The 144,179-nt window shown below is 47.1% G+C and overlaps 3 protein-coding genes across 6 annotated transcripts in view; 2 read left to right on the top strand and 1 right to left on the bottom strand.

The window, feature by feature from the left end:
* Positions 1–22,271, top strand: part of FRAS1 (Fraser extracellular matrix complex subunit 1) — a 489,520-nt gene extending 467,249 nt beyond the window's left edge. For all 3 annotated transcript variants that reach the window (XM_066574335.1, XM_066574336.1, XM_066574334.1), the window contains 10 exons: positions 547–707; positions 1,538–1,752; positions 5,349–5,499; positions 5,807–5,914; positions 9,082–9,241; positions 11,853–11,969; positions 13,720–13,886; positions 14,766–14,971; positions 16,145–16,291; positions 16,863–22,271. In XM_066574335.1, coding sequence (XP_066430432.1) covers positions 547–707; positions 1,538–1,752; positions 5,349–5,499; positions 5,807–5,914; positions 9,082–9,241; positions 11,853–11,969; positions 13,720–13,886; positions 14,766–14,971; positions 16,145–16,291; positions 16,863–17,450 — 2,020 coding nt within the window. In that variant the 3' untranslated portion in view covers positions 17,451–22,271. The remainder of the gene's footprint in view (positions 1–546; positions 708–1,537; positions 1,753–5,348; positions 5,500–5,806; positions 5,915–9,081; positions 9,242–11,852; positions 11,970–13,719; positions 13,887–14,765; positions 14,972–16,144; positions 16,292–16,862) is intronic.
* Positions 22,272–50,298: 28,027 nt separating this feature from the next.
* ANXA3 (annexin A3) lies at positions 50,299–77,257 on the top strand. Of its 2 annotated transcripts, none has more exons than XM_066574328.1 (13): positions 50,299–50,452; positions 52,515–52,549; positions 56,997–57,084; positions 58,761–58,855; positions 59,934–60,047; positions 60,791–60,881; positions 64,887–64,966; positions 67,060–67,116; positions 67,875–67,968; positions 69,753–69,848; positions 73,815–73,873; positions 75,029–75,151; positions 76,833–77,257. In XM_066574328.1, the coding sequence occupies exons 2-13, from the start codon at positions 52,535–52,537 to the stop codon at positions 76,890–76,892; spliced, it is 972 nt and encodes a 323-aa protein (XP_066430425.1). In that variant the 5' UTR covers positions 50,299–50,452; positions 52,515–52,534; the 3' UTR covers positions 76,893–77,257. The 2 variants fall into 2 exon arrangements, with proteins under 2 accessions (XP_066430425.1, XP_066430427.1); XM_066574330.1 differs by having other exon boundaries at positions 50,313–50,452; positions 52,518–52,549.
* A 7,700-nt stretch (positions 77,258–84,957) lies between these two features.
* Positions 84,958–141,499, bottom strand: LOC136573127 (tyrosine-protein phosphatase non-receptor type 9-like). The gene is made up of 13 exons (XM_066574327.1): positions 141,262–141,499; positions 120,796–120,936; positions 116,275–116,364; positions 115,775–115,899; positions 109,434–109,539; positions 106,467–106,577; positions 104,743–105,395; positions 94,794–94,884; positions 92,960–93,029; positions 91,612–91,690; positions 91,258–91,408; positions 87,910–88,117; positions 84,958–86,493 (listed from the first exon to the last, which is right to left on the bottom strand). Exons 1-13 carry the CDS (start codon positions 141,295–141,297, stop codon positions 86,270–86,272), a joined length of 2,085 nt encoding a protein of 694 aa, XP_066430424.1. The 5' UTR covers positions 141,298–141,499; the 3' UTR covers positions 84,958–86,269.
* Positions 141,500–144,179: the final 2,680 nt, after the last annotated feature.

The following is a 144,179-nucleotide window of genomic DNA, read 5'->3' as shown; positions in this document are numbered from 1 at the left end:
CTCCATTGGTAGACAGTAGTCTATACAAAGTTAGTTTATTCAGTCCATGTTTTGGCACACCTGAACAGCAGGAAATAGGAAGCTCCTGTTGTGTTTTTAAAGGGAATGTGCCTGCAGAAAAGGACCTTGCAGTATTTGCAGTACTGACTGCCTTGCAGTACTGCGTTCTTAGGGCCAAACATCTGCATAAAGTTTGTATGTTCTCCCTGTATTTGCGTGGGTTTCCATGCCTTTTGGTTATATTAGACGTATCTTGGGCTTTTGGTGCCACTAAACACAAATCTGTGCCAACTTTGAGCTGCAGTAGATTACTGGTATAGTTCAATGGTAGTTTCTAATGTAAGCTATACTTAAAGCTGTTGGGCCGGGGACGATATTTGCCCCCCCCCCCTGATAATCCACGCCCATATTCCATAAAGCTGGTGTTAACTTGTGTAGATTTCCAAAAGTCACAATTTTTTGTGCAAGAGGAGTTTGCGCCACAATTTGCACCTTTTTTATGCTAAGTCTCCGTTGATAAATCTCCCCTATTATTTCTATTTTCAGGATTCACATCTCGGTACAGATTCCCCATCAGGACGGCATGCTGCCGCTTATCTCTACAATGCCGCTCCATAACCTTCACTTCTTGCTTTCTGAGTCTGTTTATCGTCATCAACATGTGTGCTCCAATCTTGTCACCATCCGTGATCTGAAAGGCATTTCAGGTTTTGGGCTTATTATATTTAATATAACTTATTAAGCTAGATTGTATCTTGCTCACTTCTGTTACATGATGTCGTTGTACGAAATACAAGTTTTTAGTCATTTTTTTGTTTAAAATTGTACTAAAAGCAGAGCTTCTCATCTTATATAACCGTGTTTCCCTGTCTTATATTAATTTTTGCCCCAAAAGAGGCACAGGGTCTTATTTTTGGGGGATGCATTAGCATACTCTTCTAGCAGGTACCGCCCAGGTCCCTCCCGCTGGTCTCAGCAGTTTCGGCAGGCTTCCTTGCAGTTCTAAGTGCTGACAAAAGATCGCTTGCTAGTAACAGGGTTTGTAAACCCCGCCTCCAGCAAGTGATTGCTCTGATTGGTTCTCAAGCGCCGTGGCTCAGCCATTCACTGCGGCGCTCAATGAACCAATCACAGCCATTCAAACCCCGTTACCAGCAAGCAATCTTCTGTTGGGGCAGAGAACTGCAAGGAAGCCTGCCAGAAATGCGAAGACCAGGGGTATGTAAGTACTGTTTTGTTTTTCATCTAGTGTACCTAGGGCTTATTTTCATTGTAGGGTCTATATTTCGAGCCCTCCCTCCCCTGAAAATCAAGGTAGGGCTTATTTTAGAGGTAATTTTCTTTCCTGGGAAACACGGTAGTTACCAAGTCTGTGTTGATAGGTGTCTGACATTCTGCTTTTAGACTAAATTTAGAGGATCTTGGGCAGATGTTAAAGTATCTACATACCTTCATGAATTGTATGCAGAATACAACCTACATACTGGAAATATTCTAAGAAAATCTGCAGTGATTTCTCCCTACATTGTGTTTGCAGAAGCTGGGTTCTTGGACGAGGTGACATATGACAGTATTGCGGTTGGTCCAGGTTATGATCGTCCTTACCAATTCAATCCCAATGTCCGAGAACCAAAGACAGTTCAGTTGTATAAACATCTCAACCTGAAGAGTTGCATTTGGACGTTTGATGCGTATTATGACATGACGGAACTCATTGACGTCTGCGGTGGAGCTGTGACCGCTGATTTTCAGGTGAGTATTTAGTAGTAATGGACTTTTGCAGTGGAATTCATTCATTGAACTGAAGTTCATAAAATCTACCCCAAAAGCTGCAACAAAGTTGCATGCACATTTTGGTGTGCTCTTTGCTGCAGATTTAGGGTGCTTTCAGACGAGCAATGGGTGCGCACAAAACTACGCATCTATTAAAACCATTGGTTCCCTATGGTGTGTTCACATGTCCGTGTTTTACAGGCATGCAAACGCACGTACCTGCAAGACATAGGACATGCGTTCACCATAGGTCCGTGGTGCGTGTCAATACAGTGTTATCTGTGGTAGGGGATTCTTTATTCCATGCAGGGAGCCCACTTGTCGCTGAACATAGTTTTTTGTTTTTTTTACACAAACCAGGGATGATTTTCAGAGAAGGGCTTATATTTCAAGCCCTTCCCCAAAAATCGTACTGCAGGGGTTACCGGCAGCCCACTGTTTTCAATGGGGCCACCGGCAGCAGCCACGGCCCCATTGAAGGCAATGGGCACGGACCTGCATTCACGCGTTTTTGTGCAAGTACGTGGGTGCGTGGTTTTGTGTGCACCTATGTATGGCACACTTACTCTGTAATGTGTGATTGTGTCATCATATTCTAATGGTTTAGGGATGAAAGTGACACTTGATCAAGTCAAAGTTTACACTGGTGTTGAATTTATACATTTAACTCTTCATCGTGTTTGAGGCTTTTTGAAAATCATTATTATATCTTTGAATTCCACTGATTTTTCTATAACCCACATTCCTAAATAGTTGGGACACTATGTAAAATGTTAAGTAATGTAAAGAAAAAAAAAGATTGTAATGATTTGGAAATCTCACATAACCATAAATATAAGCTTTGGCCCAGAGAAGATGCCAGCATTTCTGTGTTATATGGCTTGTTCTTTGCATGATGCAGTTTTAACTTGCATTAGTGGATTGCACGGCGATCTGTGTTCACAGACAATGACTTCTGGAAGTATTCATGAAGCCCAAGCAATGATTGGCATTACAGAATCATGCCTGTTTTTAATGCAGTGATGCCTGAGGGGCCGAAGATCGCAAGCATCCAATATTGACAGTCGACGTTGTCCCTTGTGCACTGGTGTAACCATAGGGGATGCGGTCGCACCCGGGCCCAGGAGCCTTAGGGGGACCATAAGGCCTCTCTTCTCCATATAGGGAACCCAGTACTATGAATAAAGCATTATAGTTGGGGGCCCTGTTAATGTTTTGCATTGGGGCACAGGAGCTTCAAGTTACGTCTCTGCCCTTGTGCACATGAATTTCTTCAGATACTCTGAATCTTTTGATGATGATTGGTACTGTAGATGGTGAGATATTCAAAGTTTTCACACTTTTATGTTGAGGAATATTTTTCTGAAATTGTTCCACAATCTTTATATGCACAGATTGGTGAAGCTCTGATCATGTTTACTTCTGAGACTCTGCCTCTCTAACATTTTATTAGTAGAAAATTGACCTTTCATCTGTTTTTCATTAGTGCCTTGTTCTTTTCCAGCCTTTTGTTAATCCTGTCCCAACTTTTTTTAAATGTGTTGCTGTCCGCAATTTCTAAATGAGTTAATTTTTTCAAAAATTTAGCATCTCGTATGTACTGCGCCCTGGAATTAATGGCGCTTTAAACTACATAATACTAACTAATGAACATGGAAAGTGAAGGCTGACTCATCTGGTCTAATCCCACACATCATCTACTATAGCACACATTGCTAAAAAAAAGAAAAAAAGTTAATGCTGGCTACGATAGAAAGGAGTTGGAGCGCATCATAGAGCAATCACGCTAATCTTTATCTTCCACCGAAAATGCCTACAATGGCCATAGAGCGTTGGAAGAAGGTCTGCTGAATCACTTTTTTTTTTACATCACGTGGAAGGCCAAGTACATGTGTGTCTAAATTCTTTAGATCTCCATGTGATTGAGCCAACTCATAACTTACAGGAATAATAGGATGGGCTACTAACCTCTTCATGCCAGCTAGCACAGGACACCTTTGGAAGGTCTTGTGGAGTCCGTCCATGAATGAGTCAGAGCTCTTTTGGCTCCACATGTTTGACCTACACAATATTAAGCAGGTGTTTTAACCCCTTCATGACACGGCCTATTTTGGGCTTAAGGACGCAACAATTTTTGGCGGATTTTCTTCTCCGTTTATCAAAAGTCATAACTTTTTTATTTTTCCGTCGACGCGGCCGTGTGAGGGCTTGTTTTTTGCGTGGCGAACTGTAGTTTTTATCGGTGCCACTTTTGGGTACATAGACTATATTGTAGAACTTTTTTTATTTTTTTTTATGATAGCAGGGAGAGAAAACGCATCAATTCTGCCATAGATTTTTTTATTTTTTTTACAACGTTAATCATGCAGCATAAATGAGACATTCCATTTTTTCTGCGGACCGGTACGGTTACAACGATACCAAAATTCTTACATTTTTTTTAGGTTTTCCCACTTTTCTGCAATAAAACCCTTTTTTTTGGAAATCGCTGCATTCAAAGTCCTGTAACTTTTTTATTTTTTGATGTATGGCGCTCTGTGAGGGCTTATTTTTTGCGAGACGAGCTGTAGTTTTTACTGGTACCATTTTGGGGTACATACGGCTTTTTTGATCACTTTTATTGCGTTTTTAGTGAGGCAAAATGCTAAAAATTAGCATTTTGCCTCAGTTTTTTAGCGTTTTTTTAGCGTTTTTTTTTCGTGCACATTCAAAAGCATGTGCAACTTATTGTACGCATCGTTACGGACGCGACAATACCAAATATGAGGGGTTTTATTTTTTTTTTACCTTTTTTTATGCTAATCTGAGAAAAAGCATAAAAAAATGTTTTTTTTTACTTTTTTAACATTTTTTTAAATTCATTTTTTTAATCTTTGTTTTTCTTACACTGTTTGCGTCCCTCTGAGGGACTTTAACCACTGCCCTTATGATCGCTGTCATAAGGCATGGCAGAGCTACTGCTCTGCCATGCCTTATCGCTTATACAGCGATCTCAGGCATAGGCAATACAGGACGCCAGTGTCTGGCGTCCTGTTGCCATGGTGACAGGCCGGGCTCTCGCGATGACATCGCGAGTTCCGGCCGGAGACACAAAGGGAGTGCGCTCCCTCTGTGAACTCTTTCCTTGCCGCGATCTACTTAGATCGCGGCAGGGAAGGGGTTAACAGCGGGGGTCGCATCTCCGATGCCCCCCCCCCGCTGTTGCAGCGGGACGCCGGCTGTGACTGACAGCCGGCTCCTGCTGTGGGATAGCGCGGGATCATATGTGATCCCGCGCTATCTCCAGGACGAAGTTTACATCCAGTTGCGGGAAGTACCAGGCTGCCAGGACGTAAACTTACGCACTGCAGCGGGAAGGGGTTAATATTATTGCTGACTATTGCATATACAATAGAAGCTGCTTGAATAAGGTTATAGTTTTATCATTCATATACTACTGGATGCTTGAAGAACGCAAATGATGACTGGGCTTTCAAAGACATCTCCAGTACAATTCCGTTTAGTGGACATACTTGTCTATAATGTATTTATTGCTCATGTATTTCATATTTCATTCATGCACTAATGCTTGGCAGGTGCGAGACTCAGCCCAGTCCTTCCTGACCGTTCACGTTCCTCTCTATGTGTCCTACATTTATGTCACCGCACCGAGGGGATGGGCTTCTTTGGAGCACCACACAGAGATGGAATTTTCCTTCTTCTATGATACGGTTCTCTGGAGGACAGGTAAGCGCTCGGGCTCACACCGGAGCAACTATTTTGAAGGCAAACAAGAAGTATATAGCATATTTAAACGATGGAAGTGTTGAGTAATTTGTCTTGTTTCTTTATAGAGCGATGCATAATTTATGGGCCATAAATCCTGTTACTTAAAACTGCCAGACTTCAAAGTGTTGCTGGGTGGAAATACTGAGACCTTTTCTACTTGCGTTTTAACACTGCCGATCAATAACTTCTTCAAGTCGGTTTTAAATGATTTAACTGAAAGATTTTGAATTAATTTGGTAACCAAATCTTATGTATTTTAATGCAGGAATTCAGACAGACAGTGTCCTGTCCGCCAGACTTCAGATCATAAGAATATACATTCGGGAGGATGGCCGCTTGGTCATTGAATTTAAAACCCATGCTAAATTCAGAGGTAATGTTTAAAATATAGTTAGTAATAATGTCCCCTCTGTGGCCCCACTAAGCAATACTGTCCAACAAAGTAATATTACGCTGTCTGTGGCCCCATCAAATAATAAGGCCATTGCTTATTAATAGTCCCCCATCTGTGCCCCCTCTTAATAATTGTGCCCCACTTCTTGTCCCATCTAATGGAACAAACTAGGCACTCAGTATCTGTACAGAGTAGTGTGGAATCAGTGCTGGTATTCTGACTCCTCCCCCTGTCTCCTGCTCTAAGAGCACAGTAAGTGCTGGAGTCTGGCCACCAGAGCATTTGGGTGGTCTGCCACCATTGGTAAGCACCCCACTGCTGATTTAAAGGGGTTGTCCCGCGAAAGCAAGTGGGGGTATACACTTCAGTATGGCCATATTAATGCACTTTGTAATGTACATTGTGCATTAATTATGAGCCATACAGAAGTTATTCACTTACCTGTTCCGTTGCTAGCGTCCCTGTCTCCATGGAGCCCGCCTAATCTTCAGCGTCTAATTGCCCGATTAGACGCGCTTGCGCAGTCCTGTCTTCTGAATGGGGCCGCTCGTGCCAGAGAGCGGCTCCTCGTAGCTCCGCCCCGTCACGTGTGCCGATTCCAGCCAATCAGGAGGCTGGAATCGGCAATGGACCGCACAGAAGACCTGCGATCCACCGAGGGTGAAGATCCCGGCGGCCATCTTCACAAGGTAAGTAAGAAGTCACCGGAGCGCGGGGATTCGGGTAAGTACTACCCGTTTTTTGTTTTTTTTATCCCTGCATCGGGTTTGTCTCGCGCCGAACGGGGGGGGGCTATTGAAAAAAAAAACAAAAACGTTTCGGCGCGGGACAACCCCTTTAGTTTCAAAATATGTTTATTGAGATTTTACAATAAGAAAACCAGTAAAGTGACATTCAAATTAACAAGCCTCAAAGTCTAATTAACGTGTTCGTTTGGAAAAGTAGTGGTAGCATTTACGATGGTCACTTCAGTGACCCAACAGGAGAACCGTGTGTGTGGGCAGCTGTATATGAGACAACCGTGTCTCCTCAAGTTCTGCCACTTGGTTAAATGTCGCTAGGCTTCAGAGTTTAAAGTTGATAGCCAAGTAACGTCGATACACTTAACTTGGGTTTATTAAACTATGTGCGTCACTTGTTGGATGTTGACGCCTTAAGGAATACGTATGTGCCGGAGCAGCTCAAGGTGGGCCTCGGCTCCTAGGTAATGTAGTGTAAAGGAAAAGAGCACTGTGGGGTAAGGGAGGACGGGGAGCAGGAAAGAGCGACCAAGGTTACATTTAGAAGGGGGGTGGGTTAGGGTGGGGGGGAGTGGAAGTGAGTGGAGAGCAAAAGGGAGAGAAAAGATAGGGTAAGAGAAAGGTAGCGTCTCGGAGGTATGCCCTTATCGGGGTTTGTGTGTTTGTTTTAAATGGGCAGGGCCCCATGCTGAAGCCATTGTTTGAACCTGGGGGAACCACGGAACGTCATCCATACCTCCCATAGGGCGTAGTATTTGGACCATTTGTCGTCGTCTTTGGCTCTCAGCTCCTCCATGTATCGAATATCCTCTAGGGCTGTTGACCAGTTCAGGCGTGTCGGCGACGTCTGAGATTTCCAGAGTCGAGGAATCACTGTTCTCATGGCTAAAAGAAAGAATCTCAAGATGTCTTTTTTACTAGCCGCGATGGAACTCGGCATGACTGAGAGAAGAGCAGTTTTTGGGGTGAGGTCTAGTGAGCTTTTTTTAAGGGTGTTGTATAGGGCCTGAATCTCTGACCACAGAACTCTGATCCCTGGGCACGACCACCATATATGTGTGAGTGATCCTGTCTCCCCCTTGCATCTCCAGCACGTTGCTGAGGCGTCAGGGTATATTCTTGCTAGTGATGCTGGGGTGCGGTACCACCTCGTGAAGAGCTTATAATTTAGCTCGTGGTGCCTGCCCGAGACCGACATTCTGTGGGTCATATTGGTGCCCTTAGCCCACTCCTCGTCAGAGAGGGTCTGTCCCAACTCCTTCTCCCATGCCCTACGGCAGCCCTCTCTCAAGTCCCAGGTCCCCCCGGCCAGCAACATACCATAGACCACGGAGATTTCGCCTCTCGACTCCCGGGGTTTTACACACATCTCTTCGAACGGGGTGGGAGGGACAGTCAGCTCCGAGACTGGACCTTGTGCTCTAATGAAGTGGCAGAGCTGCAGGTATTGGAACCACGCACCCGTCACGGCCCCCCCATCTCCCACTAGCAAGTTCAGGGGTCTGATTCCCTCTTCCCACAGTAGATCTTTAATTCTCGGGAGATGGACTCCCAGGTTTTCTAGGAGTGGCAGGCCTCCCATTCCCAGGGGGAAGTCTGGGTTTCCTACCAGGGGGGTCCAGGGGCCCGGGACAGTGACCAGCCCTCCCTTGTTTGCGAAATTGTCCCATATGCGTAGGAGCGAGCACATGAAGGGTGAGACCTTGACACCTCTTCTGCCTAGGCCTCCTCTGAGCCAGAAGAGGCCCTGCGACCTAAAGGGGGCTGAGCTCTGCTCCAGTTCGACCCATAGTTTGGACTGCCCCCTGTGTATGAGGTCCAGAACCGTCCTGCCTATTGCGGCTCTGTAATAAAGCAACAAGTCGGGCAGGCCCGCCCCACCGTTTTCTTTTTTCTGAGTGAGGAGCCTATAGCTCAGGCGGGGCCTTGCTCCTCCCCAGACAAACCGCATGACTATCTTTCTTAATTTGATAAAGTAACTTCGCGGTAGCCTTGATAAAGTAACTTCGCGGTAGCCGGGACAACCCCTTTAACTATATTGTAAAAAATTTAATGTACTACAACTTAAATAAAAATATATTTTGGCTAAATGTATTTCGATTGTAGTTTTATTTTTTTTTTTAAATTCGTCTCACAAAAAACAAGCCCTCCTACAGCTATGTGGATGGAAAAACAAAAAAGTTATGGCTCTCGAAAGGCAACAATGATAAAAAAAATGAAAACCTTAAAAAAAAGGCTGTAAAGGGTTAAATATATGGTAGATGCTTATTTTCATAAGTTATTGTTTTTAAGAATACATTTTATTAAGTTTAAAAAAGGTGTAACGTTTTTAAAGTAACTTATTTGTAAATGGGACGTGTGAAAAAAATACGGTATATATATTTAGACTTTTTCTTTATTTTACAGGTCAGTTTGTCATGGAGCACCACACTCTTCCAGATATAAAATCTCGTATTATGGCACCTGACCACTTGGGTGGCATTGAGTTTGACCTTCAACCTTTATGGAGTGCGCAGACATTTGACTCTCCATATCAGCTGTGGAGAGCCACAAGTTCATACAGCAGGTAGGAGATACAAGCTGAGGCTGGCTAACTGGTAAATATTAGGCTGGGGGGGGCAAGCACTTCTAAGCACCCCGCAGCGGTCCATGACTAGTGGCCCATTCTTAAAGTGGTATTCCTATCTCAGAGCCTTCCCCTGTCTCAACACTTTCGTCTTGCAGGCTGCCACATTCAGGCTTCTAAAGGTGGCGCGGTTTTGCAGAACCTTCCTAGCACCCAAGGCAATACTGTTCCCGTAGCTCTCATAGAAGTGAAAGAAAGTTAAGTAAGCAGATTAGCGCAGTGTACCTTAAGAGATGTGGAAACAGTAAAGCTTATTCAGTTATATGGGAGCTATGGAAACAGCATAGCACAGGGTACTCAGCTGCTTCTGTAAAACCTGTCCACCTACGGCAGCCTGAATGTGGTGGCCAGCAGGGTCGGCACAGAGTAATATCCCTTTAACTTGGAGTCTATAAACATTTTGCACCTCCTACCAGTCTAAAGTTTTAATGATGATCTGGCACTTAAAGCATAGATAGAGTAACAGAGCCGAAACTACCACGTAGTTGCAATACCATAATGAAGCATAATACATGGTTATGAGAACAGAACTGAGCTTACTACACAAATATGGTACCAGAGCCAAGCTTACTACCCAGTTATGGTACCAGCGCCAAGCTTATTACATAGGTAATAGAAAAGTAATAAGTTTGCCTCTTTGAGAATAATATATGGATTATTATATGTAAATATCATTGACATACAGTTTGTCCCCCTTTTTATGCATTCCTACCTGCGGATCTTGCTGTGGATTCATGGAAAATCCGCAGCAAAATCAGCAACCATTTGGATTTGCTGAGGGTTTTCACATACCCATTGAAATCAGCGGTGAAAATCCACAACAAATCCATAAATAATATGCAACTTAGTTTGACATGCTGTGGATTTAAAATCCACATCGCTGATCAATTTACACTGCAGATTTTTTCCACACTTCCTCGACCCCCGCCCCAGTTTTTGGCTCCTCCCTGCTGTGACGTGCCTGTTTTGGCCCCGCCGCGACGCAGCGCGCGTTATTGGCAATTTTTTTGTCAAGCAGGAGAGAGAGAGAGAGACCGAGACCTAGGAAAAAAAGAAAAAGCTCGGCACCCGGCGTCCCACATACAGAAATGCTCGAGTCTCCCATTGTAGTCAATGGGGTTCGTTACTCGAGTAGAGCTCTCGAATTTTACGAAAAGCTCGACTTGAATAACTCGGACCCGAGCATTTGGGTGCTCGCTCATCTCTACATGTAACACATTCAGATTTCACTGTGGATTTATCGTGGACTTCGCCCAGAATCACAGGAACATCCACAATCCTTTGTGAATGTATTCACAACATATACAGGGTGTAGTCAAAAAGACTGAACCAACGCTACTTCCCAATACTGGTGTCCCATATTGAAATAACATTAGCGTACTTGAACTGGAAGGCATAGATGTGCTACAGGATGGTATTGGGCATGGGCCCCAGGGGAACCCAGAGCATGGATTTCAATTTTGTGTTGTGGCCCCTGTAAGACAAAGTAAAACCCAATTACAAAGTTGTAGCATGTGAGAAGCAGAAACCTGCTTTCCACTTCAATCTCGGTTCCATGGGACTGCTGCTATGACTGAAGTAAGGAAAGTGTACTCAAAGTGTCCACCTCCTGCTGTGATAGGCAAAGATCATTCAGGAAGTCGTCCACTGTTGTCTGCAGGACATTGTAGTACTCATCCACATTGAAAGTCCCTAGAAGGAACACAGATTTAATGAGGCGTTTGCACAAAATTCCAACCCATATGTCCTGATTGGGTCATACTCTTACTAGTAATTTGCATTGCATCCGCACTGAATCGGACTGGACTGTCAAATGGCTCCATGCACAAGGAGACCACTTCGAGTACGCTTTCCTTCAGTCATAGCAGCGGTCCCATGGAACTTGGTGAGACGCGGGAAGTGGGTTTCTGCTTCTCACATGCTACTCTTCCACTTTGCCAGGAACACTTGTGCCAGCCACTCCCTCTCCGAACCGGCTCTCAGTGTGGGCCATGGCTGTTGGCAGGCACAGAAGAGATATGGCACCGATGTTCATTTACAAGAGGCCGTGAAGTCTCTGGGCTGTTTGAGTGGCAATGGGCTCCAGTTCCTGGGCAACCACCCGAACCACCAGTATTCTTATCAATTGTTGGGGTGCCGACATCCCGCTGCAGACCATTTAAGGCTGTGCCCCGTCCTGCACCAGATTCAGGTCCCCATCGGTCTGTCAGAAGGAGCAGCCCTACACATCTACTCGTGAAGACTGGCCTGGGGGGCACATGCCCCTCTACCCCCTGGATACAATTCATGTATAACTACTTTCCTACAGCTGTGTTCACACTGATGTTACTCACTTTCCATCAGGCATTTGGATATTTTTGCCAGAAAAAAAGTGTAGACTGTAGCACTATTCTTGCTATCAAAATTACTAGAACCCCTACAGAAACCTGACGACCTTATTATAAGTCTGTAGATCACATTTCATGATTTTATGGGATTTGTTCTAAAACAAATCTGTCATAACTGCAATCGTTTTATTTTGAGTAAAATCTTTATTAATAATTCATTTCAGGAAAGACTATTCTGGAGAATATACCATCTACTTGATTCCATGCACTGTCCAACCAACACAGTCATGGATAGACCCTGGAGATAAACCTCTGACCTGCACAGCCCATGCTCCCGAAAGGTCAGTAAGTCTTGTGATGCTATAGACCCGTGGTTCCCAAACTTCAAGCTATGGAGCCCTTTTGGAAGCAAAAGTTTCTGGTGGAGCCCCAAAGTGTGGTCATGGGAGGGGTTAGGGGCGTGGCTTATCACGACTTATGATTTTTACCTCCATCAGTATAAAAATAACAGGGCCACTAAAAAAAATTACAGGGAGGAACGCTGGAGTATTGGATGGGCAATCAATATACATTATTTTTTTAATTAAATCCCGCACCACATGTCAATATCCACTCAGGTTTTGTGCCGATTTTTTCCAAAGCGTGCGATTGATATTTTCAAAACCTCATCTGCTTTGCTGTTACAGCTACTGTGAATTCCACAGCAAATCCGCACCATGCAGTGATAGCGGCGCCCTATATTGGTGGTCCCAGTAGTAATAGCGTCCCACTAATTTGGCGGCCCTGGTAGTAATAGCGTCCCCCTATATCGGCAGCACTGGGAGTAATAGCGTCCCCCTGTATTGGCGGCTCAGGTAGTAATAGCTTCTTTCTATATTGGCGACCCCGGTAGTAATAGCGTCCCTCTATATTGGTGGCCCTGGTAGTAATAGCGTCCCCCTATAATGGCAGCCCCCGGTAGTAATAGTGTCTCTCTATATTGGCGGTCCCGGTAGTAATAGCGTCCCTCTATATTGGTGGCCCCGGTAGTAATAGCGTCCCCTATATTGGTGGCCCCCGGTAGTAATAGCGTTCCCCTATATTGGTGGCCCCTGGTAGTGATAGCGTCCCCCTATATTGGCTGCCCCGGTAGTAATAGCGTCCCCCTATATTGGCGGCCCCGGTAGTAATAGCGGCCTCCTATATTGGCACCCCCGGTAGTAATACCGTCCCCCTATGGTGGCCCCGGTAGTAATAGGTAACCCCTATGACGGCCCAGGTAGTAATAGCTGACCCCTATTGCGGCCCCAGTAGTTTTAACCCCCTCTGTAGCAATATTAACCCCACAGTAGCCCCGGTAATAATATTAACCCCCTCAGTTAAATTAACCCCATAGTGACCCCAGTAATATTAACCCCCTCAGTTATATTAACCCCACAGTAACCCCAGTAATATTAACCCCCTTAGTAATATTAACCCCACAGTAACAATAGCCCCTCAACCCATATACTTCCCTCCTCCTTGCAGTCAGCACTGCTCCTCCTCTCCTCAGCGCTGATCCCAGTGCACACTAACGTCAGAGTGTGCGCCTGGAACATTTCCTCTCTGAGTCCTGTCCTGTGGAACCAAGGAGGAGAGGAGTCGGGGGAGGAGGATCCCTGGTGCACACTGACATCAGAGTGTGTGCCGGATTCAACTTTGCTGCGTGATTACCGGCAGGGAAGCTGCGGCACCTCAACAGTTAATCACTACAGTGGTGAGCAGCTGTTGGCATGCATGCTCCCTCTAGCACGCATGCCACAGGTTCGCCACCACGGAGACCCTCGGTCAGAGCCCCTGACTGTCGCTTGTGGAGCCCCAACGCCTCCGCGGAGCACCGTGGGGGAACCGCTAGTATAGTCAGTGGGGGTGTCCTCACAAAGTCTGAGTATGTTTGCAGAATTTGTTATATATGTACTTGTAAGTTGCCTTCTGCTAAGGTAACTCGTATGTCCTTCAACTAAATGACAAACTCTTCTGCACCTCCGCCACTTCATCGTAGCTATAACCTGTTTGTTTTTTAGAGTAGCATTTCCGTTTCTAAACGTCTCTATCTTCCATTTCTCTCCTCAGGTTTCTCATTCCTATCGCCTTCCAGCAGACTAACCGCCCCGTGCCGGTTGTGTATTCTTTAAACACTGAGTTTCAGCTCTGTAACAATGAAAAGATTTTCTTGATGGACCCAACGAAGACTGAGATGTCGCTGGCAGAGATGGATTATAAGGGAGCGTTCTCCAAAGGTTAAAGCTTTTTAGGTTTTGTTTGTTTTTTTTAACAATTTTGTTCTTATTTTTAAAGATAAAATGTTTTAAATTATAAAACACAAAAAAGAGAAAGGGAGGAGAAGAGGTAGATGGTTTTAGGGGAGGCCTACTACTAGTAAAGCGCCCGGTCTTGGTGAAGAATGGCAGACAGAGGCATAATGAAACGGTTCCCTGAGTAAATCTATTTATCCAATGTTCGGTATCCCACCGACACATTTGTATATGTTTATTTGTTAAGGTTTCAGTTGCTTTTTAAATGCTTAAAGGGGTTGTCCCGCGCCGAAACGGGGTTTTTTTTTTCCAATAGCCCCCCCCCCCCCACCCCCCCCGTTCGGCGCGAGACAAACCCGATGCAGGGGTTTAAAAAAAAACAAAAACGGATAGTGCTTACCTGAATCCCCGCGCTCCGGTGACTTCTTACTTACCTGGTGAAGATGGCCGCCGCGATCTTCACCCTCGGTGGACCGCAGGTCTTCTGTGCGGTCCATTGCCGATTCCAGCCTCCTGATTGGCTGGTATCTGCACACGTGACGGGGCGGAGCTACGAGGAGCCGCTCTCCGGCACGAGCGGCCCCATTCAGAAGAAAGAAGACAGGACTGCGCAAGCGCGTCTAATCGGGCGATTAGACGCTGAAGATTAGACGGTACCATGGAGACGGGGACGCCAGCAACGGAGCAGGTAAGTGAATAACTTCTGTATGGCTCATAATTAATGCACGATGTATATTACAAAGTGCATTAATATGGCCATACAGAAGTGTATACCCCCACTTTGTTTCGCGGGACAACCCCTTTAAGTCATAAGTATATTTCATAAGTTCCACAACTAGATTTATGTATCTACTCCCTTTCTAGGCCAAACCCTGTATGGAAGAGTCCTCTGGAATCCAGACCAGAATCTGAACTCGGCATACAAGCTGCAGTTGGAGAAGGTCTACCTCTGCACCGGGAGGGACGGATACGTTCCTTACTTTGATCCCACAGGAACTATTTATAATGAAGGAACGCAGTATGGATGTATTCAGCCCAACAAGAACCTAAAACATCGCTTTCTGCTTTTGGTAAGCCGTGAAAAAAGGACTTTCTTGCATGTTTTTGTTATTGGTGGTACAAAGTAAAAAGAAAGACCTATTGTGGCACATTTACTAACCTTTATTGTGCTGCTTTTTGCTGTGACCGTGTCTACTTTATATCCGGATATGAAGAATACGGAGCAGATATAGGTAATATTGGCAGGAGTATTCCCAAGATAGACTTCTATCACCTATCTGTAAGATATGTGGGGAATATTCTTCACAATATTACCTTATTACATGGTATAATTAAGGCCTCATGGGTGGGTTTCCCACTGCGACATTCACACAGCGGGATGGGACCCATGCCCCGGCATTGACCTCCCGCTTACCTGTCCAGCGTCTTCTCTTTCCGCTCTGCAATGTTTCGGCTGGCACACAGTCACGCATGCGCAGATCAGAGCCGGCGCGTCAGCGGTGATGTTTCTGTGCGAGGCCTGCTCAGAAATAGGACGTGCCCCGTGAGTTTTCACGTGGTCAAATCGCGGCTGCCAGCATAGGATTGCATAAACTAAGGCAATCGGAGTGCAACGGTGGAAATTCTGCGCAGAATCTTGCTGCAGAATTTCCGTCCGTGGGCATTGGGCCCAACTGTACACTTTTGCACTTTGCATCTTTTTCTCCAGCCTTTGGCCGCCTGCACACGGCCGGGTCGGGTCCCCTGCGAGAAATCTCGCAACGGGACCCGACCCACGCCGCTGCAGGGACCAGTGCGGGACTCACCTTCTCCTGCGGCTTCGGCTCTCTGAGGTGCTGGCCCCCAGACAGCCGGCACATGCGCAGAGCGGAGCCGGCAGCCCGGGAGTGACATTTCTGTGCGGGCCTCTGCGAGACCCGCACAGAAATAGGGCATGCCGCGATTTGTTTTCCGCGTGTGATTTCACGTGGACAAGTCGCGGCCGTCTGCATAGGATTGCGTTTTTTAATGCAATCCTATGGCAGTTTCCACTTTTTTTTTTGCATGACCACACTGCCAATAACTAAGCGGCATCTACTCTCTGCAAGAAACAAACCTTTGGAGTCTATATACTTTTACTAATACAAATCCTTTGGAAATGATTTGCAGAAAGTACTGATGCCACCTCCTGGCACACAGCAGACACGAGTTACATTACATTCCAACTGTTAAACAAGCCGTTTCTGTTCTCTATGAATGTGCAGGATCGAAACCAGCCAGAAGTAACTGATAAGTTCTTCCACGATGTCCCGTTTGATGCCAGCTTTGCTGCAGAGTCATCAGAATTTCATACCATGAGCAGCATGCCCGGAGTGGATGGCTTTACCATGAAAGTTGATGCCCTCTACAAGGTTAGTTACATTCATGCAACTTCTTCTGATCACAGGTACCTGACCGATACTGCACTTTAGGGTGGTTTCACATTGGTGTTGGGGGTCCGGCACAAAATACCGGAAGAAATAGCGCTGCACGTAGAACTTCCTTTTCCTGTAAAATGTCGTCTGCAGAGCAGAAACCAAACCCGTTATAGTCAATGAGATCCGAGCGGCGCTGATTGGTTCCATCATAAGACGGAGCTGTTCGATCAGGGCATTCCCATTGCCCCCCCCCCCCCCCCCCCCGAACAGAGCAGGACTATAGTAACATAATATGTAAGACCTAAAAAAGACACATGTCCATCCAGTTCAGCCTATTTATTACCCCCCAATGTTGGTCCAGAGAAAGGTAAAATAAAAACAATGAGGTAGAAGCCAATTTTCCCCATTTACGGGTAAAAATCCCATTCTGACTCCCATTTGGTTTCCTCCCAGATGTCTGGTATTTTCCTGGAAGAAATAGCGCTACAAGAGATATTGAATATTTGACATTTAGGGGGAAAAAATGGATAATTTACTTAAAAATGTCTTATTTTGTTTTGCAAAGGTTGAAACTGGCCACCAATGGTACCTTCAAGTGATTTACATAATTGGTCCAGAGACAATGGCAGGACCCAGAGTCCAGCGATCACTGGCTTACCAGCTGAGGCGTGCCCGGAGGGATTTGGTCGACAAGAATGGCAGGCTTACCCTGGATGATTCTTTGATTTACGACAATGAAGGAGACCAGGTGAAGAACGGGACTAACATGAAGACTTTGAGCTTGGAAATGGAAAGTGCTGCAACTGCGGCATCACAAACAGGGGCTTCCATCGGAAGTGCCTTCGCAGCCATAATGTTACTTATGCTTGTCCTGTTGTCTGTGTGCCTCATCGCACAGAAATGCAGGAGAAATAGAAAGAAGAAGCCGCCTAAAGATGCTGCTGAAGAATATCCACTGAACACCAAGGTGGATGCTTCAAGGAAAAACCTAGACCGGGTGGAGAAGAACTTCAACCGGCAGCACTGCACCGTCAGGAACATCAACCTGCTCAGTGATGGCAAGGATGACTACGAGGTTAAGAGCATTAGGATTAAGCAGATGAACCTGGAAGTCAAAGTTCATAATAACCTACATGATGGGACGGAGGTTTGACGACACGTCGGCGCACACAAAAAGTCTATTTTGATATAAAAATGTTTTACCTTTTTGTATAAGGTGTAAAAAAAGAAAAGGCGCGCCATATTTTTCCACGTTGACAGAAAAGGGAACGCACGTAAATGAACGACGGACAGATGTGCGGTACTAACTGTGACTCACAACTGAGCTACCTCGCTATGCCCACACGTGTGTGAGATACAAGGGGCGAAGAACACATGGCAAATATCTGCTGCCACGATGCACGTCGTTTAACCACTGCCACCAAAGGTCAAAAACTGGAGGTTTCATTATACGTACCAGCTTTACATGCACTGCATTCAGATTAGAGCAATCAATGAAAGATTTGCAGATATATATATACTTTAATTTGGTGTCCTTATGGTATTCCTTAAAGTAAGAACTTTCATTTTAATCTGCTGAACCTAAAATACTACAAGTATCGTCATTGGTGCATAACTATAGGGGATGCAGGGGATGCGGTCGCACCCGGGCCCAGGAGCCTTAGGGGGCCCATAAGGCCTCTCTTCTCTATATAGGGAACCCAGTACTATGAATAAACCATTATAGTTGAGGGCCCAGAAGCTTCACGTTACGCCTCTGATCGTCATGATCGTAAGGGCTTATTCAGATGACCGTATATCGGCCGGTTATACGGTGTCCCTCTCTGCAGGGGGAGGAGGCTGGAAGAGCCGGGAGCAGTGCACTCCCGCCCCCTTTCCGCCCCCACCACTATTTGCAATGGGAGGGGCAGGACTGGGCAGAGCTAAGTATCAGAACTTGGCTCCGCCCCCTCCCGTTGCAAATAGTGGAGAGCTCTTCCAGCCTCCTCGTCCTGCAGAGAGGGACATTATGTGAAAACCCATCCGATATACGGTCATCTGAAGCCGCCCTAATGCTGAGTCTTGTATTAGAATACTTCAGTAAGTGGAGACATGGGCCTCATTTTGCACTCAAATTTACTCATTGAAGAAAAAAGTTATAAATTGAATTGTAGAAGATCCCCCCCCCCCCATCCCATTTTACTAAATATCAGAAAACAAAAATAACCATCCATATTTATTGCATTCCACTTTCAAAAATACTCGTTTCTTTCTGGTTTCAAATAACTTACTGATCTACTTGTATCCCATCTAACATTTGGTGACTTTTGGTTTGTTGCGTGTGAGAAGGATCTGGTGATAAAGACATTCGTTCTATTTACTCCGTGGGGCTGAAGAGAATGTAAGTGAGGAGAACACTGCTGGTGAAGAGAGGGGAAATGTGGATAAGAAGGAAAAAGAATGTGAAGGTTTAACCCTTTGCAATCTAATTTTGGATTCAGGGTTTCCTAGGGGGCTTTCTCTTTCTGCCATTATACAATGGCGCCATCTGCTGGCTAGAGCCAGTACTGCGGTATGGCACATGCTGGAGAGCCCCCCGACAACAGAGTGGACAGTAATGTACAGGAAGAAAACCCTGCCGGATGTCTTCCGACATCGGAGCTGCACAGCCTTCAATCAGAATGTCTGAAGACGTCAGACAGTGGATTGGAAAGGGTTATAGGGCAGGAAAACAGTAATCCCATTGGAGGTACAAAGGTTTAGACAGATCCCCCTTGCGTCAGTAGGGGCTAATGTGGCACCCGCTCTTGTTCACGAGGCAGGGTACAGCTCGGGTGGCACAAGCTCGCCGCGATCTGCAGCCTTTGTGTTGGTAAATACTTCTGTGGCAGCACAGAGGGGCAGGATTATTAAGACCGGCATTTCAAACTGCATTTTTTAATTTTACTGAAATGACCCCGGCCCACGACTAATATATAGAGGGAAAACGGAAAAAAAGGGTTGGTACGGTGTAACCCAGAAGAACAAAACGTGATTGACAACATGATGTTGTCCTAGGAGTCGGAATGGGAAGTGTAATAAGCTGCTTCGCTTCCAATTAAATTAGTCGTAGCCAGAAGTGTAATAGGCAGATTGTTACCATTGATTTAAAACAAGAGCCAAACCGGCTATTATACTTCCGGCTCTGGCCCACGATGACTTTGTCCGATCAGCTGATTGGTGGAGATCTCGAGCAGCGGGCCCCTGTTGATGACCCGTCCTGAGGACAGGTCATCAATAGCAAGGCCAGAAAACCCCTTCAACAAAATAGTACCCTGATATACAAGATTAGTGAAATTAAACTACCCCAACTCGGAGGCCTCTTGAGGGCATTCTGCTGGCCCAAATGAGATAAACGTCGGACAATGGCCCCTTCAGATGACGCACTCACCACTTATGAAATTTATTTTTTCTAGTAAAGTCACCAATAGGTGGTGCTGTAGCTATGCAAATCTTGCTACAAATGTTCAATATTGCCCTCCATTTGCAAAACCATGTTTTCAATCGCTGAACGCAGTGAATCAGCTTTAATAGCTACAATATGTCTATGAATGCTCTCCCTCAGATCTGTCACGGCCGACCTAGTCTGCTACAGCGCCACCCTTCTACAACTTTTTTACTAGTAATTTATTTTTTCATCAATGGTGAACTCATCGTCTGATGTGGCCTTTGTCCGAATTTTGTCTCTGAATTGGGAAAGTTTTCCAACTCTGTACAATAGTAATCTGTGTAAGGGTGGTTTCACATCTGCGTTGGGTCCTCTGCCCCAAATCCGGCACAAAATACCGGAAGAAAATGTGCTGAATGCAGCTGAGTGGAAAGTGAATGGACCCCATTATATTCAATGGGGTCTGTTTGTTGCTTTTTGGTTTCATCATAACACCGACCAATTCGGCCAGTGGATTCCCCTTTCTTGCTCCCCGAATAGAGCAGGAAACCGGAACCCCCGATGCAGATGTGAAACCACCCTCACACAACAGGATCTGGTATTCAGCAACCCAACAGATCCATAGAATGACCTTTTTGCTCTCGTATGGCATTTATTACTCAACCCCATGCAGGTATTAGAAGAGCGTGAAGGTAGAAGATAAGATGTCACTAGTGGATCAGGCAGCAAACATGTTCTCTATGTGTAAGTATTTAGTTATTTAATACATGTAAATGTTCCTGTCATTAAAGGGGTTTTAACGAAGCATGTAAAACATAAGAAAGGACTTGAAGGTAGAAGTACACTGTGTAGGGGAGGTATCTGGGATTAGAGAGTAGGCGCGTACGTCATGGGCTGGGAATGGAGTGTTGACAGGTCCATGGTGGGAATTTGCTTCTTCTGGGGGAGTGAAGCGCGGTAGGAGTAGTATCCTTTATTTATATAGTACCAATATATTTCACCACATTGTAGTGTACCACTGGAGAACATACAAGGGGATGGGAACACGTTGAGCTACACAACTTGAATAGCACAGTGCTAATAGGTAGGCATGGCACCAATAATCAATGTATTGTTATAGAGCCCAATGTCCTTAAAACTATAGAACTATTTTTATGATGACAAGTGGATGTCGGCATTCATATATTAAGAGCACAGCTGTGGGGAAATGAAAGTATTTTTATATTTGTCCTATGCAATTCTAGCACCTACTTAGTGGTTCATGTGTAACCTCATGCGCTGGATTCAGGCCAACACACATATGGGTGACCACCAACGCTAACTCTCCAGAATCAATGAGATGGAAATTGTTTGTCCACCTTCTGGATGCATTAAGCATATAATATATTGACATGTAATAACATATGTTGATGTTCCTCTCCAAGCCTTCAATGGGTTTTATAGAAATGAGGCTGAGCTGGAATACTAGAAACGGCCCATGATCAAGAGTGGTGCTGTTTTTTAATCTCATCCAACCCCTTTTAATCACTCTCTGCTTGAAGTTGGTCACAGTGATAAATCCAGAGGGGTGCTGCATGAATACATATTGTCCTAGTCATTGTTATAAGACTTGTTTAAAAAGTCCGACCTTGACTTGCATAAATGCTGCCTTCTAATAGGTGGCGCTGTAGAGTTCTTGTTCCATCTTCCCATTTGCATATTTCCCAGAGGAGCGTGCATGGCCTTATAAGTCTTCTCACACACCTTCTAGATGGTCTCCTTAAGGAAAAAGGATACCCTTCCTGGCCAAAGCCAGACGCTTACTGCACACTGATGAGGGGCAAATCACCCTGAAACAGCTGTCTGTGTATGGTTTTTCTGGCCTTAGCTCACAATTCATTATTATAAGGCTTGTATAAAAAGTCTGACATTGACTTGCAGGAATGCTGCCTTCCACTAGGAGGCGCGACAGAGGTATTGTCCTATCTTCCCATTTGTATATATTTTCTAAAATGCACAAGAGTGATAAGCCAAGCTCGTACATCATTTAGAGGTGGGATCGTTTCTTTATATGTGACATGGTCCAGAAGGATCCATTTGGTCCAGATGTCCACATCTGCCTATTTACCAGAGCATAGAATTCTATATTTTGCCATTCTGTGTATAGTTGGAACCATTGTAATGCCTTATATTGTGAAGCTACCAACACAACATGGAAACGGTATGTTGCCATTTGTAATGTAGCCTTCACAGTGCCCACGTCTGCTGCTGCGGATGTAATGTTGCCTTTAATTGTTGGGCAAGCTGCTGCTGTCGGTTGTGTTGTAGACATATACAATGCTGGATACACTGTGTGCACAGAGCGAATGCTTACTTTGGGTACATAGAGCTTCTCTTATGTCCCTGCGTAATAGACGGGTCTTTGTTGGAGACGACTCTACAGCCTTGTTATGGTGCTATGAACATAATAGGAAAACCAACGTATACTATATACAACGTATATTGCTATTTTATATACACATATATTGTATCGGAGAGATATGTGCCGTTGAACACATTTATATTAATAAACTGATTTTGGCTACCTTGCCTATGTTATCGTTTGTCCATTATTATATGGTTTTGTGTCTACTATCTGTACGGTTTGTTACCTACGGGAAGCTCTATACAATTTTGACCATTGTAGTTTCTTCAGTTAAAGGGTAACTACACTCTTTACAGATTGGTCAGAGTGACCTGTTGGTGAGGGTCCAGCTGCTGAGTTCCCCGCTGATCGGTGGAATGAGCAGCAGTCACCTAAGCATGGTGCCCCTTCGGCTGTCTTCGTTGCTTGCCGGATCCTCTTTGCAGCTGAAGACGGATGCATGGACGTCTTCGGTCTACAGACTTCTTCTATAGTCCCCTACGAGTCTGTCTTCAGCAGGACCCCCACTGATCAAGACTTCTGACATGTCGCTCTGAACCTCGGGGTTGGACTTTACAGCAAGTGTCCACCACTCTGGCTGATAGGAGCTCCACTCTACAACATCTATGTCTCTTTATTAAGCGTATAGACAGGTGTTGACCTAAGTGGAAAACCACTTTAAAGCTCCATTCATACCACATATGATATTTGGTATACACTGGGAAAAGTTTTTGGGGTATATATTATAAGTCACCCGATAGAGGCCAAAATAGTGTCTTTTATGTCCCAGTTGTTCAGTTATTTGCCTAATTTCTTCTTTGAAGCTGTGCAGAAAAGCATTATCTACAAAGGGATGTTATTCCTTGGCATATGTTGGAGTCCTCTTGCAGTCCATATACGTCAGTCAATACTTCCAATGTATATGTTGATGGAAGGCTCAGAAGGGTTGTAAGTAGAGTTGCGCGAACGTACTCTGACGAGCTTGATGCTTGTTCGAGTATTGGCGTACTTGATGGTGCTCGTTACTTGAACGAGCATCACGCCGTGTTCGACCCCCGTCCCAGTTTTTGGCTCCTTCCCGATGTGACATGCCTGTTTTGGCCCCTCCCCGCCACAGCAGCGCGCACGTCACTGGCAAATGTTTGGGCTGGCAGGCAGGGGAGAGAGAGAGAAAGAAGACGCGAACCAAGAAAAAAAAAAAGCTCGGCACCCGGCGTCCCACATACAAAAATGCTCGAGTCTCCCATTGTAGTCAATGGGGTTCGAATAACGCGGACCCGAGCACTTGGGTGCTCGCGCATCTCTAGTTGTAAGCTGTCTAAAAAATGCACTTAGGGGCCGATTTAGGAAAAGTCTTTCTTCTCCAACACAAGTAATCCTAAACACCATTTTCAAGAGGAGTCTAAGAAATGAAAGCTGCACTAGGATACAAAGATAGTTTTTCTTTCTTTTAGAACGTTTCATAAATCTCCCAATATCTTCCGACAGAATCACTGGAGGATGTGTGAGGTATAGAAGAAGGCCCAGAGGCTTCCTTCAGTTGGATTGATCTGCATGTCAGATATAGTAATATAAATTCTTCCATTTCCTTATATGAACTGGTGAAAACAAAAGCCGATTCTATTTTAGATAACGCAGTATGGCCGGCCGTGGTGGAAAAAGTGCAGAAGCAACTTAAGGGCTGCGGGATAAGTAGGCGCTATACGAATACAGATTATTATTAATACTTCGTGAATAGGACTGCCAGTAGGTTAAAAAGAAGTATGTATATGCTGCCAGTATATATCTGCAGCACTTTACAAATCAGAGGGAATATGAACAGACACAATCAGACATTACATACAGTATTAACCCTTTCCAATCCAATTTGTATTCTAATTTTCCTAGGGGGCTTACTCTTTTTCTGCCATTATACAACAGCGCTATATGCTGGCTAAAGCCAGTACTGCATGCAGTGACACGTTGGATAGCCTCCAACAGCAGAAAGGTTGGCAATATACAGTAAGAGAACCCTGATGGACGTCTTCCAACATCGAAGCTGTACAGCCTTAAATCATAATGTCTTCAGAGGTCAGACAGTGGATTGGAAAGGGTTAAACTGAGTAACTATTTGAACATTAGAAGCGAGGGTCCTGCCACAAGAGCTTACAATCTACGAGGAAATAGAGAAGTCAGAAGGGATAAAAGTGCCTGTTCTGTACAAGAGTCTAGCTGTCTTTTATATAAATAGGTAAATAGGGTAATATACATAAAGGTGCATGAGCCGTCATCAGACAGTATCTGTGGATGTACAGATATAAAGTGCATTAGGGTCTAAGGGGAGTGGGAAAACGTATAATGAAGGGGGAGTGAAAAAGAGGGTAAATGGAGAAAGGTTAGTTTAGGGGATGTGATGGGCTTCCCTAATAAGATGTGTTTTTAGAATCTGCTTAAGGGCTCATTCCCACGGACAGATCTCAGCGGAAATCTGCAGCTTTTAGGTTTTGTTGAACCTAATAGCTTTTTGCCTTGTAATGTTCACGCTGCGGAATTTACCGCAGAATACGGCAACGTGAAAGAAATTGCAGCATGTTCTGTTCACCGTGGAAAAACGCGCGACCGACTTCCATTGTAGTCAGTGGAAGCCCTTCGTCATTGCACAGTGAGCACAGTGAAAGTATCTCGTGATTGCATGTCACCACCCACTGCATCATGCGCTGCATTGCGTATGCCCACCGGACATGACTCTCATGGCAGATACGGAGAGGCAAGTATGGGGTCTTTGTGGGGCACTGTGTTGGACTTAGCTGGAATATTCCATTGACGGAGTCCAACTCGGCCAGGGCAGGAGGCCTAAAACTGTGGGTTTTGAGGATTAGCATAATTGCCCGAGGTAGCACATTCCGGAGAACTGGTGCAGCTTGGGAAAAATGCTGGAGATGGGAAGTTCAGATTACAGAGGAATTTTGTGTTAAGCTCATTAGCAGAAGAAACAGCACAGGTAGGGTGGTAGACCGATATGAGAAAGCACTGTGGAGAGCTTTATGGGAGTGATGAGTTTAAACTATATTCTATAGAGTATAGGAAACCAGTGTAGTGACTGGCACAGGGTGGAGGCATCAGTGTAGTGACTGGCACAGGGTGGAGGCATCAGTGTAATGACTGGCACAGGGTGGAGGCATCAGTGTAGTGACTGGCACAGGGTGGAGGCATCAGTGTAGTGACTGGCACAGGGTGGAGGCATCAGTGTAGTGACTGGCACAGGGTGGAGGTATCAGTGTAGTGACTGGCACAGGGTGGAGGCATCAGTGTAGTGACTGGCACAGGGTGAAGGCATCGGTGTAGTGAATGGCACAGGGTGGATTGAGCATTGAGGTCTGTCATTGGCTGCAGTGTCTGGGACGTCGTCCTGTTAACAAGCTGACGAAGCCTTTAAATGTGACATCAGAGGGGAGACTCGGAGTGGCACCATGGGACACAGTAGCAGCGGGGAGAGGAGAATATAAACTATTTGCTATTTTACTGCATGCAGAACAGACTTTTACTTAAAGGGGTTGTCTCGCGGCAGCAAGTGGGGTTCAGCACTTCTGTATGGCCATATTAATGCACTTTGTAATGTACATCGTACATTATGAGCCATACAGAAGTTATTCACTTACCTGCTCCGTTGCTGGCGTCCCCGTCTCCATGGCTCCGTCTAATTTCGCTGGCTTCTTGCTTTTTTAGACGCGCTTGCGCTGTGCGGTCTTCAGCCTGGTGAATGGGGCCGCTCGTGCCGGAGAGCTGGTCATCGTAGCTCCGCCCCGTCACGTGTGCCGATTCCAGCCAATCAAGAGGCTGGAATCGGCAATGGAACGCACAGAGCCCATGGTGCACCATGGGAGAAGACCCGCGGTGCACCATGGGAGAAAACCGCAGTGCATCCCTGGGAAAGGACCGGCGGCCATCTTAGGCAGAAGATTTTTCTAACTCCATATTTCGTCGGATCGGTGAGTAGCAAGCGGTTTAAAAACCGCTTTAAATTGCTATTTTATGCCAGGGGGGTGACAGGGGGAATGGGCTAATGTAAAATTTTGATGTTTGCCGCGAGACAACCCCTTTAAGAAATACCTCGAACCCCCCCACCCTTTAATAGGCAACATTGAAAATTACTATATACTGCAATACTTAAAGGGAATTTGTCAGCTTGCACATGTTGTCCAAACTGCAGGCAGCATGTTACAACAGAAGCTGAGCAGATTAATATACTGATCCTTCCTCCATAAAACTATATTACTTGTATTTTACACTCCAACAATATCCCTTCCCTATTTCTCAAGCATGAGAAAGGCCATTGCAATGGCCGAAACGTCGCGTGTTTTATCTGCTAAATAAAGGAAACCTGTATTTACTGCACCTGGAGAACTACTGCTGCTGTCACTCAATTCACTACTGGGATGTGTGTGATGTGCATGTAGCAGAGCTGTGTGGGTGATGCGCGTCATGTAGCAGAGCTGTGTGTCTGTCACACGCCCATGTCCCAGAGCTGTGTGGCGCATTTCAATAAATGCCACCAGAAACACTGGTACTATATAATTTCCTAATAATAACTAGTCACCACACAGCACAGCACCATGTGAACAGGCCTCTGGAGCTTACCTGTCCGTACCCTCCCAGAACATCCATGTTTATAGATATTGCACTAGATCCATGTATCATATGTGTATGGGTGCTGTCTTTCTACAGCAATGCTCAATATTTATTATCATGCTTCCATAGTTTTTGGATATATTCCATAAGAAGCCCTAGTGTGTTACTTGACTCACACACTGATGTTTCCTAGGCATCATTTCAGGTTTAAACAAATACAGGTCTATGTAACCTAATACTGTATAAAGCCTCCTTCCCACGAACGGATTTACGCCGCGTAAATTCGCGGCAAAAATCCGCTGCGTTGCACGCAGCTATTAGGTTCTATTGAACCTAATAGCACAATGCTCACGATGCGTAATTCCACTGCGGAATTACGCACCGCGATTTCTCCCGTCCTCACCCGCAGCATGCTCTATTTTCTGCGGGTGAGGACGGGCTGTACGCGCTGACGGCTTCCATTGCAGTCAATGGAAGCCGTCCGTTCACGCTATCTCCCGCTGTAACCAGCGGGAGATAGCGTGAAAAAACGCTTTCCTGCCCACCGCCGCGCGTCATATGACGCCATATGATGCGGCCGGCCGCGTCACGTGACACGGCCGGCCGCGCACGTGACACGGCCGGTGACGCGGCGGCGGTGGGCGGTGACGCGGCGGCGATGGGCGGGGAAGCGTTTTCACGCTATCTCCCGCAGGTAAGTATAGGGGCTCTGGGGGGCGCCGTGACGGGCTTCACTGCGTAATATTACGCGGCGGAGCCCGTCACGCTCGTGGGAAGGAGGCCTTAAGGATGTACAATATCAGAAATACATACCATGCTGCACATATGTCAATTGTATCCAACCTATAAAAAGAGCGCAGACCAAAGATAGATAAGACATCCTAATTTAATTCAATACATAACATGCATACGAGTGCTGCAGTAAGACATGGGACAGCTTCCCCGCCATCTATAATTGTATTAACGTGGGAAAAACAGTGACCAAACATTACCCTCCTTCGGGATAGTAAAATATGGGCGATGGTAAAGTATAGTAAGCACAATTCTCAGGCTAAATTTCATTTTCACTTAGTTTTGACGCCTTTTTGCAATTGCCTAGATTTCTGAATACATAACTAATAAAATGTCCCCTATAAGTTGTCAGAATGGAATGAAACGCTATCTGTGTGATTGTAAGTTTTATATAAGTAAGTGATTACAATATTAGAGCAAATGGAGAATTTATTGTGGAGAACTGACCCCTTGTAAGGAGGCTCTAGTCAAAATCTAATGTAAATAAGCCTGCCGGCTTTTTCTTGCACCAGTCTTTGCCTCACCTTAGGAGGATGATTTTGGTGTAATGCGATTCCTTAGATCCTCACCCCCACCATAAAATCCAAAAATTTGAGGTGAATACATTGAGTGACCCATCGAGTCCCATCAAAGTTCCCTATGTTAAACGAGCGCCGTTAGGGAGATTCAATCGTTGCTAAGCAACGTTCATAGTCTCATGGTGTCTCTCTCCCTCACCGTCGCCAGATTATGAATGCCACTGCTGGCTGAAGGGCAGTAAGAGAAACGAATACAGATACAGAGAGACTCCCAGAAAGGGAGGGGAGAGAAAAGCGGCATGGAGGGAGAGAGGGGAGAAGGAGAGAGACGCTGCATGGAGGGAGAGGGGGGAGAAGAAGAGAGAAGCGGCATGGAAAGAGAGTAGGGGGAGAGAGAGAAGCAGAATAGAGAGAGGGGTTAAGACAAAAGCAACATGGAGAGGGGGGGGGAAGAGAGACGTGGCATGGAGAGCGAGGGAGTTGGAGAGAGAAGGGGAATAGAGGGAGAAGAAGGAGAGAGAAGCGGCATAAAGGGATATGGGGAGGAGAGAGAAGCAGCATGGAGCGAGAGGGGGAGAAGGAGAGAAAAGCAGCATGGAGCTAGATGAGGAGAAGGAGAGAGAAGCGGTATGGATGGAGACGGGGAAAAAAGAGAGAGAAGCGGCGTGGACGGAGAGGGGAGAAGGAGAGATAAGTGGCATGGGGAGAGAAGGAGAGAGAAGCGGCATGAACAGAGGGGGGGGAGGAAGATTCACAGCAACCATTTTTTATGTTCACGTAGCGAACATCGGGTCAATCTAGTTATAGGAAAACAGTCTACACTAAATCAAGGGCACACAAACAGTTGTACAATTCCTGCCTGTTATTAAGTACAATAACTAAACCTCTGTGTTATGGGCCATTTACACGGGACGATTATAACTTAAAATTCATCCAAACGAACAAAACTGAGCGATAATTGTCCTGTGTAAATGCAAAAAAGTTGTTTACTACTCGTTTACTTGTCGTTATCGCTGACTTTTAGTTAGCATAAAAACTATTGCTGGATCACAGGCTTCTCGTTCCTTATAAACGCTCCCCTGCTCAGCGCTTAACATAGAAGGTGAAGTGCTGAGCGAGAATTCCATGATCCAGCAGTGAAGTCTGCCAGTCTAAACGTTCTGCACGAGTGCTAACTACATTTGTGGTTATGGCAGCGCTCATGCAGTCGTTTATCTGACTGTTGTCCCATGTAAAAGGGACATTGACTTCTCCAAGAGCTATTGTAATTGGCAACAACTGTTTCAATTAACTAGATGAGGTTGTGAGTGTTTTGCTCATTAAATAAAGGCACACAAAGCCTGTTTACTGCTAAATCTGATTTTTTTTTTTAAAGAAAGACTGGTTAGTATGAACTAAGACTTAATGCAAATAATAATTATAAACTATATACACAAAAACGTGTACAAAGCATTGTTAAAGACCTAGATGTACCTCAATCCACACAGTTAGAATTATCTACAAATGTATTTAAAAAAATCAGGACTGTTGCTACTCTGCCTAGCAGTGAGAAATCCTGCTCGGGTCATTGCAAGAGCACAACTCCAATCCTGAAAGAGGTGAGAAAGACTCTACAGACTACAAAAACCTCTGTTCATGTGTCCACTAGTAGAAAAACACTGAACAAAAATGTTAATCATGGAAGGACACCACATAGGAAGTCACTGCTGTCCAAACAAAAAGACAAAAAAAATTGTAGCCCACTGAAAATTTGCCAGAGACCACCTGGATGTTCCACAATACTTCTGGGGAAATGTTTTATGCATAGATTTAGCACAAATGGACAATGATACGCTTGGAAGAGAAGGTACGCGGCACATCAATACCAAAACCTCAACCCAACTGTGAAGCATAGTGAAGGGAGCATCATCATTTGGGACTGCAATCATTGGGGGAATGATGGATTATAAGGTGGGCTCTGTGCAGCAGTAATATAAATTTACGTTCCCCAATCCGCCGGTGATTGTGTGGCCCTAAGCGGCTGAAGAAACCAAAACAGGCTACTACTAACAGTCTCTGGTTCAGGCGCAGCCATCGGGAATGGATTGGTTCTGGTCCTACTGACACGACCAACGTGACAGACACTCCTAGCGCTGGTAGGGAAACTTTCCAGGCATGTGAGTGCTATAAAACCCTCTTTATTCCCTGCTTTCCTGTCACTGTGAGATCAGAGGAGAGAGAAGTAGAGCCTACTGTGAAGCAGCACATTCACCCCAAATTAAACCTTCCTAATGCTAATTAATATATTTATATTTAGTTAGTATAAGTGATTGCATATTCCAGAGTTCATTTTTTCATTCATGAATGCATTCTGCTCTCTGCGCTGTTATGTTAAAAAAAAAAAAAAATAGAAACCCACTGCAATCAAAAGGGAAAAGCGGAAATGTTTAATTCAGTTTTAAGTCTGTATCTCTGCTCCAGAAATGGAACAGAAAAATGAATCCCTAAATTTAGCAGTAACATTGCTGTAAACGAGTCCTAAGCAGAGGAGAGATGCACATGTGAAGTAAAAAGAATACATAAGTTCTATTTTTTAACTTCGAGTGTTGTCCAATACACCGTATTCACTAGAAAGTTTGGTATTCTGTTATATATACATACACACATATACAAAAGCACAGACTCGGCGTGATTAATTTGCACTTAAAACAATACCAGAACTGGATGAGTAGGGGAGTAAATACTTAATTAGTCAAGGATAGTTATTAGAGATGAGCGAGCGTACTTGCTAAGGCAAAGTTCTCAAGCGAGTAGTGCCTTATGCGAGTACCGGCCCGCTCGTCTTAAAAGATGCGGGGAGTGGTGGGGGTGAACGGGGAGAAATGGGGGGTGGGGGAGATCTCACTCTCCCTCTCTCCCCCCTGCTCACCCACGCAACTCACCTCTCTCCCCCACTGGCACCCAAATCCTTAGAGACAAGCGGGCAGGTACTCATCTCTAATAGTTATAAATTTGTACTCCCAAATTCTTCTATGACGTAGAATCTCCACCATACCCTACACAAGGATGACCGTCTGAAAACCATATTCCCGGACCCTCCACTTCTCTGTTACAAGCAATTCCCAAATTTGAAGAACTTTATAATCAGGAGTGCATTGCCCTCCGACACACAAAAAGGAACTTATCCCTGTAATGGAAGGAGCTGCAAGACCTGCTCATATGTACGGACCGCGGACAGGATACGGATCCCCAACACACAGCAGGACTATAAGATCCCAGGGACATATACATGTTCCACATCTGATGTTGTGTACCTGATCGGGGCCCTTTATGTCCTTTTGGGGCCCTTTATGTTGGAGAAACAGGGCAAAGACTGAAAGTGAGGGTGCATTCACACAAACGTATATCGGCTCGGTTTTCACGCCGAGCCGATATACGTTTCCTCGTGTGCAGGGGGGGAGGATGGAAGAGCCCAGGACCAGGAACTGAGCTCCTGCCCCCTCTCTGCACTATTTGCAATGGGGAGAGGTGGGACGGGGGCGGGGCTAAGGTCCGCGAATTAGCCCCGCCCCGTCTCGCCTCTCCCCATTGCAAATAGTGCAGAGGGGCGGAAAGGAGGCAGAGAGGGGGCGGGAGCTCAGTTCCTGGTCCTGGGCTCTTCCATCCTCCCCCCCTGCACACGAGGAAACGTATATCGGCTCGGCGTGAAAACCGAGCCGATATACGTTCGTGTGAATGCACCCTGAGGATGAGATCTCATCGCCACACGATTAAAGAGAGAAAGACAGAATTACCTGTGGCCGAGCATTTCTCTAGTCACAGACACAACATAGAAGATATGCAATTTACTATATTAAAAGGCAACTTCAAATCTCTACATTATAGAACAATTTGGGAGTATAGATTTATAACCATCTTTGCCACTTTCAATAAAGGCCTAAATTCCTCACGAGGATTTAGGAGTGACTGGGAAGTATGAGAAATCTATAGCACAAATAACACATAGGCTTAATGACCCCCTAACACCAATTTAAGGACCATAAAACTCTCACATCCATCATCAGTGGACTAATTAGGTATTTACTCCTCTACTCATCCTGTTCTGGTATTGTGTTAAGCGCAAATTAATCACGTATGCATCTTCAGATCTATTCCATTATGCCTGAGGAAGGACCCTAGGTAGGTCCAAAAGCTTGCTATAACATCATGTATTTTTGTTAGCCATTAAAAGGTAGCATATCTCCAAGGTTACTTGGTTTCTCTCACTGAGAACAATCACACCTTATTCACTATAACCCCGCCGGTGGGAAGCTTGGATTTTCCCTTGCTTGGCCTCAACGTATTCTGTGTGTAAGTGTTAAAGAATTTTTCCAGCATTCTTTGCAGAGATACTAGAAAGGAGTTATGGTTCGAAGTCTTTGATCTGAAAGAAAAAAATAAAAAGTTTTAAAGGTCTTTCTTTTTAACCCACCTTACTTTCAAAACTTGATACTCCAATGTTTTATTTTATTAACAAATTTGTGGAATGCTTTATATAATACCCTACTTGTCCGAAGTGATCTGCTGTACATTTCCAGGTCTTGTCAATGAGTGAATATAAGTCCGGGATTGCAGCGTGCAGGATGCAAGATATACACGCGTGGCACACAGTTAGTATGCAATATCATTGCATACTGGCCTGTACCGCCCATTGCCATCCGCTATCTTGGTGTATGTGTGCGTAATACGCACCAAGATAGTGCAAGAAAAATCCTAGCATGTTCTATTTGTGTGAGCGGTTACATGCCCGCTTCTGGGAGATTGGTGGAATTAGGTGAGAATGCATGCACATAGGTAAATAAACTGTTAATTTGAAGAAGACAATAGGTAGTAGTAAAGGGTAAACACTTGAAATGTGATGTAATAACTCCTACTACTTAAGGCCAATTTAGACAACGATTATTGATCAAAATTTGCTCAAAAGACTGATAATCGTTGTGTGTAACTGCACTGACATCCTGCAGTTTTCGTTAAGCCGTCACTCATCATTGTCTTTCAGCATGCTGACAATCAGCCTTATCAGGAGTTATCAGCGGGATACATATGATACTGCTGTTTCAGCTGTATCCCGCTTCCTGATAATGGGCTAGGTATGAAGAACAGAGAGGTGCAGCTCTGTTCACCATACCCAGGACGGAGCGATCGGCTGTATAACAGGCGGGCGCTCCATGCAGAAATCATCTTGATGCAGAAGACAAGCAGGGACACCCCACTTGTATTCTGCATCCTTCGTTGGGAGCGCTCGGCTGTATAACAGCCGGGCGCTCGGAGCGGGGAACAGCTGGATGCAGAAGACTAGCGGGGACACCCCACTTGTCTTATGTATTGTCTGCTCCGAGTGCTCGGCTGTATAACAGCCGGGCGCTCGGAGCGGAGAACAGCTGGATGCAGAAGACAAGCGGGGACACCCCACTTGTCTTCTGCATCCTCCGCTCTGAGCAGAGCGGGGAAACAGCTGGATGCACAACAGGATACAGCTTATACTATTGTCTCAGCTGTATCCCGCTCCCTGATAATGGGCTGGGTATGAAGAACAGAGAGGTCCAGCTCTGTTCTTCATACCTAGGATGGAGTGCTTGGCTGTATAACAGCTGGACGCTTCGTGCAGAAAACATCTGGATGCAGAAGACAAGCAGGGACACCCCGCTTGTATCATGCATCCTCCGCTGGGAGCGCTGGGCTGTATGACAGCCGGGCGCTCCCAGGGGGGAACAGCTGTATGCAGAAGACAAGCGGGAACACCCCGCTTGTCTTCTGCATCCTCCTCTCGGAGCCCTCGGCTCTATAACAGCCGGGCGCTCAGAGCGGGGGAACAGCTGGATGCAGAAGACAAGTGGTGACACCCCGCTTGTCTTCTGCATCCTCCGCTGGCAGCGCAAGGTGATCTCTCATCTTGAGCGATCATCTTGCACTGTAAATGACACAACGATGATCGCTCAAAAGTTGCTTGAGCGACATCTTTTGAGTGATTATCATTGTGTCTAAATGGCCCTTTACACATTCTGTTCTGCAATCCATTGCTGGTTACATCTCAGCTTTCCAGGATGCAGGAGCCTTGAGTCTTTAAATCTGGAGAGAAAAGTTTTTCTAAACAGATTTAAAAAAAAAAAAACCCTGACATGGACAGAAGCCACGTGAGAGAGTCTCTGAGCACAATGGGGTTTTCTGTACAGGAGATGGAAAGCTGAGACAGAACAGACACTGGATGGCAGAATGTAAGGGCTTGTTCACACGGACGTATTTGCAGAGCGTATAATGCGCGCAAAATTGTACAAGTAATACGCAGTCAATAGAACCTGTTGGCTTCAATAGGTTTCTATACGTGTGCATATTCTGAGGGCGCATGCTCTAATTTATTATGTATTTGCGCACCACTAGAGTCCCTTGAAATCAATGGGCATGTGATAATGTACATGAAATATGCAGAAAACCTGCGGATTCATTGTGCAGATACACACAAAATCAATGTCATTTTGCAGGTATTTTTTTCTCTTGGTGACGGCACTTCCCGTATTGAGAATAGAATGGCGCAAATGACATCAGCCCATAACAAACTCGCTGACATTGCTAATGCTATGGAGGATGATTTGGAAGCTATGAAACTGAAACTCGCCGACGTTGAGGACAGATCCAGATGGAACAATATCAGATTCAGAGGCATCCCTGAGTCGGTCACAACTGAGGGACGTAAGAATTTCCCGCTGGCTTCTTCTCTGCCCTCCTCCCTGATGCCACCCAGTATGACCTGGGCATTGACCAGGCACATAAGCTCCCTAAGCCTAAATCTCTACCTACTTCTACACCGTAGAACGTCATTGTTTCCCCCATGATAACTGCCACTCTACACATTCGGAAAGGAATGCCTTTACTAACCAATTTCCTCCCTCTTCGCATTCCTAACATTCCCTTAGAGGTGATTCATCTATTAATCCCAAGCATAAATCTTGACACTTGGCTTAAAAATGGTAGACTTACTTGAAGGACCAATTATGAAATCTTTTACACAACTACATGCAATATATCTATTACCACATAAAGTATTTTAGAAATACCTACAAATATGACATTGCCGCTCATCATTTAGGATGGTTTCCCACTTGCGCGGGGGATTCTGCTTTCCTGATCTGGTCGGGGAGCAGGAAAGGGGAATCCCAGGAGCTAAACGTTTATGTCGCTGGCTGTAACGAACAGCACTGGGAGGACCCCCTTGACTATAATTGGTCCGCCCGCTTTCTGTCCAGCTGCCTGGTTTTGGGCCGTTAGAAAAAGTGCTGCATGCAGCATTTTTTCTTCTTTTTCGTAGCCGGATCAGTGACTACATTTTCGGATTGAGGTTCTGTCACAGATGTGAAAGCACCCTTACTTCTCCGAGTACAATCTCACTTACACATATGAATCATTTCTATATAATTGTGGAGAACAGATTAAGGGCACCTGTAAAGCTGATACAGCACCATCATCCCACTCTCCTTCAACTACTCTTCTTTTTTTAAACTAAGGACGCCTTCACACTGGAGAGAAAACCGTGTGACATTTGTGCGTTGTGAGATGCACAAATCTCGCACAGATATGAAACCCATTCTTTTCAAAGAAGCCAATCACATTGACGGAATGTTTTATAATTGGGTTAGAAATAGGAGGTCCATGAGTCGGGGGGGGGGGGGGGGGGGGTGTTCTATAGAATCGAGTCCACTGTAAGAGGGTGTACTTCCATGGCCTCTAGAGAAATCCAGAGAGGGGCATTAGTTGTGGAATGGAGGAGGGCTAGTTGGGCCACCTGGGCTGCTTGGTAGCATTTCCATAAATTTGGGGCTCCCAATCCACCTTGCAGTCTATGTCGATATAAAGTGGAACGCGACACCCTAGGAATAGAGTTATTCCACATAAAGCGGAGGGTCGTCTGCTGAAGTGTCTTCAGGATGTGCTCAGATACTTGCACCGGGAGAGTGTAGTAAAGTAGTTTAGGCAGAAAAGTCATCTTCAGGCTGCATTCACATGAACGTATATCGGCTCGGTTTTCACGCCGAGCCGATATACGTCGTCCTCATCTGCAGGGGGGGGGGGATGGAAGAGCCAGGAGCAGGAACTGAGCTCCCGCCCCCTCTTTGCCTCCTCTCCGCCCCTCTGCACTATTTGCAATAGGGAGAGGTGGGACAGGGGTGGGGCTAATTCATGGAACTTAGCCCCGCCCCCATTCCACCTCCTTTCATTGCAAATAGTGCAGAGGGCCAGAGAGGAGGCAAAGAGGGGGCGGGAGCTCAGTTCCTGCTCCTGGCTCTTCCATCCTCCTCCCACTGCAGATGAGGACGACGTATATCGGCTCGGCGTGAAAACCGAGCCGATATACGTTCGTGTGAATGCAGCCTTAAGGAGTTCACTCTTCCAATCCATGACATGTGTTATGGGTCCCAGCATTCTAGGAGTAATCTAAGTTTACAGAGGAGTGGAATGTAATTTTGCGCGTATAGCGAGGTGTAGGAGTTTGTTAGATTAATACTAGAGATGAGCGAGCGTACTCGGAAAAGCACTACTCGCTTGAGTAATTTGCTTTATCCGAGTATCGCTGTGCTCGGGTCTGAAGATTCGGGTGCCGGCACGGAGCGGGGAGCTGCTGGGGAGAGCGGGGTGGAACGGAGGGGAGATCTTTCTCTCCCTCTCTCCCGCCCGCTCTCCCCTGCTCCCCGCTGCGACTCACCTGTCAGCCGCAGCGTCACCCGAATCTTCAGACCCGAGCACAGCGATACTCGGATAAAGCACATTACTCGAGCGAGTAGTGCTTTTCCGAGTACGCTCGCTCATCTCTAATTAATACCCAAGTAGCCCAACGCCCCCATCATCCATTTAAAGGGGAAATTAGATTGGAGTAGGGAGACCGTGTGTGGGGGTAATGTAAGGGTGAAAGCCTTTGATTTTGCACTATTAATGATTAGACCAGACAATGACCGGAACCCAGACAGCTCTGCCAGTAGGTTAGGGATGGTGGTATGGGGAGAGGATATTATAGCCAATATATCGTCTGCAAACATGCTAATTTTATGGTGGATAGAGGCAATTTCAATTCCTTTGATGTCAGGGTTGTTACGAAGTTTAATGGCTAATGGTTCTATGGCTAGAATAAAAAAGGGGAGGGATAGTGGGCAGCCCTGCCTTGTGCCTCGTCGGATCAAGATATTATCTGAGCAAAAGCCATTGTAACGAACAAAGGCTTGGGGGAAAAGTATATAAAATGCGTAGCCACATGAGGAATTCAGCAGGAAATTTCTAGTGTTCCAGTACAGCAAACATATATGGCCACACACATCCAAGGAGAGCAACATTGCAGGAATGCCCTTGTTTTGACAGATGTGTGTAAGGTGGGTAATTCGACAGGCACTGTCTGGAGCCTGGCGTCCGGTGATGAACCCTACTTGGTCCTTACCCATTATTGATGGTAGAGCTGCATTTAAACGGGAGGCTAAAATTTTGGTAAGAAGCTTCATATCTACATTAAAGGGGTTCTGACATAAAAAAAAAATTTTATGCTTTAACAGCCATTGTTGCCTGGTCTGCCTAATGGACACAGGGAACCCACGATTTTTAGCATAAAAACATAATACTTACCTAATACTTACCTTGTGTTCTGTTGTTGTTGTCATCAGGGAGGTCATCTCCCAGCAGGCTCTCTTCTTCCTGTACCAAGGTCCTGCAAAAATGCTGCCATGCTAGCACTGTAAGATGGCAGCATTACAATGGGATAGTGTAATGCAACAAAGTAATGTAAGGCTTACAGTGAGGTCCCCCACTCACAGATGCCGCCCGAACTCTCAGCTCCCTGTTGGCCACTGCCCCGCGCTTCTGCTCTATTGCTGTTGCTCTCCCGCTGCCAGCTCCGCGCTTGTGCTTCTCCGCCGGCACTGTCAGATTCCTGGCGGCTGGTCCTCCAGTGAGAGCTTGAGTGCGCTTCTCCTCCGCCGCCGGGAAATTCCGCAGAGGTGGAGTGGGGAAGGCCGCCGCCGTGTTCTTCTGCACTTTACGGCCGGCCCATAACAGTGTCTGTCACCCCGACCCCTCTGTCAATAATACCGGGATTGCACGCATCCGCAGTGGACAGGTGCCCTCTGACATGAATCAGGACGGGCCGAGTCTCAACTGCGCACGCGCAGAATCTCCGAGTTCAGCCAGGACGGACTGGGCGCCCACAGCAAGCACTGCTTGTGACGTGCTTGCTGTGGGCGGCCCGTCCGTTCACCTCGGAAGTGGCTGACGGACGGAGCAGAGCAGGAAACGGTCATTTTGACCGCTCATGCTCTGCTTCTACAAGCCGCAGATGAAGATGCCAGATGGAGGGGACATGCCTGGCGATCGGTCCTGTCCAGGCAAGGTGAGTAAATGTTTTTTTCTTTTCATGTCAGAACCCCTTCAATGAAAGATATGGGTTGATAGCTCTGCTTATCCAGCAGATCTTTCTCAGGCTTTGGGATCATAGAGATGGCTGCCAAGAGGGAAGTATAACCTACTTGTTGTCAGTCTCAGATGGCAATAAAGTAACCTGCAAGATGCGTATGTAGAATTGGGGAGAATTTTTTATAGTAAGAGGAAGAAAAGCCATCTGGTCTTGGGCATTTATTAAGTGTTTTTATTGCTTCTGTGACCTCTGCTGGGGTAATTTTTACAAGGTGGTCTAAAAATGTGCCAGGGAGTGTGGGGAATGTGACATCGTGAAAGTAATAGGTTAGCTGTTCTGGGGATGGCTGATGTGGCGGAGAGTAGAGTTTGTCCAAAAATTGTCTGAACTCTGATACTATATTGAGTGGGTTTGCCGTGACTATGTTGTGTTTAGTGCAAAGTCTAAAGAATGGGCTTAACGTGGGGTTGGCTCATAGTCTGCCTAGCTTGAGAGATTAATCTTAAGTTCTACCGAGATGGGTGTTTTTTGGCTGCGTCTTCTAGCTGTAGAATTTTTGTTCCAGTTCTATTTGTCGGGATAGGCGTTCTCTCTTTCGCCGGGCTGAAATTTGAATATGGGCGTCACAAAGTACTACCTTGTGCGCCTTCCACAGCGAGATGGGCGAAGTGACAGAGGGACTATTTATAGTGAAATATTCTTCAAGTTGTGGCGTTATGAGGGACAGTACTTCAGGGCGTGCTAGAAGGGAGTCATTGATGGACCATGTGGTATTAGTAGGCTTGGACATTAAAGAGTTGCACGATATTGATACTGGGCTATGGTCTGACCAAGGAACGGAAAGAATTTTGGAGTGTGTTATTCGCGGCAGGAAGGAAGCGGGTATTAGAATGTGGTCTATTTTCCTATACAAGGAGTGTGGTGCCGAAAAATGTGTGAAATCTTTGGTAGTGGGGTTGGTCTGCCTCCAAGAATCGACTAGATGGTGCTGTGCAAGAAGTACTCAGAAGTTTGTGAAATGGAGTGCTGGGGTGGATCCCTGTGTGGATGGCTTGATAGGCAGTCTGTTAAAGCAGCCCTGGGGCCATTCATTAGGCCCCCGGCTGCCATGACACCTGCACGGCTCCCCCGATCTCACTGCGGGGGGGCCGTGCGGGTCCCCCAAACAGCTTTTGGGGGATTTAAATGCCGCTGTCAGAATTGACAGCGGCATTTAAAGGGTTAATAGCTGCGATCAGCCGAACGCGGCTATTGCCCGCGGGTGTCAGCTGTAGTAAACAGCTGACGCCCGCGCTGTATGGAGGGAGATAGCGGCGCTACCTCCCTCCATGCACGTCCTGCAACAGCAGGACGTAGTTTTACGATAGCGCCGTCACTAAGGGGTTAAAGCCTTGTATATCTTAAACTTTATGCGATAGATGAAGAAGAGGAGGTTCCAGTTCATGGGAGGAGATAAATACAGAGAGAGGAAAAGAAGAAAAAACAAAAAACAGGAGTAAGAGAATAAGAAGGAGAAGAGAGAGGAGGAGAGAGACCCCCCCCCCCACACACACACACAAACAGAAAGTGAGAGTCGATTTGAAACAGAGGGCACTTAGGCCCAAGAACTAAACACTAAACCAATAGTAGTCGGGGTTCCAGTCAATGAGTAGTTTCTGGTAGGACTTCTTCCTTTCTTCACTTTCCTTCCACTCTCCTATTCTTCCACCTTTCTTAGCGGAGTGATGATTTTACACAGGCAGTATAGGAAAGTCAGTGTGTGATGTAAATATTTCTGCTGAGCTACCTGTAATTATGATAGTTATCCCTTTGACATCAGGAGGCTATAAACTTTGCCCCTAGTATATAGGAGTTAGAGGAGCCTTAAAGGAAAGGGGAGCAAACAAATAGGCATAACGTCTCCGATGAGCAATGTATTCCAGGATGTATAAAACCCATAGTCAAAATTGAGTAATTTGCTTTAATAGGTACCCATAGGGTCAGTCTATACAGGATGAGGCTCGATTATGGCTCGTTGCTGTTAGTTGGTCTCCGTAGAGATCTAGAGGGTTGTGATCCAGTTAGAAAGCCTGGTTACTGGAATAGCAGATCCGTAAAGCAGCATCCAGCTCCTTCTGGGGGCAAAAAGGTATGGGTTTTATCTTGAGAAGTGAATGTCAACTTAAACAGGAAGCCCCACCTATATTGGATGCGCTTCTGCTGCAATACCTCCAAGTAGGGTTTGAGGGCTCTTCTCTTAGCGAGCGTCGAAGGGGCTAGGTTCGGGAACAGTTGATAATCGTGTCCATGGAAAGTGAGCCTTGACATGAATCGAGCAGTTTGTAGTAGTTGTTCTTTGGTGTGATGGTAATGCATTTTCAGGAATATATCTTTTGGTGTAATTTGTGATAATTCTTTCTTCAGCATTGACTGAATTTGGGGTAAGAGTGAATCAGAGAGAGAGGTTGTAGTATTTTCCAACTCATTACGACGTGCTGAAGTAGACTCTAAAGGAGGCATGGGGTCTTCTGCTGACAAGCGTGAAGATTCGTCTAAGGTGGTCAGTGCTGGTAACAGTTTTGATGATCTTTTGGTCGCTGGGTGAGATCGGTTGTCTTCGGTTGGTTAGGACTCATGGTGTTGATAACTTATTGAAAGAGGTCAAAAGGCCTAAGGTTAAGGTAAAAGTTGGGGTCTCCTCAGGCTGGCGTCCTCTATAGGGCATTCAGTGCGGATAGGACTACATAAGGTATAAAAGGAAATGCATTATTGCGAAGAGTTGATTTCTGTACAAAACAGTTCGCACAACAGTTCGGCTAAATTATCCTATCAATATTTATCTTAGACCAATATTCTTCTACTTTCTCTTTTTGGTCTTTATTTTTATCTGTTGTTTTTCCTCTCCCTCCGACTTGCATTACATTTTTATTACTCAGTGTCCACCATTTGTATGGGACGGCTAGTGCGATTGGTCTGTGACTTCTTGTGTGCGTGCTAGAGGATTGAGTATACACTGGATTCTTGCCGGCACAGTTATTTGGTTTATATTTACTAGCTGGATGTGAAACACCATACATCTACACCATCTAATCTACCTCAACAATACTTAATATATGATAAACTCACTCCTCGGTGTGCGTTCAAGGCATAGGCAGCCTGCTACTTTATCTGATTACTCGCTACTTATTGTCATGTCCATGCTGGATGGCTGGATCCATAACCCTAAAATACTCACGAGCTGTGAACAAACAGACCGCAGGTGCACACAAAACAGTGGAAACAATAAAGAAAACTGAGACAAGGAAAACACTGTCCCTAAAGACCCTGCCTATACGTAGGTAACCCACCCTGACAAGGGCAAACCTGACCAAGTACCTAGACCACTAACAGACCCTACGTGGGATAGGAGAAAACCACAGAAAACAAGATGTAAATAATAACCACAGTACTTAGCTTTGAGAAGAATCAGGCAAACAGTACCAAGCTCAGACTTCCACCACAGTCAGAGGAAGACTGAAGATAAAAAGCAATGAGCTAAGCAGAAGGCCAAGTTAAGTAGTCCTCCCAAATTACCTACAGGTGAGCCCAAGCAAGTCTCACCTAATACCACTCGTACCAGAGCCAGAAGATGGAGAAACAAATACAAGACCTGTACCAGATTACTGGAAAGGAAGAGATCCCAGAACCGCCGCAACACTTATACTGTGGACTGTAAACTGTGTACTTCATAGTGCTTATGCTTTGTACCACAAATGTTTTCTTTATGGACAAAAGTCAAAAAAATCTTATTTGAAGAGAATCTTCATACAGTAGGTCTTGTGAGAAGTTTCCGGTATGCTGTGGTTAGTACCCATCAAAAGAGGCGAAAGAAAGAACAACTGGTGAACAGTGTTGTAGGTACCCGCAGTCCTAATCTCTAAGCCTCCTTCACAACCCCCCCCCCCACCCCCCACACACACGCACAATGACTTCTGAAGGAGAGTGGGCAGAGAGTGCAGAGGGGTGGAGAGGAGGCAGAGAGGGGGCGGAAGCTCAGTTCCTGCTCCTGGCTCTTCCATCCCCCCCCCCCCCCTGCAGATGAGGACGACGTATATCAGCTCGGCGTGAAAACCGAGCCGATATACGTTCGTGGGAATGCAGCCTTAAGGTGCATTTAGACACAAAGATGATCACTCAAAAGATGGCATTTGAGCGATCATTTTGCATAATCTAGTAATTGCCTGTGAGCCGCCCCGAGCAGAATTTATTCAGAGGACCGCCCGCTGTTCTCTAAATACATTCTCTTTGTTCTGCTGCGCTGATTACAGCTGAGACAATGTAATCAGCTGTTATCAGCTCTCCCCGAGCAGAACACAGACGGATTTCAATCCAAACTGAAGTCCCATCGTTCTGCAGAAAACGGAAAGATGGGCACATTTACACGATTATTGCTCAAAAGATGGCTTTTGAGCGAATATTGAGCGACAATTGTTGTTCCTAAATGGGCCTTTAGAATTACTGTACGTTTTGCGAGTTTTGACAAAGTTCAAGGTCCACTTATGCATTGTGATGCCGCACAGTATGGGGTGCTACATATGTCATTTTCCATTCCCTTGTTATCTGAAAGGGCACTGGCCCAGGTACAATGGACATAAACATTTATTTTTTGAACATGTCCTGTTTGCCTAGTCCTTTCAGCACTGCGTTTTGTCTGCACGACTCTGGAATGGACTATGCTCATTTTTTTCATTTAAGCCGCCTGCAGATGGGCGGAAATTCCGCAGCGGGATTTCCGCCGTTGGAAGCCTGCATAGGATTGCGTTAACAAACGCAATCCTATGCAGACAGCCGTGGTTTGGCCGTGGCAAACAAACCATGGCATGTTCTATTTCTGTGAAACGTCACTCACCCGTCGCCAGCTCCGGTCTGCGCATGAGCCGGGTGCCTGGCAGCCGGCACATGAAAGAGCAGGGGCCGCGGGAGAGTACGCGCTGGTCCCTGCAGGCGCTCGGGTCGGGTCCCGCGGCGAGAATTCTCGCTGCCGGATCCGACCGGGCCGTCTGCAGGCAGCCTAAATCTGCCTTCACCAACACAGTCTACAACATTAATCTAGAAAATGACAGCTTCTGTTTAAAAACACAAATAAGTGGATTTTGATAGTTCACTCTCCAAACCCCGTATATATAACTCCTATTATATCTCACTCTGTCCCTCTAAGGATATCTTCACAAGGCAGAATCCATGTCGAATTTTCCCGTATGGATTTTGTCTCTAAAACCGCAGCAGGATTCTGCGTATTATTGCCATGGCTTTGCCCCTCTGTACGCCGTGGGTCCACGAGCGTCTAGGGCTTGCAATGGGCAAAATCCACATGTGGAATTTCCAGTGTGGATTCGTGTTAAGAAGTGAAAGGTTTTATCTTGCAACGTTGATTTGAAATTCACAGCGGAATAATTGACTCCGTGAGGTTCAGTTTCCATTCAAATGGATAGAACACACTGTAAGTGGATTTTGGCGCTGATTCCACACCAAAATCATCCTTAAGTCACTCCCTAATATGCAGCTTGTACCGCGATTAGTGCATCGTCCCAAGTGCTGCTAACCGTGATACAACGCCACCACTGATTTCAACGGGGCCTCGCGGACATGCGCTCGAACGCGGCGTTAGAAGCCACGATTTTCTAACACTGTGTTATATTTATACGCTTTTGGTGACAGCCAATACACCTTTTTACTGACCTCACTAATAGGCTTTAAATCTGCACATATATCTTTTTAAGGTGGTGGCTTGGCTGACTACTGACAGCCAGGCTCCTGCTCTAACAGCCAGGAGAGGAGAAACCTCAGATCCTCGCTGTTCAACCCCTTAAATTTCCAAATCAATAGCAACTGCAATATATAAGGTAGATGATAGCAGGATCCTTCTGTCACCCATAGGCACCCCGCAGTGCGTTTGGAAGGTATCAATGGGTTCCTATGGCAGGCCTCCATGTGTATCATGTAACTCAGCCCATTAGACCCCGCCTCCTGCAGAGTCTAATAGGCTGCTGTCACAGGCCTAGAAAAATGCATTACATAAGTAGCGATCGAACAATCACATCTTCAAGTCCTCTTGAATGACTAAAAAACAGCGTCAAAAAACTTCAGCAAAGTATAATTTGAAGAATAACATCTAGTTTTAAGAAAATATACATTTTTTCCATTAAAAAAAAACTTGTTTTAAATGGATAAAGTTCAAAAATTTTGGGAAAAAAAGCAACACATAATAATAGGTATTATTGAATTCAAAATATCCCACACGATGAAAATATCTTATTTATCTCACACGGTCAGAGCTGTAAAAGTAATGTAAAAAAGTAACGCCAGAATTATTTTACTTTTTGTCTCTCAAAAAACAAAAAAAGCAACCCAAACATCACGTGTACCTCAAAATGGTACCAATAAAAACTACCACTCTTCCCGCAAAAGAGCCCTCATAGCTCCGTTGCCGGGAAAATAGAACCATTCTGGATCTTATAATGCAGCGATGCAGATTCAATACTTTTTCTTTAAAGTGTTTTTATGCTGAAAAGTAGTAAAAACTTCAAAAATCCACAAACTTCTTATCACATTAATGGCACTGATCCAGATAAGGAAGTTATCAGATTCCTTTTAGCAAATAGTGAACGCTGTAAACACAAACCCCCCAAAACAATGGCGCAATTTCTGGACATCTAGACCAGGGGTCCCCAACCTTTTTGGCACCAGGGACCGGCTTCAAGCAAGGCCATTTTTGCAAGGCCCGGCAGGGTGGGGCGGGACATGGGCGGGGCTTTGGTTATAAGGGGCGGGGTTATGAAGGAGGTTGGTGTTTAGTGCATACTTATTTAATTATGACATTTAAAGCTTTCATTAAGCCTTTCTTAACTTCAGCCTGGCAGCACACACAGGGGGCAGTATATGCCCCCTGCCTGCCCGGCAGAACACACAGGGGAGAGGAATGTAACAGGATTACCTTGAAGCTCCTAACAGGGATTATAGATGAGGCAGGTCCCCTGGTAACCGGCAGTGGTAGTGGCGGCTGCTGCTGGCACAGTGGCGGCTCCTCCTCCTATATGCTCGTGCGACGCTCTGCTCTGTCTGGCGCCGCACTCCTCAGCGCTTCAAGATGTTCAGTTTAAGAACCTGGTAGATTTTAAAGCTTTCATTAAGCCATTCTTAACTTCAGCCTGGCAGCACACACAGACCCAGCACACAATATGACCCCGCTTGCCTGGCAGCACATGCATAGCGCAGTATAATATATCCTCCCCCCCCCCCCCCGGCCTGGCAGCATGCACAAGCGGCAGTACATGCCCCCCGCCTGCCTGGCAGTGTAATATATCCCCCCCCCCCCTTCCTGGCAGCACACACATAGGACAGTAAAATGTATCCCCCTCCCCCCTACCTGGCAGCACACACATAGGGCAGCATATAATTTATCTCCCCCAGCACACACACATAGGCCAGCATGTATATTATCCTCCCCCCCAGCCCACACACATAGGCCAGCATGTATATTAAGTCCCCCCCAGCCCACACACATAGTCCAGCATGTATATTAAGTCCCCCCCAGCCCACACACATAGTCCAGCATGTATATTATCCTCCCCCCCAGCCCACACACATAGTCCAGCATGTATATTAAGTCCCCCCCAGCCCACACACATAGTCCAGCATGTATATTAAGTCCCCCCCAGCCCACACACATAGTCCAGCATGTATATTATTCTCCCCCCCAGCCCACACACATAGTCCAGCACGTATATTAAGTCCCCCCAGCCCACACACATAGTCCAGCACGCATATTATCCTCCCCCCCCCCCAGCCCACACACATAGTCCAGCACGCATATTATCCTCCCCCCCCCCCCCCCCCCCAGCCCACACACATAGTCCAGCATGTATATTATCCTCCCCCCCAGCCCACACCCATAGGCCAGCATGTATATTCACACACACACACCCATAGGCCAGCATGTATATTCACACACCCATAGGCCAGCATGTATATTCTCACACACACCCATAGGCCAGCATGTATATTCTCACACACACACCCATAGGCCAGCATGTATATTCACACACACACCCATAGGCCAGCATGTATATTTACACACACACACAGGCCAGCATGTATATTTACACACACACACAGGCCAGCATGTATATTTACACACACACACAGGCCAGCATGTATATTTACACACACAGGCCAGCATGTATATTTACACACACACACAGGCCAGCATGTATATTTACACACACACACAGGCCAGCATGTATATTTACACACACACACAGGCCAGCATGTATATTTACACACACACACAGGCCAGCATGTATATTTACACACACACACAGGCCAGCATGTATATTTACACACACACACAGGCCAGCATGTATATTTACACACACACACACACACACACACACACACACACACACACACACACACACACACACACACACACACACACACACACACACACACACACACACACACACACACACACACACACACACACACACACACACACACACACACACACACTTTATTTATCTCTCTCTTCCTTCCTCCCCTCCGGCACACAACTTGAAACTGACCACTGACAGGTGTACACTACAGGTGCGGCGGATGCTGCTTGCTACGTGCAGAGAGGCGGCTCTTCCCATCTACTCACGGGACGGACGCTCTGCTGTTTGGCACCACAGTCCTCGGCGCGAAAGAAGGTGCCTTGTGATTGGTTGCTGCGCGCTGCAAGGGGCATAGCAGGCTAGTGTGACACCGCAGAGGGTCCGCTTCCACACAGCAGGTTAGTGTGAGAGTGCAGCGCGCAGCTGAAGGGGCCGCGATTTTTCCTTTCTTATCGAAAGTTCCCGGCGGCGCCGCGGACCGGCAGTATACACCAAACGGCCCGGCACTGGGCCGCGGACCGGCGGTTGGGGACCCCTGATCTAGACATTCTAACTGTGGGAGTTCCCTCGGAACGCATCGCCGATTGTTTTCAATGCGGTTGGCAAAAGTTTTGCACGCTCTGCGCTGACTGGTCGGCTCCGTTCTGCGCATGCGCCGGCTGGCCGGCCCATAGCAGAGGACACAAGACGCCGGGAGTGGGTGAGTCGCAGGCCCTTGCAGCGGCACGGGTCCGCATCCTGCTGCAAGAATTCTCGCAGCAGGATCCGACCCGGCTGTCTGCAGGCGGCCATACGATGTTTCCCATTTGAGATGCGACGGCTTACCTGAAGCAATGCGAGGCGTTTTTGACACAAAAGCCTCAAATCCGCAAGGAAATCACAGGTTGGCAAGCGGGATATTGGGCCGAGTTTTACGGTGCGACATCGCGCTCGGCCGTGTAAAATTAGCCTATTGCTATTTCATACGATAGTATATCGGCTCGGTTTTCACGCTGAGCCAATATACAGTTCCTTGTCTGCAGGAGGGGGGGGGGGGGGGAGGATAGAATAGCCAGGAGCAGGAACTGAGCTTCTGCCCCTTACCACTATTTACAATAGGAGGGGGCAAGACAGGGGCGGAGCTAAGTCCTAGCACTTACCTCCGCCCCCATCCCAGCCCTCCCCTTGCAAATAGTGGCGAGGGGCGGGTGCTCAGTTCCTGCTCCTGGCTATTCTATCCTCCCCCCCCCCTCCTGCAGACAAGGACACTGTACATCGGCTCGGTTCCGAGCCGATACACTATCGTCTGAAATAGCCCTAAGGGTGAAGGACGATTTTTAGGTTGGACTGAATTTAATGATCAGCTAGCAGTGCCCGAAAAATTCACAATGGCCGAACGTTTAGACGCAATGATTATCGCCTTTTAGCAATTTTTTAAAGCGATCGCCGTTGCTTGTAAATGGGCCTTTATACCCATACGGCCGTGTGAACGAGCCTTTAGGCTGCATTCCCACACAGCAAGGATGTTTCCAGCTGAACGTCCACCCAACCTCAGCGGCGCTCTGGCTTGGAGTTTGACAAGCCGGCAATTGGGAACAAACTCCCCTCATTAAGGCGCAACTACGTTCCGTGCCGCCGCGGGTAGTTGCACTCACGCTCGTGGGAATAAGCCCTTGGGAAACATTTACATAGGCCCTCACGGGTTGTGTTCGAGACTCTCTGCAACAACCTGCATCACACAACACGCCGCCTGTGCGCGGTGTAGGACAGCGCACATTTTATGTCCTGTTCTTGTGTGAGATACTTGCATGAAAATGAGCGTGCGGCGATTTTAAAAATTGCTCATATTGCCCATGCATGCCGCATCCGTATCGGTCAGGACAGAACTCACGCGGCTTTATCGTATACACGGTCTGTGGGTGCGCTGACACGGGCGAGCTGCAGGCAAAGACGCAACTTTTATGCGCGTGTATTGAGAAAACCGCATCGCTGTACTCGCAATGCTCATGCACGTGAAAATATAAATGTGCGTAGAATATCTTTGGGGTTTTTTTGCGCGTTCACACAGCCAGGAAAAAAACGCTCGAGATTTGTGCGCTGCGAGACGCACAAATCTCACACGAACATAAGCCCAATTCTTGCAAAAACACAAATCACTTCTGGGAAATTCCACGTGTTTCACGAGTGACAGAAGATCCGCGGGCGTTTCCTGTTGATCTCAATGCGAAACATGGCATCGCGCTCACGCGGTCCGGCACACGAAGCGTTTCACCCTCCTATGGAAAACGGCGGGCGATGCTTTCTGAGGACCGCGGAAAAAATAGGACATGCTGCGATTTTTAACCTCGCAACATCGCTGACGGCTGCGTTCACACCTGCACGAAAATATGAACTCCAGTCTTTTGAATAGTCGTACGCGCGTTGGCGAATTTTTTTTGCTTACAGCGATGCTGTGAGGGTTTAAATCGCGGCATGAGCTGTTCTTTCCTCAGAACGCCTCGTTCTGTTTTTGCCGCATTTTCAATGGGGCATCAAACACATCGCTGTCCACGCACGCCGGGAAACCGCAGAGCTGCCTGGGACGGCCGGGAAACCGCAGAGCTGCCTGGGGCGGCCGGGAAACCGCAGAGCTGCCTGGGGCGGCCGGGAAACCGCAGAGCTGCCTGGGGCGGCCGGGAAACTGCAGAGCTGCCTGGGGCGGCCGGGAAACAGCAGAGCTGCGCGCGACGGCCGGGAAACAGCAGAGCTGCGCGCGACGGCCGGGAAACAGCAGAGCTGCGCGCGACGGCGGGGAAACAGCAGAGCTGCGCGCGACGGCCGGGAAACCGCAGAGCTGCGCGCGACGGCCGGGAAACCGCAGAGCTGCGCGCGACGGCCGGGAAACCGCAGAGCTGCCTGGGGCGACCGGGAAAAAGCAGGGCTGCCTGGGGCGGCCGGGAAACCGCAGAGCTGCGCGCGACGGCCGGGAAACCGCAGAGCTGCGCGCGACGGCCGGGAAACCGCAGAGCTGCGCGTGACGGCCGGGAAACCGCAGAGCTGCCTGGGGCGGCCGGGAAACCGCAGAGCTGCCTGGGACGGGCGGGAAACCGCAGAGCTGCCTGGGGCGGCCGGGAAACCGCAGAGCTGCCTGGGGCGGCCGGGAAACCGCAGAGCTGCCTGGGGCGGCCGGGAAACCGCAGAGCTGCCTGGGGCGGCCGGGAAACCGCAGAGCCGCCTGGGACGGCTGGGAAACCGCAGAGCTGCGCGGGGCGGCCGGGAAACCGCAGAGCTGCCTGGGGCGGCCGGGAAACCGCAGAGCCGCCTGGGGCGGCCGGGAAACCGCAGAGCTGTGTGCGCCACTCTCTTGCGCGAAAACAGAACACGCTGCGATTTTTCCTTCGCACAAGTAGTTGAGAAGAGCGGCTGCGGGGCGGCCGGGGGCCCTTCTGGCTGCGGGGCGGCTGCAGGCTCCTGGGGGCCCTTCTGGCTGCGGGGCGGCTGGGGCTCCTATAAAGCGCGCCCTGCGGCGCTGCCTCCTCTCGCCTCTCCTCCGACCACACCTCAGCACAGGCCTCCTCCGTGAGGTGCACGCCGGGAGCTCTGCAGATAGGTGTGGCGGCCGCTGCTCCGGACGGCTGACTGCAGGCAGAGGGGCGCCGCTGATCTCCGCCGACTTCTGAGATAACTTTCCTGAGGTAATTCTTGCCATCCCGGACGGGATCACGTGGGAGCAGCAGGACTTGTGCGGGTCGGTTAGCCGGGCCGCCCGCGGTGCGGCCGCTTATGCGGACGGTCACTTCCCCATCGCTGTGTTTTTGCTCTTCCCTTGTACTTTCAGAGTCCTTCTCTATTAGCCCTCCTACAGCAGGGGGCGCCAGGGGAGCCGCGGGCAGAAACTATAGGAGTGGCCATTAACCCCTTCACTCTCGTCCCCCGTTCATAGCTGTAGTGTTGCTCCACATCTCCGTCCTGTTGAGGGCTTCTGTGTCCGCAGCTTGGATACAGTGTGGCAGCTTGGATACAGTGTGGCAGCTTGGATACAGTGTGGCAGCTTGGATACAGTGTGGCAGCTTGGATACAGTGTGGCAGCCTCACCCGGAGGCCTCCCTGCTCTGCTGGACCTGCGGCTGCCCTGATATTGAACTGCTGCACTACTAAAAAAGGGAAAACAAACAAAAACTAAAATATCTTTGTAACTACTCTCCCATTGACTAGCCGCGCCCCCTTCTGCCCCCCCGCGCGTGCTCTGCCGGTTCCGTCTCCTGGCCGCGCCCCCTTCTGCCCCGCGCGCGCTCTGCCGGTTCTGTCTCCTGGCCGCGCCCCCTTCTGCCCCGCGCGCGTTCTGCCGGTTCCGTCTCCTGGCCGCGCCCCCTACTGCCCCGCCGGTTCTGTCTCCTGGCCGCGCCCCCTTCTGCCCCGCGCGCGCTCTGCCGGTTCTGTCTCCTGGCCGCGCCCCCTTCTGCCCCGCGCGCGTTCTGCCGGTTCCGTCTCCTGGCCGCGCCCCCTACTGCCCCGCCGGTTCCGTCTCCTGGCCGCGCCCCCTTCTGCCCCGCGCGCGCTCTGCCGGTTCCGTCTCCTAGCTGCGCCCCCTTCTGCCCCGCGCGCGTTCTGCCGGTTCCGTCTCCTGGCCGCGCCCCCTACTGCCCCGCCGGTTCCGTCTCCTGGCCGCGCCCCCTTCTGCCCCGCGCGCGTTCTGCCGGTTCCGTCTCCTGGCCGCGCCCCCTACTGCCCCGCCGGTTCCGTCTCCTGGCCGCGCCCCCTTCTGCCCCGCGCGCGTTCTGCCGGTTCCGTCTCCTGGCCGCGCCCCCTACTGCCCCGCCGGTTCCGTCTCCTGGCCGCGCCCCCTTCTGCCCCGCGCGCGCTCTGCTGGTTCCGTCTCCTAGCTGCGCCCCCTTCTGCCCCGCGCGCTCTGTCGGTTCCGTCTCCTGGCTGCGCTCCCCTTCTGCCCCGCGCGCGCTCTGCCGGTTCCGTCTCCTGGCCGCGCCCCCTACTGCCCCGCCGGTTCTGTCTCCTGGCCGCGCCCCCTTCTGCCCCGCGCGCGCTCTGCCGGTTCCGTCTCCTGGCCGCGCCCCCTACTGCCCCGCCGGTTCTGTCTCCTGGCCGCGCCCCCTTCTGCCCCGCGCGCGCTCTGCCGGTTCCGTCTCCTGGCTGCGCCCCCTTCTGCCCCGCGCTCTGTTGGTTCAGTTGTGGAGTATATACAACTTTTTGATCACTAACCCAATTTTTTTCCTTGGAGCATCCGCCGGCACACAGCGATCAGGTGAGTTCTTTCATTCTGTATGCAGATGTGCCACCGGCACCTTTTCCCTATAAAGCAGCATAGGGGTGTCCTGTGTGATTATTACAGACATCGCCTGTGAAGCTTCATGGCTACGAGTTGACTTTTTGTTTGTTTTTTTCTATAAATGTATGTAACATATGGCGCTGTGTGGGGTGGCTGCGGCGCGGCGCTGTGTGGGGTGGCTGCGGCGCGGCGCTGTGTGGGGTGGCTGCGGCGCGGCGCTGTGTGGGGTGGCTGCGGCGCGGCGCTGTGTGGGGTGGCTGCGGCGCGGCGCTGTGTGGGGTGGCACTCGGTCGGCTCTGGTGTGCACACATACTAGAGCCTACAAGCCTCTCCCAGGTGGACTCTTGGCTCCTGAGCCCCTCCGTACGTCCCCCGCACACGTCCCCCGCCCACGTACGGAGTGTAACCAGCTATTAGGAGCTGTGACTCCTGGGACCTCCTTGTGTTACTGACACTTCTTATTTCTCTTCCAGCAGATCCTCCTGAACTCACCATGGCGTCTGTATGGGTAAGCCGAATCTGCGGTCGGCCGCACACATTCCACCATCCAAGTTAGAAGTTTAGTGAACTGAACGCACCTTGTTTTATGATCAATTTTAAGACTTAAACTTAAAATACCCCATTATGTAAGCAACTCCCTGATTAACCCTCTAACTACCAGACAATGGGATTGCCACGAACAAAAAAGGGTTTAATCTTACTAAATCCCCCCATGGAGTTCTTGGCCCATGTGGATACGCTGCAGCCTTAGGGCTCGTTCACACGAGCGTACCGGTTTTCAGTCGGCTGTCACAGCCACAGGGCGACTGAAAATCGCATGAATGGGCGCACAAGCCTGTAGTTTGTGCACCTGTTCAGGCAACCTTGGTCCGGCGCATATACCCCGAGCCCGGATTGGCATCGGGCAGGGGGAGACAGTTTAGCTCTGCTAAACTACCTTCCCCTTTCCGCCACCCGCCAGCTCTCGGCAAGGGGGCAGGAGCTAGTATGCTAAGCTCCTGCCCCCTCCGCTGCCAGCAATGGGATGGGAGGGGGCAGAGTGGGAGCTTAGCAACTAGCTCCCGCCCCACCCCCTCCCATTGCAAACAACCGGCATGGGGAGAAAGGAAGGGGGAAGGAGTCCAGCAGACACGCTGCTAAATTTCCTCCCACCTCCCTTCTGTGGCAGCTCCCATAGGCTCCCATAGATTCTGGAAGCTGCTGCCATATTCTGGCCAGGAGGATAGTTCCTGAAGTATCTTTCCTGGCTGATGTAAAAGCGCCCGGCTGAAATGCTTCCCCGTGTGCCATCATGGCTGGGCGCTTTTATGCCACAGGAACACGCCCATCTGAAGTGATGCATTGTAAACCAAAGCATCAGATGGGCAGCATATATCAGCCGGGAGTGAAAGCGTGGCCGAATGTGCTTGTGTGAACAAAGCTTTAGCCCCAGCTTACACAAGCATATTCCATGCGCGTAATACGCTGTACCAATCTGCCATAGGCGGCCATGTTGGCGCTCACCACACTCGCATGACATACGCACGCAAGAAAAATCATAGCATGTCCTATCTTGGCGTGTATTACGTGAGCATACATGGCGGTGGGCGGCACGCAGCCAGTAGGCAATATCAGTGTATATTGACTGTGTGTCTGTGCGTATATCTCGCAGCCTGCAAGATACGCTCGTGTGAGACCGGTTTTATGTTACAATGGAAACCCCCAGGGACCGTCTAGTCGTATAACTTACTGTAGGGGGTGCGTTACCCCATATATTGAGAAGTTACTCCGAATACTAATCTCTGCCTGCACAATAAAGCTTCACTGTAACACCGATGTGAATGGATATAGGTATACACTTGGTGATTCTGGACACTTTGTATATCTTCAGGATACATGGAGGGGCGGCACTGTAGACAAGCCCACTGCTTCTTCACTTCTGTCACAATCAGGACACTTTTATAGTCAGAACCTTAAAGGGGTTGTCTCGTGAAAGCAAGTTGGGGTATACACTTCTGTATGGCCATATTAATGCACTTTGTAATGTACATTGTGCATTAATTATGAGCCATACAGAAGTTATTCACTTACCTGTTCCATTGCTAGCGTCCCCGTCTCCATGGTGCCGTCTAATTTCAGCGTCTAATTGCCCGATTAGACGCGCTTGCGCAGTCCGGTCTTCTTCCTGGTGAATGGGGCCGCTGGTGCCGGAGAGCTGGTCCTCGTAGCTCCGCCCCGTCACGTGTCCCGATTCCAGCCAATCAGGAGGCTGGAATCGGCAATGGACCGCACAGAGCCCACGGTGCACCATGGGAGAAGACCCGCGGTGCATCGTGGGTGAAGATCCCGGCGGCCATCTTGGTAAAGGAAGAAAGAAGTCGCCGCAGCGCGCGGATTCGGGTAAGTAATAAACTTTTTTTTTTTTTTTTAACCCATCCCTTGGGTTTGTCTCGCGCCGAACGGGGGGCCTATTGAATAAAAAAAAAACCCGTTTCGGCGTGAGACAACCCCTTTAAGCTAAAATTGCTTGTAAATTTATGGGTTTAATCCAAACAAGGGGCGACCTCATTATTGGCCCCGCAGTACTAAATGGGGTAAGTTGCTGGTATTGGGATGATCAACATGGAGCGACATACGTCTTATGATTGTAAATCTGAAAGCATCCATGTCCATAGGGAAAAGTAAGTAAAAGTAATTTCCAGACTGCCAGCTCACATTATTAAGTCTATTGACCATCAGACATCGGGGAGGTGACTCTCAGGTGCAAAACGGATGGATTAGAAGAAGGCCTCATAAAAGAACCCGGATCTCGGTCTCCTCCTTTGCTTGTTTTGGCTCTTTCATTCAATGTGGTTTAGTGATTGTGGTTTATATTATACAACAAAACCATTTCTATCTGTAACTGTTAGCCATAAGAAAGCTGTAGATCTTTAGAGAAGCGTGTGAACAAGTCTTATTGCCTATATGTCACACGAACTGCTTCAAATCTTTATAATGGTGTGCAAAGGAATTGGGCTAAAGTCACACGAGCGCAAATCTTGTGCAAGTTGTTTGTTGTGAGAAGTGCAAATATGAACTCCAATCCTTTGAATACAGTCATACACATGAGTGATTTAACCCTTTCTTCCTCCTCATTTCACTAGTATGTAGCACTCAATGAACGCTATGTACTAAAGGGTGGAAGTGTTTCTAACACTACATGAGCCTGTGGTCACGTGACCGCTGGGATCCCCTGGCACAGCAGAGCTACAGAGTCCCAGCAGTCGCTGATCAGCTCTGTTAGTGACTACTGTCACTACAGGGGGATGATTTCCCTGTAGCTGGGGGCTCCTATGGACGCTTCAGCATAGATAGATATTAAATAGCCCTATATGTCCTGGGGAAAAATGCAGCAAAAACAATTTTGGTAGCTGAAGGGGAAAAAATAAGGCAGTTGAACCACCACATGGGTAAAATCCTTAGTGTCTGGTCCCTGAGGTACAAGACAGCCTGGACCTTAAGGGGTTAAACTTTCTACAACATTTTTAAGGTAACAGGTTTCCTTTAAGAACATGGTTTATCAAACTCCTATGTCATGCATGTGCAAATGTAGCTGTCATCTTAAAGGGGTTGTCTCGCGGCAGCAAGTGGGGGTATACACTTCTGTATGGCCATATTAATGCACTTTGTAATATACATCGTGCATTAATTATGAGCCATACAGAAGTTATTCACTTACCTGTTCCGTTGCTAGCGTCCTCGTCTCCATGGTGCCGTCTAATTTCAGCGTCTAGTCTGGTCTTCTCCCTTCTGAATGGGGCCGCTCGTGCCGGAGAGCTGCTCCTCGTAGCTCCGCCCCGTCACGTGTGCCGATTCCAGCCAATCAGGAGGCTGGAATCGGCAATGGACCGCACAGAGCCCACGGTGCACCATGGGAGAAGACCTGCGGTCCACCGTGGGTGAAGATCCCGGCAGCCATCTTCGCAAGGTAAGTAAGAAGCCACCGCAGCGCGGGGATTCGGGTAAGTACTATGCGGTGTTTTTTTTTTTTTTTAAACCCCTGCATCGGGTTTGTCTCGCGCCGAACGGGGGGGCTATTGAAGAAAACAAAAACCCGTTTCGGCGCGGGACAACCCCTTTAAGACCAGCTTCACACGGGCGATAAAATCTCTTGATTTGTGCTTTTTCAGACCCAAATATGAACCCCATTCGTTTGACTAGGGTCCGACACATGAGCGATGTCTTCCTGCATGGCACTGCGATGTGGGAAACAAATCGCGGCATGTTCTATTTTGCTGCGTTATCCCGCATTACAGCCCCATGGTCAAGAGGAGAATTCGGGGAGGGCTTTAAGCAGAGACTTGGGTCTGGCGCCATGTCTCATGTTGGCGCTGATCTAATGGTGGGACTGGTTAGTAGGGTTATCGTATGCTGGCAGACTTCCTTTTGAGACTGCGACCAACAGCTGCCATTGGAATGGAGATGATTCTGGTCCCCTGTTTGCTACTCTGTAAACTAGCTGGCATGAAATGTTGCAGTGTTCAGTGAGGGGCGGCAGGGGACTGTTGTCTCCCGAAAGTTTGGTGAACTTTGAAGCCCTAGGACCATTTTGTGCAATGTTCTGTCAAACAAGGAGTGTTCTCCAATAGATGTTAGAGCTTATATGGTGATGTTCTGGCAGGCATCCTCTGTGGGGGAAGTAGGAAGGAAGTCTGGAATGTGACGGCGCTGGGAATCCTTTGTGAAACTAGTTATCAGCACTTCCTGGAGTTTCTGGTGGAGCGCAGAGATCGGTATGCTATTGTTTCACTGCAGCAAGCAAACAGTCAATGTAGAGCAACACTTGGTTCTAGTCTGATGGTATTTGCCCGTGTGTCCGTCAGTCAGGCTGATTTAGTAGTGGCTGTATGGCCATATATTGCAGCTTGTACTCTATAAGTCACTTAAGGTTTATGTGAAAACGTACGATCTTGTGATTTGTGTTCTATCTTGTGCAGGCTGGTCACAGAGGAGCGGTGAAGGACGCCCCAGGCTTCAATGCAGGCAGAGATGCGGATGCACTTAGGAAAGCAATGAAAGGCATTGGTGAGTATATTCATGGTTCTGTTTGCTGAAAGTCAATGTATCAAACCAATTGAAAATTATTCTGGAGTGGATGGCATGTGTTCAGAATACTAAATGGACTCCAGTAAGTTCCTCCGCTTTAAAGGGGTTGTCCCGCGAAAGCAAGTGGGTCTATACACTTCTGTATGGCCATATTAATGCACTTTGTAATGTACATCGTGCATTAATTATGAGCCATACAGAAGTTATTCACTTACCTGTTCCGTTGCTGGCGTCCTCGTCTCCATGGTGCCGTCTAATTTCAGCGTCTAATCGCCCGATTAGACGCGCTTGCGCAGTCCGGTCTTCTTCCTTTCTGAATGGGGCCGCTCGTGCCGGAGAGCTGCTCCTCGTAGCTCCGCCCCGTCACGTGTGCCGATTCCAGCCAATCAGGAGGCTGGAATCGGCAATGGAGCCCACGGTGCACCATGGGAGAAGACCCGCGGTGCATCGTGGGTGAAGATCCCGGCGGCCATCTTACTAAGGTAAGTAAGAAGTCGCGGGAGCGCGGGGATTCGGGTAAGTACTGGACGTTTTTGTTTTTTTTTACCCCTGCATCGGGTTTGTCTCGCGCCGAACGGGGGGGGCTATTGAAAAAAAAAAAACCCGTTTCGGCGCGGGACAACCCCTTTAAGGCCTCATGTCCACGGGGTAAATCGGGCCCGCCACAGAGTCTTCATGGAGAATCCATAGCGGGTCCCTCCTGCCCCGCGGACATGAGGCTAAAAAATAAGAATAAACTCACCTCTCCGGACGCTGCGTTTCTTCCCTTCTTCGCAGCCGGATCTTCTTTCTTCGGCCCGGCGGATGTGCTCCGCACACCGGCAGCGTGCCGCACGCATGCGCTGGGCACATCCGCCGGGCCAAAGAAAGAAGCGCCGGCCGCGAAGAAGGGAAGAAACGCAGCGTCCGGAGAGGTGAGTTTTAATTCAGGCACGGGTCTCCCGTGGATCCGGACGGCTTCCACAGAAGCCTGCGGGAGCCGTCCCCGCGGGAGACCTGCACTAAAATGGAGCATGTCGTGGATTTTTTTTCCCACACACAGACCCGCGCCTGCAGGGAAAAATGACATCCGCAGGTATTTAACTACCTGCGGGTGTCCAATGCATCCCTATGGGGCGCGGATGCGCGTCCGTGAAAAAACACTGCGGATTTTAAATGTTAATTGTACCGTGGACATGAGGCCTAATAGTGGATTGCACCCAAGGTTGAAAATCGTACCCCAGTCTAGCTTTTGCCCATTCAATCCTGCACGGATGTTCAGCTATGCAGGCTGTAAGAATTTGCAATTGTTGGGAGTCGTGTGCGTGTGTTCAATTGAGGGTGCTTTCACATCTGCGTTGGGGATTCCACTATCCTCTATTAGGGAAGCAGGAAAGGGGATTCCCGATGGCCAAACTGTTCAGTCTACAGACTGAGCCGAACGGCACCAGACAGATCCCATTGATTACAATGGGGTCCACCCTTTTTCTGCCCAACTTGTGGATGGAAGAAAAAGCACTACGTGTGTTTTTTTTGCTTAGTTTTTTCAGCCGGATCTGTAATGGCACTTTCAGCTGGAGGTTCCGCCGCAGATGTTAACCCGGCCTTAGATAACTTCTTCTGTATGTCATTTTTGTAATGGTAATTGTTTAAAATTATTTTTTTTTTTTGTCCAGGGACTGATGAGGATTCCCTAATCAATATTCTTACACAAAGGTCCAATTCACAGAGACAGCTTATTGCGAAAGAATATTTGTCAGCCTGTCAGAAGGTAAAGTATGAGATGTTTCCTTATGCACTTCAGGATGGCTCGCACTTAGAGATGAGTGAGCGTACTCGGAAAAGCACTACTCGCTCGAGTAATGTGCTTTATCCGAGTATCGCTGTGCTCGTCCCTGAAGATTCGGGTGCCGCTGCGGCTGACAGGTGAGTCGCAGCGGGGAGCAGGGGAGAGCGGGCGGGAGAGAGGGAGAGAAAGATCTCCCCTCCGTTCCTCCCCGCTCTCCCCTGCAGCTCCCCGCTCCGTGCCGGCACCCGAATCTTTAGACCCGAGCACAGCGATACTCGGATAAAGCCAATTACTCGAGCGAGAAGTGCTTTTCCGAGTACGCTCACTCATCCCTACTCGCACTCCTAGGGAACGTGTAAGAGAAGTCCTGCAAGGAACAACGTACAAGTGAATGTTATTGGGTGTTTAGGTGTATAGTCGCCCCATTAAATCCTGTAACACAGCAGCTTTCAACTGTTATACGGGCCAGTCTTGGCAGATTTTTTTTTTTTTTTGTGGATTTTGGGAAGGGGTTAATGAAGCAGTACGGCGCGTGTATGAAAAGTCTAACCTGGTGCAGCTTTTCTATATATCAGAAGTGTGCAGCAAAGCTGCCCTTGGATTTCCAGACTCGCTACAGTTTTTACAGATGGAAGGTGTTTTTAATGCATTTCATCTGTTTCCAAAAAATTAAAATGGGGTCCAACGCCATTGTAAACTGCGTGCAACTGAAATCCTGCTCGCCCACAGCCCGGAATGGATGGAATATTTTGCCAGCAACAATGCAGTATTACCAGCAAAATCATGGGCCGTTGATCACCATGGTTTGGATTTTGGCCACATGTAGTCTTCCGCACCTCAAGATCTTACCCTAACGGTAGCGTCACACATGGCATTTGCTTCATTGGTACCGTGTGTCTGATGTAGTGAAAAGCTCCTGCTCAGTGCAGCTCACTAATAATTTAAGCAAACGCTGCATGGGACCCTACCCATAATCTGCGCATGGATACCCTCGTGTGTAGAATTGCAGTATTGATCTGAACTGTTAGCACTGACTTGCAACATTTTGTTTCATACTTAGGAACTAAAGGATGACTTGAAAGGTGATCTTTCGGGAAACTTTGAGCATCTTATGGTGTCTCTCATACTGCCTCCAGCTGTATTTGATGCAAAGCAGCTCAAGAAGGCTATGAAGGTTGGTACTAGTGAGGGAGCAGAAAAAATGTAGGACAAAGACCCTCTCATTCACGTCGTATTGGAAAGGTTGTCTGACACTTACAAATTGGATAGATTTGTTCTTTACAAACCGTTTCGGGTGCGGTTGTGGACTTGGAGTATAATGCATGCATTTGTCCCTTTAGGTGAAGCCTATCTGATGTCTTCAGCATTGCTCTAACTGCTCTGTTTGAGCTAATTTTTGCTGTATTTGACTGGATTTATTAACCCTTTCCAATCCAATTTGTATCCTGATTTTCCTAGGGGGCTTATTCTTTTTATGCCATTATACAACGGCGCTATCTGCTGGCTAAAGCCAGTACTGCATGAGGTGACACGTTGGATAGCCAATAACAGCAGAGAGGCTGGCAATATACAGTAAGAGAACCCCGACGGACGTCTTCCAACATTGGAGCTGTACAGCCTTAATAATGTCTTCAGATGTCAGTGGATTGGAAAGGGTTAATCTTTAGTGCCAACATCTTTAGCATCATCTTACAAATCAGATGGAACACATACACAATCAGATATTGCAAATAGTGAGTTAGACTTGTACTGGAGGTGACGGTGTGCAGTTAGCTTACCGTAACTACTTCCTATCCAGTGTGGTTTAAGATTCACAGACACAGATTTTTAAATGAAGGTACTTTTTCTCCAAAATTGTCTTTTGAAATCAAAGCTAACACTGAAAACGAACTTTTTTTTTTTTTCCCTAATGTCAAGGGCACAGGAACATCTGAAAACATCCTAATAGAAATATTGGCATCACGAACCAGCAAGCAGATGAAGGAAGTGGGGGATGCTTACTACACAGGTACACAAATAAGGGGGGGTTCATTGACGTAATAATGTGGTGAAAGGCCCATTTAGACAGGACGAGTGTCGGGCAAACTAGGAGCTAGTATCGCTGGCTCACAGCGGTGAGGCTGCTGGAGATTTCTCTCCTCTCGCTCCCCCATCCCCCTTCACTGACATAACTTAGCGGCCGTTCAGTACTGAACGACTGCTATTTACACTGAGTGATCAGCTCATCGTCCATCGTTTATGCTGCCTGACACTCGTCCTGTCTAAATGGGCCTTAAAATGGCATTTAAACATGATTTGACCATAGTGTAGAGGTATGTCTTGTACAGATACAATCTCATTCTGGCACAAAATATTTCCACGTATCAGTATCGGGATGGGTACATCTTCTCCTTGGGTGGGAGAACACCTTGAAGGTGTGAGGAGACTTATAAGGCCATGCATGCTCCTCTGAGAAATATGCAAATCAAAAGATGGAACAATAACTCTACAGCGCCACCTGTTAGAAGGCAGCGTTCCTGCAAGAGTAAGTCTGACCTTTAACAGATCTTATAACAAGGACTGGGAATATAAGCTAAAGTCTTCTCCAAAAGGAGAAGATAACCATTCGCAGGGTGATCGTTTCAGGGTTTTTGCCCCTCATTAACGTACAGCAAGTTTCTGGCTAGGTTAGGGGCTTTTGACTAGGGTCAGAGAACTGAGGGTGTGCATCAGTGTCATAATAAGCCATTTTAAATATTTGTTTTAAAGGACCTCTGTTCACTGGGACCCTCCAAGGTAGCAATTTTCTACTGTCTGTACTCTTTTACGGCCCCTGAATGTTTTGGTGGAACAGAGTACCATCATTTAACCAAGCTTGCTAGGCCAGTCTTAGGTTGGACAACCCCAAATGACTTCCTCTTGCAGAGGAGGCTAGCTGGGTGGCAGGTTTAGCTACAGAGTTGGACTTGCTTTCCTAGTCACTGGCTTAGATGTAAGCTCTGTTTTTTTTTTTTAAGGGGGTTGTCTGACTGTAAACCTTTTTTGAAATCTCTGGCAATGTTCTAAAATATTATGCTCTCCACTCTGCACCCCCAGAAAACAGTGTAGTGCCTCCAATAAAAATCCCAGTCTGTGACAGTAGATGTCAGGTGACTGTAGCCAATCACAGGCTACACCATCACAGTACTCAACTCCTGGTATCGTGGTGCCAGGAAAATGGAGGGCACCAGTGCTCACTTCCTAGGTGCCACGATGGCAGGAGTATCGAACAGTGATGCTGCGACCTCCGACTGGCTGCGGTGATCACCTGATGTCTGCTGTCAACACAGTAGAATCCTCACCAAAGCGACTGTACGATTTCCTGGGGTAGAAGATATGTGGGTTTTTTTTTTTGTTTTTTTTTTGATCCTTCATAAAAAAAAAAAAAAAATTAATGAATGTGAAACAATAGATGAGACTCCAGTGTGGTACCATTTAAAAAGAAAAAAGTTACTTGTTTTTTGTGAAATAACCCATTTAATATCACACGGTTCGGTGGCTCTGTACATGCCCAGGTCTCTCCAGACTATACACCTTGTGTAGTCTGATCTGGCAGTCATGTCTTCATCTTTCACCATACAGATCCCACAGACAAGGTGGACATTCTCTTTAAGGAGATTCTGTTGGCTCCTGTGAGCCCTTTAAACTAAGCTAAGGAAGGATTTGGGCTCACAGATGCTGTGGCGTTGAGTCCAGGGATGGTAGTCTTGCTCTCCTCCCTCTTTGTTCCCTTCCTGTCTGCCTGCAAAGCTGCCACTCAGCATACTGTCAACTACTTGTACATGCGCTCGGATTGAAGAGGACCAGTCTTGACATAAGTGCATGCATAAGTAGTCTACTGTATATGCAGCAACTGAGACAAGGCCCACGCTGAGGAGATGGCGGGGTAGAGATGGCACTTGTCACTTGCCCTACCAAACTCCTCCCCAGAGGGATGGGTGTAACCTCCGCCAAGGCAACGCTAGGCCTCCTCCAGGCACCGCCAGGGCAGCGGTAACCTGTATTGTGGTGTAGTGGACTTGGGAAGTTGTCACTTGTGATGCCACCATTCCTTCACACCGTTGGTTGTCCAGTGGGAAAAAGAGTAGTCAACACAGTTGTAGTTAAATACCTCAATCAGTGGGAACGGGCAGTGACTGGAACTTTACTCCTTAAAGTAACTTTCACACCAGTGCAGGAAGAACAGTTAAGTAAGGGCAGTGGCGGTTATACTGCCCTATTTTGTTTCCTTTAGCTACCAAAATTATTTTTACTTATGTATATATTGTTTACGTCTGTAATATTTTCTTTGTATATATAATCATGTTTTTTTTACTATTTATGTCCCCATGACGTCATATAAGACCTCTGTGGGACCCCTTTTTTATTTTTTATTTTTTTGACACTTTCCCACTGTAGCTGGGACATCCATAAGAGCCCCAGCTACGGTGGGAAACGGTCCCTGTAGTGACATTAGCCACTGGCAGAGCTATCCAGGGGCTAGTGTGACCCTCCAGCTCTGCTGTAGCAGGGGACCTTGGCGGCCACATGCGCCATTCCGCTCCCCCGTAGTGAAAGCTACAGTTCTGCTTTCACTTTCTAGTACACAGCGCTCATTGAGCAGCACTGTGTACTCAGGAAAGGAAAGGCAGTAAGGGTTAAAAACCCCTCCTGCCTTCTCCACCAGGTTATCAGCTGTTATTAACAGCTGATAACCTGTTCCTGCCTCTAAATGACTGCAGAGCAGGAGGCTTAAAGCACCACCGTAATTTTACTATCGGCGGTGCTCTAAGTTCAGGACCAGGTGCCGTATATTTACTGCGCCTGGTCCTTAATGGGACCCTGCCCAATAAGTTAATTTGCTTGAACCCCCTGAAAAAAACGTCTTAAAGGAGATGTCTCACGCCGAAACGGGTTTTTTTTGTTTTTTTTAATAGCCCCCCCCCCATTCGGCACGAGACAAACCCGATGCAGACGTTTAAAAAAAACAAAACATATAGTACTTACCCGAATCCCCGCGGTCCAGCGTCTTCATACTTACCTTGTGAAGATGGCCGCCGGGATCTTCACCCTCGGTGGACCGCAGGGCTTCTGTGCGGTCCATTGCCGATTCCAGCCTCCTGATTGGCTGGAATCGGCACGTGACGGGGTGGAGCTACATGGAAGCGCTCTCCTGCACGAGCTGCCCCATTGAGAAAAGGAGAAGACCGGACTGCGCAAGCGCGTCTAAAATCGCCAGGAGAGGCGATTTTAGACGGATCCATGGAGACCAGGACGCTAGCAACGGAACAGGTAAGTGAAATAACTTCTGTATGGCTCATAATTAATGCACAATGTATATTACAAAGTGCATTAATATGGCCATACAGAAGTATATAACCCCACTTGCTTTCATGAGACATCTCCTTTAAAGGGGTTGTCCCGCGAAACAAAGTTGGGGGATACACTTCTGTATGGCCATATTAATGCACTTTGTAATGTACATTGTGCATTAATTATGAGCCATACAGAAGTTATTCACTTACCTGCTCCGTTGCTGGCGTCCTCGTCTCCATGGTGCCGTCTAATTTTCAGCGTCTAATCGCCCGATTAGACGCGCTTGCGCAGTCCGGTCTTCTCCCTTCTGAATGGGGCTGCTCGTGCTGGAGAGCTGCTCCTCGTAGCTCCGCCCCGTCACGTGTGCCGATTCCAGCCAATCAGGAGGCTGGAATCGGCAATGGACCGCACAGAAGACCTGCGGTCCACCGAGGGTGAAGATCCCGGCGGCCATCTTCGCAAGGTAAGTAAGTCACCGGAGCGCGGGGATTCGGGTAAGTACTATCCGTTTTTGTTTTTTTTAAACCCCTGCATCGGGTTTGTCTCGCGCCGAACGGGGGGGCTATTGAAAAAAAAAAAAATCCCGTTTCGGCGCGGGACAACCCCTTTAAGTGGGAATTGCTTTATTTTTATATCTGTCTGTAGAAGCAACCAAATATAAATTTACAATTTTTTTTAAATTTTTTTTTTGCCCTTGTAGTATATGGGAAAAGCCTTGGCGATAACATCAGTTCTGAGACATCGGGTGACTTCAGGAAAGCATTGCTGTTCTTGGCCAATGTAAGATTTTTGCTGAACACTAATCTTAAGTGGATGTTTTTTTTTGCTTTTATAGTGTTTGAGTTTGTATCCAATAAATGAGTATTTATCACAAATCTAATTTAAGCTCCAATGTCCCCTTTGGACAGCACGATGGTCCCCTAAATGACTGCCGAGTGCTGCTGTTGGTGCTCCTGCAGGGCATTTAGACAGGTGGGCTTCTTGCTCAGCGATTTATCTGCTACATGAAGCGGGGCGCGTTTACACAGAACGAGAAGTCTGCGATCAGCTATGGTTTTTACGCTGACTGAAACGCTGCTATAGTGATGGGAAACAAGATTTCTTTTACACTGGATGATTATCGCTCCAGTTTGTCCCGGGTAAATAACCCTTAAAGGGGTTGTCCCGAGGCAGCAAGTGGGTCTATACACTTCTGTATGGCCATAATAATGCACTTTGTAATATACATTGTGCATTAATTATGAGCCATACAGAAGTTATAAAAAGTTTTTTACTTACCTGCTCCGTTGCTAGCGTCCTCGTCTCCATGGTGCCGACTAATTTTTGGCCTCCGATGGCCAAATTAGCCGCGCTTGCGCAGTCCGGGTCTTCAGCAGTCTTCTATGGAGCCGCTCGTGCCAGAGAGCGGCTCCGTGTAGCTCCGCCCCGTCACGTGCCGATTCCAGCCAATCAGGAGGCTGGAATCGGCAGTGGACCGCACAGAAGAGCTGCGGTCCACGAAGACAGAGGATCCCGGCGGCCATCTTCAGCGGTAAGTATTGAAGTCACCGGAGCGCGGGGATTAAGGTAAGCGCTCCGGTAAACTTTCTTTACTTCCCTGCATCGGGGTTGTCTCGCGCCGAACGGGGGGGGGGTTGAAAAAAAAAAAAACCCGTTTCGGCGCGGGACAACCCCTTTAAGAGACTGTTGGGTTATTTTTTATTTTTTTTCCTCTCGACTAAAATTCATGTACCTCATTACCAAACCCGATAATAGGCTGTACCCTGCTGGCTTCCTGCAGGTGCACTGCGATATTGCAATTCTAGCTGACGGGTCTGTGTTTACAGGCTGCACTCACTGTTTATAGAATGTCACAGGCTGCTGCAGCCAATCAGACCCCGGCATTTAAACGTCCAAAATAGGACCCATTGATTTCAGTGGGTCTCATGGTTCGTTCACATAATCGTATTTTTGCATGCATTTGGCTGAAAAAAAATCTACAACATGGTGTAGTTTCCTGCGCATTTGTGCAGGGAAGGGGCACACATTGAACTAATTGCCCATTTCAAAGAATGGGAGCGTGGTCCTTCTTGCTTGCATACAGTAAGACATACATGTGTGCGCAGATACACAACACCCATAACAAGGAGTAGGGATGTAAATGAAGGTAAGTTCTACTGAATCTCTCCCACATAAGACTATCAATCTGCTCTATAGCATTCTGGCTGCAGTTTAGGCAGGATGTTCGAGCTGAGGGGGGTTTCCTTAATAGGGTCATCAGAAGTTTTGGGTTTAAATAAAAAGGTCTCTCCCATCCCCCGCTCCCACTATCCCGGGGCTTGGTCTAAGTGTTTGGGGCTTGGTCTTGGTGTTTGCTAAGTCTGCAGTAAAGTCTGGTTTACGGGACATCGCAGGTACTGCAGCCAGTAACAGCTGAGCTCTGCTATTGGCTGCAGTGCCTGTGACCTCACTTTGCTGAAAGGGAAAGCCTTTTTAGTAAAAACTTACCATTCGCAACAACTCTGACAACCCCTTTAAGGAGTTGGTGATCGACAAAACCATTTATAGTTACATTTCACCAAGCAAAAAAATGTTTGCAACCGAGAAATTGCCAACCATCGCTGCATCTGATTTGTTTGGCATCAACTTTTATGTTATTGTTAATTCATGCATTGATCTGAATTGACAACTGCAATAAGAACGTGTTTTAAATACTTAATGAAGGTGTTATGTGACTTGGACGGCCCATCACCACAAGTCCTGAGCGGATGATGTTCTAGATTTACCACGGTAGATGAATTGAGGTCTTTAGCCTCGCTTACAGAAACGCATCAATCTCCATATACTTAATCCATAAAAGTTGATTCTTACTTTTTTTTTTTTTCTCTCCCCAGTCCAGACGTGATGAAAGTTCAAAAGTGGATGAACATCTTGCAAAAAAGGATGCTGAGGTAAATTGGGCTAGACATGCCTCTCCCGCCCGTCTGTGCTACTGACATGTGGTGATGATATACACCTACAGCTTCCTGATCTCACTTAGCATAATGGCTTTTAACTTCTGCTTCTTAAATAATGCAACTTATCAATCATTTCTCACTGTCTGATGTGGTAAAACAATATTTTATTGCTTGGTGCGAAGAATGGCAGATGTTCGGTGCTGAAATCATCTGGGCTCTAAAAAAGTGCCGCTTGAGTTTACAAAGTTAAGCTAACTTTGCATTTTATTATTGGATTCCATTTAAGCAGTGTTTGTACATGCAGTAAGCACCCCTATACCAGTGGGGACTGGCAGCCAGTTGTATTACTAAGGCCTCATGTCCACTAGGGAAATCGGGCCCATGTGAATTCTCCATGCAGAATCCCGCAGCGGGTCCCTCCTTTCCCGCGGACATGAGGCCTGATAATTGATTTTTCTTATCTGTCCGGACGCAGCAGATCTTCCCTCTGTCGCGGCTAGCTCTTTCTTCGGCCCGGGAAATGTGCTCGGCACGCTGGAAGTGTGCTGTGCTGTGCGCATGCGCCGTGCCACTTTTTTTTTTTTTTTTTTAAAGATCCCCCGTGGATCTTTTAATTATAATGGCCCAGTGGACATGAGGCCTTAATTCTACAGCTGTGTTAAGTGACTCAGAATCGAGATAATGAATGGTGTCAATAAGTGACCATTTGCATAAAGTACTGTAGCACTAACTTTATGTTGTACCTTTTGTAGATTCTGTACAATGCTGGAGAGAAAAAATGGGGGACGGATGAAGATAAGTTTGTTGAAGTACTGTGTCTGAGAAGCTTTCCACAGCTTAGGCTGAGTATGATCCTTTATTTGCTCTAGTTTCTTGTTCTGTAACATCTATGTCCTGGTTTCTGTTTAGACTTTTTGATTTCTGTCATTTAGGAGGACCAATATTGTCCTCTTGTCACATTTGATTGTATTTGTAATTGTGCCTCTAATGCAAATGTGAACGTAGCCTAAGATCGGTCAAGCCTCTCCCTTCCTCTAAACTGAAAATTGGTGTGCAGGTACATCCTATATATAAAGGTAAGATCTCAAAGGCCAGGTTCACATGAGTGCCTTATGGGTGCATTAATGCAGATATATGGTTGCATGGGTAATCTTACCCAGACTCTCAGCATCACAGATTCCTGGGTTTAACCACCTTAGTCCCTTCTAACACTATGAACAATGTTGTACCCATGTATAAGAAAGATGGTAGAGAAGAAGCCGGGAACTTCAAGCCAGTTTGACATCTGTAGTAGGTAAGGCTGGTTTTCTAAAACCTACCAGGTTCTCTAATCTGTTGCGGTTTGCACCTTTCTTGTCCAGAAGTTGATTTTTCAGATGGTCTTCCTGATATTTCTATTTCTCTGCTGTTTACAGCCCACTTCCAGGAATTAAGCCTATAACAAGCTTGGCATAATGCCAGTAGTTCATGTCCTGACTTCCCTGCCCTTACTTCCCATGCCACATTACAGTGTCTCTGGCCCAATTAGTAGGGAGGCAGTACCAGAATACCAACCACTCTGTTTACCCATGACGATCAGGCGTTTATAGACTTTCTGGCCAAATAGTTAAACCTACTATATATAAAAGCAGGAGAGGCAGAGGCTGGAGATATTCATCAGTGTCTGCAGATCTGTCAGCCACCAGCCTGTTGCTGAGACCCCCAGTAATGCTGAGAACGAGGGTCCTGTTCCCCTCACCCCTCCACACGGCAAATTTATTGCAGCCCCTGCAATGAGGAGGAGATTGAATGGAGCATCTCTCGCATGCACAATGTCACTCCATTGACTTTCATTGGGCTTCCGGAGATGGCAGAGTAAAAGCGTTCAACAATTTCCGTCACCCCTGCTGAAATGATTAGTTGCAGCCACGCTTCACTGATAATGGATGTGAGAAGCAACTGCTGTGATAAGAGGGGAACACAGGACCCCGTTCTCATTAGCCGTCCATAGGGCAGAGATTTTGAGGGGTTTAAAGAGGTTTCCTCAAACATATTGGTCCTGGATAACACAGGGCGCCTACAGAGGTCTTGTGGAATCTTTGTCTCAACTCATCAGAGCTATCTTAGTGGTACGAGCTTGGTCTAATCAATATTGGGCAGCTGACTTATGGTTTTGGCTCTTTCGGCGTATTACATTTTATTGCTTTTGGTTGGTATAAGTATGAGAGAACCAAATCTGATCACGTCGCTCATGGTCAATGCATATAATGCAAAATATTGGATTGCTTTTTATATGAATTTCACCTTTTTATAAAAAAAAATAATAGCCATAAATTGGATGTAATGGGGAATGTTTACAAGACTGATTACTGCTGATTGTGCAGCAAATCTGCATCCCATTACTTTCAGTGAGGATCTGCACTGTAACCCATACGGCGTGGACTTCATGTAGGGGAGAAGTGACATGTTGGTACTTGGCATGGATTAGCTCACTGAAAAAAGGCTAAATCTGTGTGCAGATCCCCCGCCATACATCTGCCCAGCTATGGATTCTGCGGTGTGAACGAAGCGTGCCTTATAGTGTATCGGTAGTTGTAATGTGTTCCGACTGGAAAAGCTTGAATTAGATCTGTGTCTTTATGTATCTACAGCATTTGATGAATACAAGAACCTCTGCAATAAAACCTTTGAGGAGAGCATCAAGAGTGAGATGTCGGGATCCCTGGAAGATCTGCTGCTTGCCATAGGTAATACGCCTAAGCTAATTTCACGTGGGTGAGTGCGACTGTTGGACCATGAAACTCAGCCCGATATCGTGCACGGGAACGTGTGGCTTCCCTGTGGATGCGAGGAGTTCTTGCATCCCTTCAGGGACGTAGCGATTCTCCGGCTGAGGGCCACGCCAGAACATCGTCGAGTGTGCCACATTGTTTTCAGTGGTAAACCTTGCATCGCGCTCACGTGCACCTCGCACGCCATGCAATGTTTTTCACCAGCCCTATTGAAAACAATGGGCGATGGGTTCAGAGGGAACGCCCAAACATAGAACATACCGCAAGTTTTTTTTTTTTTTTTTTGGCATCACTCATGTATATGACCCCGTTCAAAAGAATGTGCGTCTCGCAAAGCACAAAGTTTAAACTATCTTCTCAGCAGCTTTAAACAGAAATCTGCTGACTAAGTGAGCCTATATCCCCTGAAGGACGCAGCCTATTGAATTTTGCACGATTTGACTCCTTTTAAAAAATTGTAACTTTATTTTTTCCATCTGCACAGCTGTCTGAGGGCTTGTTTGGTACCATTGAGAAATACAACTTGTCCAGCAACAAACATACTGAAATGTGCGGGTCTCTTTTTTTTTTTTTTTTTTTTTTATTTTTTATTGTAAGTGGAATGAAATGGGGGGGGGGGCACAATTTTTGCCTCCTTTTCAGGGGTATTATTTTACAGCAAACAAATAAACAGAAATTGCAGGGTCACCTTATTCAGTGGGTCGGCACAATCAGAATACCAAATTTATTTATTTATTTTTTTACCTTTTTAAATAAAAATAACTGAACTGAGTTAACGTGTTTGCCGCAGTTTGTAGGGCTTGGCTGTAAGCCTTCAGAACCTGAATCGTGACGGGTTTGTTACTAAAGTCTATCTTGCTGTTTTTCACATTTTAATCCGGTTAGACCGAGGAGTTGCCAGCAAGCCGTTCCGTTTCCAGGTAGACGGTCAGTGAGGTCACAAACTTCTGCTGAAGAATCTTTGAGTGTAAATTGATGTGATCTTCAGAGGATGGATCTTGGCTTATCCCCTCTGCATTCTATCAGTACTGAAGTACAGTACAAGGCTGGTGATTATTTCAAATGGCCTCCTACTTGGAAACTGCGTCTTTGTTTGGTCCCAGTTGCAATTAAAAGAAGGTAGAATAAAATGTAGGTTTTCGTAGCATAGTAGCCACTTGCTGCGTGTAGAACACACCGTGGATGACAAGATACTGCAGAACTTCTATTGCTGTGTTTTTGATGAGTCTTGTTGTAGATGAAATAGGTAAAAACAAATGACTGTGTGCAGCATTCAGATATACCACAAAGGGCATTCCCAAGCAGCTCTTGCTGTCAGTGCCCAGCTACATTGGGGTCCGAGTGGAAGCTGCGGCTCCAACACCAATGTAGTGGCCAGAGCTTGTAATTGCGGCCCGGGAGCCCATTGATTTCAATGAGTACTGCGCCTGCATTTATGAGTGCCAGACACTACACAGGAGTTGCAGCAGCTTTCCCCCTGACCCCAGTGTAGCCTGGCACTGACAGCCGATCTGGTCTTTTCTAAAAACAAAAACAAAACCAAAAAAAATAAAAATAGATAGATTTTTTTTTTTTTTTTTTTATGCTGTTCATCAGTCATGTGAAGGATGACATGGATGTTAGGACAACTGCAATCATTAGATTGACTTTTAGGAAATACATGGGGTGTAGGGGTGCCTTTCTAAAGCTGTGCAATTCCTGTAACTTATAGTTGTAGTTTAATAATCTTTATTTGTATAGCGCCAACATATTCCGCAGCGCTTACACAGACAGGGGGAATACAGAGAGACAAAAAATACAAAAATTACAGAACCACGGTTACATGGTAATCAGTTGATGGAAACAATAGGGGTGAGGGTCCTGCTCCAACGAGCTTACATACTACAAGTAATGGGGTGATACAGAAGGTAAAGGGGCTGGAGATGGGCACGGTTTGGCGAGGTGGAGAGTGAGGGGTGATATACACATAGACAATGGTCAGACATTTGGCCGTGTGACAGCAGAATCGGTATGACCGCAGGAGCGGTTTATGATGGCTAGCAGGGATTGCAGTCAGTAGGTCAGGGAGCATGTTATCAGGCGGAGTACAGAGGGGTTTGTTTAGGGAATTCGGTATGCCTCCCTGAAGAGGTGCGTTTTTAGAGCATGCCTGAAGTTCTGCGAGTCCTGGATTGCCAGGGTAGCCTTTGGTAGTGCGTTCCAGAGGACCGGTGCTGCTCTGGAGAAGTCTTGGAGGCGGGAAGGAGAGGTTCAACTTTAAGGGGCGCTCAGTCTGGTTTCATTAGCAGAGCGGAGAGACCAGGTGCGGCGATGATTGACATGAGGGAGGCAATGAAGGGAGTTGGTGTTGTGGAGGGCTCTATGGATGCAGGTAGTCAATTTAAATTGAATTCTGTATTTGACGGGCAGCCAGTGCAGTGACCGGCGCAGGGCAGAGGCCTCTGAGCAGCGGCTGGACAAGAAGATGAGCCTGGCTGCCACATTCAGGGTGGCTTGTAGAGGGTAGGCGGATCAGCAATGAATTGCAATAATTGAGGCGGGAGTGGATGAGGGCAACAATGAGTTTTTAGCGTGTCTGCGGTGAGAAAAGGGCAGATTCTCGCCATGTTCTTGAGGTGCAGCTGACATGTAAAGTCTCCAGTTTAAAATGTGTGTGTCTAAATTGTGTATATATGAACTCTGCTGATAAACTCTTTTTATATTTAGGAAGTGTTGTGCACTTATTTTTCCACATTGTCCAGTTATGACAGAACTGGAGGTTGACCTCCTATAGGGAAAGCAAGATGGAGTTTAAGAGCCCCTCCAGTCGTCTTCCTGTCCCTACAGGGGACAGACAGAAGGGTACCTCTTGTGTGGACTTCTTGGGACTAGGCTTGTTCAGGGGCTGCACTCTCCTTCCTCCCCAGTCCGCAAAGACTCTATGGATAGATGGATTAGGTTGGCTGCCATTGACGAGGCAAATTCCACATGTGCCGCCGTGTGAGGCCGAATTTACTGTGGAAAAGTGAACGGAAGAGGGAGGGATCAAGAGAATTGGGGAGAGGAACACTTTTGTTGTTGTGGTGTGTTTTTTTTTTTTTTGTGTAAGCTCAGTGACCATTTAAGCAGGCCTTGTACTTCTCATGCTCAGTTTTGATCTGGCATTTATCCACAGATGTGAATTTATTTATGTTTGCATGCAGACGCCTTGAGTCTGCAGTTCTGGGTGGGTTTTCACAATGTGCCACATGTAGAATATCTGACAATGTATAGGGTTGTGTTTATTTTTTTTTAGAATTTTTTTTTAGGTTTTGTATGTATATCTATATCCTGAAACTGCTGGTAGCGAAAGGGTCAATACATGAATGTAACATGGTACACTGATTTTGTATAATAGGATACTGTGAAAGGGGGTTGTAGCGTTGCTTCACTAACGATTAGAGATGAGCGAGCGTACTCGGAAAAGCACTACTTGCTCGAGTAATTTGCTTTATCCGAGTATCGCTGTGCTCGTCCCTGAAGATTCGGGTGCCGGCACGGAGCGGGGAGCTGCAGGGGAGAGCGGGGAGGAACGGAGGGGAGATCTTTCTCTCCTTCTCTCCCGCCCGCTCCCCCCTGTTCCCCGCTGCGACTCACCTGTCAGCCGCAGCGGCACCCGAATCTTCAGGGACGAGCACAGCGATACTCGGATAAAGCAAATTACTCGAGCGAGTAGTGCTTTTCCGAGTACGCTCGCTCATTTCTACTAACGACGCCTCCAACTGTCTCCATACGATGGTTTGTTCTGGTGATTCACCAGCGGCTCGATAATTGCAGCTCTGATGACACTTGAATTTCAGTATTTCAAATAATTTTCAAGAGTCTCCAGTCTGAAAACCGGTTACAAGTGCTTTCACAGAGGTGCAGTCTATCCAGTCTAAGCAATTTTTTTCTTCTTCCTAGTGAAATGTGCGAGGAACACGCCGGCTTTTTTTGCTGAAATGCTGCACAAGGCTTTGAAGGTAACGATCTCCTTAAACTGCATCTACTGTTCCTATAACATATCTTTCATGTGAGTAAGCATATCGTCTTACATACTTTGCACCGTGTGTGCCTTTTTTTTTTTTAACCATGTCTGAGAAGGGGGCGTGGCCTAAACATTAAAGGGGTTGTCCCGCGAAAGAAAGTGGGGTTCAGCACTTCTGTATGGCCATATTAATGCACTTTGTAATGTACATTGTGCATTAAATATGAGCCATACAGAACTTATTCACTTACCTGTTCCGTTGCTAGCGTCCCCGTCGCCATGGTGCCGTCTAATTTCAGCGTCTAATCGCCCGATTAGACGCGCTTGCGCAGTCCGGTCTTCTCCCTGGTGAATGGGGCCGCTCGTGCCGGAGAGCTGGTCCTCGTAGCTCCGCCCCGTCACGTGTGCCGATTCCAGCCAATCAGGAGGCTGGAATTGGCAATGGACCGCACAGAGCCCACGGTGCACCATGGGAGAAGACCCGCGGTGCATCATGGGTGAAGATCCCGGCGGCCATCTTGCTAAGGTAAGAAAGAACTCGCCGCAGAGCGGGGATTCGGGTAAGTACTAAACTGTTTTTTTTTCTTTTAACCCATCCCTTGTGTTTGTCTCGCGCCGAACGGGGGGCCTATTGAAAAAAAAAACAAAAACCCGTTTTGGCGCGGGACAACCCCTTTAACTCTTGGCATGAGTAGCATACACGAACAGCCCAGTTATACTTAACGATTATCACTCAAATTCTTTCAAACAAACAAATTTGAGCAATAGTCGTGCAGCATAAATGCAAAAGAATCCACTCCGTGTTCGTGCTCCAATCGTTATCTCTGACTTTCAGCGTGTTGCGTAGAAGCTGAAGCGCTGAGCGAGGAGCCCGCGATCCAGCGGCAAACTCTGCCTGTGTAAACGCTCTGTGTGAGCATGAACTACCTTAGCGGTGATGTCGGCAGTCATTTAACAGACTGTCATCCCGTGTAAAAGGGCCATAAGTCCACTAATAAGTGGTATGACGTTAGAGCTACGATCCCTATGATAGATCGGCACATTCAGACTGTCGCACTGTCTAATTATAAGTCAGTATTAGTAACTCTGCCCCATTCTATTCATTTCTGTTAGATAAAGATAAAATGTGTGGTTTATGCCTTAAATACAGGGTGCTGGGACTGATGAATTCACTCTGACAAGAATAATGGTCTCCAGATCAGATATCGATCTTTTGGATATCCGTATGGAATACAAGAAGCTTGCTGGGGAGTCTTTATACGCTGCGATAAAGGTGAGCATGGCCACCAGCTAGATCGGTTAGAACAGAACATCTGTCCTTCAGGGAAAGCTTTCGACTGGATTTTGGAGCATGGATGGGATTTAACTTTATTTATTTATATATTTTTTTAAGTACAGTTTAACCCTTTCCAATCCACTGTGACCTCTAAAGACATTCTGATTTAAGGCTGTACAGCTCCGATATTGGAAGACATCCGTCGGGGTTGTCTTACTGTATATTGCCAGCCTCTCTGCTGTCGGAGCCTATCGAATGTCACCTCATGCAGTACTGGCGTTAGCCAGCAGATAGTGCTGTTGTATAACGGCAGAAAAAGAGTAAGCCCCTTAGGAAAACCAGGATACAAATTGGATTGGAAAGGGTTAAATTTTATATATACACACTTCTTTTTTTTTTTTTTAACCATGAAATTGCATGCAAAAGTCACTCAGATGGATCTTGCATCTTCTGCTTCGCTGAACAGTGAGCATGATTGGTGGAAGCTCCAACCTACGGACTCCATCAGAGATGACTTGCTCATCTAATATTCTGACAGGAGGAGAATGACACCCGGCTTAATATTGTAATAGATTTTTGATGACTGGTCAAAGCAGCGGCACGTCATCTCCGATGTGTCGTAACCCTGAAGCCATATAAATTTTTTTTATACTGGGCATTGGATTTTCCAAAGAACAACCACTTTGATGAAAACCATACAAAGGCCTTATTTGAGGCACACCTCTCCAACAACATGAGAATTTACAGAATACTTATATCAGGTGGCTACAATTTCACAGAATAACTGGGCACCAACTAGAGATGAGCGAGTATACTCACTAAGGCACATTACTCGAGCGAGTAGTGCCTTAGCCGAGTATCCCCCCGCTCATCTCTAAAGATTCGGGGGCTGGTGACAGGTGAGTTGCGGCGGGGAGAGAGGGAGAGATCACCCCGGCGGTCCCTGAATCTTTAGAGACGAGCGGGGAGATACTCGGCTAGGGCACTACTCGCTCGAGTAATGTGCCTTAGCAAGCATACTCGCTCATCTCTAGCACCAACATCTCCATCTACCTGCTGTTTAATCGTGACCCTTCTTCCTATGCGCTCTGCAGATTTTTCTTTTTATATTTAAAATTTGCAAATATTTTTTTTTTTTTTGGCTCGCCTAAGGTCCGAGCAAACATACCTGCCCCATCATCACGGTGTCGGCTCCCAGATTGAGGAAGGTCCCGCATTATGATGCATGTGGGAATGAACAGTGATGGTGCATGTGTACGTTTTGAGGTGCTGGGTATTGGACCAGTCTTGTACTAAGTTCACCCTCGCCATCCTGGTGGTTCCGTCTGAACGCACAATGACTATAGGCTTTCATTAGTCAATCGAAGGATTTACTTTATAGTGTGTGGTGTGTTTTTTTTGTTTTTTTTTTTGAAAGGCTGGCTTCCTATGCCAACTGTCTGTCCTCAGTCCTGTGATCTAACTTGTTCCCAATCTGTCGCTGTATACAGGTGCTCAGTGCATGTATGTGTAAATGGGACTTTTTAAAAATGTTTCATAGCAAAAATGAATTACACAAGGGAACTCGAGTTGCTTCTTCCCAAGGCACATAATAAAATTTTTTAGGTCTGTGCTCTACAAGTGGAGGGTTGTAAATCTATGCTATAGGCCTATAACTTTTATGTTTGTTTCTCTGCAGTCCGATACCTCAGGAGATTATGGGGAAGCCCTGCTAAAGCTCTGCGGAGGCGATGACTGAAATTACATGAAGACTCTTACCGTCAAGACCCTCTTCTGCATTGCTCCTGCTGCATATTCACACCTTAAGGGTATTTTCACAAGTGGCAGAAAAATTGGCACTGGAATCTGCACATTCTACATGTGGGCTGTGCTGCAGACCTCGCCCTTATAAAAATCCACATATTTGCACACATGTCATAGAATTGTTGCGGATTTGCGGTCTATTTTCCCATGGTAGTATTTTCAGCCACTTGTGAAAGCCCCCGAAGGCGGGATTCACACACCATACCATTTCAAGTCATTTGCACTTAGTTTTTTTTTCTCCCTGAAAGGTGTGCCAAAATGTTACATTAAAAGTGCTAAAGCGAAGTACTAAATACAAAACCTTTGGATTCTAGCATTTCTTGGGTCAGTGTTGCAGTATACTCTTGCTATTTATTTTTATTTTTTATACCTTACATGCATAACATCCATAAGAGACCTTCTCCTATTTAGACTGAAACCTCTAGAATCTCTTTAAAAGCAGGAACTCCCTCTTTCTCCTCGGTTCTGCTCTCCATTTGACGGCTATGAAATTCTCTCTAGATCTCTCCCGGATTGCTCATGGGTGCTACAGGGCTCCGTATACACGCACGTTATGGGTTTGAAGATATCCTATCCAATGTAAGCCTTCATTAGGAGGCAAAAAACAAAAATGGGACATGGGCAAACAAAAAATGGCCATACACAATAACGAGTATAACATAAGGGGGTACAGATAATGCATCATCATCCTCAGCATGCAGACAGCCCAACTGCTATATGGAGGAGCACAGGTAACGGATAACAACCACTCACACATCTTCCCTGTATGGAGGGGGGCGACTGACCAGCCTCATATTTGCACACAAGTGAAAAAAATATATATACATGTGGTGTCAGGCCGCACAGCATGTGTCGTGCACCTTGCAGAGTTCACAGCTTATTAATGACACCATATTTCAAACCAGCTGGCTGCATACCATGGGTGAACCGCTCTGGCCATGGTGCACTACACATGCTGGTGACTGACTGCACCATCCCTTTTTCTACTGGATAACAGGGTCATATACAGGATCTTCCTCCAAAGAGGAACTGCATTGTTAAACAAAGGGGTGGAGATTTGCTCAAGGGTCATAATAAAGGGCATGGAATGGGAAACAAACACCACACCTACTGTCCTGGGTGGCCCATCACTTCTACGTAGGGCATTGCTTAGCAAAACAGGTAGACAACTCCAGAGTCTAACACTTGGTGTCATCCCCACAAACACTTTGGGGTAATTCATACACCTTCCCCATCTGTGTGTTTTGCTGGAAGTCTCTTCACTTACCGCAGCTCTATTGGTTTTGCCATAATGCACCAGATTTGCTTCTTGGCTCCCTCCATTGACCTCTATTCTCCTTTGTCATCTCTCCTCTGAGTGGCACTGACTACTACACAAATAAATCGCCGCACCTGGCATACAGCCATTGGGTTCATCCTACATGGCTCTTATATTCTGGTTACATCAACTGGCCAATTTGCCATCATTTCCTAGACCGGTATCCGCAGTATTAAATATATTAACATATCAGAACTCTGGGATTTCCCCTTTCCCGTGTTGCACTGCACTTCTGTTTACCGTTGTGCATGCTTATTTGTCATCTGTTTTCCTGTCAAACTTGTTTATTCCAAAACAAAACTTTTGAATCAGAAAAACAGGATGTGAGCCGAGACTGACGCCGGCTCCTCCTGGTCTGCAGTACAGGATTCAGACAGATCTGGTCTTTTGCAATAAAAGTCAATGACAACTACATTAACTTCAGGGGAAAAAAAAAATCCACTCTGTAGAAATAAGTACGCTTATTACTTCTGTGAGTTCTACACAAAAAAAGCATAAATAGGGCTAATTCTTGTGCAGACCTACTATATATCAGATCCACATCCATGGCCGAAACGAGTGACAACTTACTGAAACACGGGCTTTTGACAGTTTTCACACGGGCGATAAAATTGTGCAATGCGAGAGCATGTAAAAACAGAATTATGAAACCCATGGTTTTTGATGGTCATTCACATCTGCAATTTTGCAGCACACTTTTTTTTGCCCACATTTCCCTATGGTGTCTTTAATTGCGATGCACAAACTTGCAATTTTCGTGCAATGCATTTTTCTAACATTAGAATTTCCTATTGTCGCCTATCGCACGCAGCAGCGATGCACAATGGTTTTTCCTAGAAAAAACATCGCTGGCGCTTAGACATCGCATGAGACATATGCAATTTTGCAGCGATTTTTCTTGCTGCGCTATCGCAATCACCTGTGTGAAAAGGGTTTCACATAAGTGCAAAAAAAAAAAAAGCCTCAACTTCACCTGTTGTGAGAATCGGTAAAAAAAAATAGATTATGAAGCCAATGGTTTCCGTCCCGTTAGTGATATTGTGAGAACAAATAAATCGGCGCACGCTCTTTCTGTGGTGCGTTTTCTCTCTCCATATTTTATCACATTGCAACGCACAAAGCTTGCATAGCAATATGATAACACTGAAAAGTCCTATTGATGTTTGCGCTAAAAAAAAATTATGCAATTTCATCGCAGGCGGCAGCGATGTGAGAGTCTAAAAAAAAAAAAAGTAACACATTGCTGCTGCCCAAACATTGCGGAAACAAAGATGCGATTTCCTTTCGGCAAAATCACGACGGCCCAGTGTGAAACTACCCTATTTCTGTGTTTTCGGCCCACTCCTAGTTTTGGCTTACAAATACTGTGAATGAGGTCTTATGCACGGCCTTAGAAACTAGTGCAAACAAGAAATGGAGGCGCTGACTGTAGCAATCTAGAAGAACTCATTCACTTCAGTCCGGCTTTAAAGAGAAAAAAAAAAGCTAAAGTGACCCGATTGTTACTGATAACACTTTGTCTGTACTTCTATTAACCCTTTCCAATCCACTGTCTGACCTCTAAAGACATTATGATTTAAGGCTGTACAGCTCCGATGTTGGAAGATGTCCATCGGGGTTCTCTTACTGTATATTGCCAGCCTCTCTGCTGTCGAAGCCTATCCAACATATCACCTCATGCAGTACTGGCTTTAGCCAGCAGATAGAGCCATTGTATAACGGCAATAAAAGAGTAAGCCCCCTAGGAAAACCAGGATAGAAATTGGATTGGAAAGGGTTAAACCAGATTGCACATCTGCCTAGATATTGCTGGATCATACTTTTAATATGGCCCCCTGGGATATACCCACTGCTGGAACATTCACTAAATATGTAATGTATACCAGTGAGGGGGAAAAAAAATGGTTTTATGGGGCCTCCACACACACAAAAAAAAAAAACTCACCCTCTTCCCCTTCCTTGTCTAAGAGTATCCAGACAGGGAAACTGAGCTGCTTGGCATGTCCTGCGGCCCATACCACACCTTAGCGCAGGCTCACATGAACGTAATTTAAGGGCGTATTATGCGGTGAATGAAGTCAACGAAAATACATCAATTTTCATCGACCTGCTTACATTAGCCTTTTTTTTTTAGGGCGCATGTTGTATTTTACTGCGTATTGCTGGCAATAAAGCTCTATTCTCCATGGGCGCGTAATAAGTGCTGTACATCTGCAGTTAAATTGCGTATGTTTATACACCACGTCACTAAGTAAGTGCAGGAAATTGTTTCTATAAAGTCAGTCGTGCGCAGTGCAAAAAAAAAAAATCACTGCCCTACTGCAGTGGTGGATGTTCTGAGGAGGGCATCAAAAGAACACCCGCCGTGCCAACTCAGTAAGGTGATATCTTGACTAGTGTTGAGCTATTTATGAAATATTTGGCTTAGAAACACCCAACCAATTTTCTAAAAATTGTTGTGCATCGGAAGGGCCGATTCTGAATCCTATTGACTTCAATGGGAGTAAAAATTTGCTTCTATAACATAGGTATGTTTTGTTTTTTTCTCCGAATGTGGCTCAGTTACGAACACTTTTGCCTTTCACCACTGTGGTCCTAGTTCAAATCCCATGAAGATCATCATTTACATGGACTTTGAAAGAATTTACCCTGCTCGAGTTGTACTCCACTTGATACATTCTTCCACTTGGCTGCGCAGCCGTTTATGACCACTCTGAGTACAATCACTTAACCGTCGCCTTGTCAATCCTATATTTGGTCTTTTTTTCCAATAAGCATAGTATGAGATTTTAGTAAACAAATTGACAAAGTCAACATATACTATATCTACCACATCTGCCTTCTAGAGCGCTGTTGATGGAAAAATAAATATGTAGCGGCTCTCGGAATGCAGACACTGAAGTAAAAACTTTTGAAAGTTTAGTGTACAAAAGTATCAAAACAAAAAAACCTACATAAACTCGGTATTGCTGTAGTAATGCTTACCCTGCACATAATATTAAATCAGTGGGGCCATTCCTAACTGAAGGTATAGAAATGCCTATTAACCCCTTGAGTGGCGGGTTTCCTACTACCCTGTCAGACCCACCAGGGCAGGTTTTTTAAAATGGTCTAATCATTGAATTTCAACTAATTTTGCAGTTGCGTCTCAAAAGCCATAACTTTTTCATTTTTCCATTGACATGGCCATATGAGGGCTTGTTTTTTGCGGGACAAGTTGTGATTTTTTAAACAGGGGGGAGGAAAAAAAGAAATGGTGAAAAAAGAAAAAAAGGGGCCATGTCATTAAGGGGTTAAATAATGTATTAACTTCCTTCTCTGGGTCATTACGACGCAGGGATACCACATGTGTGATTGATTTTTTACAAAGTAAAGGGAGACAAGTGTTTTTATAAATTTTTTTTTAATAATTTTCCCTTTTTTTTTGTCCCTTTAGGGGACTTCCACAGGGACCCATCAGGACCCCTGATCACATTCCGGGGGTCCGTGGTGACAGCCCTTTACATGCTGCAGTCACAGACTGCAGCATGTAAAGGGTTAACACAGCAGAGATCGAAGGTTTTCTCTGATCTCTGCTGTAAGAGCTAGTACCTAGCTGTCCTCTGACAGCTAACAACCAGCTCTCCCTGTCACAGAGACCATCCAATGGTCTCTATGGCAACCTGTAAACAAACCAGTGCAGGAGTTTGCCGACATATCGGCAATATCTTCTGCTGGTTTTTCAAAGCCCTTGCTTTGTTCTCTGTGGGTCTGTGCAGGCAGAGCACACTGTCACAGCTTGTGGCATTGTGCTCTGCAGCTCCCATAGTGATACATAGCCCGGAAATCTTCCGGGCTATGTCACTATGAGCAGTGGAGCTCGTCCCGGAAAATTTCTGGGCGTGCCACTCAAGGGGTTAAAGAGGCCACTTCGGTGATTGTTTTTCATCCATTCACTGTGTAGCTTTTCCCCCAGTGATTTTTTCCCCCATTCATGGTGTAGCTTTCCCCCAGTATATAAGTGAGCCAGTATGACCTTAGTTTTTTTTTGCCAAACTCCTGGCCCCTTCTTGCACAGATGGTCATGTAATTTCAGTTCTGACAAGCTCAGATCTACTTTTATGGCTTCATTTTCTAGTCAGTTTCTCAGTGTATGGGATGCTGTTGCATGGATCTGTCACAGCAACTGTGAGGGGTGAGACACATGCACTATCCCAGTTACTGATGATGATCGCACAGCCCCTGTCACACAACTGTAATAGAGAAGATCACAGCTCAAACTTCCTGACTATACACTTATGGGCTGTAATGTATTTAGGTGACTATAGATGGTATTGATAATTAAAGGGGTTGTCCCGCGAAAGCAAGTGGGGTTATACACTTCTGTATGGCCATATTAATGCACTTTGTAATGTACATCGTGCATTAATTATGAGCCATACAGAAGTTATTCACTTACCTGCTCCGTTGCTGGCGTCCTCGTCTCCATGGTGCCGTCTAATTTCAGCGTCTAATCTCCCGATTAGACGCGCTTGCGCCGTCCGGTCTTCTCCCTTCTGAATGGGGCCGCTCGTGCTGGAGAGCTGCTCCTCGTAGCTCCGCCCCGTCACGTGTGCCGATTCCAGCCAATCAGGAGGCTGGAATCGGCAATGGAACGCACAGAGCCCACGGTGCACCATGGGAGAAGACCTGCGGTCCACCGAGGGTGAAGATCCCGGAGGCCATCTTCGCAAGGTAAGTAAGAAGTCACTGAAGCGCGGGGATTCGGGTAAGTACTATGCGTTTTTTTTTTTTAAACCCCTGCATCGGGTTTGTCTCGCGCTGAACGGGGGGGCTATTGAAAAAAAAAAAAAACCCGTTTTGGCGCGGGACAACCCCTTTAAACTGGTATAAACCTAGCTAATGCTGGGCTGATTGCATCATGGGATCGATGGAAACGTGAAACCAGAAGAGTTCAGCTTCAAGATCGTGGCTGACAGGGCGCTGCACTGCACATGAGGGGCTGGAATACATAGAGACCTCCAGAGTGTGACAGCCAATCAGGTGAAAGGGTGCAGGGAGGCAAAGTGTGGTTTCCCTGGCATGGCCCTTTGATTAGTGGGGGCCATTATAATTTAAGGGGGACACAAAAGCAGTATCGTTAATGTGAGAGGACATAAAAGGGCACTTGATTAGGTAGGGGCACAAAAGGCAGCATTTACTGTGCAGGGGCTACAGGAGGGCACAAAAGGGTGATACAACATTAGCTGGAGCACTATGGATGGGGAGATTGGTAGAGGTGAAGAAAACCAGGGCAGTGTGCTAGAAGAGCAAGGAGGCAAAAATGTCCGTATGTCAAATTCTGCCGATAAAAAGTTGAGAAAAATACTTCTTCCCGTCTCCAAGTCTGGCAATTGGAATAATCCCTGGATCAACGACCCTCTGAAGTAATCAGGGACTAGAACATGTAATATTATAACGCTCAAGATAAGAGTTTAAGAGGAGCCTGGGCACCTACAGTATTCACCATGTCCTCAGGCAGAGAGTTCCATAGTCTCACTGCTTCTACAGTAAAGAACCCTGTTGGTGTAGAAACCTTTTCTCAAGACGTAGAGGGCGCCCCCTTGTTACAGTCCTGAGTGTAAATAAGTGATGGGAGAGATCTCTGTAGTGATATCTGATATACCCATACATTATTAAGTCGCCCCACTGCAGTTTTTTTTCTAAATTAAATAACCCCAATTTTGATAACCCCCCTGGGTATGGTATTCACCCAATCAGTTTATTACTTTAGTTGCCCTCCTTTAAACTCACTCAAACTCTTGATATGTTCTTCTTGAGTACCGATGCCCAAAACTGTCCACAATATTCCATGTGTGGTCTGACCAGTGACTTGTAAAGAGGAGAAAGAATGTTCTCATCATGCGCCCCTAGACCTCTTTTGATGCTCTTCATGATCCTATTTGTCTTGGCAGCAGCTGCCTGACACTGGTTGCCGCAGTTAAGCTTACAGTTGACTAAAATCCCCAAGTCCTTTTCTATGGTCAGTGTTACCCATTTAGTGTATATTGGTGACATGTATTTCCCTGCCCATTTGCAAAACCTTACATTTATCAATGTTAAACCTCATTGGCCACTTTTCTGCCCCCAACCTATCCAGATCCATTTGCAACCACATTCTGTTCTCATATTACTTTGCATAATTTTGAATAATCTTCAAATGTTGATACTTGACTGTATAATCCTACCGGAACCCTGTTACACCCCTTTTGCCCTTTCTTCACGGCTGGCTGAAGTGAGATCTGACTGAAATGGGCACTTCCAACTTGCTCTCAGGCTATATTGCAGTTAGAGCCGTGGCCTTGGTCTTGTTTTAAATCTATACTGGAACTGTAGCCTTGAGAAAAACAGGCATGAGTAAGACCTGCAGATCTATGCAGATTCTACTTCAACCTGTTCTCCAGCTACAAGATTCTTGCTTCTTCCTTACCAAACAATAGACCTTCAATTTACAATTCATATACAAGGTAAGATTGCTACTATGTGTAGGAGTACATCTTGTATACATAAAAAGGTAGCAAAACATCTGCCATAAAAATGCCGCATGTGAACATGCCCCTTTACCGAAGTGCCGCGTTTCATAATTAGTGGATCTAATGCTTAAATACCTATCAAATCCATTACAAAACACAAAGAAGGGAGAAAAAGAAAAACCATAAAAACATTGAAGGCTAGAGAAATATTTAATCTGACATACAAGTTCATCCTAGTAGCTTTTCATGTATTTGCCAGCCTAGTACCAACATGTCCTGCAATTTTAAATATGGCAAGTAAATAAATGCATTATATCTTGCAATCCCAAAGCATATATAAACATTAACAATGATTACGTAGACTTATAAATACAGTAGCTAGGTTCATTGTTTTATGCAGCCACTGTCACGTAGTCGGTCGTACCAAACGGGAGGCGGGGGGGGGGGGGAGTAATACTGTTAAAGTACAAAATAAATTAATCGAAAAAACACGTTATTGATATTAAAATAATGTAACCTTTAAAGGATTCTGTTGTCAAGTACATGGAAGGGACAGAGAAGAAAAAACAAAAAACTATTCCTTTCCCCTTAATAAATGTGGAAATTAGAAAGAGGCCCCTGAGAATATAAATGCAGGCATTTGTCTTTTTAAATTTGGATAATTTATGACTTTTGTGCTACACATAATACATTAAAAAGGCACATCAATGCAGGCAGTGTACATTTTGTATGCAAAACCCTACACTATATGTAGTGTTTGGCAAAAAAAAAAAAAAAAAAAGACAAAAAAATGTTTAAAAAAAATTAAAAAACACAGCTTTTCATAACCATCATTTTTCGGCATTCTAAAAGGAATCACAAACACAAACGTAGCTTAAGGCCTTTGTCTTAACCCTTCCACTGGCGAAAGAATTAAGCGAAATGATTAAGAGCTTGCATAACACTTCTAACCATTAATTGGCGGTTCGTTTTTGACACATCCTTCAGTCTTTACCCAATTGGAAAAACTTGTATTCTGTTTGCAGTTCGCTATGTACAACAGTGCCCAAGTGACTCGGCACGTGGACCTCTACTTGGTGGCGTTTGTTGAAGGTTACGGATTTTTTTAAAGCAATCTTTCAAAGGACACGTTACAGTTTACATAAAAATCATAAAAAGGACTAAACGAATCTACAAGATACTGCACACTTTACAAAAGGGATCTGTGACACCTTGTACAGACATTCTTTCTGCGCGGGACAGCAAAGAATAAGAGTACGGTTTAGTTCAAGTCTAGAAAATGATGTGCAAGTTACTCCATTTGCATTCATGCTACAATAAATTATGACACTTTCCAGTGCATTAATAGCTCAAACCAGCAGTGTACTGAAGGGACCTGCACTTCACTGCATGGCAGCAAGGGGGCAGAGCCTTCCAGCACCACCCAGTTTAGAATGGACCAGCTATGGCCAAGGTTACGCCCACAAAAAAAACATGTTTTTAGTACCATGGAGAGGAAAATAATCATTCGCTATCTGTCTCAAATTCAGTGTCGGACCATTCCACAGGGGCGAGGAGTCCCTTTCGTTGTGCGTATTCAATAATGGCCATGTAACAAAAGTAATATTGATCCCACGTCTGAATACTGAAAGCACGTTGAGTTCTCATTCTCTTCACTGTCTGTAGTACATCCACTGTCCCAATGTTTTCCAGCCTGGATAAACAAATATCCAAAGTACAAAAGGTACCTGAAACAAAGAGAACCGAAATTAGTCCATGTAAATCCTTAGCCGCTCCCTTCTAGCGTATCTATATAGGTGTGTAGGTTAAGGGGCAACAGACAAATATACGGACTGTAGCGTAATATATTTACAGGATCACTCCACTGCACGCCTCACCCGATTGTCTATCACAATCTAGAAGTCTATGTATATTGCAGTCACTTCCATGCAGTGCAGCCCCCTGTCCGCTAATTCTAAAAATGAAGGTTGTATCTCAGATTTCTCCCTACTTTCTCTTCCTTTACACTGTGCTAGCAATCATATAACGTATCAGCAACGTATCGCATAACCAGCTAAAGCCAGTACCATCTCTGCCTGCTGGGAGGACAATTTGCTCATCACTACCCTCTACATTCACCTAAGTACAAGACCATAAGTATACATTCAGAGGATGGACAGAGATACTCTTTGTTATACCTGTTGCCATAGCAGCCTCTAATCATCAGCAGTAACTGTGATAGGAGTTTGTCACCTCCCGTGAAGAGCTTGTGAGGTACAATCCATGCCATATCAAGAAGGAATTAATGTAAACTTAAAAAGGGACTTCACAAGAAAGCACAAAGCCAAGTTACATATGGTCACAATGAGATCACAATCTAAAAGTAGTTCAGGAATTTTCAGAGAGACTAGCTAAACCAGGTAATACTAGCCAACATATAGAGTATGAGACTAGATATATAATAAATGGGAAAGAACAAGGAGATTCGAACTCCTATATTTCCAGTATAAAACCTCAGCTCCCAACTCCACCTAGTGGTAGAGTAATGTATTGCATTCTATATAACAGGAAGGCACTGCATCTCACCCATACTCCTGTCTGCGGTGTTACATGGGCACCGCTAGAAACTTATCTCAACAACATGACCATTACAAGTATTATAACATACAAATTACACAATCTGAAGCCAGGTTAGATAAAATATATCTAAAGTCAATGACCGCGAGAACAGTAACTCAATCAATTGCATTGGTCTCCCCAGGTTTAGGGATTGCAAAAAGCCTAAATGTTTGCAACAATAGTTTAAGGTGAAGGCTCATACTAGATGAAGTTACAAGAAGCCAATACATGCTTTAGGAGTTATCCGATGGACTGACAAGAATGTCCCCCCTTAGCTCCTCAATGCAATCCTATTCTATGGCTGCATCACCTACACCTATAGGGGGAGGGAATAGCGATATTAGAATGATTAGACTAATGCCGTAAAAATAAAATGGTCAACCATGTTGAATCATGTACACCCCATGTCCAAAAAGTACAGTATTTGGGGAGGCACCAGTCTGAGTGCTTTGGTAAGACTGCAATTAATACAAAATCGAAAAAACTTGGAGGGAGCTTGCCTTTAGGGTCGTGAACGACTAACCGGCTAACAGTTCTATATTTACCTGTTCTCCCAATGCCGGCACTGCAATGAATCACTATGGGCGGCCCTGCAGGATGGCCAGTCCACTCTGACCCCAATGCTTGTACAGCCATGGCTTGATGTTGCTTTACTTGGGCTCGAAAGTCCAACATGGCAGAAGCAGATTTAGGTACACCAAAATCCGGCCAGCTCATGTATTGGTAATGGGCAACACTTCGACTTTCATTGGTCTAGAAGAAAACAAGAGACGGTAGACATTGGAAAAATGATTGAGTGACTTAAAGGGAACCTGTCACATTGAATGTGCAATCAGTTCTACAGTCAGCTTAGAGGTCCAATGAGCCGTCCTATCAGTGACGGACAACTATCGTTATATGTACGGTCTACACAGATATGGCCGCCTACTGGACCTGTAAACCCAGAATGATCAGCTATACAATCTGCCCAGCCACTCCTGCTCCCCAACATGATGCCTGCAGTTTGGACAGCGGAATCGAGCCGAGAGGTTCCCCCCTAAAGAACACACTAGATACATGCTACATAATGCTTCTATTTCTTTAGCTTATTTGTTAAAAACGTTATTTACTCACAGCCGATCTTTTACCATAGTTACAATTAAAGTGTGTTCTAAATTAACTTTAAAAGGGGTTGTCTCACGCCGAAACGGTTTTTTTTTTATTCAATAGGCCCCCCGTTCGGCGCGAGACAACCCCAAGGGATGGGTTAAAAAAAAAAAAAAGTTTATTACTTACCCGAATCCCCGCGCTGCCGCAACTTCTTTCTTCCTTTACCAAGATGGCCCCCGGGATCTTCACCCACGATGCACCGCGGGTCTTCTCCCATGGTGCACCGTGGGCTCTGTGCGGTCCATTGACGATTCCAGCCTCCTGATTGGCTGGAATCGGCACACGTGACGGGGCGGAGCTACGAGGACCAGCACTCCGGCACGAGCGGCCCCATTCACCAGGGAGAAGACCGGACTGCGCAAGCGCGTCTAAAAACGCCAGAAGACAGCGAATTTAGACGGCACCATGGAGACGGGGACGCCAGCAACGGAACAGGTAAGTGAATAACTTCTGTATGGCTCATATTTAATGCACGATGTACATTACAAAGTGCATTAATATGGCCATACAGAAGTGCTGAACCCCACTTGATTTCACTAGACAACCCCTTTAAATTTCACCTGACACTGGACATCCCATCTACCACCAAACCTAAAAAATACGTACAGCGGGTCCGGATGGGTCTTCAGACCCTTTCACTTTTTTTTACATTTTGTTTTGTTGTGGCCTTGTGCAAAAAAAAAAAAAGTTTTCCTCATCATTTTGCACTCAATACCCCATGAGAAAAAGTGAAAACGGAAGGTTTGTAAAATGTTTGAAAATTAAAAACTAACATTTTGCATTGACATAAGTAGTTAGATCCTTGGATAAGACTTGTTCTCAGATGTTTTTGCACCTTCATTGATAAATTCAGGTAATTGGACATAGGCGAAAAATTAAAAAAGAGAACTGCCTGTAGAGCTCAGAGACAGGAGTGTGTGGAGGCACAAATCTGAAGGCGGCTAAGAGAGGGGGGAAAAAAAAAAAAATAAGTTTCTGCTGCATTGAAAGTTCCCCAGAGCACAGCGGCCTCCATAATTGTTAAATGGAAGACGTTTGGAAGAACCAAGACTCTTCCAAGAGCTGCCCGACCCACCAAACTAAGTAATCTGGGAAGAAGGGGCTTAGCAAGACAGATGATTAGGAACGCATTTGTCACTCTGACTGAGCTTCAAAGATCTTGTGTGCAGATGGGAGAAACTTCCAGAAGGTCAACCATCACTGCAGCCTCCACCATTCTGGGCTTTAAGGCAGAGTAGCCAAAAAGGAGCCTCTCCTCAGTCAAAGACACATGAAGTCCCACCTGCAGTTTGCCAAAAGCACTAAAGGACTCTCAAACTGAGAAACCACATTCTCTGGCTTGATGAAACCAAGGTCGAACTTTTCAATCTCAATTCTAAGCATTATGTCTGCAGGAAACCAGGCGCTGCTCATCACCTGCCCAATACCATGCCTACAGTGAAGCATGGGGGCAGCCTTTTGCAATGACTAAAGACAGAAAACTGGTCAGGGTTGATGGAAAGCTGAATGGAGCAAAGTGCAGAGATATTCTTAATGGAAACCTGCTCCAGAGGGGGCAAGAGACCTCAGACTGTGCAGAAGGGTCGCCTTACAACAAGACGATGACCCCAAGCACAAAGTAGAGACAACACAGGAGTGAGTTAGGGACAACTCTGTGAATGTCTTTAGGTGGCCCAGCTAGAACCCTGACTAGAACCCAATCAATCACCTCTGGAGAGACCTGAAAATGGCTGTCCACAGATGGCCCCCATCCAACCTTGGGATGACCTGCAAAGAATGGCAGAAAATCCCCAAATCTAGGTGTGCAGCCCTTGTGGCATCATACACAAGACAACTGGAGGCTGTAATCACTGCCAAAGGTGCTTCAACTAAGTCCTGAGCACCAGGTGTGAATATCTATGGCAATTAAAAATATTAGTTTCTAATTTTAAAAAAAATTTACAAAGATTTCTAAGACTCCGTGTAAATTTTTCCATCAAGGGGTATTGAGTGCAGAATGATGGCGGGGAAAAAACTTGTATATACAACATAACAAAATGTAAAAGAGTGAAAGTCTGAAGACGTTCTGAAGCCACGGCATTTCTAGTACAATGCATCTAATCTAGTTCATATATACACACTATGGTGCGTCAGCCGATGAAACTTAAAGGGGTTGTCCCGTGAAACAAAGTGGGGTTATACACTTCTGTATGGCCATATTAATGCACTTTGTAATGTACATCGTGCATTAATTATGAGCCATACAGAAGTTATTCACTTACCTGCTCCGTTGCTGGCGTCCTCGTCTCCATGGTGCCGTCTAATTTTCAGCGTCTAATCGCCCGATTAGACGCGCTTGCGCAGTCCGGTCTTCTCCGTGTTGAATGGGGCTGCTCGTGCTGGAGAGCTGCTCCTCCACTCCGCCCTGTCACGTGTGCCGATTCCAGCCAATCAGGAGGCTGGAATCGGCAATGGAACGCACAGAAGACCTGCGGTCCACCGAGGGTGAAGATCCCGGCGGCCATCTTCGCATGGTAAGTAAGAAGTCACCGGAGCGCGGGGATTCGGGTAAGTACTATCCGTTTTTTTTTTTTTTAAAACATGCATCGGGTTTGTCTCGCGCCAAAAGGGGGGGGGGGGGGGGGGGGGCTATTGAAAAAAAAAAAAACCGTTTCGGCGCGAGACAACCCCTTTAAATAAGTACGGCATAACTTTTGACTATTCCGAGTTCCAATTCAGATTGAACTGGAACGTTTATAATGTACCTGCTTATTGTAGAGATCCAGATGGGTTAATTTGAAGTCCTGGAAGAGATCTATATGAATGTTCCTGATAATAAAGTGCCCAGAATCTTCACTTCTTCCAGCTTCAAGAGGCCAGTACTGTCCGCATTTTATCCGGCCTCTTTCTATTACCCTTGTGAAAGCGGAAAAAAACTAGATATATAAAAACATCCAAAAAAAAAAAACTAATGACGCTTCATTAAAAGTTAATGTAACAGTAGAGAATTATAAGCAGTTCTTAACAAGGGCGAGCAATGTCTATGGTGAGAAGCATCATCTATTAACAGTGGTAACACTACAAGCCATCTTGTGATCTCCTATAAACGTATCATTTACCTTGTCGTCATAACGATGATTAAAACATGCTGTTCCCACACCATACGCCAGAAATCATCAAAGGTCTTTGGCAACGGACCTGGTTAGAGGGAAAAAAAAACACAAAGACAATGGTTCGTAACTAAACTTTTGGTTACTGGACTTCATATTGGTGCAACATACTAACAACCCCCCAACAACCGTCTCATGCAGCGAGAACGCCCCACAAATGACTAAAAATGGGAGGTTGGTTGCAAACTTTTTTTTAAAGGCTTAGTAATAAATTACGAACACTACAAGACCGCGTGGACAAATGTACAGGCGGACGGACATCTGCCTTTGCCGGTCTGACCTTATTACCATCATTTAAGACTACCCTTATGTCCTTAACCCTTTCCAATCCAATTTGTATCCTGGTTTTCCTAGCGGGCTTACTTTCTTTCTGCCATTATACAACGGCGCTATCTGCTGGCTAAAGCCAGTACTGCATGAGGTGACACGTTGGATAGGCTCTGACAGCAGAGAGGCTGGCAATATACAGTAAGAGAACCCCGACGGATGTCTACCAACATCGGAGCTGTACAGCCTTAAATCATAATTCTTCAGACGTCAGACAGTGGATTGGAAAGGGTTAAATGGCCAAGTCACTAAGTTAAAAGGACACATGCTCGTCTTACATAGGGGCTCCCTATGCAAGCTCAATAAGTACATCAAGCTGCACATGAGTCACTGTTGAGGGGTCCTTCCCTTTGTCTCTGCTAGTGGTCCTGGAGTGCAGGTATTTCCCCCCCCCCCAAAACAAGGCACGGATGCCCCCACATGTATCCTTACTAAGGATGAGCGAGTATACTCGCTAAGGCACTACTCGTCCGAGTAATGTGCCTTAGCCGAGTATCTCCCCGCTCGTCCCTGAAGATTCGGGGGCCGGCGCGGGGCGGGGAGCTGTGGGGGAGAGCGGGGAGGAACGGAGGGGAGATCTCCCTCTCCCGCCCGCTCTCCCCTGCTCCCTGCCGCGACTCACCTGTCAGCTGCAGCGGTCCCTGAATCTTTAAGGACGAGCAGGGAGATACTCGGCTAAGGCACATTACTCGAGCGAGTAGTGCTTTAGAGAGTACACTCGCTCATCCTTAATCCTTACCAATGGTTAAAGGCCTTTCCCAGTTTCATCAAGGTGACAAGTATATACAGATTATAGCTAGCTGGGAAGGATAATGTCACCATTTGCGATTTCTAAAGTATGCGACACTTATGGCAATATGGTGGCTATTTGGAGCCACTCTTGCTGCTTTGCCATCTGTTCTTATATTAATTAATCCCCCCCCCCCCCCCCCCCCAAAAAAAAAAAAAAATTAAAAAAACAAACAATTACCTTGAGTAGCAATATAGGCGTATTTTCTTTTATATCCATCCATAAAACTGGCGTTAATGTAGTCAGTTGTCTATAAAAGTAAGATCAAACAAAGGTTAATACGCCTAGAAGAAAGGAACCGTGGAACAACGTTGGTAGCAAAGAATGATTCTACAAGACAGACTACTAGTGAGTCACAGCGAAGTAGAGTGTCTTTTTGGATCACATGTAAAGGGTGTCCTGCACATATTTTCCTTTAAAATGACCAATGACCTGATACTAAAATAAGGATGGAAAGACATCTGAGCGACCGTGAACATGAAAGTTTGCTAAAGTGCAATATGAGTTGGCAGGAGCGCCGCCAGCAGTAACTCATCCAAGTTTTGCAATTTTTTTAATATATCTATATATAAGGGTTCTCATCTGCAGTGTATGCAACGAGGCTGTAAAGTTAAAGGGGTTGTCCCGCGCCGAAACGGTTTTTTTTTTTTCAATAGCCCCCCCGTTCGGCGCGAGACAAACCCGATGCAGGGATAAAAAAAAAAAAACGGGTAGTACTTACCCGAATCCCCGCGCTCCGGTGACTTCTTACTTACCTTGTGAAGATGGCCGCTGGGATCTTCACCCTCGGTGGACCGCAGGTCTTCTGTGCGGTCCATTGCCGATTCCAGCCTCCTGATTGGCTGGAATCGGCACACGTGACAGGGCGGAGCTACGAGGAGCCGCTCTCTGGCACGAGCGGCCCCATTCAGAAGGGAGAAGACCGGACTGCGCAAGCGCGTCTAATCTGGCGATTAGACGCTGAAGATTAGACGGCACCATGGAGACGAGGACGCTAGCAACGGAGCAGGTAAGTGAATAACTTCTGTATGGCTCATAATTAATGCACAATGTACATTACAAAGTGCATTAATATGGCCATACAGAAGTGTATAATCCCACTTTGTTTCGCGGGACAACCCCTTTAATGTAAAGATCATGTTACATGTGTATAATAAAGAATGGTCAGGAGCCTATTAGCTGGCCAGCTGGTCTATACCTCACTGCACTAGAGCTTTGAAGCATTGTAACACGTGGGCTACATGCAATGATAGTAAATACTACGCAGAAAGGGCTTACCATATTACAGGTGCAATACAAACTAATCGAGTCTACTCTCAGACACATGTCACCTGTGACCTCCCAGTTAATGTAACTAAAGATACTAGAGTGCAGAAAACCTGTCAATTGTCAAGTCCATAGCATGGAGATGGAGTTGGGAACTGTGGCAGAACTCTGAGGCTGGGTTCACACGGCGCCGATTTGCAGCAGAGTTTTCATAAAGTAGCAGTAAAGCGGATGAGATTTAAAAAAAAAAAATCTCAATCACAAGCTACGGAAATAATCAGCACAAAACCAGTGCGGAAATGATCGTGTGGTGCGGAGTTCAGTTCTGCAGCATGTCAATTTTATCGCCATTTCCACTGCTGAATTCACCTGTTCTCAATGAGGTGGTAAATTCTGCACAGGCATAGGTGATAAAACCAGCTGCAGACAGCCCCAGTGTGGACCCATCATCCTGAAGCGTTGTTGATGGTCTGTCCGAATGGAGAAGATAAGGAAAGTGGGAGTCACTAGGGGCATTTGTTGGGTACAGTATTTTGATGCTGTTATGGTAAAAACGTCAAAAACCAGTAAGATTTTTTAATACACCCCCCACATGAATACGGATGTAGACTTCTGTACCGACTATGGAAGCCTATTAGACGGATCCCATACTCCAATCCCCTGTACAATCACATTGAAGCACAGACACAGGACAGTCAATGCTGGTACATATAAAAACACTTTCCATGCATGATTAGATGAAGGTTACCTCATCTGTGCCAATAAGTCCCAGCTTAACTCTGGACTGGTCCAAGCACAGAACATCGCTGTATCTATTCTTTGCTTGATTGTAAGGCTTCCTGTGAAGAGAGTGGAAATACATTAAAGTGCAAATCCCTACATGAATCACATTTAAGAAATGCTACTCCTAGAAGTAGTCACTGGTCATTGTGTACAATTTCAGGCCCGGGACCCAAGGAGGACATATGAGAGCTTGAGCAGGTACAAAGGTGGGCAACTAAAGTAATAAATGGAATGGGTGGACTACAATACCCATTTTGGGGGTTAGTTTAAAAAACAGACAGCTGAAAGGCAACCCAATAACTGTAAATCTATCCGGGAGCAGTACAGAGATCTCTTCCATGATGTATTCATACCCAGGACTGTGACAGTAACAAGAGGGCGCCCTCTACATATAGAGGAAAGAAGGTTTTTACACCGACATAGAAGGGGGTTCTTTACTGTAAGAGCAGTGAGACTGTGGAGCTCTCTGCCTGAGGACGTGGTGATGGCAAATTGAGAGGGGCCTGGACGCCTTTCTTGAGTGATACAATATTACTTTTATAGTCCCTAATTACTTCAGAAAGGATTTTTTTTCCCTTAAATGAGAAAAACTGGCTTCTACTTCATTGGAATTTTTTTTTGCCTATGGAACAGTATTGGGGGGAAAGGGAGGATAATAGGCTGAACTAGACGGACATGTGTCTTTTTTCAGCCTTAAGAGATAGAAAAGGGGGTGGAGCAAACCCGATGCGTATGAGGGTCCGGAGCCCGGTAGGATGTCCCGGGACCAGAAGCCTCAAGGAGCTGAAGAAAAAAAGAAGTGTAGATTTGTGTGAAAATCAAGTTTCACTAGGAGGCGCTGCCGAACAGATAAAGCCACCAACTGGCGGGCAAAAGTGAGCAAATGGAGAAACAATACCGGTAGCCCGGTGCCGCTCTCCAATGAATTTCAACAGGCTGTGGGATAAGATTTATCTAACTTCTCTTTTTAAAACCAGCAGAATATGCGTTCCGGGGTCGGCCCCTTCATCAGTCAAGCTGGGTTAGACATAACTCTTGGGGCTGGAGAATAAACCTAAAAGCGCTGGTGTTACCAGAAGGCGCTGCAAGCCTAGCTACTTTTGATGAATAGAAGTTTTTGCAATTCTTTAGAAGTGCCAGTGGCTTTGTGTATTCCCATAACATATATGGTTTAATGGATTGGGAAATCCAATCTATAACTCAACTGATTGGCGACTGTTCATCAATAACTCAAAGTGGAGCTTCAAGCGTGTCCTCCACGATGGCAATGCATTTGGTGCAGTTCCAATTAGCCATTCAGTTTCTCTTTGTGAAGAATACTGAGACAAAGAGTCATTGAGTTGTTGCAAAATCTCAAACAATTAGATCTGTGTTGACCTTAAAATGGTATCCCTGTTATCGGTGTATTTGGGACAGCAAAACTCTGTGGAAACATTAGGTGGAAAGGAATTGGCCTCCAAGATCTGACCTCAAACCTGGTGATCCAAACCTTCGACATGAGCTCCTTGTTGACAGAGAGAACAATATATCCCCACCTCTGCACATGAAACAATTCGGTAAAGCTTTGCCAACTGAAGCAGACCGTTTCAAGTACCTTCTTCAGGCATTTCCTAGCCTGTCATTTGAAAAACATAAAAGCCGGTGTGTTTGATGGTCCACAAGTTCGGCGACTCAAAGATAAACATTTCATTGGGACAGTGTCAGAACTGCAAAAGAATGCTTGGATATCATTCAAAGACATCGTCAAGGACTTTCTTAGAAATAAGTGGGCAAAGAATTACATTGAAATTGTTCGGAAACTCTTGGAGAGTCACAAAATGCTCGGTTGCAACAAGAGCATCAAGATGCATTTTCTGTAGAGCCATCTTGATAACTTCCCGTCAAACCTTGGTGGGGTCAGTGATGAGCAAGGTTAACAATTCAACCAAGATTTGATAATCATGGAGAGACGGCATCAGGATAGATTAGATGTACATATGATGGACGACTATTGTTGGAGCATCAGACGAGATTGTCCAGACTGAACACTCCAGGAAAAGCTATAGTTACGACCTATAATTTAAGAAACTAATCCACCATTCAATCCCACCTCATTTCGTTCTCCCCACCCCTTCAACTGTTGGAATTGAAAAACCAAAGAATATATCCAAAAATTCAGAATTGCCTCAAACCCTCCCGGCTGTTTATCCCTTTGAAGGGTCTCCAACTTAATTCTAGCAGATTTCTTATTCCATAATAAACTCCTAAATATTGTATGGAAACAAACAGTATCATGACTAAATCCAAAACAGGGCAGTTGAAGCCCCTGCCAATTATCGACAATGGGACAGGATTCCAGACCTTGGCCTTATTCTCAACCTTTCGTACCAGTGGAAGCAAATTGGCAGAAATATACCGTTTTCCTGACAATAAGCCCTAGCTACACTATGTGCCACAAAAAGCAATGCTCACCTAGCAGGCACCGTTTGGGCCCCACCCATTGGGCTTGCGGCGTTCTGGCAAGCTTCCGTGCCATCCTCAATGCCGACGGTGCAGGTCTTGCTGGTGACGGGCTTGAATACTACGCCTCCAGCAAGCGATTGCTGTGATTAGTTCAGGAGCGCCGCTTCAGCATATCCGAGCAGGTGCTCGATGACCCAATCATAGCCATTCATTGTATGACATCATTGAATAGCTTTGATTGCTCTGATTGGCTGAGGCACTCCTGAACCAATCGCTTGCTTGAGGCGGCCCTGTCACCAGCAAAAGATGCTCAGTTGGCATTGAGGACTGCATGAAAGTCTGCTGAAGAGTCACAGCCCAGCGGGAGGGACCTGGACAGCGCCTGCTAAGCGAGTATAAAGACACCCCCTGAAAAGAAGACCCTGTGCCACTTTCGGGGCAAATTATTAATATAAAATAGGGTCTTATTTTTGGGGAAACACTGTAGTCTTGAGGCTTAGAAGATACCACAACTCCCCAAAATGTGAATTTCTTCAGTATTTGTAGTTGCATATGTTCCAATGAATAGTCCACTGGCATGAGATGTAAAGGAAGAATTACAGATTTCCCCCAATTAATGACCCAACACTTTACTAAATATATCAAAAATGGACAAAATACTTGATCTACTCATATCCTCGGTATACAACAGATCATCTGCATATAGTGAGATACGTTCCTCAACTTCTCCATATTGCAATCCAACTATATCATGTGATTTCCTCATCGAACCAGCCAAGGAGCTCCATTCCCAAGGCAAAGAGAAGGGGGAGGATTTGTCTCTTCTTGATTTCTATTGTCCAACATGTTGACCACTGATGTTAAAATCTTTGTGGAGACATTTGTGAATCAATTACTTTTAGTAAGGACCCATTTAATGCATGAGGACCGGTCCGGCTTCAGGCCAAACAAGTCAACTGCTATTGATTTAAGGAGGTTACATCTGAATCTTTAGGTGGATCATCGAGTTTGTGGGAGCAGGCCTAGTGTTTTCGATCAACGCGACCAAAGCATTTGACAGCGTCGAGTGAAGTTATTTGTGGGCGGTTCTTCATAAGATGGGTTTCAGTGAGAAATTTGTGGCATGGGTTAAAGTGCTCTATTCAATGCCAGGGGGGAAGGTGTTGAGGGTAAAAGTCATTTTGGGACGGATGATGTTGGAGAAAGGAACAGGAGCAGCAGAGATAGATCCGATTGTACCGTGTCTCTGTATATATCTGAGCGGATATGCAAATGTTCCCCATTCTGGACTACCTTCTAGTGTTTGTCCTCACTAAGCGCTACCCTGCTTTTGGTGAGCGATCCGATTCTGAGAGCTGAAGAAAAAAAGGCATCCCTGGTCGTTTCTACTGAGCATGCCCGACCTGTAGCGCTCAAATGACTACAGGACGTATCCAAGGCAACCTGCGACTAAACACTTCTGAAGTTGATGGTTTATAGAGCAGCAGACACAAAATCCGAAGCAGAACCCCATGTAAACCTTCACATTTGATTAGCATTCATTTGACTTCAACTTTGCATAACAAGAATACCCCTTTAAGTATCAATAAGTAGATACAACTGACATAACAAGTCCTTATTGTACACATATACATACACGTCAAGAAGAACTGCTAAAAGATGGTGAATCGCTTTGGCAGTACAGGACACGTAGCACTACTACACAACCAATCGGTGCATGCATTTCAGTAATATAACACCTATTGGATGACATTATGGGCCCCCACACCGATTTGGCTGGATCTTCCCATCAGGCCGCCTGCACACTGGCCAGAGCGATATCGGGCAGTGATTCATGGTCTGATATTGCTCTGGGAAACCCCTGGATGCGAGGCGTTTTCAGGTTAAAACAGCCTCACATTCCTGCTGGGGTTCCCCTTCATCCCATTGCTTTCAGTGGGACGGCAGCAGCAGGGGATTCCTTCATCCCCGCGGGAAGTCACCTTATCACTGAACCCCCTGCCACCAATGTCACAGTGTTCAGTGATGAGGGCACTCCTCGTGGGGATAAAGGAATCCCCTGCCACAGCTGTCACAGAGGAGCGTGATCTTCTCCTTATATTTTCAATATGGCCAGCGCTGTCACCGCCGGCCCCATTGACAACAAGGTGTGGCCCCTGGATGTGACAGCATTCAGGGGATTGACATCCAAGAAATCCCCTGCTGAAGCTGTCACAGCCGCAGCAGGGAATAGCGATCCTCTCCTAGAACTATTGGAAACAATGGGTGATATCGTAAAAAGAATGAGCATGCTGGGATTTATTTTCTCGCAGCATTGCTGGAGTGAGAACATCGCAAATGAGAATGAAACCATTGTGAGTTCCTTGGTTTCATAATCATGCGTTTTCACTCACTCTCACATCGCATTGCAGGCTAAATGTGCTTTCAAGTTACAATGGCCCTAGGGTCTATTTAGACGGGCCGAACGTCGGGCAAACGATGCCCGACACTCGTATCTGTGTGTCCTTGCTCCCATGCTCCTGCACGGGAGCTAGTATTGTTGGCTCGCTCACAGAGCGGCCAGCAAGGGGCGGGGCGGCTGCAGGAGATTTCTCTCCTTGAACTGCCTTGCCTTTCTCCACTGACTTAACATAGCGGCTGTTCAGTACTGAACGGCTGCCATTTACACTAAACGATGAGCAATTAGCATACACGACGAGCTGAATGATTGCTCAGTGTAAATAGCAGCCGCTCAGTACTGAACGGCGGCTATGATAAGTCAACGGAGAGGGGCGGGGGAGCAGGAGGAGAGAAATCTCCTGCAGCCTCCCCGCTGTGAGCCAGCGATACTAGATCCCGTGCAGCAGCATGAGAGCGAGTATGTGCGGAGACGAGTGTCAGGCTTTGTTTGCCCAAGATTCATCCAGTCCAAATGTCCTTTTAAGAGGACCATTGTAAATTAAAGATAAAGTTGTAGTTGGAGTGTTATGTAAATAAAGTTTAAGAATAAAAAAAAAAAAAATTCTATTAAAAAACAGCATTGCAACTTTTTTTTTTTTTATAACCGGATCGAGTTTCAGCGAATCAAGCATCACTTCTGATCCAATCTCATACCATCTTTAATAATTACTGGAAACTGAAGATAAAACCCCATCCTGACCTGGTTCTGCTCAAGCAGCTGAGGGTTCATCCGTCTAAGCAGTTTTCTATGGATCACTGGGCTCCTTGAAACGGGGCCCAGAGGGCGGCGCAATGAAGACTGTCAGCGACTGTGTTTCCCCGAAAATAAGACACTGTCATTAATTTTTTTCCCTCAGAAGAAGCACAGTCTTAATTTCAGGGGAATGTCTTATAATACTTACCTAGCAGTCGGCATTTGGGTCCCTTGCGCTGGTCGCCGGTGTTGCTGCAGGTTGGCCTGTTTACACTGATCATCATTCGAATTCTTACAATCTGAAGATTTTTTGAACAATAAATCGTTGTGTGTAAAAAGTGCCTTTAGCCCCCAGCCCAGCTCTAAACGGGACTACCGTCACCGTGGGGGATATTAGATCCCAGCCCTGACCGGGACTACCGTCACCGCGGGGGATGTTAGACCCCAGCCCAGCCCTGACCGGGACTACCGTCACCGCGGGGGATGTTAGACCCCAGCCCAGCCCTGACCGGGACTACCGTCACCGTGGGGAATGTTAGACCCCAGCCCAGCCCTGACCGGGACTACCGTCACCGTGGGGGATGTTAGACCCCAGCCCAGCCCTGACCGGGACTACCGTCACCGTGGGGGATGTTAGACCCCAGCCCAGCCCTGACCGGGACTACCGTCACCGTGGGGGATGTTAGACCCCAGCCCAGCCCTGACCGGGACTACCGTCACCGTGGGGGATGTTAGACCCCAGCCCAGCCCTGACCGGGACTACCGTCACCGTGGGGGATGTTAGACCCCAGCCCAGCCCTGACCGGGACTACCGTCACCGTGGGGGATGTTAGACCCCAGCCCAGCCCTGACCGGGACTACCGTCACCGTGGGGGATGTTAGACCCCAGCCCAGCCCTGACCGGGACTACCGTCACCGTGGGGGATGTTAGACCCCAGCCCAGCCCTGACCGGGACTACCGTCACCGTGGGGGATGTTAGACCCCAGCCCAGCCCTGACCGGGACTACCGTCACCGTGGGGGATGTTAGACCCCAGCCCAGCCCTGACCGGGACTACCGTCACCGTGGGGGATGTTAGACCCCAGCCCAGCCCTGACCGGGACTACCGTCACCGTGGTGGATGTAAAACTTTTTATTATTTTTTTTTATGATAGTAGGGAGAGAAAACGCATCAATTCTGCCATAGATTTTTTTTTTCTTTTTAAAGCGTTAATTACGCAGCATAAATGACAATACATTTTCCCTGCGGGCCGGTACGGTTAAAACGATAGATTATTTTTTTTAAAGGTTTTTCACTTTTCTGCGATAAAACCCTTTTTTTGAAAATTCTTTTCTAAATCGCTGCATTCAAAGTCCTATAAAACTTTATTTTTCCATGTACGGAGCTCTGTGAGGACTTATTTACTGCGAGACGAGCTGTAGTTTTTATTGGTACCATTTTGGAGTACATACGGCTTTTTTGATCAGTTTTATTGTGTTTTTTTGGGAGGCAAAATGCTAAGAAGCACGTGCAACTTATTGCATATGTCGTTAGGGACACAATAGCAAATATGTGGGACTTCAAAAAAAAAAAAAAAATGTTATGCCAATACGAGAAAAAGCCCCCAAAAAGGGTTTTTTTTTTGCTAAACACCATTTGTGTCCCTCTGGGGGACTTACACAGTAGCACCGATGATCGCTATGATAAGGCATGGCAGGACTTCTCTCCTGCAATGCTTTATCACTTATTACAGCGATCATAGGCAATGGCAATACAGGACACTGGTATCTGGCGACTACATCGTGAGAGCCCAACAACATCACAGATGGAGCATGCTCCCTCTGTGAACCCTTCCCATGCCACGATCTAACTAGTGGTCGGTATGCACGGAATGCACCCCCGTTGTTGCAGCGGGAGGCCGGCCATCAGTGACAGCCGACTCCCGCTGCTGGAAAGTGCGTAATCTCTTACGATATTGCGCTATCCACATGATGTAAAGGTACATCCAGTTGCGGGAAGTACCCTGCAGCCATGACGTACCCTCATGTCTTATGGAGGGAAGGGGTTAAAAAAAAAAGCACACCAAAAATTTTAGCAGCCCGACAAACACATCACTAACATAGCCTGGTCCTTAAGGAGTTAAGGTAAGTCCAGCAGTCTTGTTGTAGCTTTTTATGCAGTTTAGGCCTCTTTCACACGACCGTATGCGTTTTTATGTTCGTACGTACACACCGTAAAAGTTACATGAATGAAGAATTGCCGCAATCGAGTTCAGATCTTTAGCCGCATATTTTCTGCCGTTCACACGGGCGGCCGCTGCGTAGCGACAGAACAATAAATAAATGCGCTGCAGTGCGGAAATCAATCCATCGATTGGCAGAAATCCTTGGAATGACTGCTAATGCTTAAATAGAGGCAGCTGTCTTCGGTTCTAAAGCCTCATGTCCACGGGGAAAATCAGGCCCGCCGCGGATTCTTCATGCAGAATCTGTAGCGGGCCCCTCCTGCCCCGCGGACATGAGGCTAAAAATAAGAATAAACTCACCTGCTCCGGACGCATGCCCTGGGCCGAAGAAAGAAGATCCGGCCACAAAGAAGGGAAGAACCGCATCGTCCGGAGCAGGTGAGTTTAATTCTGGTACGGGTCTCCCGCGGTTCCGGACGGCTTCCATAGGCTTCAATAGAAGCCTGCGGGAGACCCGCGCTAAAGTGGAGCATGTCCATTTTTTTTTCCCGCGCGCGGATCCGCGTTTGACAGGAAAAATGACATCCGCAGGTATTTAACCCCTTAATAACACGGCCTATTTTGGCGTTGAGGATCAAGCGATTTTTGGTATTTTTTCATCTCCATTTTTCAAAAGCCATAACTTATTTTTCCGTCGACGCGGCCGTATGAGGGCTTGTTTTTTGCGTGGCGAACTGTAGTTTTTTTTATCGGTGCCACTTTTGGGTACATAGACTATATTGTAAAACTTATTATTTTTCTTATGATAACAGGGAGAGAAAACGCATCAATTCTGCCGTAGATTTTTTTTTACAGCGTTAATCATGCAGCATAAATGACACTACATTTTTTCTGCAGGTCGGTACGGTTACGATACCAAAAATCTTATTTTTTTAGGTTTTTACACTTTTTTGCAATAAAACCCTTTTTTGTGAAATCTTTTTTTTTTCTCTATAGCTGCATTCAAAGTCCTGTAACTTTATTTTTTTTAATGTACGGAGCTCTGTGAGGGCTTATTTTTTGCGAGACGAGCTGCAGTTTTTATCGGTACCATTTTGGGGAATGTACAGCTTTTTTGATCACTTTCATTGCATTTTTGGGGAGGCAAAATGCTAAAATATAGCATTTTGCCACTGTTTTTTAGCTCTTTTTTTTAACGCTTTTTGTACACGACGTTACGGACGCGTCAATACCAAATATGTGGGGTTTTAATTTTTTAGGGGTTAGCAGCGGAGGGCACATCTCCGATGACCCCCCCCCCCACCCCCCCGTTGTTGCAGCGGGACGCCGGCTGTGAATGACAGCCGGCTCCCGCTGCGGGATAGCGCGAGGTCAGTCATGATCTCGCGCTATCCCGATGACGTACCGGTACGCCATGTTGCGGGAAGTACCCCACTCTCATGACGTACCGGTACGTCATGGAGCGGGAAGGGGCTAACTACCTGCGGGTGTCCAATGCATCCCTATGGGGCGCAGATCCGCGTGCGGGAAAAACGCTGCGGATTTAAAGCCCATGGACGTGAGGCCTAAGTGTTGTACGCAGAAAACTCTACCCACCCCCTCCCCCTCCTCACCTCTTCCCACCCCCCACTTCCATTGAAGTATTGAAGTCTATGGGAGCTTCCTGCGTATCTTGGCAAAAGTTAGGGTAAGACCAATTATTTGATGCTGCATATAAAAAGTGACCGTAAATGGTCGCAATGCGTTTTCCCGGTGTGATTTTTTTTTTTTTTTTTACACGCCATAAAATCGTTCAAGTGAATGAATACATTGGAATCAGATGCTTCACATGGCGGCAATTTTTGGGAGATTCTTTTGACGCCGCTTGGTATATACGGTTGTGTGAATAGGGCCTTGGAGCCCAAGTCAAAAGTGTAATCAGCAGGAAGGAAGAAGAATTCCATCCTGCATGAAAAACTGCCACAAAGATCTGTGCGCGCAACCATGTGTTACGATTCCTACAAGTGAAATTCAGTTCCCCACATCTAGATGGCGCCGTTTCTGCAGCAAGCGTATAGCTTTCTACGATCCACATGGGAGAGTCTGCAGCGTCTGCGGTTACACATCACAGTACATAAGAGTCCTCAGAATGAAAACCATCAGCAGAAATAAAAGAGACTTTCTTTCAAACTTACTTGGATACATCAAAAGTACCGACTGGGGGCCCTTTTCGAATTTCTTCATACTCTTGAAAAATGCCCCTCTTTTTCATCCTCTTGACATGCTGAACCAATCCGAGTACCGTCAGTCCTCCTTCTTCAGGCATGTGTATAGATTGCTCTATGTCTGCAGGCAGTGGTCGGGATTTCTGGGGTAAAGGCGGGATTGCGGGATTGTCAGCAGGCTGTTTATACAATGGAGTGTCCGGCGGGGTCTCCGATTGAGGCGGCGGCCTCCTACAGTTTGTATTGGCGCTGGAGCTTTTATCGCAACAATCGTAGTTGCCGCTGACGGCAGAACCGTTCCAGTGCACACAGCCGCTTACTCTGTGCGTCTCGGCATAATTCTTAGTCCTGTTTTCAAGGTAATGATTGTGAATAAGTCTGGTATTGTCCGTCACATTCTGTTGGGTGCAGTTGGAGTTTAGTCTGTCGCTCACGGGAGTTTGCTCGGATGAGTATATAACAAAGAGGTGGTCCATACAATCTCCGTTTTCTTGGCCTTGTCTAGAATTGACGCATGCCTGTATCCAAGCGACATGGCTTATTTTGGAAGTTCCTCCTAAATGCTCTGGTAAAGAGTCCTTCGGGATGTGGTTTACCAATTCATGGGCCTTTACTGTGCGCACCTATGGTGGAAATATGAAAAAGATCCCTTATACAAGGTCAGGGGAGCTTCAATCCAGTCTTCTGTAACAAAGACTTCAAACATTGCTACGTGTTCACATCTCACACACATTATACAGTAAGACTTGCATCAAATACTATGTATCTCGGTGGGCATTAAAGACTCCATCACCTACTTTTAGCCCTATGAGCTAGGTATATGGGCTGAGAGTGAGTGACCGGCTGAGTTCGGGGGTGTAAGGGTTATACTTAACTCCCTGGTGTGCATGCCGATAAGCTGTGGCTCAGTGCATTGAGCGGTGTCTTCCAACGTTGACACCAAGGGAACAACGGGGGAGTAAAAATAACACTTACATACCTGGACTCAGCGGCTCACCTACTTTCAGCCCATAAGCTTTGCTCATAGGACTAAAAGTAAGTGGCAGCCTCTTTAAAAGGGGTTCTCCCTCTACTTAAAACTACTTCGCAACCACCGTGTCCTTCATGGTTGCTCCCCCGTTGTTCCCCTGGTGTCAACACCTAAAAAGGCACCTCTCAATACACTGAGCAGTGTGCCAAGTAGTCCGGCTTTTCTGATTTATTAATGGGCAGACTACTTGGCAGCATTGCTTGATGCACTGAGCCGCAGCTTATCAGTATGAACAACGGGGGAGTAAGAATAACACTTATCCCCAGACTCAACGGGTCACCTACTGTCAGCCCATAAGCTTGGCTTATAGGACAGAAAGGGGTTCTCTCTCTACCTAAAACTGCTTTGCAACCACTGTCCCCTTCCAGGTTGCGGCTAACCAGGGCATGTGACTGCTGCAGCCAATCTCTGGCTATAGGTCACTGCTGCGATTGGCTGCAGTTTTAAACATTGGATGAAGCGTTAAATGTTCACATCAACAAGATACATTCAAAATAAAGTCTTTTTGCTTAAACTAATCCAATTCTTTGGTAGAAAAATGCCTATTGTGACTGCGATGACAATACATTTTTTTTTTTACAGCTCACTGAAAAACCAAGCAAAAATCATAAAAAAAAACAACAAACATAAAACACAAGCAAAACATAAAAATATAATACGCTACCCGTTCTCTCAGCTTTTCTCTGACGAAAAGACGTAAAACAGCAAATGGAGCCCGAAACCAAAGAGGAGAGGATACAATAAAAACACATTTTAACCGTGCCGGAAAAGCACCCTGGGGACAAAAAGGAAGGAATGAAAGATTGTACACACAGATACAAAAAGCTCTATCCACCTATATGCTAACACTAGATTTCCATCTCACGTCCCATCAGGTCCTACAAGACATTTCATATACATTACCATGAGACTCATAATCAAACCATCGCCTGCCCATATATGTAATTCAGTCATGCGTTCGTGTCCTCTTAACCCCTTAGTGCCCCAGAACACACATGCACGTCTTAGGAATGTGGGGTTCGCTGAATCAGTAGCAGAGCCCACTCCATATATGGCTGGAGTAAGCCAGCTGACACCAGGCTGCAACAGCCGCAATCAGCGTGTATGACGATTGCGGTAATTAACCCTTTTGTGTGTCACAGTAAAGTCAGACAGCGGCATTTAAATTCCCCGTTTTGCGATGCTGAATAGCTTCCCTGCATTGAGATCTTAAGTTGCTGTCCGGGTGCCTTGTGAAGGTGCCTAGGGCAGTTGTGTATTTTAAGTTAGGCCTGCAGAAATACCATATACTGCAATACTGAAGTATTGCAGAATATGGTGTAAGCAATCAAAAAGTTGTGAGTTCAATTCCCTTATGGGGACAAAGAGAAAAAAAAAAAAGATGTTAAGCCTTTTACATTTATAATAAAATTAAGAAATAAATATACGCCATCAACGTGTCCACAGAAGTCCGATCGAACACGCGCATTATTTGTCCTGCCCCGGTAACGTCAGAGATGAATGTAAGGAAGCTTAATAAAAAGAAACCTCAGGTCATCCCGCAAAAAAAGAGCCTTCACACAAACCCATCGTCAGAAAGATAAGATTCTTACTGTCAGAAGATGGAGAAAACATTTTTAAATTTTTTTTTAAAAGTAGCAGAGAAATAAAAATAACAGAAAAACCCCATACACTAAATAAGTTTAGTATTGTAGTAATTGTTCTGACCCACAGAATAAAAGTTATGACACTTGCCACCGCACTCCGCTTAGAAGGTTTTTGAAATTTTCCAGTACATTAAATAGTACCATTGAAAAATACAACTAGTCCCGCAAAAAAAACCCAGGAAAATAAAAAATGATTTTTTTTTTTTAAAGTGTGGAGAACCCCCCACCCCCCCAAAAAAACACAAAAATGGGTAAAAAGAAAAATGGCTGCATCCTTAGGGTGTTAATTAGAGATGAGCGAGCGTACTCGGAAAAGCACTACTCGCTCGAGTAATGTGCTTTATCCGAGTATCGCTGTGCTCGGGTCTGAAGATTCGGGTGCCGCTGCGGCTGACAGGTGAGTCGCAGCGGGGAGCAGGGGAGAGCGGGCGGGAGAGAGGGAGAGAAAGATCTCCCCTCCGTTCCTCCCCGCTCTCCCCTGCAGCTCCCCGCTCCGTGCCGGCACCCGAATCTTCAGGGACGAGCACAGCGATACTCGGATAAAGCAAATTACTCGAGCGAGTAGTGCTTTTCCGAGTACGCTCGCTCATCTCTAGTGTTAATCTCTCTCAACACCACAATTCTGTCCGGCTAAAATGCTGGAAATTAACGGAGCCTGCTGAAATGGTGACAATGGACGAGGAAGCGTGATTAGTTGGGGCTCTTTTGCTGGATCTAGAGCGACTTGCACTGGGTGACTGGCACACAAGACAGAGAGCTGCCGCAGCATTTTGCTCCTCCATGCAATACGCTCTGGTGTACGCCTAGTTGGTCAGAGGGTTCATATTACAGCAAGACAATGATCCAAAATATACTTCCAGGTTATGTCAGAACTACTTAAGACGACAAGAAGCCATCGGGTAGGCTGCAAAGAATGGAATGGCGTGCAGTCTCCAGACAAACCCCATTGAGCTTGTTTGGGATGAACAGGACAGAAGGGTGAAAGCAAAGCAACCTTTAAGTGCAGCACATTTGTGGGAACTCCTGCAACAATGTTGGGAAGACATTTCTAAATAATATCAGAATGCAATTGGAGAAAAAAGATCTTGATTGTGTAAAGCTGTTACTTCAGCTAGAAGGGGGCGACTGTGAAGAGTCAAAAATCTAGATTTAATTTGGGGAAACAAAAAGTTCATCCGTTATTTTTATCTATTTTATTTGTTCCATGCTTTTATCTCGAAACACATTTGAGACAAACGGTAAATGGCAAAAACGGGAAATATTGAGGTGTTCTAAATCTTTTGACAGTTAACATACTTTTATAACGTGCATGTGTCCTTTAATAGCCATGATGGCTCAATGGAAGTCTCAGAGACGGGGAAACATCAGGATGTTTTGAAAAAAAAATATATATATACCGGCGTATAAGGCGACGGGGCGTATAAGACGACCCCCCAACTGTCACCTTATACGCCGGTAATACAGTGGAGGAAAAAAAAATCATTACTCACTCAATGACATCATTGAATGGCTGTGATTGGCTAAAACACACGTGGCTTCAGCCAATCACACTATTCAATGACATCATTGAATGGGTGTGATTGCTAACACACGTGCGCCTTCAGCCAATCACAGGCAATGCTGTCATTGAATGGCTGTAACTGGCTGACGGCGTGTGTATTAGCTTTCTGAAGGCGGGGATTTCAAGCCCCGCATTCAGAAAGCAATGCTGCGCCGGGGACGAGGAGCGAGCGACATCCTGCCGGAGCGCGACAGAACGCCGGGGGAGGTGAGTAATGATTTTTTTTTTTACACTTTTTTTTTTTGTATTACCGGCGCATAAGACGACCCCCGACTGCAGAGCAGATTTTTCGGGGTTCAAAAGTCGTCTTATACGCCGGTATATACGGTAAATATTCTATCAGTCTAGTTCATTTTCCTTTGAATATATATTAAACCCTAAATGTCTTTAAAGCTGTAAGGTGCCGCGACGCTCCAGAACGTACCTTCAAGAGGTTCAATATCTTTACACAGAGCTCATAATCAAAATTTCCATATGTTGAGTTAATCATATCATATATGAAGATGAGTCCGTTCCGCTGTGTCTCCACCCTACGAGCAAAAAAACATCAGAACCGTATTAAAAAGATGGCCAAAACCAGCAATTCACAGAATACAAGAAACATAAGCCATCACTTAACCCCTTCCCACTCCAGGACTTACATATACGTTTTGCAGCATTGGGGTATGTATGGGGCGAGTATGCGGCGCGACCTCTCTTCATACAGCGCGGCGTCAGCTGTTTATACAGCTGACACCCACAGGCAATAGCGGGAATCGGCCCAGCGGCTGTTCGCGGCTATTAACCTTTTAAATGCTGCTGTCAATTCTGACAGCGGCATTTAAACCCCCACAAAGATGTTTGGGGTCCCATACGGCCCCCAGCCCAAATGAGATTGCAGGGAGACATGCGGGTTAGCCTGTAGCGTCGTGGCTGAATTGATAGGCACATTTCAGGTTTTATGTAATCGGGTATGCTGATTTCAAAAATCAATCCGAAAAAGTTCTCTGAAGACCAGAACACCTCCCTACATGACCGGAAAAAACGGAAAAATTCACTGCCATGTTTCAATACAAAAAAATACTTCTCCTAAATAGTATTTGAGTGCATTGAGTCGGCTAAAGAGTAGATGACTGCTGTAAAGATTGTAATGGTTTTTGTACTGTACGTACCGAAATATAAACAATACGGTTATGATGTTTCATGTATTTTGGTTTTAATTAATAATAAAGGTTTTCTTTTATTTTGGGCATAAAATACATAAAATATGAAAATTGATAAAAATATGATTTTTCAGTTTTTGCAATTGTAAATAGGGAGGAGTTCCGGTTTTCCGATAATTTTTAGTCTTCATTTTTGAAATCAGCATACTACATTACATAAAACCTGAAATGTGCCTTCCATTCAGACAAAAAAAAAGGGTCTCCGACACTACAGGCTAGTCCGCATATTAACATCTTCATCAGCACTTCTGACCTATTCACCAATCAGGTTGCTAGAATTGTGAATCAGAACCAATCAGGTTGCTAGAATTGTGAATCAGAACCAATCAGGTTGCTGGAATTGTGAATCAGAACCAATCAGGTTGCTGGAATTGCTGAGTAGTGCAGAAGTGCTGATGAAGATGTTAATATGTGGCTAGTGCGGGTGTCATGATAGCCAAGGGCCTGCATCACAGGTTGTAGTCACCCAAGGGGGCTAAAAAAAAAAATAAAAAAAATAAGATCAATAACGTTTTGCGAATGGTGAAAAAAAAAAAAAAAAGGATTAAAAATTTAAATCACCCCCCTTTTGCCATATCTATAATTAAAAAAAAATAAAAAATCGTACTCCTAAAACAAAAATACATATTTGGTATCGCCGAGTCCGTAAAAGTTCGATCTATCAAATAGCGCATTATTTACTCCGCACGGTGAACGTCGGCTGAAAAAAAGATATAAAATAAAGACTTTCAGTCACCCTGTCTCCCAGAAAAAAAAATGCTATAAAAAGTGATCAAAAAGTCGTATGTATTCAAAAATGGTACCAACATAAACGGGACATCTCGCAAAAAAAAAAAATAAAAAAAAATAAAAATCAGCCCTCCACCCAACTACATCGATGGAAAAATTTTAAAAAGTTACTGCAGGCAGAAGATGGCTGCAGAAAATTTTTTACAAAAAGTATTTGAAAAAAAAAAAAAAAAAAAAAAAAAAGGTAAAAATAAATAAAACCTATACAAGTTTGGTATCGTGGTAATCGTACTGACCCATAGAATAAAGTTAGGTCATTTTTGTTGCAGTTTGCCCACCGTAGAAACAAAACGCACCGAAAGATGGTGGAATGTCATTTTTTTTCCCTTTTACTCTACTCTAAATTTTTAAAAAGTTTTTCAGTACATTATATGGCAAGTTAAATAGCACCATTGAAAAATATAACTTGTCTAGCAAAAAACAAGCCTTCATACAACTATGTCGATAAAGGAGTTACAATTTTTTTTTTAAGGAGGGGGGGGGGGACGAAAATGGGGGGAGAGGGGAAGGGCTGCGTCATTAAGGGGTTAAACATTATCAGCTAAATTAGTTTCAAATTTTTTTTTTTTAAGGCTGCTCAATGATGTCCACAGATGTCAGATAACCAGTAGTTTCAGCTGAATTATACAGGAAACACAAGTGTTCCTCAATAACCTTTTAGTTTTCATCTGGTTCCCTATTAAACGGACATGTACCCCGTGTGCTACAGAACAAGGTCTGCCTGGAGCCGATGCTGACAGCGGCCCCTCCAGCAGACAAGCACTTCTATATTCGAGTCTGCATAGAGTCAAAGACATCTGCTAATGCGATATCCATAACGGCAGCAACCTCCCGCCGCACTGCCGCTATGATTCGTATACACAGCCCTTAAAGGAATCTTACAAGATTTCAGGCGGCGGCGGGTTTAAATGCTGGAAAACGGATGTAAGCAACAACAAAAACGAACTACAGTAACTAGAGATGAGCGAACGTACTCGGTAAGGGCGATTTCGCAATCGAGCACCGCGATTTTCGAGTACTTCACTACTCGGGTGAAAAGTACTCGGGTGCGCTGTGGGTGAGCGCGGGGTTGCAGCAGGGAGTGGGGGGGGGGGGGGGGGGGGGGGAGGGCTCCCCCCTGTTCCCCGCTGCTACCCCCCACTCCCCTCTGCAACCCCCCGCCCCACAGCGCACCCGAGTACTTTTCACCCGAGTAGTGAAGTACTCGAAAATCGCGGTGCTCGATTGCGAAATCGCCCTTACCGAGTACGTTCGCTCATCTCTAATAGTAACCCCACCACCCAACTCCACCCCCCCAAACACCACAGCTCGACTCTTAACAAAAAGTAAAGGGTAGAAGACAGTTTAGGTTAAGTGGGTATTCTCTACTGCATCACCCCATAATGCTCAGGCAGACACCTCTATTACCATTGCAGGGCAGTTCACCCAAGCACCCCAGATCTTGTCAAACTTCTCCGAGCATCCTGTGGCCATGTAGGTCAGCTTATACATAGGAATTATAGAATCTACTACCTGGATCCATGCACTCCTGGTCGGCCTCTCTGGGTGCCTCCGATTAACCAATATTACTTTTTTGGCATAAAAAAAAACCTGAAATTTATACGAGGTGCGGGTTGCCCCAGTCAACGGTAGACTTCCAACAAGTCCGAAGAGGCACACCACAGTGCATGATCCTCGGGGGCCCCAGGTGGGATTTCAGGAATATGAGAACGTCCCTTCAATAGTCTCGCAGGACACCGCAGCCCCAGAACGTACGCATAACAGTCCCAGTTGAAACAATGCCAGTACCGCCGTGGGCACAGATCTGTCCTCTTTCAAATTTGTTCTTCTCGCCGTTTAATTTTTGATGCAGATGGCTAGTTTGTGACTTTTCATCATTTAGAGTCTACATCAATTTTCCAAATGATTTTGATCATTGGGTCAACCCCTCCCCCCCCCCCCCCGAAAGAAAATCTGCTTTTACCTAGAACCGCCATGGGGACACTTTTGTCCTCTTGACAGTGATATCACATTGTTTGGGATTTAATCTTGGTTTTAAACTCCATTTTTTGTTACATTTCATTGTTTTTTTGAGGTTATGATAATTTTTGGTCTCAAATACCACTAATTGGAAGAACGAGCAAGGTAGGTAAACCGCACAGCATGAACATTGTTTTCTATGAACCATAATAAGTTGTCATTTCTATGGTTTCTCTAGCTGAGTGACGGGTGTGTTGTGTGTTACACTATGGCTTATCGACAGAGGACTGACATCAGTGGAGATCATTGAATGACCTCTCTGCGAATGAATCTTAGGGTGATCCAGTTGACTCTTCTAGTGACGAAGAGCTACAGTTGGTCATCTCAAGTTCTGACAGCAAGGCCGTCAAGTGGGACATCAGTGCATGTTCGGGGAAGCCACAGTCGTGCCGGAAAGGACGCAACCTCCCTCAAGCAGCAGCCTACTGTGACTACACGTGATCACGAGCAGGTCCAGAGTCGTGAGCGAGGTGTCCGTCAAGGCCGGGGGCGCACTTGCCCAACCATGATCAAGGAGGAGAAAGAGTGCTCCATTGACCACCTTGGTGATGAATCAGATGGAGCAGCAGGCGAGCAACCTGACCGTGATGCTGTCGTCCAACGTGGACACCTGTTTAAACTCCCTGTCAGTGAACTCATCATGGCACCAAATGGTACTCAGTGGACTGTTCAAGCTGTAGGGGAAGCTTCATCTGGCCAAAGGGGTGACCACTGTCTTCAGAGACCGCTCCGGCCCCACCCCTCACGCAAAGCGTTATTTTGACAACACATCTGTTGGAGGTTGATGATGTCTGAAAAGATCCTAAACATATTGTGACATGTACTGAATTAGAAGTACGCTGTGTCTTAGAATCTAACGATTGGTCAATCACGATTGGGGAACTAGAAGAGTTTCTAAGAATAATGTACCTTAGGGAAGCCATTGGTGCAAAAGGCCTGGAGTTGGATTCTCTGTGGTCTGAAAGATGGGGAACCCCATTTGTCAGAAAGACTATGAGACGCAATAGATTAAGGAAATTATGAGATTTTTGCGTTTTGACGTTCGATCAACCAGATGAGTTTGTTTTGACATCTGAAGTTTGGTATGACTATTTCCAATGCTCAATGCCGCTCCATACCAGGTCCTTTATTACCATTGATGAGCAACTTTTTCCATCTAAAGGTCGGTGTAGATTTATACAATTCATGGCATCCAAGCCAGAGAAGTGCGGCCGGAAATTTTGGATGGCTTAGACAAAGATTCTAAGTATCTAGTAAATGCATTTCCTTATCTTGGGAAGGATGAGACTAGGGTTGACAAGGAGCGTCTTGGCGACCTCGTTGTAAAGAAGTTGATGGGCCCTTACTTTGGTAAAGGCAGAAATGTAACTTGTGATTTCTTCACGTCTGTTGCCATTGCTGAGTACTTAAAGGAGAAGTCTACAAGTATAGTTGGCACTATGAATAGAGCTCATAGGGATGACATATCACTCACTGTACACCAAGGTAAACCAAATAAGAAGGTCTTACTCCTAAGTACCCTGCACCCGGCATCCAAATTGACGAAGATGAAAAAAACCCAAAACTGACACTGGTCAGTTATTATAACAGTAGTAAATATGGTGTAAACATAAAACACCAAAAAAGTTCTGTTAAAACTTACGATGGGGACAGATGTGTCCCCTTTGCGGTTCTAGGATGGGGGGGTCCAAAACTGGTGGTTCTACTGTGAAGACAGGTTTCATAACTCTGCTCCATGATCTTAATCCATGACAATTTTCATAGGGAACCATCCAAAAATTAAAAAGCTACTGGTGAAGGTTTGTGTTTCCTAATAGAAGAATCATTCGGTAGTATATGATGGGTTCTGAGGAGGTAGAGCTCGCATCAGATCTGGTTTCATTTACGTAACTGTGATTGTCTAAGGCCTCATGTCCACGGGGAAAAATCAGGCCCGCTACGGATTCTCCATGGAGAATCCGTAGCGGATCCCTCCTGCCCCGCGGACCTGAGGGCTGAAAATAAGAATTACTCACCTCTCCGCACGCTCCGGATCTTCCCTTCTTCGAGGCCGGATCTTCTTTCTTCGGCCCGGCGGATGTACTCGGGGCGTGCGTGCCGCACGCATGCGCCGGGCACATCCATTGGCCCGAAGAAAAATCCGCCCGCGAAGAAGGGAAGACCCGTACCGTCCGGAGCAGGCGAGTTAAATTCTGGTGCGGGTCTCCTGCGGATCCGGACGGCTTCAATAGAAGCCTGCGGGAGCCGTCCCCGTGGGAGACCCGCACCTAAATAGAGCATGTCCGGATTTTGTCCTGCACGCGGGACCCGAACCTGCAGGGAAAAATGACATCCGCAGGTATTTAACTACCTGCGGGTGTCTAGTGCATCCCTATGGGGCTCGGATCCGCGTGCAGGAAAAACGCTACGGATTTTAATTCATAATTTGCCCGTGGACATGAGGCCTAATTCATTCATAAGGTCGTTAATGCACAAGCCTTCTTGTAAAAGAAATTTGGCAATAAAGCTTAAAAAAAAATTAAAATAAAGGTGTATATAGATCTCTATATCTATATTAATATCTCCACTTTCACATACCGGCAAACAATCGCATTTACTGAGATACCAACAACATCCCAAATAATAAATCCCATTCATTAGCTTGAAAAAGATGACTAATTTTTCCCTAAAACAGATTATCACGAAGCTTCCCCCGCTGCAGCAATCTGTCTTGATGGGAAGGAAAGAATTAAGTGATCCCTCATCAATAAATTACCTCTCAATGGCTTTATCCAACTGGTAGATAATTGCCTGGAGAACTGCCTTATGCGTGGTTACATCCGGCCGGTGAAGTCTAGCGGTGAACAAGGCTAACGCGGCTCCATTTGCATCTCTTCCGGGCTGTAATGGAGAAGAACAAGCACTGTCATTATAGGCGAGGCTAGGAAGTATAGCCCTATACTTTACAACTTAAATCCAATTAACAATCTATAGCAATGCATTCCGCAGGCTACCAGGGTCCAATGCCAAAACCGGCTGCAGATAAAGGGAGATGCAGAGAAATAAAGAATACATTCGATTCCCCTTATCTAACCATCAAGTGTAAACGGTAAAAGGGTGTCATGAGAATGTCGTTTACCCCTCGGCAGACCTCGTACGGTCATATTTGATGGCCCGTCTTAAGGAGAGGTCATCAACAGAAGAGTCCCAGAAACCCCTTGAAATGTGTTTCATTAGTGACAACGCAGAATAGATTCCACTAACGGTAATACTTACTAAAACCGTAAATTTACCGCTCAGCAGCTCGGAGCGTAAAGGTTCTTCATCCGGATTAATGTTGTAGATCCCTTCTTTAAGTCTTGTATTCTGTTAAGAGAAAGAGCAAACGAAGCAGATGAGCGGGCCGACTTCATCTCACTGCCAATAAGCCCCATCACACAGACTCGCTCCTATAAAGGCTCAGATGAGCGGGCCGACTTCATCTCCCTGCCAATAAGCCCCATCACACAGACTCGCCCCTATAAAGGCTCAGATGAGCGGGCCGACTTCATCTCCCCGCCAATAAGCCCCATCACACAGACTCACTCCTATAAAAGGCTCAGATGATCAGGCCGACTTCATCTCACTGCCAATAAGCCCCATCACACAGACTCGCTCCTATAAAGACTCAGATGAGCGGGCCGACTTCACCTCACTACCAATAAGCCCCATCACACAGACTCGCTCCTATAAAGGCTCAGATGAGCGGGCCGACTTCATCTCCCTGCCAATAAGCCCCATCACACAGACTCGCCCCTATAAAGGCTCAGATGAGCGGGCCGACTTCATCTCCCCGCCAATAAGCCCCATCACACAGACTCACTCCTATAAAGGCTCAGATGATCAGGCCGACTTCATCTCACTGCCAATATGCCCCATCACACAGACTCACTCCTATAAAGGCTCAGATGAGCGGGCCGACTTCATCTCACTGCCAATATGCCCCATCACACAGACTCACTCCTATAAAGGCTCAGATGAGCGGGCCGACTTCACCTCACTGCTCCCCGCCAATAAGCCCCATCACACAGACTCGCCCCTATAAAGGCTCAGATGAGCGGGCCGACTTCATCTCACTGCCAATAAGCCCCATCACACAGACTCGCTCCTATAAAGGCTCAGATGAGCGGGCCGACTTCATCTCACTGCCAATAAGCCCCATCATACAGACTCACTACTATAAAGGCTCAGATGAGCAGGCCGACTTCATCTCACTGCCAATAAGCCCCATCATACAGACTCACTCCTATAAAGGCTCAGATGAGCGGGCCGACTTCATCTCACCGCCAATAAGCCCCATCACACAGACTCGCTCCTATAAAGGCTCAGATGAGCGGGCCGACTTCATCTCACTGCCAATAAGCCCCATCACACAGACTCGCTCCTATAAAGGCTCAGATGAGCGGGCCGACTTCATCTCACTGCCAAAAAGCCCCATCACACAGACTCACTCCTATAAAGGCTCAGATGAGCGGGCCGACTTCATCTCACCGCCAATAAGCCCCATCATACAGACTCGCTCCTATAAAGGCTCAGATGAGCGGGCCGACTTCACCTCACTGCCAATAAGCCCCATCACACAGACTCGCTCCTATAAAGGCTCAGATGAGTGGGCCGACTTCATCTCACTGCAAATAAGCCCCATCACACAGACTCGCTCCTATAAAGACTCAGATGAGCGGGCCAACTTCATCTCACTGCCAATAAGCCCCATCACACAGACTCGCCCCTATAAAGGCTCAGATGAGCGGGCCGACTTCATCTCACTGCCAATAAGCCCCATCACACAGACTCACTCCTATAAAGGCTCAGATGAGCGGGCCGACTTCATCTCTCTGCCAATAAGCCCCATCACACAGACTCGCTCCTATAAAGGCTCAGATGAGCGGGCCGACTTCATCTCACTGCCAATAGGCCCCATCACACAGACTCGCTCCTATAAAGACTCAGATGAGCGGGCCGACTTCACCTCCCCGCCAATAAGCCCCATCACACAGACTCGCTCCTATAAAGGCACAGATGAGCGGGCCGACTTCACCTCACTGCCAATAAGCCCCATCACACAGACTCGCTCCTATAAAGGCTCAGATGAGCGGGCCGACTTCATCTCACTGCCAATAAGCCCCATCACACAGACTCGCTCCTATAAAGACTCAGATGAGCGGGCCGACTTCATCTCACCGCCAATAAGCCCCATCACACAGACTCGCTCCTATAAAGGCTCAGATGAGCGGGCCGACTTCATCTCACCGCCAATAAGCCCCATCACACAGACTCGCTCCTATAAAGGCTCAGATGAGCGGGCCGACTTCATCTCTCTGCCAATAAGCCCCATCACACAGACTCGCTCCTATAAAGGCTCAGATGAGCGGGCCGACTTCATCTCACTGCCAATAGGCCCCATCACACAGACTCGCTCCTATAAAGACTCAGATGAGCGGGCCGACTTCACCTCCCCGCCAATAAGCCCCATCACACAGACTCGCTCCTATAAAGGCACAGATGAGCGGGCCGACTTCACCTCACTGCCAATAAGCCCCATCACACAGACTCGCTCCTATAAAGGCTCAGATGAGCGGGCCGACTTCATCTCACTGCCAATAAGCCCCATCACACAGACTCGCTCCTATAAAGACTCAGATGAGCGGGCCGACTTCATCTCACCGCCAATAAGCCCCATCACACAGACTCGCTCCTATAAAGGCTCAGATGAGCGGGCCGACTTCATCTCACCGCCAATAAGCCCCATCACACAGACTCGCTCCTATAAAGGCTCAGATGAGCGGGCCGACTTCATCTCACTGCCAATAAGCCCCATCACACAGACTCGCTCCTATAATGGCTCAGATGAGCGGGCCGACTTCATCTCACTGCCAATAAGCCCCATCACACAGACTCGCTCCTATAAAGGCTCAGATGAGCGGGCCGACTTCATCTCACTGCCAATAAGCCTCATCACACAGACTCACTCCTATAAAGGCTCAGATGAGCGGGCCGACTTCATCTCACCGCCAATAAGCCCCATCACACAGACTCGCCCCTATAAAGGCTCAGATGAGCGGGCCGACTTCATCTCACTGCCAATAAGCCTCATCACACAGACTCGCCCCTATAAAGGCTCAGATGAGCGGGCCGACTTCATCTCACTGCCAATAAGCCCCATCACAGACTCGCCCCTATAAAGGCTCAGATGAGCGGGCCGACTTCATCTCACTGCCAATAAGCCCCATCACACAGACTCGCCCCTATAAAGGCTCAGATGAGCGGGCCGACTTCATCTCACTGCCAATAAGCCCCATCACAGACTCGCCCCTATAAAGGCTCAGATGAGCGGGCCGACTTCATCTCACTGCCAATAAGCCCCACCACACAGACTCACTCCTATAAAGGCTCAGATGAGCGGGCCGACTTCATCTCACTGCCAATAAGCCTCATCACACAGACTCGCTCCTATAAAGGCTCAGATGAGGAAGACGACTCATTTTATTACACTTGACAACTCCATAAACTATTCACTCTGTTATGAAATATCAACAGTAGCGAATCATTAGAAAGTGATGAAGTGCAATCATGCTCCGATGACTTGATGAAGGGGTTTTCAATTAAATCATGCTAAATACAGTCATGTGCTAAGAAAAAACAGCTTTTCAAAATGCTTTTTTTTTTTACTTTCTAGGGATTTTAACAAAAGTTCCCCAAGCTACTGTACAAGGGTAAATCCCCTGAAAATAACACGTACCCTGAAAATAAACCCTAGGCTAATTTTCGGGGAGGCTTGAAATATAAGCCCTACCCCAAAAATAAGCCCTAGTTACACTACATTAAAAAAAACAAAACAATGCCATTACCTAGCATGCTCAGTCGACGTCCCTCCCACTGCTATCTAGAGGTACGACGGGGTTCACGCAGTCCTCAGCCGCTCGTACAACATCACTTTCTGGTTATGGGATTCATAAATCCAGCGCTGTATTGATTGGTTCTTCAACGGCTGCTCAGCCAATCTGTGCAGCGCTGGATGGACCAACGTGATGGCTGTTGATTGGTTCTTCCACTGCTGCTCAGCCAATCACAGCCATCACATTGGTTTATCCAGCACTGTATTCATAGCCATTCATAGCAGTGGTCGAAGAACCAATCACAGCCATCACTTTCTGGAGGTGGGATTTATGACTTCCGTAACCAGGAAGTGATGTTGTATAAGTGGCCTAGGACTGCAGGAAGCACGTTGGAGCCTGCTAGGCAAGTATAATTTTTTTTTTTAAACCCTGAAAATAAGGCCTAGTTTGTCGCAAAAAATAACATAAGACGGTCTTATTTTTGGGGAAACGCGGTAGCAGCATGCACATGGGCTAACATTGTAGTCACTACCCAGTTTCCCTAAAACTACGACAGGGTCCTATTTTAATTTTTGCTCCAAAAGCTTTTACTTTTTCACATGTATAGCTGCCTGGACACTAGTTAAATTGACTTTTTTTTAAATTAACTTTTTTGGAGTAGGACTTATCGTTTAGGCATCCTCAAAAATCCTGAAAAATCATGCTGCATCCTCAAAAATCCTGAAAATTTATGCTAGGGGTTATTTTCTGGGAAACGGGGTAAATTCATGTCAGGGGCTTTACAACGGTTATGTCCGCCACCTGGATGGTGCAATGTAGTCCCTTTCCATAAAGATTACCACCAAGTAAAGAGAACCTCAACTACTCGAAAGCAGAACGATCGCTGACCGATAGCCAAGAATGAAGACGATTCTGAACTTACCCTGTAAGCCTGAAATAAATCAATCGCTCTAGAAACGTCAAACTTCCGAGCCATTAAAAACTTCACAGCAGTGTTAGGAGGCACCGTGACAACTTGTGGTTCTTCCCGATTCTTCAATTCGGAAATAAATTCCTCAATTGCCTGTGAAAAGAGAAGGAATAATTAATGGTGAACGGATCATTTCATAAAAATGCTGCTCTAAAAACGGTAACAGTTTTGAGTACATAATGAGAAATCCTGCTGCAGGTGCGTATTAAAAGGTGGGTTTTGCTAAAGTCACAGCGGATTTAACCCCGCTACACTGATAAGGGCGGACACGCTGAAGAAATCCACAGAAAGAAGGGACATGCCGTGAATTTACACACCTCCGTCAATGGCTGTAGCGGTAGGCGTATGGGGAACGGGAAGAGGTGAGTATGAGCCATTTATGTTGTGGCCATCGGGTTTGGAGTGGTTTTTAGACAAAAGTTAACTCGGGACGACCCCTTTAATCACGGTAACTGACAAAGTATATAGGAAGAGTTCTAAAATTTACAAGTTTGAAGATACTAGTTGAGTGACATTACCGCTTTAAGACTATGAAGATACAATCACGTCTTAATAAGATCTTAGTGTAAAACTCGTCTAAAAGTATCATTCATAAAGATAAAAGAAATAAAAACAAGACAATATGTGAATGCCGAGCGTTCATTCTCTAACTGCAAACAATCGTCTTATCCTTTCATGGATACTGCCTATAGAGGAAATCAATGAATGATCATTAGGAGAAGAGGGAAGGCAACTCAATGCGAAGAGTAAAAGTTTATTTATCGGGTCGTTTGGGTCCCCAGGAGAGTTGTAGGAAAATTTCAATATGCAGACATGGAAAGAGACAGATGAGAGCCGTCAATAGAAAGGGGAAGCCAGTTCTAAATGATAAAAGCCTGGCGGTGGTGGGAAAAAAAAAAATCAATATGGCCGGTCCAGCAGCTCTCATAACGGCGCTAAACATGCTTTACCGTACTGCGGCGTGACGGTAAAGAACATCATCATCATCTGGGATGTTCAAACTAAAAAACATTCTAGAATTGCAGCGTTTTGCCAATCCTGCCTCCCAAAAAGCGGAATAAGAAAGGAGTGATCTGTAGCGCAAAGTGTCTCAGAAAAATAAGAAACGCTGCGGGTCTTGTAACGCGGTGACAGAGAAGCAATTCTATTTTGTAAGCTTTAGGCCCAATGCCCACGGACGGATTATGGCTGTGCAACTCGCTGTCAGACACCCGCCACGAATTCCGTAGCAATGTCCGTCCACAGACATGCAATGTTAAAGGATTCTCCGCTGCCCACGAGTGGAAACCAGCTGCCATTTTCTGATCGCGGGGGAGGATGTTCTATTTTGCGCAGGGGGATTGTAGAAATCACATGGACGACTTCCATTGCAGTCAATGGAAGCCATCCATCCCACAATATTCCATGCAGTGGGAACCGCGGAAGTATCGCATCACCACCCAGCACTTCATGCGCTGCACATGCGCGCCAGCCGAGACGCTCGCGGCGGATCCGGGCAGGTGAGTATAGGGTCTCTGGGGGGCGCCAGGTCAGATTCTGCTGCGAGATTTCACAGTCGGAATCCGACCCGGCCGTGGGCATGAGGTCTTAAGGCACCCTGTCCACAGGCGTTGCGGTATCCCGTGGCGAATCTCAGCCGTGGGAGCCGCCACCTGGGAGCAGGAGCCGCAGACGGGTCTCCGCAGGTCAGCCTATCTGACAGATAGACTGACCGCAGAGAATCGGGGCAATTCGCAGAATTGCCGTTCGCGAGCAAGGAATTGCAATGATTCTCCGCTCGTGGACACGGGGCCGGCGCTTTCCATAGGAACGCTACAGAAAGCTTCAGACGGCGTGATTCGCCAGCGAAATCACTGCCGTGGACAGGGGGCCTTGGTGTGCAAAATATTATTTTCTATTTACATCACACCCAAGTTTTACAACACATCTAACCCCAAAACACACAACTTGTCCTGCAAAGTAGTCATCTGGCTACGTGGACAAAGAAACTAAGTTATGGCTCTTTCAAAATGGTGGAAAAAAAGGGAAAATAGCTTGGTCATTAAGGTGCAAGATAGTCCTGTCACTAAGGGGTTAAACCGAAATCAGGTGACTAAAGCCAGGAGTGAACTGTAGCTGTAGACGGGAGTGTGGCGTCACGGTGGTTGAGGAGTCACGGTTCCACAACCATGAAGCATCGCTAGATGTCACAGAGGAAGAAGCAAGTAATAAAGGAAGTGCCGTCATGCGGTTCATGTCTGAGGCCGGGCCGCGGGGTTTACTCTCCAGGGGTGGCATCACGCGGGCGAGAAAATAGTGCGAGAGTCTGTAATGATTTACAACGGTTTTCTTGCTATATGCGATGTTTTCACAGATTTTTGTAATCCTGGCAAAACCACACTGCTACAAAAGGAAGAAAGAAAGAATAGTCGGCTGCATAAACCTCCTAATTGTATCGCTCATTTGAAGGTGGCATTGAGCTCCGTTTACACCGCTGATTGGAGGGTTCATCCGGGGTTTTCGGCAATTTCCTACTTTTTTCAGTAAAACGATGGATAGTAAAATAGAACCTGCCGGACCCCATTATAAGGCAATGGGGGTTCATCCTGTGACGGATCGGGCACTCCATCACTTTCACTGACTACACAGGATTTATTTGTAGTCTGTAACCATGGAGACACAAAAGGTCCGCATATTAGCAGTACACAAAGTGCATAAAAGGAGAGAACCCCGCAGGCAACGTCGCTTTATTTACAAGCTGTGCGCAATAAAAATGTTTGCAAAAGGTATCATATCCTTTATGAATCGCTTGTAATTAGTCATAAAATTGAGGAACCCGAGGAGAGGAAGTAGTCAGGAGTAAAAATAAGGAGGTAAAACAATGAATAATGAAGGAAGAGCCAATTAGAAGACGATCAGAACATGTAGATGCAGGCAGTAAGCTCACAAATGTCATTACCTGCAACTAATTAGTGCTAGCAAAAAAAAAAAAAAAAGAGTTTTTTTGTTTTTTTACTAGACAAAATTTGTGTTTCTCGCATAGTTTTGGATGCCGATTCCAAATGTGTGTTCAGATTCTGACAGCTAGGAACAGATTTACAAGAATAACCTTAACAGTACAATAAGGAAGTGTAGACATAATTGCAATTAAATGTTATAAATGGACTTCGCAGTAAATCCTGAATAACGTAACATACAGCTATAAGAAGGACATAAGATCACCGTGTGAAAGGTGTAGAATGACAAAGAACTCCTATAAGTGGCATGGAAGTACGGAAAGTTACCGCATATCCCCGAAAATAAGCCCTAGCTGAACTACATGGGGAAAAAAAAACAGCAATACTCCCCTAGTCTGCGGTGTCTGGGTCCCTCGCGCTGGTCTTCGGCAGGTCCACAGCTTTGACACAGCACTCTCTTTCTGGTGATGGGGCTTTGAATAACCCGTCTCCAGGAAGCGAGCGCCGCGGCCGGATCGCGAGCGCTGCGGCTCAGCCAATCAGACATCACTGAATGGTTGTGATTGGTTCATCCCGCACTGGCTCTGGCTGAGCAGCAGCACTCATGATCCAATCAATCACAGCACTCGCTTGCTGGAGGCGGGGTATTCAAAGCCCCGTCACCAGAAAGAGTGCTGTGTCAACACTGAGGATTACATGGCAGCCTGCGGCAGTGCTAGAGATCAGCGGGAGGACCCCGACACTGCGGGCTAGGTGAGTACAAGACACCCCCCCCTGAAAAGACGACAACATGCCTCTTTTAGGGCAAAAATTAACAAAATAACAGAAAAAAGTTCAGCGCTCCAGCAGTATTCCTATTAGAAAAGTAGCGGCGAGGGAATAGCCTTACTTCGCGGGGGTGCCCAGGCTCAGGCACCCCCAATCCCAGTAGGCGCATAGATCGTGGTCGGCAACAGAATTACGTTCCACATACCTACTGAATAAACTTGTGGAACGTAATTCTGTTGCCGACCACGATCTATCCGCCTACTGGGATTGGGGGGTGCCTTTCCCATTCTTTTAGAACCCGACCGAAAATCAACAGATCAGGTTTTTTTTCCAGTTTCTCACCTCTAAAAAAACGGAGCAGAGACACGGAACCCGTCCCTCACTGCATCTCCCCAGGAAGTCCTGTTAGATCGTTAGGGTCCTAGTAGTCAATATACTGGAACTATACGGCACAAGGGTGACTAACTTTCTTAGGATGTCTAGAATGTCATTATCTTGCCTGACAATTTTGGATGCTGAATTTGGATTTAGCGCCGATTATGGCGGATGTTTGCTGCGGAATCCGGAGTGGGTGTCCGCCTCCAGCTTCCACAGCAAATACCGCCCATAGCGTGCTATGGAAAAAAAACGCTTTTCCCGGCACACTTAGACGGGGAAAAAAGCGCAGTACGATCCATTTTTGTGCAGGCTCCGCAGGTACGGCTCCTACTCCGTCCAACCTGCGGCCCATCTGCAATTAACATTGCAGACAAGTCGGGGATTCCACGTCAGGAAGAAAAAAAAATTAAAAAATCTGTAGTGGTTGTGTCCGATGGCGAGCCGTGCGGACCATCTGCCGTACAGATGGAGAAGACAGACATGTAGGCGCGGACGCCGCTGCAGCCAGATTAGGCGTGCCGTCTGCAGGCAGCCTATAGGCAAGAACACAGTAACCTACACCCCTGTAATCGTGTGCATCGTCTGGATGACGACTTGCGCGGACAGGCTACAATTTAACGATCCCTATTAAGTATGGAATGCTAGCTGATAAGTACAGAATTAATGTTAGCGATGTGATCTAATAAGGCTGGTAAACAATAGTCATATAATCGCTAGCATTAGTCACAATCAGCCAGACAAGCTACATTGTCAACATTTCTTTTTCTTAGTCTTGGGTGTAGCTAGAAGAACGAGTAGCGCTGTATCGTAGGCCGCCCAGCCTCACGTGTCAGACGGATACCCAAGAGAAACAGACGGAACGATTGTAGCGCATTCTGGTTCATTTCAACTAATTTTGAGCAATAATCGTCCCGTGTAAACGGTCCTTTAACCCCTTGAGTGGCACGCCCGGAAATTTTCCGGGACGAGCTCCACTGCTCATAGTGACATAGCCCGGAAGATTTCCGGGCTATGTATCACTATGGGAGCTGCAGAGCACAATGCCACAAGCTGTGACAGTGTGCTCTGCCTGCACAGACCCACAGAGAACAAAGCAAGGGCTTTGAAAAACCAGCAGAAGATATTGCCGATATGCCGGCAATCTCCTGCTTTGTTTACAGGTTGCCATAGAGACCATCGGCTTGTCAGAAGCAAGCCGATGGTCTATGTGGCAGGGAGAGGTGGTGCTTGGCTGTCAGAGGACAGCTAGGTACCTGCTCTTACAGCAGAGATCAGAGAAAACCTCCGATCTCTGCTGTGTTAACCCTTTACATGCTGCAGTCTATGTGACTGCAGCATGTAAAGGGCTGTCACTGCAGCATGTAAAGGGCTGTCACCATCGGACCCCCGGAATGTGATCAGGGGTCCTGATGGGTCCCTGTGGAAGTCCCCTAAAGGGACAAAAAAAAAATAAATAAATAAAAAAAGTTAAAAAATTATAAAAAAAAATAAAAACACTTGTCTCCCTTTACTTTGTAAAAAATCAAAAATACAATCACACATGTGGTATCCATGCGTCGTAATGACCCAGAGAAGGACGTTAATACATTTAACCCCTTAATGACATGGCCCCTTTTTTTCTTTTTTCCCCATTTCTTTTTTTCCTCCCCCCTGTTTAAAAAATCACAACTTGTCCCGCAAAAAACAAGCCCTCACATGGCCATGTCAATGGAAAAATGAAAAAGTTATGGCTCTTGAGACGCAACTGCAAAATTAGTTGAAATTCAATGATTAGACCATTTTAAAAAACCTGCCCTGGTGGGCACGACAGGGTGGTAGGAAACCCGCCACTCAAGGGGTTAAACAGACCCTGCTTGCAATACTAGGAATTAGAGTGTGAATCAGAAGGCAGACCCCCTCCTTGGGGACCGGCGTTACCCGACCATTCACACGACTTCTCATCTCGGCTTTAGACGCACCACATACTTTGCCTTCAGTAAGAAGCATTAGAATATGGATCCGGCCTCCAGAATCAATTTCATCAGCCAGAAACTGGAAGAGCGAGCAGCCGCCTCCATTAGTTATTCAGACTCCAATTACTTTACTTCTGCTCTTCTTGCCAAACACATGGCACACTTAAGATGTAATTACTCTTACTTGTGTTTAAAGCAGAGAAATTCTATTAAGTGACAGAAAAAAATAAAAATCCATATAAACATCTGCGATTCGGTCAGGGAGGCTTCACAGATCACTATATTAAGCCTTTACCAGTAAGGGGGCATAAACAGCCATTGATCCTCCACATACTGCTATATAAGAGGATGCAGAACGGGGGAGTCACAACATTCCTGTAAAGAGGTAATAAGACACGCGAGAAGATGATGGATCTACTCCTCGTACACGGAGCGAGCAATCACTCGCACGATCGGACAATGGCGGAGGCCGCTCCTTCACACAGATACATTGTTCAAGTTTTGTTGGCCTAATCATCGAGTCTTTCACATTCATTGCAGCAGTGATCAGCTGGTGATCGATCGCCGTTTACACGCAACGAGTTGTGAACGATGATCTTTATGTCTGCATAAAATGGATGAACTATTCAGTTTCCCCGAAAATAAGACCCTGTCTTATATAAGTTTTTGCGCCAAAAGAGGCACAGGGTCTTATTTTCAGGGTGCGACTTATACTCACCTAGCAGGCACCATCTGGTTGCCTCTTGCCGGGCCATGGTGCTCCGGCAGGCTTCCATGCAGTCCTCAATGTTGACAGAGCATCTCTTGCTTGTGACGTGGCTTGAATACCCCGCCTCCAGCAAGCGACTGCTCTGATTGGTTCAGGAGCACCGCCTCAGCCAATCAAAGCCGGCGATCAATGAACCAATCAATAATGTCATTCAATTATCGGCCGCTGTTCAATCGTTGGCCACGTTTGCACAATCCAACATTTTTTTTTTTTTTTTACGATCATCACTCTGTGTGAACGTCCCCAAGAGGTAGATCAAAGATCTCCATTCGTAGAAATCTACTTTTTCTACTGCTTCATTTACACGGGTCTGTCAGTGCTAAGGTCATTTGCGGTCATCTAGAGCGTTTAGATAGGCAGATCGCTGCGTTTTTCTTGCTCAGTGCGTCACATTCTATGGGAAGCGTTTACACCCCGCGAGAAGTCAGCGGTGATTTTTTATGCAGTCTGTGATTACAAAAAGTAACACAAATAGTTTACAATGTTTTTGCACTTAGATGTAACAATTATCTTGCATTTTCGTTCGTTTTAACAAATTTTGCGCGATAATCTTCACATTTAAATGGCCCTTTAGTTATGAGACAATGGATTTGATAGGGACGTGGAATCTGGTTTTCTGTAGTGGTCTCTAGGGCTGCCAATACACAAATCATCAATTTAGCAGGATTATTTTCATGCCAATGATCCAGCCATCACCACAGCGGAGCAAACTACCCGACACGGGACAAAAAGTAACACGCCACCACATCGGAGCAAACTGCCCGACACGGGACAAAAAGTAACACCCCACCACAGCAGAGCAAACTACCCGATACGGGACAAAAAGTAACACGCCACCACATCGGAGCAAATTGCCCGACACGGGACAAAAAGTAACACCCCACCACAGCGGAGCAAACTACCCGACACGGGACAAAAAGTAACACCCCACCACAGCGGAGCAAACTACCCGACACGGGACAAAAAGTAACACCCCACCACAGCGGAGCAAACTACCCGACACGGGACAAAAAGTAACATCCCACCACAGCGGAGTAACTACCCAAGACGGGACACAGCGGAGCAAACTATCCGACACGGGACAAAAAGTAACACCCCACCACAGCGGAGTAAACTACCCAAGACGGGACAAAGAGTAACACCCCACCACAGCGGAGCAAACTACCCGACATGGGACAAAAAGTAACACCCCATCACAGCGGAGTAAACTACCCAAGATGGGACAAAGAGTAACACGCCACCACAGCGGAGCAAACTACCCGACACGGGACAAAAAGTAACACCCCACCACAGCAGAGCAAACTGCCCGACACGGGACAAAAAGTAACACGCCACCACATCGGAGCAAACTATCCGACACGGGACAAAAAGTAACACGCCACCACAGCGGAGTAAGCTACCCAAGACGGGACAAAAAGTAACACCCCACCACAGCGGAGTAAACTACCAAATACGGGACAAAAAGTAACACCCCACCATGCCCAAGAAAACTACCCAACATGGGACAAAAAGTAACACCCCACCCCGCCCGAGTAAACTACCCAACACGGGACAAAAAGTAACACCCCACCACAGCGGAGTAAACTACCCAACACGGGACAAAAAGTAACACCCCACCACACCAGAGTAAACTGCCCAACACGGGCCAAAAGTAACACCCCACCACAGCAGAGTAAACTACCCGACACAGGACAAAAAGTAACACCCCACCACACCGGAGTAAACTTCCCAACACGGGACAAAAAGTAACACCCCACCAAACTGGACCCACAGGATGGATAACCAGCAGCTGAGTTTTGCCAATCACACCACAAACCTCAGATTCCCAGCATGGTAGATCAGTCTGCAGTCCCCCCCCTTCCCAAATGATAGTCACCTGAAATAGCTAGAATTAGCCATTTCAGGAACACTTTAGTTCCTTGCAGTACCCCATCATGCCACAGACTTTATCCATTGTATCATTTCTCCTGTGTATCTATAAGGCTAACCTCACACTGGTGCGAGCGCTATAGGGCTGTGAATCCCACCCCCATACCGCGCTCCCCACCATGTGAATTCACTGATGATTCGAGGAGTTTTCATGTCAAAACAGCCTTGCATCATTTTGGGAAAGAAGCAATTCTCCGTCCGTCAGCTGCGGCAGAGTTACTCCCATTGTTTTCATGGGAGACCTCACAATGCTGCTGCCGGCCCCATTGCAAACATTGCTCGTGTATATGAGCCCATTCAAAAGAATGGGGTTCATATTTGTGCGTCTGGCAACTCACACATCTCACGCGATTTTTTTGCCTGTGTGAAGCCGGCCTTACATTGAAGAGCATTTCCGAGCGTTGTACCAGTTGCCACTCTGCATGAGCGCCGCCTTAACCTAGCCAAGGAGCCACATTCTACATGGGGGAATCAATGAGAGATGGACAAACCCATTCAGGGGCTGAAGAGCTGAATATACCCGAAATGCTAATGAGGGGAGAGTCTAGAGCCCCCCTCCCCCTCGGTACCCCAATAGGGCATTTGAAAAATAATGCAGTCAGCAGCATCTGGCGCTATACTGAAAGTTCACAAAGTAAGAATTAAACTACAGAACAAAAGTGGCTACATTTAGTTCCAGTACAAGAATCAAGTTCCTCATTAAGGAAATGTCTAAATCAGAAAGCAAGCCATGTCTTAAGCCCCATTTATACACAAAGATGATCTCTCAAAATTCGTTCAAAAGATAAGGAGAATGACAGTTTGAGCGATCATTTTGCATAAGCTGCTAACAGGCGCTAATCCCCATTAGCAGCTTATTTGCTTCATTTGCATGTAAAGGAGCCTCCCTTCCCTGTATGCAGATAACAGCAGGTGGTCTGTTATCTGCATGCAGCCCCTTTGTTCTGCCACGGGACGGCAGCTGGATACAATGTTATCCGCTCTACCATGGAGTAACACAGCATGCGGTCCCTGCCATCCGGCCAAATGATGGATTTTAAACTCAACTAAAAATCATCGTTCGGATGCCCGAGCGAAGTCATGAACTTCTCGTTTAGCGTTTCACGCAATGAGAAGTCAATAAGTGGTCGATTTTTGCGCTGGCTTAAACTAAATGAATGAGAAGCGCACGATTCTCGTCCGGTTGTTGGCTCACGATTATTCTTCACTTTTGTCCGTTTGAACTATTTTTGGATCGTTACATACGTTCCGTCTAGACCAGGGGTGTCAAACTCATTTTCACCGAGGGCCACATCGGGCTTATGGTGACCTTCAAAGGGCCGATTGTAAGACAGCACAGTAAGGGCTCGCTCACACAAGCGTATTTGTGTACATAATATGCAGTGAATAGAAGCCATTGGTTTCAGTGATTTCATTCACATGATGTATATTGTCACACAGCAGGACCTATTTTGTTGCGTACTATGCTCCGCAATAGGCCACTGAAGTGAATGGGCCGCGCAGGAAACCGATGTATTCACTGCATATTAGCGCACCATCTCAGTGGGCCCGTCTGGGTTCTTTTCTGCACGCCCAAATACGTAGGTATAAGCGATTTTCTATTGCGCAAATACGTAGCGCATTTGTGCGACCGAAATGCAATTACGTCCGTGTGAACGAACCCTAATAGTGACCCCTATAGTGGTCGCAGTAGTCATAGTGACCCCTATAGTGGTCGCAGTAGTCATAGTGACCCCTATAGTGGTCGCAGTAGTCATAGTGACCCCTATAGTGGTCGCAGTAGTCATAGTGACCCCTATAGTGGTCGCAGTGATAAGTGACCCCTATAGTGGTCGCAGTAGTCATAGTGACCCTTATAGTGGTCGCAGTAGTCATAGTGACCCCTATAGTGGTGGCAGTGATAAGTGACCCCTATAGTGGTGGCAGTGATAAGTGACCCCTATAGTGGTGGCAGTGATAAGTGACCCCTATAGTGGTCGCAGTAGTCATAGTGACCCCTATAGTGGTCGCAGTAGTCATAGTGACCCCTATAGTGGCCCCAGTGAAAATAGTGACCCCTATAGTGGTCACAGTAGTCATAGTGACTCTCATAGTGGCCCCAGTAAAAATATTGACCCCCACAGTGGCCCCAGTATTAACAGGGTACCCCACAGTGGCCCCAGTATTAACAGGGTACCCCACAGTGGCCCCAGTAGTAACAGGGTACCCCACAGTGGCCCCAGTAGTAACAGGGTACCCCACAGTGGCCCCAGTAGTAACAGGGTACCCCACAGTGGCCCCAGTAGTAACAGGGTACCCCACAGTGGCCCCAGTAGTAACAGGGTACCCCACAGTGGCCCCAGTAGTAACAGGGTACCCCACAGTGGCCCCAGTAGTAATAGCGACCCCCACAGTAATATTAACCTCCTCCCAGCAGCAATATAACCCCCCCACCCAACAATATTAACCCCCACCAGCATTAACCCCTTCCCCCCGCAGCAATATTAACCCCCTCCCAGCAACAGTATTAACCCCCACCCACCCAGCAGCAATATTAACCCCCACCAGCAATATTACCACCCCACCCCCGCAGCAATATTAACCCTCTCACCCCCGGCAGCAATCAGCAATATTAACCTCCTCCCAGCAACAACAATATTAACTCCCCACCCCCCAGCAGCAATATTGACTTCCCCCTTCCCCAGCCATATGCTTACCTCCTCCTTGCTGTCAGCGCTGCTCCTCCTCGGATCGTGCTGAGCCCGGGTGGCATATTATCTTTTTCCACAAGACTTCTGCACTATTGAGCAATTCCAGCAACCTGATTGGTTGCTTGGTGAATCAGCAAAGCTAAACAACCAATCACTGTGAATCAGCCAACCCAGACAACCAATCACTGTGAATCAGCCAACCAATCACGTTGCTGGAATTGCTCAATAGTGCAAAAGTCTTGTGGAAAAAGTTCCTATGCGCCCGGGTGCACAGTGTGCAGCACAGCACGCTTCCTCCCTGAGTCCTCTCCTGCGGAACTGAAGAGCAGGGGACTCAGGGGAGAAGGGATCAGCGCTGTCAGTGTGATTACAAGTGGGGAGCTGCGGCACCCCAGCTGGTAATCACTACAGTGGTGAGCGGCCGTCGGCATGCCGCGGGCCACATAACATGAGGCAGCGGGCCGGATTCGGCCCGCGGGCCTTGTGTTTGACACATGTGGTCTAGACGCACCTTTAGTAACCCTCCGCGTTCAGGAGAACCATTCAGTCCAAAAGAGACAAGACAATTAATGCAGCGATGTGTTGCTACTATTAAGCAGAACGAAAATAAGGAATTCACAAAGCTCCGACGATAAAAGCAAAAAAAAAATAAAAAAATTCAAAATGAAAGGGGAAGTATTTTTTCCTGGAACTGCAGAGTCCACTGATGGCGACCACAAGCGGCCGCCCTCATAGGTCTGTCCTCATCAGTTTGAGAAATGTTCATATACACGACATATTTCTGAATGCTTCAAGTGCTTTTATCGCGGCTACACGTGATGCACACGGCCGAGCGCACACCGCTACTAAAAAGCTCCAGTCTCAACAAACTGAATAAATCAACAGTACAAGCAAATAAACTGTCATATCTTATTGAGAAAGAAAAAAAAAAAAAAGTACGTTTCCACCTTTTGAGTTACTTGTTCTGAACTAATCACTCACCATGACATACTGGTAAAATTTATTTTAGACAGATCACTGAGGGATCAGTTTACATGCTACCCGTGTAAGTCTATGAGGTGGTGAGAGGGCAGTTGCGGAGAGAAGGTACCAGTAAGTTTTCTGTCTCACCTCAGTGCTGAATTCACATCTACACTGCTCAGTACTGCTGTATAATGTCCTCTATGCTGCTGCTGTTTCTCCTCTGTATAACAGAGAGAGGAGCAGGATCTATTCTTCTGCATATGAGACATCATAGAGAGGCAGAGACACTGCTGCTGAAGGTACCAGTAAGATTTCTGTCTCACCCCAGTGCTGAATTCACATCTACACTGCTCAGTACTGCTGTATAATGTCCTTCATGCTGCTGATTCTCCTCTGTATGACAGAGAGAGGCAGAGACACTGCTGCTGAAGGTACCAGTAAGATTTCTGTCTCACCCCAGTGCTGAATTCACATCTACACTGCTCAATACTGCTGTATAATGTCCTCCATGATGCTGCTTCTCCTCTGTATGACTGAGAGAGGAGCAGGAACTATTCTTCTGCGTATGAGACACATCATAGAGAGGCAGAGACACTGCTGCTGAATGTACCAGTAAGATTTCTGTCTCACCCCAGTGCTGAATTCACATCTACACTGCTCAGTACTGCTGTATAATGTCCTTCATGCTGCTGATTCTCCTCTGTATGACAGAGAGAGGCAGAGACACTGCTGCTGAAGGTACCAGTAAGATTTCTGTCTCACCCCCAGTGCTGAATTCACATCCACACTGCTCAATACTGCTGTATAATGTCCTCCATGATGCTGCTTCTCCTCTGTATGACTGAGAGAGGAGCAGGAACTATTCTTCTGCGTATGAGACACATCATAGAGAGGCAGAGACACTGCTGCTGAAGGTACCAGTAAGATTTCTGTCTCACCCCAGTGCTGAATTCACATCTACACTGCTCAGTACTGCTGTATAATGTCCTCTATGCTGCTGCTTCTCCTCTGTATGACACAGAGAGGAGCAGGATCTATTCTGTGTATGAGGCACATCATAGCATACCTGTCAATCAGCAGCTGTGACGTAAACTGCTGACTTTAGCATGTGCGTCACTATACTGTATTGCCTCCAGCCAGGACAGTTTATGGGACCTAACAGTATTCTGTTACAATCATTTTCTAATAGGTTACTCTCTGCTTGCATATTCTACTTGATTTTCTTCACATGACTATGGTAGCAGCCCTCCTCCTCAAGCATAGGGGTACATTCCCACAGAGGATTTGGGTTTCGACCTGCACCAAAATCCACAGCAGATTTTATACAGGGAATTTGCATCAAAATCAAGCTGTCAAAGCGCTTTTTTGCTGCAGATCCGCAGCGGACCGGTCCGCACCAATGGTGATGGTTTCCTATTAACAAGGGAAATTTACTGATGTTTTTAGATGCACTAATCATTATTTAATATTCATTACCTGTAAATAGCACGTCATTCAGAAGAGGTGGTGAGTGCAGATTACTGATGTCACCAGAATTAGATTTAGGCCTCCTTCCCACGAACGGATTTACGCCGCGTAAATTCGCGGCAAAAATCCGCTGCGTTGCCCCCTGCTATTAGGTTCTATTGAACCTAATAGCACAATGCTCACGATGCGGAATTCCACCGCGGAATTCCGCACCGTGAAATCTCCCGTCCTCACCCGCAGCATGCTCTATTTGCCGCGGGTGTACGCGCTGACGTCTTCCATTGCAGTCAATGGAAGCCGTCCGTTCATGCTATCTCCCGCTGTAACACAGCGGAAGATAGCGTGAAAACGCTTTCCCGCCTACCGCCGCCGCGTCACGTGACGGCGGTGGGCGGGGAAGCGTCTTCACGCTATCTTCCGTTGGTAAGTATGGGGTCTCTGGGGGGCGCCGTGACGGGCTTCACTGCGGAATATTCCGCTGCGGAGCCCGTCACGCCCGTGTGAAGCCGGCCTAAAGAACAATACTGAGAACTGTAACCACAAGTCAGAGAGAGGAGGCAACGGCTTACCCCCTCTTCCCCCAGAGTCATCAGGCATATCATGAGATATTGTATTATTAGATGCTGGAAGGGGACGTCTGAAGCAGTGATACACCGTGCCTGTTCTTTACTAACCACGGCTGTGGTTGCAGTTTTTCTTATAATGTAAGGCCGCCTGCAGACGAGCGGGTCGGATCCAGCGGTGAGAATTCTCGCCGCGGGACCCGACCCGAGCGCCTGCAGAGACGAGCGCGTACTCACCCGCGCCCGGCGGCCCCGGCTCTTTCATGTGCCGGCTACCCGGCAGCCGGCGCATGCGCAGACCGGAGCCGGCGGCCGGGTGAGTGACGATCTGTGCGAGGCTCTGCGAGCCCCGCACAAAAATAGGACATGCCGCGGTTTGTTTGCCGCGCGACATTTCGTGCGGCCAAACCGCGGCCGTCTACATAGGAGTGCGTATTGTAATGCACTCCTATGCAGGCTTTGAGCGGCGGAAATCCCGCTGCGGGATTTCCCCCCGTGTGCAGGCGGCCTAAGGCAGAGGTCCGCATTCAGTTTTGGGGGTGTTAGGGGGGAGCCATATTAAAGGGAAACTCTTGTCAGCAGCTCAAAATTGTTACACAAATCCGTACAAACAGGGAAGGAATACCTGGATTTATATCCGCTCAGGTCTTGTTTTTCGGCTGATTTTTAGCTCAACTATTAGGATAGAGCTGTGGTCTGTAATAATAGTTAAGTTACAATGCACAATCTGAGGTAGTCTGGGACACACCCCTTGACTCATTATTGGTTAAAGGAGATGTCCCGCGCCGAAACGGGGTTTTTTTTTTTTTTAAACCCCCCCCCCGTTCGGCGCGAGACAACCCCGATGCAGGGGTTAAAAAAACCACCCGCACAGCGCTTACCTGAATCCCGGCGGTCCGGCGTCTTCATACTCACCTTCTGAAGATGGCCGCCGGGATCCTCTGCCTCCGTGGACCGCAGCTCTTCTGTGCGGTCCACTGCCGATTCCAGCCTCCTGATTGGCTGGAATCGGCACGTGACGGGGCGGAGCTACACGGAGCCGCTCTCTGGCACGAGCGGCTCCATAGAAGACTGCTGAAGACCCGGACTGCGTAAGCGCGGCTAATTTGGCCATCGGAGGCCAAAAATTAGTCGGCTCCATGGGAACGAGGACGCTAGCAACGGAGCAGGTAAGTAAAAAACTTTTTATAACTTCTGTATGGCTCATAATTAATGCACAATGTATATTACAAAGTGCATTATTATGGCCATACAGAAGTGTATAGACCCACTTGCTGCCTCGGGACATCTCCTTTAACTGGAGTCAGGGGGTGTATCCCAGACTACTTCAGATTAGACACTATCGCAGATCACAGGTGTGTCTAATAAATGTGTGTATAGTATATGAGGGAAATGTCAGCAGCCGTATCTGTGCACTAACTGGCTTCTGATATGGTCTTCATGTAATAAGCTTAGTTCTGGTATCAGATCTATGTAATATGCAGGAGATCATAATTAAACCTTTAGGCCTCATGCCCACTGGACAATTATAATTAAAAAATCCATGCGGCCATAGGGATACATTGGACACCCGAAGGTAAGTAAATACCTGTGGGTGTCCTTTTTCCCTGCCGCGCGGATCACACTGCGGGAAATGACCTGCAGCATGCTGCATTTTCTGCGGGTTTCCCGCACGGACGGCTCCCCCAGGCTTCCGTAGAAGCCTATAAGGCCTCATGTCCACGGGGAAAATCAAATCTGCTCCGGATTTGTAACGCGGATTTGGGCCGCGGATGCAGTGCGGATGAGCTTAAAATAGTATTTTATTGCATGCGGATGACACGCGGATGCGTTTTTTTTCACGCGTGTATGCACGCGGATGGCATTTTTGCATCTGCGCGTGAAAAAAAATGCAAGGCCACTGAAAAAGAAGCCAAACTTGTAATCCGCATGCAGATTTCACGCACCCAAATAAATGGCATTTAACACCCGCAGCGGATTTCCCGCACCCCATAGAGATCAATGGGGCCATCCGGAGCGTGATCCGCACCTAAATGGAGCATGTCCATTTTTTTTCATGCTCCATGATTTTTCTAATTCACATTTATTGACCATCCGCGGGTATTTAGCTACCCGCGGGTGGTCAATGCATTCCTATGGGGCGCGGATCCGCGCGCGGGTGATCCGCTGCGGATTTTAATTATTATTTTCCCCGTGGACATGAGGCCTAAAAGCCGTCCGTATCCGCGGTACACCCGCAGCTGAAATTCTGCTCCCCGGCACGGGGGTTATAGCCAATCATCATAGTCTGTGGAGGTCTGTCCGACACCCGGGGGTCATAGGCAATCATCATAGTCTATGGGGGTCTGTCCAACACCCAGGGGTTAGAGCCAATCATCATAGTCTATGGGGGTCTGTCCAACACCCGGGGGTTAGAGCCAATCATCATAGTCTGTGGGGGTCTGTACGACACCCGGGGGTATAGGCAATCATCATAGTCTATGGGGGTCTGTCCGACACCCGGGGGTTATAGGCAATCATCATAGTCTATGGGGGGTCTGTCCGACACCCGGGGGTTATAGGCAATCATCATAGTCTATGGGGGGTCTGTCCGACACCCGGGGGTTATAGACAATCATCATAGTCTATGGGGGGGTCTGTCCGACACCCGGGGGTTATAGACAATCATCATAGTCTATGGGGGGGTCTGTCCGACACCCGGGGGTTATAGGCAATCATCATAGTCTATGGGGGGTCTGTCCGACACCCGGGGGTTATAGGCAATCATCATAGTCTGTGGGGGTCTGTCCGACACCCGGGGGTTATAGGCAATCATCATAGTCTGTGGGGGTCTGTCCGACACCCGGGGGTTATAGGCAATCATCATAGTCTATGCGGGTCTGTCCGACACCCGGGGGTTATAGGCAATCATCATAGTCTATGGGGGGGTCTGTCCGACACCCAGGGGTTAGAGCCAATCATCATAGTCTATGGGGGTCTGTCCAACACCCGGGGGTTAGAGCCAATCATCATAGTCTGTGGGGGTCTGTACGACACCTGGGGGTATAGGCAATCATCATAGTCTATGGGGGTCTGTCCGACACCCGGGGGTTATAGGCAATCATCATATAGTCTATGGGGGTCTGTCCGACACCCGGGGGTTATAGGCAATCATCATAGTCTGTGGGGGTCTGTCCGACACCCGGGGGTTATAGGCAATCATCATAGTCTGTGGGGGTCTGTCCGACACCCGGGGGTTATAGGCAATCATCATAGTCTGTGGAGGTCTGTCCGACACCCGGGGGTTATAGGCAATCATCAGTCTGTGGGGGTCTGTCCGACACCCGGGGGTTAGAGCCAATCATCATAGTCTATGGGGGTCTGTCCGACACCCAGGGGTTAGAGCCAATCATCATAGTCTATGGGGGTCTGTCCGACACCCGGGGGTTAGAGCCAATCATCATAGTCTATGGGGGTCTGTCCGACACCCAGGGGTTAGAGCCAATCATCATAGTCTATGGGGGTCTGTCCGACACCCGGGGGTTAGAGCCAATCATCATAGTCTATGGGGGTCTGTCCGACACCCAGGGGTTAGAGCCAATCATCATAGTCTATGGGGGTCTGTCCGACACCCGGGTGTTAGAGCCAATCATCATAGTCTGTGGGGGTCTGTCCGACACCCGGGGGTTATAGGTAGAGATGAGCGAACGTGCTCGGCCACGCCCCTTTTTCGCCCGAATACCGCGATTTTCGAGTACTTCACTACTCGGGTGAAAAGTACTCGGGTGTGCCGGGGGGCGGGGAGAGGCGTGGCGGCGTGGTGGGTAGCAGCGGGGAACAGGGGGGAGCCCTCTCTCTCTCCCCCCCACTCCCCGCTGCAACCCCCCGCGCCGCCACGGCGACCCCAGAATTTTTTCGCCCGAGTACGGAAGTACTCGAAAATCGCGGTATTCGGGCGAAAAAGGGGCGTGGACAAGCACGTTCACTCATCTCTAGTTATAGGCAATCATCATAGTCTGTGGGGGTCTGTCCGACACCCGGGGGTTATAGGCAATCATCATAGTCTGTGGGGGTCTGTCCGACACCCGGGGGTTAGAGCCAATCATCATAGTCTATGGGGGGTCTGTCCGACACCCGGGGGTTAGAGCCAATCATCATAGTCTATGGGGGTCTGTCCGACACCCGGGGGTTATAGCCAATCATCATAGTCTGTGGGGGGGTCTGTCCGACACCTGGGGGTTATAGCCAATCATCATAGTCTGTGGGGGTCTGTCCGACACCCGGGGGTTACAGCCAATCATCATCGTCTATGGGGGTCTGTCCGACACCCGGGGGTTAGAGCCAATCATCATAGTCTATGGGGGTCTGTCCGACACCCGGGGGTTAGAGCCAATCATCATAGTCTGTGGGGGTCTGTCCGACACCCGGGGGTTAGAGCCAATCATCATAGTCTGTGGGGGTCTGTCCGACACCCGGGGGTTAGAGCCAATCATCATAGTCTGTGGGGGTCTGTCCGACACCCGGGGGTTATAGGCAAATCATCATAGTCTATGGGGGGGGGGGGGGGGGTGTCTGTAACCCGCCCCGCCCGTGGACATGGGGCCTAAGGGTGACTTCACACATCGCAAAAAAGTAGATTTTTCGCAACGGAAATGTTAACTATTAAAGCAAATCCTGTTCCCGTAGAGGAAGAAAAAACCGCGGTGGATTTCCCGCTATACTGTAACTACCCGGCGCTTCCGCGACGTGTGAGGATGCCCTAAGGGTATGCTGACAAGGGCGAGTTTCAAGCACGAGTTCCATCTGACAGCGATACGGACAGAACGCACGCGTATTTATAACACTTTGATTTTATGGCGTTCATTCACAAGCAATTTTATTCTCGCGGCAATTTTTCCGTTTCGGCGCCTCGCTGTGCGCAAGTGTCACAGGAAATCGCCTAGGAAAGCTTTGAAGAAAAAACGTATCTCATGCGACGCAGTGCGCCCGCTTCACGCTCACATCCAGAAAAGAGATTTCACAAGCGCAATATCGGTGGGAGTTTCTTGGACCCTTATTGCGCTCAGCAGTGTGAGCGCCCCCTGAGGCCGGCTCACACCAACGGCGCGGATTCCGAATCCAGATTTCCGCAGCGCAAGAACGGTGATCCTCAATGGAAAGCGAATGTGAATGATCCTAAGTGCAAGGGCGCCACGAGCCGGCCGCCCGGCCAACGAGGGCGCCACGAGCCCGGCCGCCCGGCCAACGAGGGCGCCACGAGCCCGGCCAACGAGGGCGCCACGAGCCCGGCCAACGAGGGCGCCACGAGCCCGGCCAACGAGGGCGCCACGAGCCCGGCCAACGAGGGCGCCACGAGCCCGGCCAACGAGGGCGCCACGAGCCCGGCCAACGAGGGCGCCACGAGCCCGGCCAACGAGGGCGCCACGAGCCCGGCCAACGAGGGCGCCACGAGCCCGGCCAACGAGGGCGCCACGAGCCCGGCCGAGGACATGCATTAGACTTCGGGGCAGTTTTCTAAATATTGATAAGTGTCCCAGCTAACAGGTGCCCGTCCCGAGACCACCGGGCTGTACCCAACAGTCTTCACTGCCACTTTTTTTTGAACGTAGGGCATCTTTAACAACGCAGGGCAGGAATGCGCCAATTTACAGGGGAAAAAAAAAAAAGCGTACACCTCTCTGCGTTGGTTAAAGTGGCGGAGGCCCCGACACGGCGCTCCTTCCCACCCCGACGGAGGGTTTCCTGGAGGTACATTGTCACAGCGGTGCCACCATCCCTACGGATATTATAACAGGCGCCGTGAGATAATAATGCTGGTAATTATACGGTTAAGTCGCAGTTTCCCCATCAGCGAGGGATGGTGGCGATGCACCGGACCCCGCAGCACGGATGAAGCATCCATCCCCCCCCAGCCACCTCCAGGGAGGGGTCGTCCAGCGCAGCCAGCAGCTGGAGAGAGGAGGCTGCAGCCTGGAGGGGCGCCGCTGCTCGCGGGTCACACAGATCACTGCACGGGGTGCTCACCCGCTCCTCTTGGCCCGTTAGCTGCTTCTCCGCCATGTTGCTTCGCGGCTCCGGTTCTCCGGCACATCCGGGCACCTCCCGTGGCTCCGAGCACGCTGCAGACCCGGCCCGGGCAGAGGATGCGTCTCTCCGGCCCTGCACAGCAACACACCGAGCTGCCTGCACCGACGTCACAGCGGCCACCGAGCGTCCCGGCCTCTCCTCCTCCCTTTGGGCCAGGAGAGAGGCGAGGCCGTGACGAAGTAGGGATGGAGCTGCCCCTGGAGCAAGGGAGGAGCCTGGGCGGCCATCTTTGATTTGGGAAGAGTTTGATTGAATGCAGAGTTTGGTTACTGAGGGGAGGAGGCGGCAGCAGGGAGAAGCTGTGGGGAGAAGGAGGGGGGTAGCAGGGTGAAGCTGTGGGGAGAAGGAGGGGGTAGCAGAGTGAAGCTGTTGGGAGAAGGAGGGGGGGGGGGGGTAGCAGGGTGAAGCTGTGGGGAGGAAGGGGGTGGTAGCAGGGTGAAGCTGAGGGAGAGGGGGGCAGCAGGGTGAAGCTGTTGGGAGGAGGAGGGGGGTAGCAGGGTGAAGCTGGTGGGAGGAAGGGGGGTGGTAGTAGGGTGAAGCTGTAAGGCGGAGGGGGGGGCAGGAGGGTGAAGCTGTGGGGCGGAGGGGGGGCAGGAGGGTGAAGCTGTGGGGAGGAGGGGGTAGCAGCGGGGAGGAGCAGGAGAGGGAAGCTGTGGGGTGGGGGGCAGCAGGGTGAAGCTGTGGGGAGGAAGGGGGTGGTAGTAGAGTGAAGCTGTGGGGAGGAGGGGGTAGCAGCGGGGAGGGGCAGGAGGAGGAAGCTATGTGGGGGGGGAGGAAGCTGTGGGGTGGGGGGGCAGCAGGGTGAAGCTGTTGGGAAGAGGGGGGGTAGCAGGGTGAAGCTGTTGGGAAGAGGGGGGGTAGCAGGGTGAAGCTGTGGGGAGGAAGGGGGGTGGTAGCAGGGTGAAGCTGTGGGGAGGAAGGGGGTGGTAGCAGGGTGAAGCTGAGGGAGAGGGGCAGCAGGGTGAAGCTGAGGGAGGGGGGCAGCAGGGTGAAGCTGTTGGCAAGAGATGGGGGGCAGCAGGGTGAAGCGGTTGGCAAGAGTTGGGGGGCAGCAGGGTAAAGCTGTGGGGAGGGAGGGGGGCAGCAGGGTGAAGCTGTTGGCAAGAGATGGGGGGCAGCAGGGTGAAGCGGTTGGCAAGAGTTGGGGGGCAGCAGGGTGAAGCTGTGAGGAGGGAGGGGGGGCAGCAGGGTGAAGCTGTGAGGAGGGAGGGGGACAGCAGGGTGAAGCTGTGAGGAGGGAGGGGGAAGCTGTGAGGAGGGAGGGGGTGCAGTAGGGGGAAGCTGTAGGGAGGAGGGGGGCAGCAGGGTGAAGCTGTGGGGTAGTCCTGTCAATGGGATAAGGTGGACAGGTGGCATGATGTAGTGTCCCATGAATGGAGTATCATGATATTATCTGGGACCAGTGTGGTGAATATTAGAGGGGCTGGTGGTGTTCTGTGAGACTGAGCAGGGTGAAGCTTTGGGAGGGCAGCAAGGTGAAGCAGTGGGGGGAGGTAGCAAGGTGAAGCTGTGGGGGGGGGGGGACAGCAGGAGGGTGAAGCTGTGGGGGGGGGGGGACAGCAGGAGGGTGAAGCTGTGGGGGGGGGGGGGCGGTAGCAGGGTGAAGCTGTGGAGGGAGAGGGGGCAGCAGGGTGAAGCTGTGGGGTGAAACGGGGGTGGTAGCAGGGTGAAGCTGAGGGAGGGGGGCAGGAGGGTGAAGCTGTGGGGAGGAGGGGGGTAGCAGGGTGAAGCTGTGGGGAGGAGGGGGGGTAGCGGGGTGAAGCTGTGGGGAAGAGGGGGGTAGCATGGTGAAGCTGTGGGGAGGGGGGAGTAGCAGGGTGAAGCTGTGGGGACGAGGGGGGTAGCAGGGTGAAGCTGTGGGGAGAATGGGGGGGGGGTGGTAGCAGGGTGAAGCTGAGGGAGGGGCAGGAGGGTGAAGCTGTTGGCAAGAGTGGGGGGCAGCAGGGTGAAGCTGTGAGGAGGGAGTGGGGGCAGCTGGGTGAAGCTGTGAGGAGGGAGGGGGGCAGCAGGGTGAAGCTGTGAGGAGGGAGTGGGGGGGGGCAGCAGGGTGAAGCTGCTGCTTTGCGATAAAAAGGAGGCTCCGTAGGGAAACATGGGAGGTAAAAATAAAGCAAAACACTGAAAGATAGAGCTGCTGCCATTTTTTTCCCCCTTCCACATCGCATGAGGGAAAACATCGCAAATGGGAATGATACCGTTGAAAATCATTGGTTTAATAATTTAGCATTTTCACTCATTTTCACAAAGTGCTAAAATCGCAAGATTTTATTGCAAGTGTGAAGGCACCCTGAGGCTAGTTTCTGCTTTCTGCTCTATTTTAGTGCGTTTTGGTGATTTTTAACGCACTTCATAATCCATTGGAACTATGGGGTGCATTTAAAAATGCTATTAGAAAAAACTGTAAAAGCCGCATTTACTGGAGTTTCAGCAGCGTTGTCATCCTTTTGGCTAAAAACGCAGCCAAGTCTGCTGAAAAAATTTAAAAAAATCAAAATCCCTCCCACTGTTCTCTGGAGCTCGCAGCACTTGTCATCGCCAACAGAGGATCTTTTGCTAGTGACAGGGCTTGAAGACCCCGTCTCCAGCAAGAGATTGCTCTGATTGGCTGAGCCAGGTGAGTGTCAGCAGGCTCAGCCAATCACAAACAGCGCTGGATGCACCAATCACAGCCATTCATTGAATGGCTGTGATTGGTGCATCGGGCACCACCTCTGATTGGTTCAGGAGCGTCAGCTCTGCCAATCAGAGCAATCTCTCACTGGGAGGTGGGGATTTCAATCCCCGTCATTAGCAATTGATGTTTTGTCAGCTTAACAACTGCCCGGAGCTCCAGAGAACAGCAGCGGAGATCCCTA

Source organism: Eleutherodactylus coqui, chromosome 7 (assembly GCF_035609145.1).
Source record: "Eleutherodactylus coqui strain aEleCoq1 chromosome 7, aEleCoq1.hap1, whole genome shotgun sequence".
Classification (NCBI taxonomy): Eukaryota; Metazoa; Chordata; class Amphibia; order Anura; family Eleutherodactylidae; genus Eleutherodactylus; species Eleutherodactylus coqui.
The sequence above is the reverse complement of the archived record's forward strand: the minus strand, read 5'-3'. Positions and strand labels throughout refer to the sequence as shown.

Coding starts and splice junctions, on each gene's coding strand:
- LOC136573127 (XM_066574327.1), bottom strand. CDS start 141,297: ATGGCGGAGAAGCAGCTAACGGGCCAAGAGGAGCGG. Junction 109,540..115,774: donor TTGGATAAAGCCATTGAGAG/GTAATTTATTGA, acceptor TTTTGCTCGTAG/GGTGGAGACACAGCGGAACG. Junction 91,691..92,959: donor CGCCTATATTGCTACTCAAG/GTAATTGTTTGT, acceptor CCCTCTAACCAG/GTCCGTTGCCAAAGACCTTT.
- ANXA3 (XM_066574328.1), top strand. Junction 60,048..60,790: donor AGCTCAAGAAGGCTATGAAG/GTTGGTACTAGT, acceptor CCTAATGTCAAG/GGCACAGGAACATCTGAAAA. Junction 75,152..76,832: donor CTTTATACGCTGCGATAAAG/GTGAGCATGGCC, acceptor GTTTCTCTGCAG/TCCGATACCTCAGGAGATTA.